Below are 121,896 nucleotides of genomic sequence, written 5' to 3'. Positions count from 1 at the left end.
AGTTTCAATTCTAGTTTGCATTAAGCTCCTCAATGGAATTCATTCATGCACTTATTAATTCACTCAGAAAATATTTACTTAGTGCCTTTGGGGGTGGGGGCAGGGCAAGGCCCTGTTCTAGGTGCTCTGGACACATGGTAAAGAAAACAGAGACTGTTTTTGTGGAGCTTATGTGAACATGGAAACAAATAAGTGATGTAAGCATGGCAAGCACTAAGAGTAAAAACTGAATGAGAGGAGCAGAGAGTAAGAAGGATCCGAGGTACATTTAAAATATAGGAGGTGACATTTGAGCAGACACCTGAGTGAGGCTGAGGAGTCAGTCATGCAAAGATCTGGGGGAGAGACTTTCAGGTCAAAGGAACACAAATCAAAGGCCCTGTGTAGCACTGAGTTCTGCAGAGTGTACAGGGGAGGTGTGTAGGAGACAAGGTCAGAAGGATGGGCAGGGCCACATCATGTGGAGCCGTGGTAGGGTGTAGGATTGGTACACTGCACATCTGAAACGGTGAATAGTTCATACTTGGGGCAACGCATCAACATTAAGAGTTTGTTCTGTTGATTTTATCTTTTTTGCAACCATTTTCAAAAGTACAATTGGATTTCATGGTGACTAGTCACCTCTCCCACCTCTGCCCCCAGCCCCTTATTTTCCCTCCCTACAATGACCCTTGATATCTCATGTGTCCTTCTTAGAGATATGTTGCGCATCTGCAAGAACATTCCAATATGTGTTTTTAAACCTCCTATGTTACACCAGTGTTAATATACTATGCATATCATGCTTCACCTTATAAGGAATTTTAGGAAAGTTGGCTCAGGATTAGTTGGGAATGAATAAAGGTAGCAGAACAAACACACTTTAGTTTCTCCCACAAATATCAGAAAATATACTAAAGGATTTGGAAATACTATACTACTGACTTTAAGATATGGCCTAGTCAACCACATTCTTAGAGTCAACAAGCAATCTATATGTACAAACCTATCAGTCTGATTTTCAGAGTCAATGACACTCTTGTTGAGGAATGATGGAAAGGGCAGAAAACCCAAGAAACTAGGGCTCAGTTTCTTCTGGCTCCATCGCCAATTTCCAGTATGACCTTGGGTAAGCCACTACAAAGTTGAAAGAAGGAAGGGTGGGAGAGAGAGAGAGAGGAAGGAAAGAAGGAAGGGGTGTTGGTTTGGGCTAAGTCTCTCCCTGAGAATAGAAGTGTGTGTGTGTGTGTGTGTGTGTGTGTGTGTGTCAAGAACAAAAGGGACAAACTCCATGCCCTTGGGGAGTTTATATTCTAACGGATGAAAAAGGAGACAAACAACATAAATAATTGAAATATGTAATATATTAAATAACAGTAAGTGCTAAGGAAGAAAAATAAAGCAGGAAATGGGGCAGGGAAGTAGAGGGGAGTTTAGATAAGAGTGTCCAGTCAATGTCTGGTTGAGAAGGTGATACTGGAATAAGAATCTGAACGGAGTGAAGGAGCCCGCATGGGAGGTTTAGATTAGGAGGCAGACAGGACAGCAAGAGCAAAGGCCACAGACGTGAAAGCTGCGTGGCAAAGACAAGAGGTTGGAAGAGCAGAAACAAAGAAAGTATCCAGGACATTGGTGGTATCATGGAGCTACCTCTAGACATCTCTTTCAGTCACAAAAGAAACCCCTACAGGGACACCTGGGTGGCTCAGTCAGTTAAGCGTCCGACCCTTGATTTCAGCTCAGGTTGTGGTCTCATGGGTTCAAGCCCCACGTCGGGCTCTCTGCTGTCAGCACAGACCCCGCTTTGGATCCTCTGTTCCCTTCTCTCTCTGCCCCTCCCCCACTCTCTCTCTTTCTCTCTCAAAAGTAAACATTAAAAAAAATTAAAAGAAAAGGAAAAAGCAAAATACAATTATATATACACACATACATATATATCTTTCTCTGAAGGAAGTGAATACATACATACATACACATATACATGATAAATACAAATATTTTTAACTATGCTTTGTAAAGCTTATGGAGAAAAAAAACTAAAAGAACAAAAAGCTAATTGTGGCATAACTTTTAGAAGATTATAATTTATATTTGCCTTTCTTTGTTAATGAGTTTAAACTATGGTTATTTGAGGGGCACCTGGGTGGCTCAGTTGGTTGAATGTCTGACTTCAGCTCAGGTCATGATCTCATGGTTCGTGGGTTCGAACACTGAATCGAGATCTGTGCTGACAGCTCAGATCCTGGAGCCTACCTCTGTTTCTGTATCTCCCTCTCTCTGCCCCTCCCTCACTCATGCTCTGTCTCTTTCTCTCTCTCAAAAATAAATAAACATTAAAAAAATTTTTTAACTACGATTATTTGAAATATACCTTATTCAAACAAACAAGTAAAATAGGGAATGGGGTAGCGGGCCTATATGCTTTCACAGAATGTACCCCTGCAGAGAATTCAGAAAGGAAAGTATAGTGTTTAGACAGAGGACTTGGTTCTTTGTCTCAAGTGCACATACTGTATTGATAAAATTTCCATTTGAAAATTCAGATGTTCAAAGCAGCAGGTTAAACACCATTCTGTCCTTCATTCCTTGGCTGGCCCCCTCGGTGACTGAATCCTTTGCTGTTAGAAAGGCCAAGCATGGAATGATGCCTCTCATGTGGCCCTTTGCAAACTCCTCCTTGAGTTCTGGCATCATGGGCACTTGCCTAGCCAGCAGTGGGGACACCTATCCTATAAAAGTTTGGGGAAGGGCCTTCCCTTGTATCCACAGGGGGGAACCTGTTCTCAGAAAGAACCAGTCATCAGCTCGTATTTCTCCCATTCACAGCCAGAGTCTTTCCTTCCCCAGTTTAACTGATGTCTTTCCTTTGACTTCAAGTACCCTCTGTGTTGCCAACTCTTAAATATGTACCTCTGGTTTGGACTTTTCTCCTAAACTCTAAATTCCTATGTCAATTGCTTCCTGCTCTTCTATCCTTAAAATGTCCCAAAGTTACACCTAAGACTGAGCTCACAGACTGCCTCATAAATATTTCTCTTCTACATTCCCTGTCTCTATCAAAGATGACACAAGGGGTGCCTGGGTGGCTCAGTCGGTTGAGTGCCCGACTTGGGCTCACGTCATGTTTTCGTGGTTCATAGTTCGAGCCCCCGCTTCTGGCTCTGTCCAGCTCAGAGCCTGGAGCCTCTTCCGATTCTGTGTCTCCCTCTCTCTGGCCCTCCCCCACTCATGCTCAGTCTTTCTCTCTCTCAAAAATAAATAAGGATTAAAAAAAATTTTTTTTTAAAGATGACAGAAGCCGGAGATCTCAATATCATTCTTACCCCTCCTCTCTCTCTCCACCCACATCAAGTTAGTCACTAAGCTGCATCCATTCTCACTGCTTTACATCTTCTGATTACACTGCCCTTCCCTACTCGTTGCCAGAGTTCAGGTCCTTGTTTGACATGTCATTCATTCATTCAGGATCTAGGATATGTTGGTGAACAAGACAAGGATGACTCCTTCCCTCGTGAAGGATATTTGAGATGGCAAAAGACAATAATTAAAAAACCCAAAGAATCACACATTTATCATATACTAAAGTAAAAGAAGGTGAGATTAAAACTGAGACTTCATGGGCAAGAAGGTAGAGTTATGGGGAGAGCCCAAGGACAAGCACTTTAGGCAAGAGAAACAGGAAATAAATGCAAAGGTCCTGAGGTAGAAAGAGCTTGCCATCTCTGAGAAAGATACTGATAAAAGGCCCTGAAGCTGTACTATTCCTTGAAAAGGAAGTGGTTCAAGATGGCATGGAGAAGTAGACAGGCCCTTCTGGGCACTAAGGAGAAGTCTGGCTTTTATTTTAATCTATTGGAAAATTTTAAGCATGAGAGTGAGATGTCTTCCTGGGTCCACTCCTTACTTCTTCAATATGGCTTCCAAGTTGCTTTTTCTATGACAAAACTCTAATTATGTGTCTCTGTGGTTTTAAATCTTTCAATGGCTTGGGATGCCTGGGTGACTCAGTTAAGCATCAGACTCTTGATTTCGACTCAGGTCATGATCACTCGGTTTGTGAGGTCAAGCCCCAAGTCAGGCTCCGCACTGATAGTGCAGAGCCTGCTTGGGATACTCTCTCTCTCTCTCGCAAAACTAAATAATAAACTTTTAAAAAAGAAAAAGAACTTTAAATCTTTCAAAGGCTTTCGTTTGTCTATAGTTCAAACTCCTGAGCCTGGCCCACAAGCGCCTTCATGATCTTGCCCATGCTTTTCCCATTCTTATTTCTCCCTGTACCTCCTTCTCCCCTTTGCTTTGGCCATGCAGTGTGACTACTGGATCCCCTGATGGCTTCTGCTATTTCACCACCGTGTCTTTACTCATGATTTATCTCTTCTGAGCACAGTGTCCCTTACCCCATCATCTGCTCATCTTTTAAGACAAAGATCAAATGTCACCTTATCTGTGTAATCTCTCCTGATCACTATGTCCAAGCAGAATGTACCATTCCCTCCTTTGGGTCCTCAGTGTGCCCTGGATGAACTTCTAGCAAAAGCCCTTTGTGCTTATGGAACTTCTGAGTTTGCTTACATCTTTCCCTGTTTACACATGAGCCTCTTTTAGTCCTGTTCATTTCCTACCACTTAGCATAGATCTTGGCATACTTTATTGTAGAAAGAAGATGAGTTTCCCTCCGTTGTGCATATTTAGAGTACACATGACAGTTCTTCCAAAGTAGGAAGAGCCCAGAAACATGGGGCTCAGTAAGAATTTTAATGAAAATGTCAGATGAGACTTATAGCAGACCCACCTGTCGTTGAGCTGAGTGTCCCCACCATTAGCTCCATCAGAGCGTTGATTCTCATTGGCAAGGATGGAACTGGGAAGAGGTCTGAGTAGGTAAAAATATCTAGGTTTTGGAACCTATTTCCTTGTTAGGCACCTCTTGGCATATTGCAGTGGCCACGTCATCGGACATGTCTGTAGTGCTCACTCAGTAACAGGTGGCACGAGGGATCCATTAGCTGGTGGGTGTGGGACTGTTGGAGACTAAGCTCATCATTTTATACTTTTCTGCTACGTGGTCAGCACTGTGGAGTGTGAGCTGCAGAGAATAAAGAGGCAAATAACTTGTTCCCTGTGTTTGGGGAAGGGAGAACATGGTTATATCTATAGAAGACATCAATTGATAGTCGTCAATTAATGCGTTAGAGACGTAACCAGAAAATAACCTAGGACTGCACCATCAAGAGCTGGATGAAGTGTTCTAGGCAATAGCCGCCGTGGATTTTTCCAGGGTCTCTTGATTTTGATGTCGAAGGCCAATATGTAGCTTCTTCCAGCTTGTCTACTTCTCATGGACTGGGCTGCAAAGAGAATCAGGAAATGACTCTGCCAAGTGCTCACAGCAGTTTCTCTGCTGTTTATTCAGAGTGCTTGCTGTGTACTGAGAAACACATATGGGACATATGCCTGTCCTGCCTTTGCAGCAGCTGCATCTCAGAAGGTGATTCAAAATTGAGCCGGAGGAATGACGAGGTGGCAAGATTTGCTGAGCCCTGGAAAATATATGGGATGAGTGTGGTCTGCATGTGCTGCTGTCTGGGGTCAAAAGAACTGTTGTCTACTGATTCCTTTTTTTTTATGAGTTCTCACCGAGAAAAGTCATAATTGGACCCCAAAGGCAAATGTGCTCCTTGTGAAGAAGATCGATGGTAGTAAATTCTCTTGCTCCCCAAACAGCGGCAGCTGTAGCAGCTTATCCAGAGGCTTTGCCAAGAAGACATCATTGCCTGAGCCAGGATCACAAGTAGCCATACTTGGGAGAGAGCAGCTGGCTGGAGTGCAGATGAGATGTAATCATTACCAATTTCTGAAGAAATATTTGAAAACTTAAATCGAACTACAAATTATGATGGCTCATCCTTCCATAAATCCTAATTGTGGTGACTTCATTTGGTCTTTTTTTAATGTTTACTATTCATTTTAGAGAGGGACAGAGAGACAGAGAGACAGAGAGGGAGACACAGAATCCAAAGCAGGATCCAGGCTCTGAGCTGTCAGCACAGAGCCCAACTTGGGACTTGAACCCACAAACCGTGAGAACATGACCTGAGCCAAAGTCGGATGCTTAACCGACTGAGCCACCCAAGTAACATGATAGCTTTTTGGTGAAGTGTTAAGTCAGTGCATCTCCTCGCTTAATGGTACAAAATTTCAGTTGACTTAAAAAAAATTTTTTTTTGCTTTCCATACATTTATTTCTTGACTCACCAATCTAATTTGATACATAAGAAGACATGGTGTGTTCAGAGCAGGGGCCCATGCAGTTCATTGCACATAAAAAACATACTGAGTATCTATTGCTTGGCTGACATATTGAGTCTTAGCTTTTTAGATCACTGCAAGACATTTCATATTAGCTAAATATCACCTAACATCAAGTCCATATTCACAAAGCTTCATTGTGTACAAAAGGTCCTTTGCAGCTTATTGTTAGCTAGCTTTTACCCTCTGAACCTCTTAAGACAGGAGGTCTTTGTATTCCCATTTGCTTGATCACAATCTTCTTTATTTTCTGCACAGGTAGAGCCTGCATCCTCAGAGGGGGAATTTAACCCTTTATCTCTCCTCTGCCCAGATGAACAGAAGAACGGGCACAATGTGTCAAACCTATTGTGAACTCCAGGCAACGCCCTGTCTCCAAACAGGCTCCAAGTGAAGTGCGGGAAGGGCAGGCACTGTTCTATATCTTTGCTCTGAATATCAGCTGTAAACAAAAACTCACTCTGGAACTAAGGACCCAAAGCTTGCTTTGAAAAAGGAAAACAAAAATGTGCACTAGCATTTGATGTTGATAAAATGTGTGACCACGTCCCAGTTAGCTAATCTGTCTTTTGATTAGCTGCTTATATTACATCACCCCATGTAACTTGGGTCTTTGCCTTCTATCGTAAGCTTAGCTGTAGTCTGTCCTTAGGGCAGTCACTCAAAAGCTTCACTTGATAGGGACCAAAAGACTCATTACCCGAAGGCAGAATTGGACACACCTGGTGTAAAAGTTACGTATCCCAGTTTCAGCTCTTGTCCGTTAGCATCTCCCCACCCCCATCGTCCATATTTAAAAATGTTGGGTGCGCATGTGCGCCAGATGATTCATCCAAGCTGCTCTGGAAGTTGTCTCTGCTGGTGACAGTAAAGCTGATCCACCCTCTCCCTCCCCTCTATCTGGTGGAAATGCAGGGCGTCAGTCTGTGGCACTGCTACCAGCACATTGTGGCCCTTCTTTATTCAGGTGGGATGCATTTAGGCAACTTGCTTCCACACGGAGCTCTTCGTCTCCCGATCGATCGCAGTTCCCCATGGTTTCCATCTGCCTGCGCCACCCGGAATTGTGTGAGCCCTAAAAGAGGGGAAGGACCCACAGACCCCTCGGGTCCTGGGAACCCTCAGCCTTGCTCCGTGGCTGCATATCCATGGAGACTAGGCACTAACCTATGTCTCAGCTTTATCAGTGTAGGAGTCTTCGTTCTCTCTTCCTGCATCTCAGATTCTCCACTGCAAAGGTGCCAAAAAATGATTTTGAACTTTCAGTAATTTTGAGGCTGATTATATTAATAGAGATTCTGAAACCTGTAGAAGTAGCAGCTCTTGGGGTTTTATTTTTTACAATATTTGGGGGACAGATCTGTGTGCCAAGGTTCAGGCTAAGCATCTAAAACCACGACTACTTTGTGGGAACTGCCCTTTTCCCCTCCCTGCTCTGCTCCCTCTATAGATTCTCACATTCTGGAGGAAAGCCAGGCTTTTTTTAAACTGTAGATTTTCAAGCTAGCCCTAGCAGGTTTCCAGCTCTCTCTCCCTCCTCCCTCTTCTTTCTTTCCCCTCCTGGCCCTTATTCAATGACTAAAGCTCTCCAGGAGTATTTATGGACCAGGGTATCTATTGTGACCTTGTGATTGCACTAATCCTTTGGCTTGAGGCTGCCCTGCTCTGACAGTCACAAGGGTGATTGGGGGTGGGAGTGGGGAGGAGGACAGTGCATCATCCAGGAGTGGTATTTATTTATAGAACAGGCCTTTTCCTTTCCCTCTGAATTGTCTGCAAAGGCAGCAGTTGTCAGAGCCTCTGGGAGATAGGTGATGGAGGCCCGCGCCTAGGTAGAGGCCAGAGTTCTTGGAGTCAGCACCAAAGGGCTCCTTTCCCCTACCTCCATGGGACAAACCCAAGGAGGCCCGAGTTCCTAGGAATGGTTGACCACTGAGCCTTATAACTTTCTCACAGCCCCAGAGGGGCAGCCAGATGCTCCTGGCTGGGCCACCTGACCCAGGGCCTCAGGGAGTGTGAGTCAAAATTCCTGCAAAACTCTGGTCTCATTCTCATGGTATTTGAGGGCTGGTAGGACTGTCGATCCCTTTGGGGTCTTTGAGGAGCAGGCTGGGATGTTGCTGTTATAGTAAGAGAGAAAACAACAGGGGACTGACTTTGTATGTCTGGTGGGATGAAATTGCTCCTATCTGGATTAAGGAAAAAGAGGAAAACCAGGACTCTGGGAAAAGAGTGAGAATGAAGCCCACCTGAATAAACAGGCAAGGCCCACCTAGCCTCTCCCCAACTGAGCGCGTGATTGTATGCTACCGTGGGTGACTGTCATCGCTCCTTGTGTTGGATGTCCAGTTCTGACTCAGCTGGGTAGTAAAGCATCTGAGGGCAGGAACCCTAGGGCACAGAGCTGGGTGCAAAACTAGTGCTCAGTAAGCCTTGTGGGTTCTTATACGTTGATTCTAATGAGTGACTCTTATTAGCATTAAGAAAGTGGTTGTTGTTGTTGTTGTTGTTTTTAGGGAGCCAAATGTGGGACTTGAACTCACAACCCTGAGATCAAGACCTGAGCTGAGATCAAGAGTCACATGCTCAACCGACACGAGCCACCCACGTGCCTCTAAGAAAAGGTTTTTGACAATGAGTAGGATGGCAGAATTCGACTGTGGGCAGGACCTCTGCACCTTTTCTACTTCTCTCTTCCCTCCGCCCAGAGAGTACAATGCACATAGTAGGTTTTCAAAACCATTTGCTAAATTGTTATTAATAAATGATGATTATAATAGTTCTATGTCTGTCACCTAGAAGTTCTAACCTGCTTGGTAATGAGTGAACTAAGCTTAAAGCATTTCTCTCTCTTAAAAAACCAAACAGGGCACCTGGGTGGCTCAGTCAGTTAAGTGTCTGACTCTGGATTTTGGCTGGGGTCATGATCTCACAGTTCATGGGTTCGAGCTCCACATCAAGCTCTACACTGACAGCACAGAGCCTTCTTAGGACTCTCTCTCTCTCTCTCTCCCCCTCTCTCTCTGCCCTTCCCGTGTGTGTGCACATACGTGCTTGTGCTCTCTCTCTCTCTCAAAATAAGTAAATAAGCATTAAAAAACAAACAGAATTTGCTGAGCTGGGTGGTCAGCACTCCCACATAGCCCCTTGAAGGTGATACCATATGGTAGTGGTTGCCCAGTGTTAGCCTTGCCTCAGAGTCACCTGGAGAGCTTATGCTACATGGAAGCTGGGCTCCAGGGTTTCTGATTTGGTGACTGTGGAGTGGGGCTCAAGAATGCACTTTCTGCGGTTCTGATGTACTCGTGCTGTTGGTGTGGGGAGCACACATTGAGAAACACTGCCAGCGGGGTGTGTGAGAAATGTCTCAGGTTCTCTTAGCTGCGACTTGAGGATTTAAGAAAAGTCCTGGGAGTCTGTGGATAGAACTGTGGAGAGGCCCTCTGCAGAATTCTCCGCATCCACCTTCTCTAGAACTTAGAAATTGCCAAAGTGGGGCAAAGGTTGACCAGAAACCATTTGGGGATCCCAATCGAATTGGCCTCCAGGCTCACCTCTTCACCAATCTGCTCTCACTCCAGTCCAGGTGGGTTTTCTAAATCAGAAATCGATCATCTCGGTCTCCTGCTTGAAAAGCGTTTGATGGCTCCCTAATTCCTCTAGCGAAAAGTCCAAACTCAGGGGTGCCTTAGACTGTTTGGCAAACCCTTCATGGTTTGACCCCTGCCTATCTCTTCCCCGACTACCTCTCTCCCCCGCTCCTCTGTACAAGCTTTCCCCTGGGCTTCCCTGGTCTCCTCTCAGCTGCATCCTACTACCCACAGGGCTCACCCCTGCTAGGCCTCCGAGCAAAGCACTCCTCCTTTGTTCTCGCTTCCTGCCTAGGCACCCCTCCTTACAGGGCCCTCAACGGCCAGAGCTGCCGTCATAGTGCTCCGCTCTCTGACTCACCCCACCAGGCTATGGAGGGCCCTAACGTTGAGCACACTGCCCCGGATCGCAGAAGGAGTTTGCAGCGGGTTTGTTGAATGAACAGAAATTGCGGAGGACTCAGCAGCCGACCACACACTGGACCAGTAATTACTTTTACCTTGGACACTTTTGGATACAATGCGGGGTGGGGGATGTTTGCAGGTAAAGGGGAGGGGAGGGAATGGAGAGAGGGGTGGGCGCAATTACCAGCATTCCCTTTAAGTCACCCACAGTAGGGGCCCCTGGGTGGCTCAGTTGGTTAAGCGTCCGACTTCGGCTCAGGTCATGATCTCACAGCTCGTGAGTTTGAGCCCTGTGTTGGGGTCTGTGCTGCCAGCTCAGAGCCTGGAGCCTGCTTCGGATTCTGTGTCTCCCTCTCTCTCTGCCCCAACCCACTCACATTCTGTCTCTGTCTCTCTCAAAAATAAATAAACATTAACAAAAAAAATTTTAAAGGGGCACCTGGGTGGCTCAGTCGGTTGGGCGTCCGACTTCGGCTCAGGTCATGATCTCGCAGTTTGTGAGTTCCAGCTCCGTGTCAGGCTCTGTGCTGACAGCTCAGAGCCTGGAGCCTGTTTTGGATTCTGTGTCTCCCTCTCTCTCTGCTCCTCTCTTTCAAAAATAAATAAATGCTAAAAAAAAAAAAAAAAAAGTCACCCACAGTAAAATGAGCTCCTCCAGCCTTTGTTTTCCTAAAGTACAGTGACAAAGGTGTGTCCAGAAGCAAACAAATGAAGCTTTAGAGGTAGAACTGTAGGCACTGGCCCACACAGGGGGAGGAAGTTGGAGGTTTTGCAGAAAGGGAAGTAGGAGCCTCCTGAAATTACAGTGGCCGGTGAGAGGGCCCTACCCGCCAGGCCCTTACCTCCCTGAGCTCCCCCTTCTCTCAGGCTGGGTGGTAGCATCCTTCTCATCCCTTTTAGTTGGGTGGCCTTAGATGGTGGCAAGTTGCTTTGAGAGGTTCTGTGTGGTGCCTGAGGACATTAGGCTTCTCTTTGTGCACTTAGTGAATCAATCAACTCCATTTCTGAAGCAACTGTTATACTTACAGGGTTGGCTTATATACCATTGGATCATGTCTATAATAAAAGAGGTAGACTGGGAACCAAGAAGCCTGGTTCCTCTTTCTCCTCCAGTGACCAGCTAGCTGCCTGCATTGGGGCAGTTGTATCTGCAAGTTCCTTCACTGCCAGGCGGTGCTCGTTGAGACTGCCCACTCGGGTTTATTTATGACCCTTTAGAGCTGACCACATAGCTGTTTTCCATTCCTAAGATTGCGCCTTAGAAAACTTGGACCCACTTTCTAAGTTCTCCCAGAGATATTAGTCTTTGTGAACTCCGATGGCCAGGGAAGTATGATAAACAAAAGCAACCCCAGAGGGACTTTGTCAAGTTCCAAATGTTTGATCTCAAAATCTGGCGGAATTTATCGGCTGAAACCACCATTGACAGAATATTTCTGGCTGACCTTTCTGCCCTCTGCGCCAGCCACCCCCATTCTGAACACTGAGCTTCTCAGCCCTTCTATTAGCATCTGCACAGATACCTCCCTTGGGATCAGAGCCTATGTTCTTCCTGGAACCGATTTAAACCCAATAGAGACTTTAAAAAATACATTTAATAGTTGGAGAGGCTCCCTTCTCCTTTTAACTTCTGAGCTCATTCCCTCTGGGAACAAAGTGACATTTAGATTCCGGTGTGTAAGTTGTTTTTTCTTTAGATCAGTTATTGTGTAAACATTCCTCTGCAAATTATTTTCACATTTTAAGGCAACTTCTTTCAAGTGTCCAGTCAGACTGATTCCTACTCTGTTCCCTTCGCTACCCTCAACTCGACTTTCTCACTCACCAACTTCCCCATTTCTCAACAACTCAAATTCAGACCAATTCTACCGTTCGTTAAAATACCTCCCCAACTTTCTGGAATTTCCATTTCTCAAGGTTATCTCCCCTGGGCCACACACAGCCAAGGCTAGGCCCACGAAGACAGATGAAGGCAGCGTGGGTCGAGAAGGACGAGCCCTCATTGTTCTGCCCAGGGGCGGTCAGCCGGAGGCCAGAGCTGCCCTGAGAAGGCGACTCGGGACCAACAAGACAGGCTTAGAGTGACGTGGAACACTAGCACCAAGACCAGACAAATGGGGGAGAAGCTGTCTCATTGTGACACTGAAGCCTAGCATTCAGAAACAGAAAAGCAGGCAAACTGCCTCCTCTTCTGTTAAGAACCCAACTGCTCCTTGTAACAGGCCCACAAGAGTATCTTCACCTCATGCCGTTTCTTCTAACGTTGCTCTTGAAAGTTTTGTCTAATGTAGTGTGGTTCTCCTTATACCCACTCTTCATCTCTCAGTTTTATTTTATTTTTTTTTTAAGTTTATTTATTTTTGAGAGAGAGAGACAGAGACAGAGTGGGAGTGGGAGAGGGGCAGAGAGAGAGGGAGACACAGAACCCAAAGCAGCCTCCAGGCCCTGAGCTGTCAGCATAGAGCCTGACACGGGGCTCAAACTCACCGACAGTGAGATCATGACCTGAGCCGATGTCAGATGCTTAACCGACTGAGCCACCCAGGTGCCCCCATCTCTCAGTTTTAAAACATGTCCCCTCATCAGGAGGGACAGCCACATAGGCCAGTCATGACTCCAGGGAACACCCGTCATACAGACTACAATATACTTTTCAAAAGAACAAGCCACTTCTTCTCTTTAAAACTTAGAGACATCTTTTATTTTTCTTCTATACATTAAGAAAGGTGAACTGGCTGTGTGGAAGGAATACCTAAGTAGTTCTACCAGTGCCACAAAGTTACTGTGTGCCACAGTGCCACAAAAGTCACCATGCTATCCACACCTCTCGGCTGTAAAATAAGGGAGGTGGACTGGATCATCTCTAAGGTCTTGCCTGAGGGCAATAATCTTTTCAGATCAGCAGAAAGTGACGTTGTTCTGATCAGTAAGGTACGGGACAGGGAGCTTTGGAATAACCATTTTCTTGTATTGCCACTCTGACATTTCAAGTTGCTCAGCCTGGCTGTGACATTAGCTCTTCCCTTGCAACACCCAGGAGTTTGAAGTCCAATGAATGTGGACTCACTGGGCCAATCCTCTTCCTTGATTTTCTGAGCTTGGATCTTTTCTGCACCATTAAAACTACAGGCACTAATTTGAGGAATTAACTGAGGTGGTCACTTGAGGTCATACAGCAGCTGTGGCCCTTCAGGGTCTCACTTTTGCAAAGAAGTCAAAACAAAAGAGGCAAGAAGGTTGACCAGATAATTTTGGAAGTTTAGGTAACAAAGCATTCCATTCTAAGTTTTCTCGGGGGTCTGAATCACAGCACTTCCTGGGTTTTGTTTCCTATCAAGTCGTAACTTGGCCAACATTTTCTGGCAAAGGTCATAAACCAGTGCTGTGGAGAACAGTGGAGAAACACTTGCTTGACCAATCTCAGAGTAGTTCTGCGACGCAAGTTCCAGAAAGGAGGTTCGGGAGAGAAGGCTGTTTTCAGTTGACTGCATCCAACAAGGCTTTGTCAAGGGCTCTGGTTGTGAGGAGACAAGAGTGGAAACAGTACTCCCGAACCTTGAAATCAATTTGTAATCTAACACTTGTGAAAAATCAGAAAACGAGAGCAGTGCTTCTCAGTCACTCCGTCTATATTGCAAGTAATTCACTATTAATATGTAGCCACTAAAGCTTGAAAGTGATTGTTTTGAAAATATAAATTAGAGTGGATTCGAGGTCATCTTTCAATACTGAACTTCTTTTAAAAAGTCTTCTGCAGGACTGCTAATTCCCTCTGAAAGAGAGAATTATTTTTGTTTAGGAAAATACCTTGTAGGGACATTTAGATTTTAAAAGATGGGATGGGGGCACCTGGGCAGCTCAACCATTTAAGTGTCCAACTTGATTTCGGTTCAGGTCATGGTCTCTTGGTTGGTGAGATTGAGCCCTCCATTGGCTCTGTGCTGACAGTGCAGAGCCTGCTTGGGATTGTCTCTCTCTCTCTCTCTCTCTCTCTCTCTCTGCCCTTCCACTGTGCCCTCTCTCTCTTTTTCTCTCTCTTTCAAAATAAATAAATAAACATTAAAAAAAATAAAAGATGGGACATAGAGCAGAGCCTGAACAGACAGATTCAATGGAGGAATTCGTGAATTGTTCTGCATAATAAAGAGGATGGAATCCATTTCTTTTTTTTCACTTGCTGTTGTTGTTGAAAATAGGTAAACCAGGAGGTGGAATGGTGGTGTGGTCCAGATAATGTGACTGGAAATGGGGACCCCAGAGTTAGACCACTTAGGTTCACATCTATAAAACCCACTATGATGTACCTTGCAACAAAGCAAATTTAGAGAGAAGAGAATTGGTTTCCACCCTCTGCCCATCTCCCATTCTCAGCCAGCGTTGGGTAAGGTTCTTTCTTTTCTTCTTCTTCTTTTTTTTTAATTGTGGTAAAATACACACAACACAGAATTTCTTATTTTAATCACTTTTAAGTGCACAGTTCAGTAGCATTGAGAACATTCACATGGTTGTGGTGGCCTAAGGTTCTTATTTTCTCTGGCGGAGGGGAGGGTGTGAGGGAAGGGTGACCCGACCCCAAAGACAGAAGGAATGTTTGGCATTCCTGGTGTTCTCCCAGCCCATCTCCCTGGCACCATGTAGCCTGGAGATTCCTGAAATTGCCATTCTGGAAGTCCAGTTAACCACAGGACCAGAGATTGACCCTATCAGTATTTAATCCAGAGTGGTCAGTCACCACTAGGTGGTTGGTGCCAGCCTATAGGATGGAGTCCAATAGCACAGCTGGACGTCTAGAATGCCAAGCCAGCAACTAGCACAAACTCACACCAGCCCTATCACTAAACCTCCCAATAAGGCAATCCCGCCTTTTGGGGATTGAAAAATTTGGGCCCTAAATATTTCTTATGGAGGGGTTTACCGTGTATATAAACATATAGGTATATCTAGCACATAATAAGCACTCTAGAAGTCCTAGATATTACTGGACATGTCTAATAACAATGTAAGTTGTGGCATTCCTGTGATGTTAGCTTGCTGTTCTGCAGTGGTTCTACATCTACAAGACTTCTTTATTATTGTTGTTGTTGCTATTACTTTGGTGAAGATTAAAAAAGATGCTAACGGGGGGCGCCTGGGTGGCTCAGTCAGTTAAGTGTCTGACTTCAGCTCAGGTCATGATCTTGCGGTTGGTGGATTCGAGCTCCACATTGTGCTCTCTGCTGTCAGATCAGAACCCGCTTCAGATCCTCTGTCTCCCTATCTCTGCCTCTCCCCCACTTGTGCTCTCTTTTCTCTCTCTCAAAAATATATAAACATTAAAAATAAATAAATAAGATGCTAAGGTACATTTTTGAGCCAATGCAAGCATAAAGATACAGAAATATCCATTAGATTCAGGATGAAGAATAAGAATTCACTGGAAGAAGGAAGCTAGCTCCAAAGTTCAGCATAAGAAGGTAAGCCTCTAGAATTCTCAGTAATTTGGGGGAGAGTATTGGACTTTTCACGTAAGGCAGGGAATGCAGATTCAAGTCAAGCCTACCTATATCACCAAGGAGACCCCTAGGTAATAACTAAGTCACTCATAAAGTCATCCCATTCAATGCCCAATGGGGACTGTGCAGATTCTAGGCGTCCTGACCAAGGGAGTATTTATCACATGCATAGAGCATAGACGTGCTAAGCTGGCCTGGATTTTAACTCTGATTCTGCCACATGCTACCACATGTCATTGGACAAGTTTACTTGCTCTAGATTCCTCATCTACAAAATGGGGATAATAAGATAAGGTGTCCATGAAGTCTGGAAACAGAGGAAATATACATTACATCATGAAGGACATCTTCTAGCTATAAAAAATCTATTTTATGGACACTGTAGTAGTGAATTCTGTTGGGGAAAAAATTGCCACTTTGAAATAGGCAAAGAAACGCTTAGTGATTAGCTCATGCATCTGTGTTACGTCCATCTTTCATCTTTGAGCTTCTTTTCAACTCTATAAATTGTAGGAAGCTGATACCAATGAAAACAATTTTTGTCCATAGAAATGCCAATGAACTGTGTCACATAGAATGCATTATTGCCTTGAAGATAGACCCCTTTTTGTCTCTATACATTTATTTCAGAATTCCCTATTGTCTCTGTAGGCTCTTTGGGTTCCCTTCTGAGCCACTTAAACATTTTATAGGTTCTCTCATTAATACACGAGTTTAATAAAATCTCTGATGTGTGTTCATTTTATATATCCGAACAAAAGTCATGATTATACCCTCTTCTAAAACTTTTTTTAACACTTCCTAGGGTTACTCTGAAGACCAGGTGGGTTAATGCATGTACAATCTTGAGAGTGTGCTTGGCACACAGAAGCACGAAGTGTTCGTGAGGATTGTTCTTATCTATGATACGCACTCAGTTCACTGTGATGTCACTATTAAGGTCTTTTTCCTGTGTTAGACTCCACTTCTCTCTACAGTGTGAGGCCCATTAGGACAGGACCTTTGTAACTCCAGCACAGAGAACAGCAGAACCAAACTCTAAGAAAGAACAGAGTAGGGGCACCTGGGTGGCTCCGTTGGTTAAGCATCCAACTTCAGCTTGGGTCATGATCTCATAGTCTGTGAGTTCGAGCCCCTCATTGGGCTCTGTGCTAATAGCTCAGAGCCTAGAGCCTGCTTGGATTCTGTGTCTCCCCCTCTCTCTGCCCCTCCCTGCCTCATGCTCTCTCTTCCTCTCTCAAAAATAAATGAACATTAAAAAATTTTTTAAAAAGAAAGAAAGGACACAGACAGTCAATAGATTATTTGGATATAACAGGGATTGGCCTTTTGCGGGGGGGGGTGGTGGTGGTAAAGGACTAGATAGTTAATATCGTAGATTCCATAGGTCAAACAAACACTGTCTGTCACACCTACTCAACTCTGCTGTTGTGATATGAAAGCGTCACAGACATTACCTAAAAAAATCAGTGTGACTGTATTACAAAAAAACTTTATCCACAGACACTGAAACTTGAATTTAATATAATTTTCACATGACATGAAGTATGCTTCTGATTTTCTGACCACTTAAAAATGTAAAAAACCATTTTTAGCTTGAGGGCCATAGGAAAGCAGGCAGTGGGCCAGATTTGGCCTCAGGCCATCATTTGCCTGAATTAGATAACAGGTACATGAAGGGCGAGAATTATGCCTATTCACACCACCTTTGATCTGGTCCTTGTCATGTAATAGATGTTCAAAAAATATTGAATTAAGTAGCAAAGGCTTAAAGGCAAAAGGGAGACATTTTAGGAGAGTAACTTGCTAAATCGTTTCAGAAATATTCAATCTGTAGTGATGACAGGCTGATGGCTGGCTTGGCCAAGCCTGTCCTGTGGTGGCAGTGACTAGTCCCAACTGCACCAACCAAGTCCTTTATCATAATCAGTCTTAACTGAAATCTTAAGTGACTCCAAAGGTTTTTACACCCTGCCTGTAAACTGCCTTAAATTCTTCTTTAGAACAAAATAGAAATAAGTCTAAATAATATCTACTGATCAAAAAAATGGGACCAGAATCACATTACAGGATGCCTTCTCCAGAGAAGCTAGAAAAACTGTCAGACTATCTTATATTGGCAGGGGTCAATTTCATAGAGCAGAATTAGGAATTTTCCAGAATTAGGAAAATGGCAGATCAGAGGCCAAAAGCACAGATAGGCCCAGAATTTGATCCACCTACATAATTGAAACAGACCCAGCTGGAATCTACAGATGCTGCCTGCTTTGCCTCTCAGTGCACATGCCTGCCTCCCCCTCACTCTTATCGTCTCCCATATAGAACAAAAGCATTTGCCTCCAGCCAAGTGAACTCTGTCCTCCCTGAAGACCACAAGTCCATGAACACTGAGGTACTAAAGGTATACACACATAGGTACAGCTGTATTTCTGTTTATGATTTGATTTCATTTACGGCTCAGGCAAATGTTAATTTGGATGGTGGACTTTCAAACAAGAATTCCATAAAAAGCATTTTTCAATGTATAACTATGACCAAATGAATTAGGAGAACCACTGTGTCAGGAGAACAGATCTGGAATAGGAAGGAAATCTGAACAGAAATTGGAAAAGAGCTCAAGTTTAAATGACACATTTAAAATATTAGTATACCAAAAAATAAAATAAAATAAAATAAAATAAAATAAAATAAAATAAAATAAAATATTAGTATACCTACACACATATGCAGGGTTAAAAAGAACACGAAGTCACAGAGCGAGTCTGAACTCCCGGTATTTTATAGGTGATGAAAGGGGTCCACGGTATTACGGTGACTGTCCAGAGCCCCACCACAGAGGCCAGGTCTGGCACCCAGCTCTCTTCTCAACCAGACTCGGGTGCTTTGCAAAGAAGATGCAGGGAAGAAAAGGAAAGGGGTCTTTCTTTCATCTATGGCAAATCATCATACATCGATTTGTAGCTTTAAAAAATGTACTAAGGTAATATACCTTATTGGAAAAGAGGTGGCCCACGATACCACCACTCAGCTATAACCACAGTAATGCTTGTTTCTAAGGTGGGGTGAAGAGCTCTTAGTCCTTCCTTGTCCCTTTGTGGAACATACCACAAAAGTACAATAATGCTTGAAAAAAGAAGGGGAAACCCTGGGGAATACAAGGGAGAAAGAAATGGATTAAGCTTCCCCCATCGGCACCTACCCGGGACTTGGCACATAGTGAATGCTCAGTAAACACTCAGACCCTCTTGGAACCCTGTAATGGTAGGATAAGAAATAGGGAAGGGGAGAAGTAGAGAGCTAACGACAAGAGAAGGAAGAAACGTCTAAAGAATCCTTGCAACTTGCCTATAAATCTAAAATTATTCCAAACTGGGTTAAAATGTTTAGAGACGCTGGTGGTTATTTCAATAAATATTCCAATTGACCCATTATTTCACCATTCCTCTGGAATTCTCTGATTTCCACCTGTGTGACATTGTGCTGAAACTTCTTGGTTTTTTCCTTAGGCCTATTTCACTGACTCAGACTCCCGGATTCAACTTCAAATTTTATCACACTTCTAAAAACATCTGGTAACTTCATGACTTAGTCACTTATTCGCTGAACACAAGCATCCTAATTGCTTGTGTTATTCACTTGAAGAATGGCATTCATGGTAACAGAAAATCACCCAAATCTGGTCAAGATTTTGATAATTTACTGCTTATGTACACATTTATAATTTTGAACTAGGGGCGCCTGGGTGGCTTGATCGGTTAAGTGTCCGACTTCAGCTCAGGTCATGATCTCAAAGTTTGTGAGTTCAAGCCCTGCGTCGGGCTCTGTGCTGACAGCTCAGAGCCTGGAGCCTGCTTTGGATTCTGTGTCTCCCTCTCTCTCTGCCCCTCCCCTGCTTGCACTCTGTCTCTCTCTCAAAAATAAATAAACATTAAAAAAATTTAAAAAATATAATTTAGACTTGAACTGTGCAAACGGAGTTTAGGATAAGAACTTGTAATCAGGGAGGTCTTGCTTCTAACAGAGGGGGTTTCACTTTTTTGGACCTGGGTCAGGTTAGCTTGTAGTACTGGTAGCAAAACAGAAATGGGGCTTTGAACCTAAGGAGCCCGCCCTCTGCTGCCACGGAGGAGGGAGCATTCAGGACGGTGGGGACTGTGGAAAGCAGAGAATTTTGCTGTCATTCTTTTTCCAAATAGGTTTTAGTTTTTAGAGCACTTTTGGGCTTGCAGGCTTTTATTCTTTATCCCCCCAACTTCCTCTTTTCTTTCCCTCTCAACCGAGCATTAGGAAGGAATTTTTATTATGTCCTCTTTTCTGAACGCAGCTTCATGTTCCTGTTCTAGTTTTGACTTCTTCAAGTTACTATAAACCGTGGTTGTTGGTTACTGAGTGTTCTAACCCTGTAGCTTACTTTTAAGAGATGGACGTTGCAGTTGTAAGTTCTTTTTTGCTCCCACAAAACACGTGACTGATTCCACACCCCCCCCCCCCATAACCTGCAGTTAGTGGCTTTCAAAATTTCAAGTTGTCTTTGGTTTTGTTTTGTTTTGTTGTTTTAACTTCTCAGACCATCAAACTAAGTCATTTAAAATTGCAAGCCAGTGCACCTATGTGTAGGTGAAATACAAGTTCCACAGCTCGGTGCTTCCCTTCACTGTTCATTCTTCAAACGAGCATTCTTTTCTGGTTTCTATTTCACATGTTCCCAAATGGGTTTTGACTCGCAGTTGGAGTGGAGCCCCCCAGTGACCATTCATACACATTTGCACTGGAAGCTGCTGCAGGAAATAGGCTATTTTAGACCTCTTATTTTTTTGCCGAAAGCTAGTAATGTTACAAAGATCAATTGAAAGGGCAAAGGAAAAAAATGTGTCTGGAAAAACCAGAACTTCATAAATGACAAATTACAGTAAATGCCACCCTTCCGGTGGAATCTCAGGTACGTTCTTCATTGCGCGGCACCTTGAGGTCTGAACTGGTCTGTCTGGACTCTTAAGATTTTTGTAAAATATGGTGACTATGCCTGAATACACCAAATTAGCCAACTGCGCTGTCATTTTTGATGTCTGGAACAAAAAATTCCTACGTTTATAGAATGTCTTACGGTTGAATACTTGTGATTATGAGTTTGCACATCTTGAGAACTCAACACATTTTGGCAGTGGAATTTTTCTCAGAAAGGCAAGATGATACAGGCTGGCTGTCTCCACAGGGTGCACAACCCAACGCCTGAGTCCGTGGGCATGGTGCCCTGAAACTGTTCAGCACAGGTCCGCTTGAGTCATGGGCGTGATGGGGACAGTGGCTGTAATACACTCTTGGGAGATGCTTGGAGGATAAAACCCGACCTCATCCTGCGGACAAAACCGAGGCCTAGATTGGAGCAGTTGGCCTGAGAAAATGAGCACAAACCTGGATGTTGGCTTGGGACTTGGGCCCAGGCCTTTTCCCTTCCTGTGTGATGTGGGCTGGCGCTCACCTCTCTGAACGCTGCGGCCACAGTGGACGCTGAAAACAGCCCCTGGGACCCACCATCTTGTGGCAAGTCCACTATTGTCCGTACATCTGAAGACAGGCCTTTCCAGAACGCTTTTGAAAGGGAAACCGGGAGACCTTTTGCCTTCTAGTCAGCACTTTGGGCAGACCTGTGAAATCGGAAATCAGAGGAAGGGACCTGCTAGCATTCTCAGTCCAAAGGAGGGGGTTGAGGCCTGACTCAATGCAGTTGACAAAAACCGGGACTAGGACCCATGGCTCCGTCTCCCGTGCCAAGCTCTTTCTGCAAAGCCAGGATGCCCGAGAGGTAGAACTGGAGTTCCGTTTTCCCGTTAACAGTGCCTTTCAATACAGTAACCAATTATTCATCTCTGACTAGGTTTCACGTTCTCACACTCTTGAATTGTGGGGACACTATGCAACAGCCTCTCTGACATCCGCTGAAATATTCCCACTTGAGATAAGGAAAGGACGAGAAAATTCATTTGGTGAATAAAAGGTCATCCTCTGCACTCTTGAAGGGTACGTTCCAAAGTGTCCCCCAACATGGAGTTGGCCTTGAGGATGGGATTTGAGATCAGAGACCTGGGTTCCCATGCCAACTCCACCTTCCAGTTAACTCCTTCGTGGCCAGTGTTCTTCAACCTCATTTTCTCCATCGGTTAAAAAAAAAATTCCACCGGCATGGAATTGTTGACGTGACATGTTTGTAAAGGCACCTATCTGGTGCACAGAGGACTCAAATGTCACTTATCTTTTCCTTTAAATTAGCTAAAAAGTGAAATTGTTAACTGAATTCTATCTTTGGTCTGTTCTTGCATAATATATATTCCCACGAAGACCCACATATTCTGCTGAAGGAAAACTAGAGATCAGAGATCTATCATTTCACAGCTGGTACAGGTGTGTGTGTGTGGGGGGGGCATGGGAGGGGGCTTGGAACAGTCTGTGGTACCAACAGCGGCTTCCATTCCCATTTCATTGCTCAATCACCCCAACTCTGGGATGTGATTTTGGCGAATCCTCCACACTTCTACTTCCTATTAACCTCAAATAAAAGAACAAAGGTAACTGAAGTTTCTGAAGCCTTGTTAGAGATGTCTCATAGCAAAATCATTTGGCTCTAAGGGGGGAGTCTCCATTGGAAATGTTCATCGACTCCAAGTGTTAGGTGATAATGATCACTATCCCTTAAGGACCCAAGGGCCAGGCACTATGTGTGCATTCCTACAGAGTCCTCACCTCCTCTTCGGGAGGTGGCAACCCATTATCCCTAGTTAGGAAAACTGAAGCTCAGGCAGGTGACATAAGGGAGAGGTTGGATCTAAAGCCAGTCTGAGCCAAGTGTTGGTCTACATGGCCTGGTGCTCCACACGATTTGTGTGTCCTTCCCGATACATTGTCTCTCCTCCCAGACTCCTTCAGCACTTGGTGCTTGCCACAGCATGTAAGAGTTCCATGCCCTCTTGTCCCGTTTTGGGGGGTTAGATTTATCTGTAAGCACCATTGTGTCCCCATCCTCGGGCACCTTAGATAAGATAACCTACAAGTCACAACCGGGCAAAGAAATGTAGATTAGGAATGGCTTTCTGCTGGGAAAGAAATTTTAATCGGCATATCACTTATATTTCAGTGAACTTTCAGTCAAATGTGAAAACAACTTCTCTTTTGCCAACCAGCCGTGGAAACTTTGCACAGTTCACTTTGAACTCTGCAGAGGCAGGAAGTATTTATTTGGTAAATACTTATTTGGTAAATGCATGCAGAAAAGAGGCCTTTTGTTTGGTCCTCATATACCTATAAACTTAGAAAATACCTACATTATCCAAACATGATAGGTCTTGTATTTAAAGAGCTTGAAAAGGACAAAGTGACAATTTTGTTGCCCATTTTGAGTGCTGCACAATCTTGGCCACATTTCTCCCCAGGCCTGTTTCTATAAATGCAAAAGGACTTAAGTCAGTAGACTGTTTTTTCATACTTTGACCACCAGCCATAGTAAGAAATTAGTTTTTCGTCATGACCTAGTACACACACTTCTGAAACAGATTTCATGAAACACTACTTACCCTGGTGCGATTCCTTACTTCCTGTCGTGGATTCTCTTACGAAAATATGGATTGTCACTCACTAAAATGATCCCATGATCCCCCTATTTGCAAAAGTGTGAAAACAACTTTTGGTCTGATGTTACCTAAGAATAAAATTCTGTAAGAGCAGAAAGGTAATTTTCATCTTATTCTTCCCAAGAATTCTTAGAAAATGAGATTTCTACTGTCACCAGCACTTAGCGAAAGCCAGTGCCGCCTCCTGCCGGTTCAGGAGCACACTAGTGGGAAACCTTCCTTTTAGGAAGGAACTTCATAGGCTGTGATGTGTTACATGCGGCCAACGGTAAGAAAGTGAGTGTTCTGAGCCTTCGCAGTGGTTCCCCACCAGGTTGTGAAGTGCAGCCGTAAGCAGCCTTTTCATTGATCTTCTCCGGCAATCAAACTCATGAAATGTCCTGCCCAGTCCCCCTACCCCTGTAAGCAGAGAGCGGCCTGGCCAGTACTGAAAAAGTTTTTCCTGGTGTTAACCTAGAAGAAACCTAAAACGTCCACTATTTCCTGTGGGCTCTCCTGCAACGTTTGCGCAGTTCTGGCTTTATCCTGTGTCCTCCGAGGAATCAGAGAGCTGAGTTGACTTCGGTACATAGGACTTGAAAAATGCCAGGGCCGGCAGGCAGTCTCTAAGCAAAACCAAGCAGCACTCAATTAAAAACTCTGTTTGCACAGATGCGAAGGCATGGAAATTTATACGGCAAGGTCTGAATTCCAAAGTTTGTTTGTTTTAATTACACACCCCACCAAATGCATAAAATTTCACGAAATGAGTGTAGTGAAAATGTCATCATCTTGTCTATTTTTAGACTGAAATATGGAGCTCTTAAAAAAGCAAGGCTGTCAGAAATGTTCACGCTCGGGGAGAAAATGACTTATAACCAGGGGAAAAACATTCACACACCCAGCTCTAACAGTGGTAAACAGTTTTTATTCAGGCAATGAAACATGGAAAAAATATATTAGTAATCATTATAATCATTTCATTTGTGTGAGTATAACTTTTACAAATATTTACCTGACATATAAAAGGGGAAGTACTGTGCATATAAAATTTATGTAGATGATTATTCCACACGACACAATCCTGACAGCAGTAGTCAGTGCAGCGTTCACGCCTCCCGACGAGAGGTTCCTCACACACTTCCCAGCACCCGAGGGGGCATAGCGGAAGCAGATGGGCAGCTGACATGTACTTGTTGGCACGTGAGTACAAATGGGCATCTACTGGCAAACACACGCTTGCTAATGGCGACACCGACAAGCTTACTGCTACCTGGGAGGTTTATAAAGGAAGGCCTGGATCCTGTCCCCGGGCGTGAGAAGGGGCTGGGAAGAAGCTGCGGGGTGGGTGGGAACGCAGGATGCCCTGTATCTGGACAGGGGGTGGAGTCAGGAGTTCAAATCTTCGTATGTCCACGTGGAAGTTCTTCACAGAGCATCGGTTTAACAATGTGACTGGGGCAGACCTTGTGTATTTCAGATACCACTAAAAGGCAGAGGGGGACAAAGTGACACCTTCACGGCCCTAGAGTGAAGAGTGGATACAGGGAAGGTTCAAGCCACACCTCAGCTGTGCCTGGCCTCCTCCAGATGGGTTAAAGCATTATTCAGACTGCCACAGGCTGGCATCACGTGGGCCATCTCCATATTAGAACTATAACCAGGATCTATATACCTATATATCTATATGTAATAGCTGTAACCATATTATAGTTAATAAAGTCATTCCTTAGGAATCTTGTTTGTCCAAATCTAACTGCATGCTAAGAGGCACAGAAATGGGATCGCATTTGGACGAAGAACTACGGAAAGTGCAATCTTTAGTCTCCAGAATGCTAGCTCTGGGCACAAGGGAGTGGGTCTTCACTGGAAATGCTGCCGTTACAGTACCTTCCAGAGGAGACCCTCAGAGAGAAGTTGTCTAGTGTATCAGTTCTTTTTACCTTTACTGTGTGGGAGACCAAGGTTTCAGTGATACACTGCTCTTCATAAAACCACTGGAATCTGGAGGCCAGTCAAACCTTTTTGGACAGAAGTCTCCTCAAAATACTACGTTATTAAAATCTTTACAGAAGATGACTTCTTAGACCTTTGGCTTGGCATTCTGGGATTCCCAGACTATATTTACTCTTTAATAAGCAAAGAATAATCTGCTATCTTTTAAATTCTTCAGAATATATACATCTTTACTTTAAAATCCTTTGCCTGAAACATTTAATCTTTCAACACCCAGTTTCTCTCTTCCCAACAAGAGGCTAAAGTAAGAACCCCAAGTCCAAGAGCAAGCTCGCACGGTCACAGTAAGACTACAGGGGCAGCAGTCACGTGTAATTCAGGCCATGGCTGCCAGTCGTAGTGAAGAACCAAAGGAAATTAAAGGGAGCGTTAGAGCTTTTACTCCACTAACAAAGGATGTGCTGAATCACCTCCAACCACAGCACACAAGACTTACTGATGCTTGCTCTTCAAAACTCCATTCTGAGCTCGTAGAGCCACCACTGGGCCTCCTGTTACCTTTACTTACAATGAGCGCTTTACTCTGGCTGCTCAATCAGCCCAGGAACATTTGGGGCACTTTATGCTCCCCATTTATAAACAGGGCTAATTCGGGGCTGTCTCATAAATAGCTAAGTATCTGTGTGAGGATCGTACAAAGTGTGGGACAGGTAGAAAGGTAACTGGCTGGAAATCAAATTCAAATTGAGCTAGGCTCCAGGACGAAACACGAATCTCCCCTTGGATTCCATATCATTCTGGAAGGCTGCCAGATCCTCAGAGGTTTTCACTATCATGTGCTTCTGCACTTCCTAATTTGGGCTGGGTCTGAAGAAACTAGAAACCATGTGAGAAAACTGGGCTTCTCAATATTTCCAGAACAAAAGGTTTGGGCAGGTCACTGGCTTCCAGGAGGTTCTCCAAATAAAGTAAATCTCAGGAGGTCTGACTGTAACTGACTAGCCAACCAAGTGACAAACTGGTCTGTCTTACACTAAATCTTCCCGTTAAAATGCTTCTAGATAAAGACTATCTATCCACATTTTGGCAAAGTCAAAAACAAGAAATGGCTCTGGGTCGAGTCTCAACAAGGTTGATCACCTAGTACTCCCAAAGCTATCTGGGACAGCAGCTTCCCTTCACCTCTGCTTCCCACTCTTGTGACAGGATTTACTACCTCCTACCCAACAAGTAATGGCGCCCTCACATGCTTTGAAGCAAAGCTCTAGGCTAAACTCTTACTCTCCAAAATTTTGAAAGGTTTTTTTTTTTTTTTTTTTTTTTTTTGCTTTTGCTTATTTTTAAAGAGAAACAAACATAACTTCTTTCAACCCAGGATATTCTCTTGATTTGCCAGCTCCATTTTTATTCTTGTTGGAGAATATCCATCTATTAAATGAGAAGGAAGAACATTCCCTTGTACTGGCTGTGGCCGAGAGGCCAGTGGCAAAAATTACTTGACCAGGGCCTTTCGTAATCCTTGTGCAGCAACTTCACCCACCGGGGTTTCTTTACGGGGTCTCTTCCACCAGCATGCTAGGGAAGGATTGTCGTCACCTTGGTTTTAACACACAGCTACTTTTTAAATATGCACATGAAGCCTAAATGGAGGACCATGGATTTAGAATGGAGACCACTATAAGCCTTTCGTGCTTAAAACAGATCAATACAAAACAAATAAACATGGCTGTCTCACCAAAACACAGCAGTAAAAAGGTTTAGCAACGTTCCTTTCTGCAAAATGCACAGTTAATTTCCCTAGGAGCAGAGGACTGGCAGCAGAAACCAGTTCCAGCAACTGGAGACACGAGCAGTCCATGGGCACTATGACCGTGTGCAGAGACCACATGGAACTGCTTTCAAAGCCCACGTGATTGTCAAGTCACTTCTCCAACCACAGATCATTTCTGCTGTTCTTGTTTTGTACAAAATATTAAGACAATAGGCTTTAGAATACAGCCTAAGCACCAATTACGATAAATGCATATCAGTAAGACGTGACTTCTAGCTTTAAAGGACACTACTGACCTCCCTGGGGCTGAAGATTGCACCCATGTGAACAGTACACGGCTAAAGAAAAAATGCATGTTCGAAGATCTATAGAGGTTCTCCACGAGGCACAATTTGTTGCAGAAGTTGGATCATGCAAGAGTTTTACAAGAAAGGTACGAAAACTTACTTGTACGGAATACAGTGCGTATCACCGTGAAGAGAGGGTAAGATTAAGACAACAAGAGTGCTTTAAAACACTGCATGGATTTGGTTTTGCCTACCACATGGAGGGGAGTTCACCGGCATCACAGGGAAAATTTCCATCTTGGGTTTAAAGGCCCCCACTCCGTGACCCAAGCGCAGGAAGAGCTTGAGGAGTTTGGTTTTGAGTGCAGCTCTGCTCCCGCACTCCTCTGCTCTGGGACTCAATGCTCTTTGTTCAACAATATCCCCAACGTGATTTTTGGAGTGGTTCACATGATTTTTATAGCCTGTTTTGTTAAAAATTCTACCATCTAAGTTTGAAAGGATTTTTTTGCCTTAAAATTTTTTTTGAAGAACAACACAACACACTTGTGAAAAACTGCTTCTTCACCTTCTAACTGCTACCGCGGCTACAGTTACCTTTTCACTAAAGAAGATCACCTAAGCCTTTTTTTTTTTTTTTTACAAGTAGATTTTCTTTGTATATTTCAAATAGCAAGATGATAAATAAAGAGTAAATGTTGATTTTGAAGCAACAAACAGAAGCAGAGGAGACTGAACTGCTTTGGGACCAACTCGCCAAACCCCAGCTTTGAGGGATTCCTGCCTGCCAGGGCCACTTGCTGTGTGGTCTGAGGACTGACCCCAAAGGGGCCGCACCTGTCAAGGCCAAGGAGGGTCCCAACACCAGGACAATGAAACACTGGCAAAAAGTCTCCCCCAGATGTAAAACCTGAGTCTGGGGTCTTTATACCTACCATTCCCTAAATTCTGAGGTTGGCACTCTAGGCCACAATTCTATTTCAAGATAGGGTTATACATTTATGGAAATACGGTCTTCTGTGGAGAAGCTCTTATTTGACTATGCTTCAGAGAAAAAAGAGCAGCATATGTAAACGTGTGTGTGCGTGTGCATGTATAAACGGGTACTCAGAGTCCCTTCTTGCTTATAAACCAGAAATAACAATAGGCCAAATTATTTCCCCAAATAAAACCACTAATGTTGAACATTAAATTTCAAAGATGAAATAAATAGGTCACCAAAAAACTTAGACAGGTGGTGGACAGAGATGAGCCCAAGTAGTAGGCACAAAATCCCAAATTTAACGAGCTTGGAAAAGAAAAGAAGACTTTTAAATGGACTAAAGATGATCGAGAAATCATGACCCTAAACTTAGCAGCCCGTCTGACTGAACCTGTCAGCGGACCGTGGTCAGACGCCCCTCCTTCCGGGCCTGTGCGATACTCCAGGGATCCTTCCAGGGCTGTTGTGTCGGCAGCAAAGCGGGACAGGCAGCAGTAGGCATGTGCTTTTTTTTAAAGTTTTTTTTTTTTTTTCTCTGCAAAGGGGCAATTTTTCCTGGATAAGGCAAGATAACTGTGGTTAAGAGAGAAGCAGCCAAATGCAGACCTGCTGAGCTAACGAGGGGGAGACTCAGTCAGTCTTTCCCAACTTCGCAATCAGCTCATCGCAGATTTTCGTTAGTTCTTCTATTTCTTGGTTCTGAAAGACAAATGACATGGTGATGTAGGCCACTTTGCATCCTGAGATCAAGGCAATTACACCCAAATAGTCCCAAGACTGGCCACACTTTGCCTAGACATCCTGACTCAGTGGTTGGTAACTTTCCTATGTCAGAGACCCTTTAAAGAAAGGGAACCTTGTCCCCTGAAAAATGTTCGTGTCGTGTTCATAAAGTCATGCTTCAGTTGAGTAGGGATGAGGGTGACCACCGGCCCTCTGCAGCTTGCCCATAATCGTCTCAGTTCCCCAATTCTCTTGTTATCATGGGAATTACCTGTGATACTTGGTAAAAACACAAGTATTCTGGAGTCTGAGTAATCCCAGGGAACACTGTCTAGGGGTTAGCAGACCTCAAGATCGAAACCCTCGCCCTAGCTGAAGGGATGCCATACACGTGAGCACATAACTGGAGACACAGGAAGAAAAACACTAGAGGCACACACAAAAAAAATGAAGTCTAAGAATCACAGAGTAGTGAGAAATAGGGACCTGATTTTTATTTACCTACAGCAGAATTTCTCAACTGCGGCACCACCGGCATTTGGGGCCGGGTCAGTCTTTGTTGTAGGGACTGTCCTGTGCACTGTTAGATGTTTAGTAGCACTTCTGGCCTCTACCCATGAGACGCCAGTAGCATCTCCCAGTCGTGACAACTAAATCCACCTCCAGATGTTGCCAATGTCCCCAGGAGGATAAAGCTGCAATCAAGGGGGAAGATGGCTTCATATATTACATAAAAAACAAAAAGAAAAAAGGTAACCTCGGAACCTAAGAAGTGTCTTGTCCCCTTTAGTTAATGCAACTTCCTCTCTGCATCCTGCCTGGGGATGGCTCCTACTCAGAGGCTTGGGAGTTCATGGTCTGCCTTGTTCGTGTCCACCTGAATCAGTTCCCAGAGCAGCTGGATCAAAGTTTGACTCTGGGCAAAAACACGAGGCTTCTGTTTCATCCAAATCCACCACAAGCCAGCCACGGCCACAGAGGAAAACCACGTGTCTCACAGGTCGTCACCCCACACCCCTCTGTGTACCTTCTGCTGAAGGGCTCTTTCCAGGGACTCCACCTTCATCTGCTCCTTCCGGAGTCCAGCATGGAGAGCCGCGCTCTCGGCCTTCGCTTTTGTTCGAACCTGAGCAATCTCCTCATTGGCTCTGTTTGTGGTGTTTTGTTTGTGGAGTAAAGGGACAAAAAGCTCATGGTTAGTTACAGGTCACAGCTAAGGAGTCAAGATTGCTGACATCTGTGAGACACAGAGTAACAGGGCTGCATGATAAGAGAAAAACTGGTGACCCAAATCATTCCATTTAAATTTATAAAACTTCAGTGGATACACAACTGCTAAGGAAATTTCCAAGGTGCAAACCAGTGGTAGAATTAATCTCATAGGCCACAGTGACTTCAAAATTCACATGTCACTAGAAAATGGAATCATGTGACACTTTGTACAGCAATCTTAGATTTGTTTTTTAACCCAATAGCAGGCAGGGTCATCTGTGGGATTATCACAGCCAAAGAGTCAGGATGCTAACCACTGACATCTAGGACACTAGAACTAACAGTGACTTTATTAATGAGATACAAAAGAAAATTCTAAAACTACAAATGTCAATTGATAAATGGCCAATTAATTGATGAAAGGATGCTAAAAACTCATTAGTAGAGGCATGCAAATTTAAATGATAAACTTTAAAAATTTATCAGATTGGCAAATATTAACTAGGATGATCTTATCCCATTATGGTCGAGATGCAAGAAACAGACTCACAAACTGACGGGGGAAGTGAAAACTGGCACCGTCTTCGCCGAGAGTGAGATGGCTGTAACTATTAGGATTTAAAATGCATACACCTGGGGTGCCTGGGTGGCTCAGTCAGTTGAGCATCCAACTCCTAATTTTGGCTCAAGTCATGATCCCACAGTTTGTGAGTTTGAGATCCCACAATGGGGTCTGCACTGATAGTGTAGAGCCTGTTTGCAATTCTCTCTCCCTCTCTCTCAAAATGAATAAACATTTTAAAAATAAATAAATAAAATAAAATGCATACACCTTCTGACCCAGCAACTCCCTTACGTTACGTATCCACAGCAATACTTAAGTATCCACAGCAATACTTCCATGTTGCACAATGATTGTGGATAAGGATGTTCACTGCAGCAGTGTTTACGACTGAAAAACTGTGCAACTATCTAAATGCCCATCAGTAAGGAATGGAATAGTCCTACAACCTAACACAAATAATTAGACTGAGCTAGATGTTCTGACATGGAGAAGGGCCATATATACTATTAAGTGAAAAAGGAAATTTGTATCCTATGACTCCGATGTTATTTTTAAAAAAGTCCAAAGCCATGTTGGGTAGTATTTATAAAGGTGTCAAGAAAAAACTGGAAGGATACACAATAAAGCTTTTTCTTTTTTTTTGAGAGAGCATCCCCACATGCACCAGCCGGGGAGGGGGACAGAAGGAGAGAGAATCTTTTTTTAATTTATTTGAGAGAGACAGAAACAGCCAACAGGGAAAGGGGCAGAGAAAGGGAGACAGGGAATCCTAAGCAGGCTCAATGCTGCCAGCGCAGAGCCTGTCATGGGGCTTGAACCCAAGAACCGTGAGATAATGACCTGAGCCACAAACCGAGTCAGACACCTAACCACTGAGTCACCTAACGCCCCGAGGGAGTGAGAATCTTAAGCAGGCTCCACGCTTAGCATGGAGCCTGATGCGGGGCTCAATTCCACGACTGTGAGATCATGACCCAAGCCAAAATCAAGAGTCAGATGCTCAACCAACTGAGCCATCCAGGTGCTTCTGTTAATAAACCTTTAATAGTAGTATCTCTGGGGGTGGGAATGAGAGAGGGGAACTTAAAACGTTTTACAAATATGAAGACAGACAGCAAAATGTACAAGTATTACTTTTTAGTTAAAAAATAAAGTTGGATGCATTCTTCAGACTGTTCCCCAGGATAAATTCCAAACGTGTTGGATTTAAGGATTAAAAAAATCAAGCCATAAAAGTACTAGAATGAAAACATGGGAGAATATTTTATATTCAGAGCAGAGATCTTTGTTACCATGACAGAAAATCCTGAAGCCATAAAAGGACTGATAAATTTCACTACATAAAAACAAACAGATTTCTGCATATCAAAAAACACCAGAAGCCAAAAGACAAACTAGAAAAAATATTCAAGACTCATATCACAAAAGGCCGGCATCCCTATTTACAGATGAGTAATATATAAACTGACAATAGAAAACCAGGCAAAGAATAGTCATTCACGGTACAGAAAGCATGCGTACAGATAGCTGCTCAAATAGGTTCAATTCCATGAGGTAAACAACAATCAAAACTACATTGAATAAATGCTCCATTTGCTTGTCAAAAAAAGAAATCCCCAACTAAACTGAAATACTATCTTGTATCTACTGGGTTTACAGAAAACCAAAAATTTGATCTGTGGGCAAAGCCATAAGGACAAGAGATGCTCGCACACCTAGCCTAGGGATAAATGGATGAAAATCAGGTGAGGGCAATTTGACACTTTTTATCATAATGATAAGCCTGTATGTTCTTTGGCCCAGCAATCCTTTTTCTAGCATATAGATAACTCACATGCACGCCAAATGAGAACCATACCAGGTCACCTACTGCAGCACTGTTCACAGTGGATGGCAAGTACCCTGAGTGTCCAGAAGGAGGGGGCTGGTTAAATAAATGACACATTGCAACACTGGAACACCATATGGAGGCTAAGAAAAATACAGAAGCTCTTCATGGATTGACATGGAAAGGTTTCCAAAATATAGCACTAAATGAACAATGCAAAGTATGCTGTTATCTGTATAAAAAAGGAGATTCTCATCACATAAAAAAAAAAAGTGATCATGTGGTGTGATGGAGCTGTTAGCTAGGACAGGGGAGAAGAAGGGAAAAAGTTTATCTGAGGGGATGGAAGGAACCAAAAACTGATCACCTGGGTGAGGAAAGCGGGGGAGCCAGGGACAAGGGAAAGGGTGGGAGAGAGATCCTATAGATCTCTATTCTATTCTTTTTAATGTTTAATGTGAAGATACTATTCAAAAAATTAAATAATAAAACATACACACACACACCAATGCAACCTAGGGTTGCAAAACAACATTGGGTGGTTTTTTTTTTGGCCTTTCTCAATCTCCCCACAACATCACAAAACATGAAACAGATCTCATTGCGAGCTCTCACTTGTCTAGTTTTTCCTCCGCGTGGATTTTCAGGGCCTGATACCGCTGTTCCTCTTGTTTAACTCTGGCTAAATAATCCTGAGCACACTTTTTCAAGGCTTCTTCATTCTGTTCCAAAGTGACAATTTAAAATAAAAAAAACTGGTCATTTCATCTTTCTTCAACTAGTGACATCCCATGTATCAGAGTTTTCATTTTTGTTTTTAAAATGAGAAAACCTCATTACTTCAAATGCCTTTAAATTCTACTCTGATAATTCAAAACAGGCACATGTAATTCTTACTGAAGAAATTCTGGATACTTTCTTTGCGTATACATTTTGAAAACACAGTAAGGTTCAGTGACACCGATAAACCTAGTTTAGGGAGGCATTCTGAGTCTCATTGTAGGGAAACTAGGCAGTCTCATTTTTATTTTCCTACGGAAACAATAAAGAATGTTCACTGCTATAAATGTATCTTATTGATGATATGCAACTAAGTTGAATATGCCCACTTACAAGCTAAATCTGAAACATTATACTTATTTTCTTCTAGAATATGTAGCCTGAATTTTTCAGGGCTAAATTTTCCTTCTACTAATATTAAATTGGGGAATTATCAAAAACAATTTCCGGAAGTCTCCTAAGGTCTGAAGGTTCCACACTTCTTCTACTCCATGCCACACTCTGGCTGTGGCCTGACCCAGGAGAGGAAATGACCAAAACATGCCAGCCGGTGGGCCAGATGCCTGAACCACCACAGAAAGAAAAAAGGGAAAAGAAAATCTCCAGCTTCACTGGAACAGAAGGTACAAGACCAATGATACATGGGCCCCGAACCCCCGTTTAGAAGGCTACCCACACCTCTGGCATACATGTTTAAAGATCCATTACCAAGGAAATACACTACTACAGAGACAAAAGGAAAAGGACATGCTACCTTCTTGAACCCTTCCAGAACGCCTTTCAGGTTCTCGTATCTCCTGAAGAGATCAGAAAGGGACCTTTCCACAGAATTAAGGTCAGCCAGGGCCTGCTCCTTCTCCATGGTCAGTTGCTGGAAGCTCTTCTGAGAGGTCATATTTGTCCTCTGTTCATCTTCTGTGAACCACAATCAAAAGTAAAGGCATATTCATTCAACAGATTGTTAGCGGCTGCCCTCTGTCAGCTAAGCAGTATTTTTGGTGGGGGGCCCCGGCAGCAGACATAGCGAAGTTCCTCTCAAGGACTTAGGTTAGTGGGGGAGACAGCTGCTGACAAGTGAGGGGGGAAAAACAAAGCAGAACAAGAAGGGTGGGGGTTCCGTTTTCATATAGAGTGACCTCTCTCAGAAGAAAGATTTGACAGGGACCCAAAATTGCTGAGGGAGGGCAGGAGCTGTGCAGCTACCCAGGAGAATATTCCAGCAGAGGAACAACAATGGCAAAGGTCCCATGCTGGGAAGGTATGAGGTGATATGGACTGTAAAAAGTATGATTTTAGTGCTTAAGAAGTGCTTTAAGTAGAGAAAGACTTAGGCAGTCAGTCCTGCTGATATTGGCTACTGAGTTATTCCAAATTGAGAACCAACCACTGTTGTTTTGTAAAAGGTACCAGTGGGTCTAAATGAGGGAAATATGATTTGTGGCAGAGTTAAGGACACTGAGCCAAAACGAAGACCCCACTGGGGCGGGGGGGGGGGGGCGGCGCACTAATGATGTGGCTAGGCCATCAACACTCTAGGGGCCAGGTGGAGGGCTTTTCACACAATTCAAGCATTTGCTGGCCTCTGAAATGAACGTAACTACAGCTTATCTTCATTATTTGTGGACTGTGTATTTGTGAATTCATCCACTTGCTAAAATTTATTTGTAAACCCAAAATCAATACTTGTGGTGCATTCCCGGTCATGCGCAGAGTGGCAAAACATTTAAGTCACTTGACAGGCACATTCCAAGCCAAGGCTGATCAGGGTGACACTGCCTTCTTGTTTCCTACTGTAAACAAGTGTCCTTTTCAGTCTACTTAGTACACCATGATATTTTCTGCATTTCTGTGCTTTCTGTTGGTGATTTTTGCTGTTTAAAATGGCCCCCAAGTGGAGGGCCAAAGTGCTGTTTAGTGCTCCTAAGGTTGTAATGTGCCTTATGGAGAAAACACCTTCATCCGATAATCTTCATTCAGGCATGAATGATAGCACTGTGGGCCAGGAGTTCAATGGTAACGAGTCAACATTAAATGAGATGTCTTTAAACAAATATACATAAGACAAGGTTATGTACTGACAAAAATGTTGTGACCAGAGGCCTGCAGCAACCTCACCCTGTACTTTCCCTAAAGCGATGGTTCAGTATTCAGCATTCGCTGTGTTTGTGGCAACTCTGTAGAACACAACCACTGCGAACAGTGAGAATCAACCGGATCTAGGTGATGTTCGAGCTTGTGTTCTGATTTGAAAACCATCCACGGAACCTATGGCTCACACCACACACACACACACACACACAAAGTCCTTACCAATCATTTGAGCAATGGTCTTTTCATATTCAGCCACAATTTTCCTTAAAAAAAAAAAAAAATTATCAGAAGAGATTGTTCAATAGACGTTCCTGAAATGCTGCCCCAAACAATTAAACACATTAACAAATGAACATTTCAACAAATAAGTACTTGAACGATGTTCAAATGAACAAATCTACCCTTTTGGGCAGCCTGCCCCATCTAATTCAGTCACAAGTTTTATTTTACGGTCTTAGTTCCAAAAGCATTTCAGTTATTCAAAGACTTTAAAGATCACCCTGTCGTGTTAACCTTTCTTTTCAGTGAAGTGCCATAAAGTTTCCCTGACCCTGCCGACCCTGTCCAGGGACTGGCGCTCTTCCCTGTGTGCCTCCCTACTGTCACTGGTGGTGCCCATCACTGTGACCCTGCATCCAAGTCCTTTATGATGGCTACCGTAAGCTAAGGGCAGGGGGCTGTCCCTTCCTCTCCGCCACACCTGGCATGGGACCTCACACCCAGGAAATGCTCAAAACACAAGTAATACAAGAGCTACAAGTTAGAGCAGGCATATTTAAAATATGTCTTAATCATTCAAATGCTGACTACACAAATGTAGAAATTATGCTTTTTTCTTCTTTGATCCTATCTTCAGTTATTTCACAGCCTCTAACTCTCCATTCTAGGGAATGAGCAGCAAAAATAAAAAAGATTTCAATTTAAGGTCAATCAATTTTGTTTCTGGTTAACATGCTTTTTATAATCTATTTGATGGTGATGAAAGTTGAAGCCATCATGCATAATTAATTTGAGAAAAGTATTATAGATTATAATGCCTCCAGAATCAAGTATGTCAATAAATCTTATTCTTCAGTTCAAATGGGTATCTTTGCACAAATTGATGTCTTTTCAAAAGACAAGAATCATGTGGGTTCTGCTTACATGTAGTGTTCTCAACATCCCACAAGAAGCTACCGTATGTGAATAATTGGTCAGCAATCCTCATAAAAAGATGCTGTCACAGTCACAAATTAAAGTGCAAATATCAATGCCCTCAAGTTCTCAACACCAGGTTCTGTGGAAAGCAAATGCTTTCATCACTTCATTTATATGAAATCTAATAATGCATAAAGGTATCCAATCCCTCCCCCAAACCTCCAGTCTAACCTCATCTCCAATACTTCTTGTCGGGTTTCTTCGTATTTTTTCTTCCATTCATTTGCTTCGATTTCCTTAGTGATTATCTAAATTATAATAGAGATAGAGCTTGGTTTTACTGTATCTATTACAGTTTGAATTTAAGATTGGAAACTGAAAACGACACGCAACCAGGTGCATCCCAAGACATTTGAGCTCCATGAGGAATATAAAGCCTCAACGTCTGTGTATAATGCTCACAAGCATCTGGAAAAATGTTCTCTCTGCCACACAGGATGGCAGAAATGTAGCCACCAAGGTAGGGGTGAACAGAACATCCCCCAAGGAAGATTCCAAGTGATAATCACAGTCTCTGTGAATTCTGCCAGGGTCCAGGGTCTGCTCTCAGCTCTGCAGGCCCAGAACCGTGACTGGGACAGGACACCAAAAGAAGAGCTATCTGCCTGGCAGAGATGCGCCTTAACCAAAATACTGATTTTACTTAGGATAAGAAAAATCAGAGCATTAGCATGACCAGCACATTCTCTTCCTATAGAGATCTCTGCTTGATAAGAATGAGTCACAACTAGGGGCTCAGAAGTTCAAATCCTTTAGCCAGATGCACCCATCTCACCATAGGCAGGATCTTGCTTGTCAGACCAGAACCCATATTCCTATTTGGGGTGCCCCTGCTAACTGGGAAGAAATACTCTAAACTCATTACCTCAAACTCTGTGTGCCTAGGCACAGCTTAGAAGGGCATCACTGCCCTCCTTTTATTCTACGTCTCTATGCTTCTCTCTTTCTATTTGGTACATTCTTTATTTTGTGCCTTTAGTCAGGGTCTCAAGAAGCTAGCAGCCAGCCCATCTGCCTGAGGTGACGAGGCACATGCCTGTTCTGCTCCATTAGGGCATCACCTCACAGTTTCGCTCTCAGGAGGAAGATAGGGTCATTTTTCTCATTGACAAGATTTTGGTAGGCCTCCTCACCACTGCTCCCGAGTTCTGACAACAGGGCCAGCTGACATCCCTCATTATCAACTTAATGCTATTTTTTGAAGCTTTAAAAGGCCTTGATATCAGAGGCTCTTAACTATTCCTATTATATTACAAAAATAAAATTGCTACAGCAAGGGAATTCCCTTCTTTAAAAAAAAACAAAAGGTGGAATCAACAAGAGATGCACAAACCAAACATACAAAATACAGCCTAGAAATATAATGGGAGAGAGTGGTAACTGGGCAACAGCGTCTTTCATATTTTTTCAGATCACCCAGGAAAGACCTAGCAGTAATCTATTTTCAACACAGAACTGAAGTTGTTTAGCTAAAGAATTGAACTGTTTAAAGAATGGATGAAAGTAAGAGACATCTTATATTATTGCAAATTTAAGAAATTTTTAAGCATGAACATATCATATCTGTCAAAGGAAGGCACTGATTTAGTTATATATGTGGGTAGAGTCGGCAGAATTTGATATTTAAAAAACTTCAAGGCTGAAAGATAAAGAAGTGTTGTCGGCTTCGTCCCCAGGACACCAGAATGTCGGGACTCTAGCACCAATGCAGAGTTTACAGGGAGCCCTTTATATGAGCTCAACAAGCTGCAGGAAATAGGAACTTCCAGGAGGGGATAACTCAAGCCGAACAGAGATGGAATCTACCTGCTGGCACATGGGCTTGACAAAGACATGGGAGTGATAAGTGGACAGAACATGAGGGCCTTTACCTCTTCTCTTATGAGGGTGAGGACAGCTGTCTTATCGGATTCGCTGAGGCAGATGCCATCCAAGGGGCTCTCCCCTCCACAGGCCACAGACACGGGGGCCTTCTCCACAGATGACTCCAACAGTCCCTGAGGGGGGGAAGAAGTTACATTTAATATGTTCGGGCTTCAGCTTCTTAACCCCAAATAGCGTCCTTCAATAGCGTCCTCATTACTACATTGATTACAATCTTTAAAAACACGTTTGAAGAAAAAAAAAAAAACACAGCAGGGAAACTTAAAAAAAAAAATCAAATCTAGTTAAAGTAGTTATTATTTTTTTTTTATTTAAAAAAATTTTTGTTTATTTATTTTTGGGACAGAGAGAGACAGAGCATGAACGGGGGAGGGGCAGAGAGAGAGGGAGACACAGAATCGGAAACAGGCTCCAGGCTCTGAGCCATCAGCCCAGAGCCTGACGCGGGGCTCGAACTCACGGACCGCGAGATCGTGACCTGGCTGAAGCCAGATGCTTAACCGACTGCGCCACCCAGGTGCCCCTAAAGTAGTTATTTAAAGGAAAAACTGGGGCGTTTGGGTGGCTCAGTTGGTTAAGTGTGCGACTTCAGCTCAGGTCATGATCTCACAGTTCATGGGTTCAAGCCCCACGTCAGGCTCTGTGCTGACAGCTCAGAGCCAGGAGCCTGCTTTGGATTCTGTGTTTCTCTCTCTCTCTCAAAAATAAATAAATGTTTTAAAAAATAAAAAAACAGGGGCGCCTGGGTGGCGCAGTCGGTTAAGCGTCCGACTTCAGCCAGGTCACGATCTCGCGGTCCGTGGGTTCGAGCCCCGCGTCGGGCTCTGGGCTGATGGCTTGGAGCCTGGAGCCTGTTTCCGATTCTGTGTCTCCCTCTCTCTCTGCCCCTCCCCCGTTCATGCTCTGTCTCTCTCTGTCCCAAAAATAAATAAACGTTGAAAAAAAAAATAAAAATAAAAAAATAAAAAAACAGAAAAAACTGAATATGGGGTGGGGAGGTTGGCTTCCATTTAACAGAGAGCCTAGTGAAGTTTTCTTCTTATCCAAAAAGGATAAATCTGATTATCACAGTGACCAGTCACCAAAGATCACATGCACCAAAGAGAAACCTGTCTATATAAAGTGGAAAATGTCTCTTTTTCAGGGGGTTTCTGGTTTCCAGGGAAAATGTGTTCCATGTAACTTTTCCCAAAAAAGGTGTCAACTTTTTAACACAGTGATACTTTGTGTACAACTTTAGCCACTTTGGGTGGAAATGTTTCCAAAATGGACTACTAACTTTCAAGCTTAAGGAAGCAGAAATGGCAAACACATGGCTGACTCCTCTCCCTCCCCCCCCTCCCCCCCCCCCCCCCCCCCCCGCCGCCCCAGAATGAGTCAGGGTCATCAGGAACTTCAGCTGCTCTGTTGTGGCATGTCCCTGCCCTGGCAGTGTGTCAGGTTACAGCACTAATGGGCCCTCCCTCTACAAAGTGGCCACGTGTAAAGTCAAGGTCTGTGCCTGTACTCTCATTTTTTTGCTTCCTTGTTGCTGCTAAGTTTTCAGTTCCCTTCTGATGTGACAGAACTTAAGCTTTTATCATAAACTCAGGTTCCAGAAAGCCATGGTGGTTAGTATTTTTTCACAAGAACATGGACTTCATCCTACTCTCCTTCCTAAAAGGCATTTTGGGGGCTATTTCCTCCCACGGTATGTAAGTAAACTTTTTTACGTAAATAGGGAAAAAGTCAGTCTAATAACATCCAAAATGCCAGCCCAAGTGATCTGGCAATAATCTTAACAATCTTAAGTATCTGTATAACCAATCCATCAGTTAGTGATCATAATCAATCAGTTCTCTGGTATCTTGTTTGAACCAAGACTGAACAGAAAAGTCCCAAGTCAGAGATCAGTGGTTTTTAAACTTTTCATGGTCATTACAACTCGCTCTTTCCCTAAAAAATGCCCCCCCGTCCCCCCCCCCCCACAATTTTTGCATTTAGCTTCACATAGAAGGGCCCTGATACAGAAAGCCCTGGTTTAGGCCACAGAAAAGGGAAATGCAAAAGCCACAAGCTGGCAGTGCCCATTTCAAGCAGCATTTGGGGGAAGGTACCCACCATGCTGACAGGAGTCTGAGGTCCCCCCAGAAACACTATCTTGGGGTAGATCTATCACTAGAGCCAGAAGCCACTTGTGGTGAGCAGTCTCAAACATGGCCTGCAATGACCCCCACCCTGCTGGTACTAATCCTCTCGTGTAATCTCCTCCCCTCGGGAGCAGGCTGGTCCTGGTGACTTACTTCTAAAGAGACTATGGTAAAAGTCATGGGATGTCACTTTTGATATTAGTTTCCAAAAAGACTGGCTTCTGCATTGTGAGAAACTCTCTATGGAGAGGCCCATGTGGCAAGGAATCAACGTCTCTGCCAACAGCTAGTAAGGACCTGAGACGTGCCAACAGCCACGTGAATGAGCTTGGAAATGCATCTACCCCTGATTGAGCCTAGAGGTGACCACAGCTCTGGTTAATACCTTGATCGCAGCCTGTGAGAGGTCAGAGGCACCCAGCAAAGCCGCCCCATGATTCCAGAGCCAGAAATGATAAGTGCTTCTTGTGGATAATGAATAAACCTCTGGACATCTGAGTCATCACATTGACTTCCTATGCCATACTTCTCAAGAAACTTTCTCATAATCTTGCTTCCCATGTAACTTGCCTACAGGGAGATAACACCCTAGGGTCAAGTTGACACATTTAGTTCACTTTGTTGTTAGATTTCTGATTCTAAATTAATGCACTTTAAAATCAGTCTTTTGTGTTTTTATTATTTGAAGCCAGAATCCCCAAGCTAATTCTAAAAAACAGCTCCCCTGTGCTTCCAATGACCCTCAAGTTAGCAAGAATTTGGGAAATAAGCCAAAAGAATTTTCCTAGTAAGGAAAATATCAATGTCTATTCTCGAGTTCAGCATCTCAATCATTTGTGAGGGGATGAATGAGTTGTCTGCCTACTTGCTCAACAACTTAATGTGTCTGGAAGAGGCAGCACTCTGTTGGAGGCGGGAGACAGAACTCAGATGGTGGCAGAAATATCCAGGTGACTGGGCTCTGCAGCCTGCAGCCCTGCCTCCCCTGGCCACTCCCCTCCGCCAGGCCACATGCCTCTCGCCTCACAGCTCAAACTGCAACAGCTCTTAGGAATTTATGGCCATGGCCTATTTTAGCCGCCTTTTCAAGAACCCTAGGATTCAGTTTTTCACACTGTTCAGTCCTTTATATTGCTTATCAAACAGCACAGAAAGCCTACAGAATCTACCATCTCAAAAAACTGCGCCGGATCTCTTCCTAGCCTGGGCAATCTAACACGTTTAACAAAGATGCCAACCCAATTGATCAATCGTGGCCTTCGAAAAGGGTCCTTTTTCATGTCCCCTAATCCTCTTCCCTGTCCCCAAAAAACATTTACAGTTGAGGGCCAAAAAACGCTTGTCTGTAGACAGTGGAGCCCAACACAGTCCTGGTTGCAGGATTTCCAGTGAGCAGGATGCCACAATGGAAACCTCTTTGCCCAGCTCCTTGCAGTGGGAGAATTAGCATCATTAATCTCTCACAGCATGCTGAGTTCATCCCATCTTTTGCCCTTGAACTCACTGGACTAGTACCATCCCAGGTACTTCGCTCTAACAGAGACATGCCTGAAAAACCAAATGAACTTAACTTTTAAGAAGTTTAAGATGTCCTAAAAAATAAAAATAAAAAAATCAATAAAACAAATTGACTCCTACTTGAAAAATGCTGCAGACCAATAGCTGATAAACAAGATGAGACTGGCTACCCATCACTGACTGTCCTCTGGCCTTAGGTATTTTACCCTGGCCGCCACCAACCACTGGCAGTGAGACTGCAAAGGAATTCACTTCCAAGCAGCCCAGAGAGGTGTAAAACAGTGAATGCTAGGCTAACCAGACTCTTTCACTGAGCGTCCTGAATACGGTAATTGCTTCATGCAATACCTATCCCACATTCTAGGAAGTAGAAATTCACCAATTTCAGGGAGTTCAACTGGGGTTACTTTTTAAAAGATGGCAACATAGGATATGTTCAGCAGCTGGCTCCAAAGGCAAGCAGTCCCCATTTTTCTTTCTCGCTCACCTTCCCACCCTTTTCCTATCAGCACTGCCCCATCTCATAGAGGTCTAGCTCTTTGCAGCTTCCATCTTTTACGCTACCAATTCCCTCATCCTCTCAACTACTCAGACCAGTCAGACAGGTGCTCTTGTTCTATGGATGAAGAAGTTGGGAATCCGGAAGTGGAACCAGTCTGTAGTTGAACCAGTCTGTTTCAAAAACCGGGTAAGCCACAGAGATCTGCAGCTGTGCAGAGCAATGCTTGGTCCCCTTGACACAACCTTCTTCAATCATCTCCTTGTTATTATCACACTGAAAGTACAAGGAAGCGCTCCCGCAGTACTTGGAAAACTTCAAAAGGAACTGGCTTCCCCAAGTGCACTCGCAGGCTGCTCTGCTGGAGCGTGTAGTTTCGCCCTCTTGTGGGTGGGGACGGCAGGCACCCCTCCCTCTCAGAGATGAGGAAAGACAGGCCGAAGCCCAAGAGTGGCTGTGCTGCAATCAGGTGGCCCGGCTCCCAAAACAGTGATTTTACCCAGAAACATATGTCACTAATGCGTGAAGCCCTTGTGAGAGGACAACGCTCCTGAGACCCTATGTGCACATCCTCCTTCTGCTCACGCTTCCACAGGCTCCTCCTCCACCCATGTCCCTTCACGTCTACTGCTCACTGTGTCCTGTTGGGAACACCGTGGGTCATGGCCTAATAGTGAGTCCTGAAAACAATTTACTGGGACACACAGTCTGCATTAAAAAATGAAATAGAATATCAGAGTAAATCACACAAAGAAAGGTAGATACTGGTTTGTCTGTTTGTTTTAATTTGAGAGAGAGCACGTGCAAGCAGGGGAGAGGGGAAGAGGGAGACAGAATCCCAAGCAGGCTCCACGCTCAGCACGGAGCCCAATACCAGGGCTTGAGCCCACGACCCTGGGATCATGACCTGAGCTAAAATCAAGAGTCAGATGTGAACCAACTGAGCCACCCAGGTGCCCCTGACAGATACAATTTTGTGCAACTTTTTTTTCTAAATTTCCTTTTTTATTTTTTTTTAAGGTTTACTTATTTTTGAGAGAGAGAGAGAGAGAGAGAGCGAGCACGTGAACACGAGCTGGAGAGGGACAGAAGTGGGGGTGGGGCGGGGAGGCAGAGGATCCAAAGCAGGCTCTGTGCTGACAGCAGACAGCCCGATGTGGGGCTCAAACTCACAAACCGTGAGATCAAGATCTGAGCCCAAGTCCGATGCTTAACCAACTGAGCCATCCAGGTGCCTTTTGTACAATTTTTTTTTATAAATATACAAATGCATATGTTGTGATGTGTTATCTCTATATATATATGTTAGTCAAGATGCAAAAAAAATTTTTTTTTCAATTATCCTGTGTCCCAAAGGCCTTCAAATCTATTAAATCCAACCCAGGCTTTTCTTGAACTCATGCTATGTACTTATTAGAACTGTCTCCTGGAAATAATGGACTTAGAAACTGGTCCCACAGATGTCTCAGAGCCACAGATCTAAAAATTAATTCCTACAATTCTGCTTTTCTTTCTGTATTCTTTTTTTTTTTAAAGACTTATTTTTTAAGTAATCTCTACACCCAACGTGGGACTTAAACTTACAACCCCAAGAACACAAGTCACGTGCTCCACCAACTGAGCCAGGCAGATGCCAACTGTATTCTTAATTTACTGCTTCCTGTGTTCACAGTATTTATTGTGGTAGGTGCTAATGTAGCAGCAAACAGTCATCTACCTGCACCAAGCTTAAAGTGTTAGAAGGAAAGAAGGGAAATCAAGAAGTGACTCCAAGGAGTAGCTTCACAGAACTAAAAGAAATTCCATAAATTAAGGCAAGAGTCAGATGTGCGAGGGAGAGAGGAGACAGCAGATGCTGGAGACAAAGGCAGAGTCCCACTGCAGAAAGCCACACTGGCCATAGGAAGCGTCTGAACTTACTCTAAAGACAGGGGAAGCCAACCAGGAGGTTTAAGCAGAAAGTAACAAGATCAGTTTTGTGTTTAAAACATCACCTTGGCTTACGTAAAAGGATAAGAGAATAAGCCTGGGAACAGGGGGATTAGTTAGGAAACTACTCCTTCCTTCCTTCCCTCCCTCCCTTCATTTATATTTCATTATTTTTTTTTAACTTTTATTTTAGACAAAGAGAGCACGTGAGCAGGGGAGAGAGAGAATCTTAAGCAGGCTCTATGTTCAGTATGTAACCCAACATGGTGCTCGATCTCGCAACCATGGGATCATGACCTGAGCCAAAAACAAGAGTCAGACACTCAATTGACTGAACCACCCAGGTGCCCCTTACCACCATATTTAAAAAGACTGGTGGTGGCCATGGGCTGAAGAAAAGTAGATGAATTTGCAATATATGGTTTCTGGACATAGAAACCACAGATCTTGCTTGTGGAAATAAGAGGGAAGGAGGAGTCCAAGGTTATCTCAGGTTTGTGGGGTGGGTTATCAGTAACACTGACCACTAGGATGTTAAAGGAAGAAACCCTGGGTGGCTTTTGCCAACCTTCCCTTGCCACCACCTCCACCCCAGCTGCAATGCACATCTCCCAAGTTGTCTCACCAAGCAGTCATGGTTCTACCTGATAAATCTCTCAGCCTCCAGCCCATCCTTTGAACTATTACTGATTATGATACTCCTTACTTAAAACCCCACAATAGTCCCCAACTGCTTCTACCATGAATTCTAAGACTCCTGGCACCATGTCTATGGCCCCTGATGATCTGGCCCTCACCTACCTATGTAGAGTACCCTGTGATCACGTGAGATTACTAACAGTTCCACTTGCTTATAAAGGCCATGCTTCTCACTTCCTGCCTTTGTGCAGGGCAACTCTGCTGCCCAGAAAGCCCTTCACTACCTTATCAGTCTTGCAAACCCTATTCTTTCTTTACAACTAAGTTTTCAAATGGAGGAACCTCAGACACCACCACCTTAACCATGTGATCAAAGTTAATTCCACCAATAATGGGACACACTGAGATCCACAACGTCACTTCTGATGAATTCATACCCAAAATGCATAAACTGCATTTAATCACAAAGAAACACTGGACAAACCCAAATTGAAAGATATCCTACAAAACTGACCTGTATTCTTCAAAAGTGTCAAGGTCAGGAAAGATAGAGAGACTAAAGAACTATCACAGATTTTACAAATGAAACAATGAAGGAGGGTTCAATGAGGAGGTGGGGGAAAACTGAGTTAATACCAATAAAAATGAAAAGTTATTAAAAAAAAAAAAACTATCACAGATGATAGGAGACTAAGAACCTGAGAACTAAATGCAACATGCAATCCTGAGTTGGACTCTGCACCAGAAAGAGGACATTACTGAGACAAATGACAAAATTTGAATATGGTTTATAGGTTAGAAAATAATACTGTACCAGTGTTAATTGATTTTGTTAACTGTACTGTGATTATACAAAATGTTAACATTCAGGGGCATCTGGGTGGCTCAGTTGGTTAATCTGACTCTTGATTTTGGCTTAGGTCATGCTGAGCCCCATGTATGCTTACAGTGCGGAGCCTGCTTGGGATATTCTCTCTCTCTCTCTGCTCTCAAAATATTTTTTTTTAAATAAAATTTTAAAATTCAAAGAGTATGAGTGAAAGAAAGATTTACAGGAATTCTCTGTACTGTTTTTGTAAGTCTATAAAGTTTTAAATAATTTTCTTTTAATGAGCTCAAATTCAGCCCCCCAGATACCTGCTACACAGGCAGTCAGCTCTGGCTCCCACAGGCCCTGGAACACATTCTATTACAACATTCATATAGCATTAGTTTCCATTTTGTATCTACTACCAGTACTGTTTAAAAAAAAAACAAAACACAATGCAAGGCATACATAATTTAAAAATTTTCACTAGCCATTTAAAAAGTAAAAAGATATAAGTGAAATTAATTTTAATAATATAGTTAACTATATTTAGATATATATCTAACAATACATCTATATCTAATACATATTGAGATGATCATATCTTAGATATATGATATATATCTAACTATAGATATATATCTAACTGTATATCTATATCTATCTCTATATATAGTTAGATATCTAACTATATCTATAGATACAGATATAGTTATCTATCTATAGATATATAGATATCCATATATCTATATATATAGATATCTAACTATAGTTAGATATATATCATATATCTAAGATATGATCATCTCAATATGTAATCAATATAAAAGTTTGAAACATTTTTTTTTCTTTTCTTTTTTTTTGTACTAAGTCTTCAAAGACTAGTTGTATTTTATACTTAACAAGACATCTCAATTCAGACTGGCTACAGGTCAGGCGCTCAGTGGCCACTGGATAGGAGATCTCAGGATAGGCTATGAGCTCAAGTGAAGAAACTTGTATTTACATTTCATCCCCAGCACCAAACAATGACTATGGTTTATTTAATGAATTAACGCGGGCTTTAAAATAAATACTAAGGCATGCCTGGGTAGCTCAGTTTAGCGTCTGACTTCAGTTCAGGTCATGATCTCACAGCTCATGAGTCTGAGCCTCTTGTCAGGCTCTGTGCTGACAGTTCAGAGCCTGGAGCCTGCTTCAGATTCTGTGTTTGCCTCCCTTTCTGCCCCTCCTCCCACTTGTGCTCTCAATAAATAAATAAATAAATAAATAAATAAATAAATGAAAAATACTGAAGGAAAAAAAAAAAAAGATTAGCTGCACCTCCTCTACACCCCCTACCCCCCACAAATGTAGGAACTTACAGTCATGGTAGATCCATCTTTCTCCATCTTCTGGCACGTCTCTTTCTCTATGCCTAAAACACAGAGAGTCATTTTTATAGTTATCCCAAGAAGTCCGTTCCTTTCTTTCCTAGTGAAAGACTCTGAAAACCTCAGTGCAGGCCCAGACTGACGTCTATGAACACATGAACAGCATTTCAAGATTTTCAAGGGAGCACTGGCATTTGGTTGACGGCTGTGTTGTCTGTGTTAAATGTCTAAAATATTCAGAAGGGAAGTGTGGGGTTAGCCAGCCATACACAGGATCGCCATCTTCAGGTGGAAAGAATAGCAAGGCTGCCACCTTGTGTCCATGAAAAGTTCTGTAAGTTGTACCAACCAAGGGACTATTTCAGAAAGAGGAAGTGACAAGAATGCTATTTTCTTACCAAGTCTGAGTCAATTTAAATTCCAGCCCAGGAGGGTATCCTCAGACTAATTAATGTAGCAGACAAAACAATAAACTCTAAATTTCAATGCCTGAAAATATAAATTCATTCTCCTCCCCACACCCTTCAAACTTGTCTCCAGTCTACCTTCCACTCTACCACCACCAAAGGCAACATTAAAATAAAAAATACTATGCCTTTTCTAATGAAAGGAATGTGTACTCATTGAAGAAAAAATGTTAAATATGAAAGGGCACACAATTTTCAAGCTACCATCTTCCATGTAGCCACAACAAATTACTATCTAAGTGTACTGTCTATTAATAGTGGATTGTTGAACACACAAATGTGACCATCACTATTCTGCTTACAAACCTTCAATGGCTCCCCTATACCTGTAGGATCAGGTCCAGATTCCCCAGTACAACCTCGTTTTCCCACTTGTCCTAGAGTCACAGAGAACTACTGGGCACTCAACAACATGACAGGTTCCTTCTAATCCCTGGGAGAGATTCTTGTTCCCTGGCGCACATCTGTGTATGTCTCTATCAAGACCTAGCGCAAAGGTGACTCTCCCCAGGAAACAGACTCTGCCTGAGTCACCTGACAGCCCGTATTCCTTTCCCACCTCCACGTATCTACCACCCCCCTGCATGACCACAGTCTCTGCCTGCTCCCGGGACATGGCTGATCAGTCACATACACGGTAGCACGAGCTATTCACTATCTCTGAGGATAGCACTATAGTTAACAGAACCCCTGCTCTAGAAATTTCTGTTGGAAGGAATTTCCTTCTAGTGAGGAAGAATATAATTCAAATATCTACATGCTCCTCTACTGAAGGAAGTTCAAAGAGGAATCACTCATAGTCCTTAACCTCAGCAAGTTCATCAAAGACAACTTTTATAATAAATATATGGGGAATAGAAACGGTAAGAAGAAATGTGGTGGGAACGTAAAGCATGGTGGAAGCCAAGAAACAGTTTGGAGAGAAACCAGAAAGAATGGGCAGAATGTTTATAGGAGATGGCAAAGAAAGGTATTTCAAATGTAAGAAATAAACATAGGTACAAGAGTACTCAAGGTTATCCTGCATAACTGGGGTAGAGGGGTGCAGATGGGAAAGCGGCCTGGGAAGAAAGCTGGAACAGTGCCTGGCATGTATACTTTACAGATGGGAAGCTGCGACCTGGGCAGCAGGGAGAGGCCGAGGGAGTAACTCTCCCAAAGTCATCTACTTCCCTGGTTTGACTGTGATTTTTAAAGTTCTAAGTATAAAAGTCCCCACATCAAATTACATTGCTGAAAATCTGAGATGTTAATAATAATGTTTAAGGTAGTCAGGGACATGGCTCTTAACATTTCACAAGTCAGGTTGAAGGCCACAGATGTAACTTGGGGCCTGGAAAGGGACCTCAGCTCTAGAATGTTCTAATGAGTTCAACAGTAAGAAGCTTCAGCATAGGTTAGTCTAGTTAGTTCTTATCAGAACATTAAAGATTTTTTAGGATATTGGTCAATTTCAATCTACCACATCCCTGAACAGGAAAATGTGTAATATTCTAGTAATGAAAGCAATCTCTTCCCACATCAGCACTGTGGCCAAAAGACCATGAAACCAGATGGCCGAGGTTCGAATCCTACTTCTCGTAACGAACTATAGAAATGATCCCTGAAAGTATAGTCTTCGAATCCTACTTCTCTACCACTTGCTACTCAAGTGACCTTGGCTGACCTACTTAACTTCTATGTCTCACCTCCCTTCTCTGAAAAATGGGGTAAAAAAATAACACCTACCAAGGACTAATCAGCTAATACATGTAAAGCATGTAGAACTATTCCTGCACATGGTAAGCCATTATACGTGTTAAATATTATTATTTCTGTAAGTTGAACAATCACAACATGGCTACAGGCCACTGTATTTTGAGATGTGACCACATTAAAAGAAATTATTACAAAATTCAAGTCGTCTCATATGTCGGTGTTTCCTGTGCCTTGTGCCACACTTATCCCTATGTCTCTGGTTCTTTGATAAGACTCCCTTCTGTGCCCCTCATCCAGGTAAAGAAGCAAAGCATAGACCAGCATCCTACATCTATCCTCCAAGTGACCCAATTCTCTAATCTCTTTAAAGCGCCTCCTGCATTGGCTTTCAGGCATTTCTAGGCTTAAGTACGTTATAAAGATGAACATATGCTTCCATACCTGCTTCTGAGGATGAAAACGCATGATTTATGGCAGACACGGGAACATTGGAACATTCAAAGTACTCCAGGTCTTCCTCTGGCTCACCTTTCACCTCGGCCCCAGCTGATTTCTGACCAGATGAAGTGGACGCCAGTTTCTCCTCGTCAGTAGCATGGCCATCCCTATTAGAAATGTCTGAAATCTGGGAGATCACTGCTCCTTCATCCTGGGAAATGCAACACACCAGATGCTACCGTTTAGGAAGACCAACAGTGGGGATGGCGATGTCTCAGGAATAGGGCAGGACAGCCACCATTCCACATGGATGTCTGACAAGACTCAACCACAGATTTGGTACCAATCAAAGAGGAAGCTGGGGTCTCTCAATCATGGAATGCTATGTTTCCTAGAAGCTACCTTCACATCTGAGGTTTGAAAAATTAAACTTTAGCCCACCCAGACTTACAAGCAAGAAGCTGAAGTGGTCCAAGGCAATGGTTTTCAAATATTTTACTCATATATACCTTGAATTGTTTTGGAAAACCTAGGTACCCCACTGTATTTTCAGATGACATCCAAAAACATCTCAGCATAAATATAAAAAACTGCAAAGGATACAATTATCTGGTACAATTTAAACACTGGCCTTGCCTAATTCAATCTAGTTACCAGAGTGATTTGATGATACTCTATCGTCTATTTAAAATCAAGCACGAACACGCTCCTCAATAGCTTTAATAGTCAGAATTTGCATCATACCCTTTCCCCTCTGAATTTGTACTTCCACTCTACTCCCTCCAAGAAATCATCCTTTAAAAAAGCATTTATATGCTTGAAAGTCTTTTAAAGTTCTCCCTACCATCTTTCTCAGTTAAAAAAGATAAAAATTAAAAAAAAAATTCTATGACTATAAGTCTTTAAGTATTAACATTTTTGCTTCTGAAGAGCTAATCATTATAATTAACTAATGCACAATTTATCCTAAAAATATCACAACTTTTGATAAGTACTATCAAATACAAAAGTTTCTACTTTTGTACGATTACATTTTGTTGAATCAATTATTTAAAACTTTTGCAGTGTGATACGTGCAATTTTTCTGAATCAAATCAAAGGTAAATTTCTCACGGTTCTTGTTGCCACTTTAGCAGCATTTGAAAGTGGATAATTACACACTTGTAATAGATGAAAAAATAAATCAGAGGACAAATCATTTTTTGTTTTTAATCTTAAGCCATGTACCCAAGTTTTTGGTCCAAACTGTGTAAAGTAAGTTAAACTTAAAATGCATTCTGTTAACCAGTGAATGCATTTCTGTAATCACGGTTATGCTAAAATAGTTTAAAAAGGATCTTATCCCAATCAGATGGGTCTGCGTGCTTGATTTTCTGTGTTTCTCAATTCATATGGTCATGGACAAATATTTATTGCTAGAAGGAAATAAGGGTCTGCATGAATTTTATTCCTGTTTTTCATTTTTTAAATTATGAATCAGTAAAGAGTCTTATATATTTAAGCCTATTTATATAAATAAGTGAAACAGAAAAAAGTTTTGTAATAGAAATGTCTTTCAATTCTTTGAAACTCTTTCCAAGTTACATACCCAAACAAATCTATAATCAAAAATTATTTTTTAAATTGAGATATAAGTGACATATAACATTGTGTCAAAGGTAATTTTCAATAATCAGGTGACATCTCAGGTTCTCCTACCTCATTGGAAGCAATGAATTAGAAAACCATTTGACTTTTAAAAGAAGTTATTAAAGTCCTTCACTTTCTTAAAATATACACCAATATTTCAAATCTGCCCTTTGTTTGATGTCCCAGACATCAAATGCACCTTAGTAAGATTTAGAATGAAAGAAAACTTTACTCAAAAGAAGTGGGAAAAGGATAGTATGAAGGGTTCCTATGTTCTCAGGAGCCTTCTCAGGTCACTGTGGGAAGTTAAGGATCTGGAAATTGGTTTCCTCAAAACTAGATACTCAGACACCCACCGCAAACTCTTCATTAATCTACCCCTCGCTCCCCCAGGAGGATACAAACACCACTTTGGGGCCACTGATCTAAGAGCCATCCTGACGATAGGCATGGACTCACCTGAGAACACCCGTCCAAAGCAAGAGACTGTGTTTCATATTTCTTCACCTTGCAGCCACTCCTGGAAAGGAAAAACAAAAACAAAAAACAAAAACAGGCCATTTTGGAATCACATTGGCAATTTCCAAGCTATGAGATGGCGCAGAGACAGCAATGTGTGCAGAGAGAAGCGAAAGCATACAGCACCACACAAGTTCTACATCTACACATTTGAGAGGGGGACACCTTTTATGTCTCTGAATCTTCTCCCAAGAGACAAGGCAAGCAATGAAGTATAGCTCAGCTCACTCTCTGAAAAGACCTCCTCATATGCTTCTGTGGGATGTTACACACCAGTACTCTGACCCCTACGGGTTCTGATTACATGCCACCAAGCCTTTCAGAGGTAGCCTTAGCACCTAGAGACATTCAGTTCATCTGATCCCAACTCACTTGGCTTTGACATTCATTAGAAAAATTACCACGCTGGACCAGATTCTTTAAAAAAGTTCTTTATTGCACTAGAAGCCACATAAGTCTGATAGGACAGTTCCAGACCTGTGTGCTGACAGAGAAGAACTGTGGTCAACAGAAAGTACAAAAATAAAACTATTTGCGTAAATTGTTACCATTCCTATGAAGCAGTAATATGGAAAGCAAATGTCAAGTATTTGTGCCAAGACTGGAACTGGGGAAAACTCAAACCACCTGTTATTTTTTAACTAGCACATAATTTATGATCCGAGGATTGGTTCAGATGCTGTTCTGTTTTAATGCACTTAAAATTTCCAGTAAAAACGCCACTCTGACAAAATAAATACATTTACAACTTTTTCTTCTTCTGCAGGGGGGATGGGGCTGGGTGTGGGGGGCAAGACGAGCATATAAAGTTCCCAGAATGTGCACAACTACTGTCTAGTTTCTGGTTTTCTTTCCTAATACTCTTACTAAACGCCACCCCCTGCCACCAAACCACCAAATTTGAGTTGCTTCTGAAATGTATCCCCTGCTCCAAGCCAGCAACCTTATCCTATCAAAGAAGTCCGTTATTTCCAACAACCGCAGAGCAGTCAGTCCCTCCAATCACTGTCGGGATGATGTGGGGGCCAAGCCAGCACGCATTATCAAAGCGCCACGTGAGGCGTGCCGAGCTGGGGAGCGCAAGCTCTCGCACCTAAGGTGGAAGGTTGGTCTCCACTCCGTTAGGTACAGACGATTGCAAGGCTAAGCTGACTCATGAACTGGCAGATGAAATGCAAAAAAAAAAAAAAAAAAAAAAAAAAAAAAAAATCATCAGAAGGTCAAACTCAGATACAGAAGCCAACATGCTATGGAGAGATGGTCTGGGGAGAGGACGTGCCAAAGGTCCCAGGGACGAACAGAAACGGCCGGGGTACTTACAACAGAAAACAGAGAAATTTCACTTGTTCAGTAGTCCTGATGCACCAACAAAATTAGAGACAGGAAAGAGACAGACAGATGGAGAAAAAAATCATGTAAAGCCTGGAATATTTATCTGTAGTCTGGTAGATGTAAAGGCTGCAAAATTCTTTCTATGAGGTGAGACACAAATAAAGATGTCGTATTCATGAATGTTACCATTGGTGAGCGAATGATTATCAGGAACCTCTCTCTAATGCAGTAAGAGTGGTAGAAACACTCAGAAATGCCTCATATCCAAATTTATAGAGGAAGAGTAAACTTCCAAATATTTGTGAATATAAAAAACCAACATTATTTCACTACTGAGAACATTTAAATGTCTCGTCACCCAGATTAAAGGCAATGCATGAATACAACAATAGTGGACAACATATCTGCTCATAACTACTATAAGTGTGTATCACCAAGAAGCTTAAAATGGTTTTACATTATCTTATTTGATCCACAAAATACCAATCATGGAGAGTATGACGTCTCTACTTCACAGGCGGAGAATCTGAGATGCCAATTACATGCATCTTTTAAAAAGTCATACAAGTGACCTGTTAACAGAACCTCTAACTCCCCACTCACTTCTACTTCCACATGCATACTTCCAGTCTTTCTTACCAACGAAGGGATTTTCTAAACAAAGCCCAAGTTACATAAGAGGTCACACACCGTCTCTTATAGAAGGAACACGGAGATAAGAGGTTTGATTATATAACACATACAAAAAAAATCTACAAGGTACATTAAACCAAGAAGTTCACTCACCAAGAACAGAACAGGAGGAAAATGCTACCGGGTGAGGGTGGAAGGACTGAGAGGGTACTTCCTGCTACTGAAAATTTGGTGTACAATAAACTTCCCTCCCTCTGGTCCAGATTTAGTCTCATCTAACATGAATGTACTGGCTATACAGCTTCAACATGCAACTGAAAGGGAGGCTCCCAAGGACTCCTTACTAATTTTGCTAGCCAGAAGCACCGCACAGGAAGCACCAAGGCAATGATGTGGCCAACACATACCCCAAGCACTGTCTAGACAGGTAACTAACCTCAGCCACAGAAGGGCACCTGGCGGACCCCAGATCAATAATATTTTTCAGCAACCATTTAACTGCTCATATATGACCAAAGAACAAATCAAGAGCTACTAATGACATTTCAATCACCTTAGGCATTCTGGGGTTGCTAAAGAAAGGATTTCTCATGGTTCAAGCTTCTTGGTCCTGATGCTTTCTGCTCTTTAACTTTTCTCTCTAGTATACTTCATCACACCACACTAGCATACTCCTTTAGGTCACAATAATGCTGAACATTATTTCCCTGACTCATCTACAGTGACAGCTGGAAATAACAGTACTTTTTCTCATTCTCCCTTTTTACTTTTCATCCTCTGTGTCATTGGTCTGACTTTATTTTTAGTAAAATGTCACAGGGTCACAAAAGGATATATGGTCATCAACTCAAGTTCTGTGAAAAGGTAACCCTGTAACAAATTTAAATTGAAACTTTACGTGGAATAAATATGCCTTGATCACTCTGGGAACTTCAAGGACCCTGCAAAAGTGGTTATGGCGTTCCCAGAAAAGAGGGGAGGGGGAGGGAGACAACACACAACAAAAGACTAATTTAGTCAGATTTACAAGAATGTTTAAAATATTCTTGCTTCTTACTGCAAATTGACCTCCGTACTGATGGAGCCATAAGCTAAACATGGAGACATAAGAATTCTTAGCAACTTTTCGTGGTAGATTTGTTTGTAACAAAAGTCACAGCTTTCTGTTTTAAGTGAAAGACTTCTATAAGACCTTTTGGGACCATTTTGCACGTTACTGATATTAGACCGGTAATCAATCCGGAGAGATGGAATTTTCCTTTTATCCAGAGAATCTGAAGATGGTGGCCAGCACTGACACTTGAATTCTGTATATAAAGCAATTCCTGACAGCCTGGATAGGATTTCTGAAAACCATCAAATCTATGCCTGCTGTACACTCCTCTTTTTTTTTTTAATAGGAAAAATGTACCCAAGGTGTGGAGGTGGGAGAGGTCAGCCGAATAAGCTGAGGATTCAGAAACAAAGCAGACACCCACCAAGGACAACTCTGGCACTTCTAACTGTACCCCAGAGTTAAGCAAAACAGTGAGGGCTATAGCATAAAGCTCTAAGCTGCATGTCTGCCCCGATGCACCTCAAAGATCACTTCGGTTCACCGAAACCAAAAGCAGCTGGCTGCCAAACTCAAGAAAGTACACAGAACACAACACCCACACCCGTCGCCACTCACGTTATTAAACGCGACTTTGCCTTCTTGGGTGATTCTAAGATTTCATTAATATGATTACCGGCGGGAGAACAAAAGTCACTGCTTGCTAAAGTTGTAGTTGGTTTAAAGGGATCCATGGATTCGTCAAGGTGGTAGGAGCCCTTAGAGGAGAGAGGGGGGGTGTTCTGCAGAGCGGAGAGGCCCCCAAAGGGACTGAAGTTGGGGTTATCCCACTGGCTGGGAGCCAGCTTAGCAGATGCCTGGGAGGGAGGAGCGCTGTCTGCAGCTGGGTCTGCAGGCTGGTCCCCACCTTTGGCGCCTACTGGCTTACTGATGCTATCTTTCTGTACCTTGGGAGGCAGTTTGCTACCCAGTTTCCTGCCAAGTTTCTTCGGAAGGCCTTTCCTGGACTCTACATTTTCTACATCTTCTGTGAAATCAAACTCGAGTTTCAGAGGTGAGTTCCTGGACTCCTCCAGCAGCTCAACTCCAGAGTCGTTGGTGTCACTGCCAGGGGCGCTCGAGGTCTCCTTAGTGCCAGGAGGAGGTTTCTGGATCCTGGCGCCGCCTAGCAAAGGATTTGCTTTCCCATCCATCTCATCAGCACAGAACTGATAGGATGCCTGGGGGAGAGGTGAGCCCTCTAGGGCAACATCAGCCTCTAAAAATTCACCAATCGTCTTCTTCCTCAGAGAGACGGGTTTGGGCTTTCTTAGCTTGCTTCTGCTGGGAACAGGCTCTGGACAGGAGCTGGCAGCCTTCAGGTCAGCTTCTGGGGAGGCCTCCAGCGTCACCCCCATGGTGCCTTCTGTCATTGCCTTGTCGGGGATGGCTTCTGGTGTGCTGGAGGGCAAAGCCTCACCTGAGACCACAGTTAGACAGCCATAAGCTGCCTTTGTTCCTAGAGCTGCCGGGGCGTCCGTGGAATTCTTGGTTTCTATCGAAAATGGCCTCACGACTGAAATTTTGCTACTATCATGTTCAGGTTCTTCTTTGAAATCCTTGACTGGGTAAGAAGCAATAGCCTGCTGTGACACCTCATTTTCTGAGGGTCTAGAACAAGTCTCAGATGAGCATTTTTCAACCACTTCTGCTACCAGCTGTTCATCAACTTCTTGTGATTCTAAAAACAAAACACAAAAGCCATCTATTAAAGACTTATCTTTTTGGCGTTGGTAAATACTCTCTACTAGCTGAATCCACCCAGACAAGCAGCAAATTCCTCCCTCTTTAAGAGCTTCTATTAAGCATCTCTAAGGTTCAGCAAGGTTGGCAGAGCAGCCTGGAAAGGAACAGTTGGTATTACACTCTAAAGTCAATCTTCCTATCCAAAATGTATACATGTTTTATCCAAGCTATACACGTAATAATTAGATCAAATAGAGCCCCTGAGGAAAAGACGAAATAGATTGTGAGACTATTGCAAGGCATATTAATATGATGTTATCACTCCACAGGTTAAAGTAACCAGTCTGGAAAAAGCTTGAGACACTGCCAGCTCAGATAGAGGGTTCAGATCTGGAACCAACACAGTTCCCAGGGCCTGCCTGACAGCTTCAGGGTCCAAATGCTACACGGTACACAGATTTTAATCTCTGGATTTTAAAAACAAGTATTCTCTCTTCCCTAGACTATAGTTTAAATAATCGAACTGTTTCAAAATTAAATGAAAAACCCACCATGGCCTGCTCAAAATAACTTCTCTATAGACTTAAAAAACTGAAAGAAACGAAATAAAAAACCTAATTTGAAAAAGCAGATACAGGGGCACCTGGGTGGCTCAGTTGGTTAAGTGTCTGACTTCAGCTCAGGTCATGATCTCTCGGTTTGTGCTGACATTGGGCTCTGTGCTGACAGCTCAGAACCTGCTTCTGATCCTCTGTCTCCCTCTCTCTGTACCTCCCAGCTCATGCTCTCAATCTCTCTCTCAAAAAACAAAACCAAAAACATTAGAAAGAAAGAAAGAAGAAAGCAGATATGGAAATGGCTTTAAAACAAACAGCCTTGGGGTGATGGCTGGTTCAACTGGTAGGGCATGCGACTCCTGATCTCAGGTCATCTCGGGTCATGAGTTCAAGCCCTACGTTGGGCATAGAGCTTACTTAAGAAAGAAAAATTGACTGGATTTAATAAAACTTAAAAAGAGAATCAATGTTACTTAAAAGCAACCACCACCACCACTACCAATAGTTCTTATTTTACTAAGACATAAATCATACAATAATAAAGTTTTTTTTTTTAGAAGTTCTGTCTCAAACTGGGCCAGGTATTCTCTCAAAACACTTGTGAAAAATAAGGATCCTTTGTAATCTGGGTCTTATTAGAAGGAATGCTGCAATTAGGAAGATGAAAGTGAGGGTATTTCCTTAAAGCACAAACTAAGATAGTACTTTCCTGACTAGTTACCTGAAATAACGATCGAATAGCAGCAACAAAAACCGAATAAATTGGTATTATCATGGTATCTTGTGATTTTAAAGGAAACTCAGAGGGGCACCTGGGTGGCTCAGCTGGTTAAGCTAGGCTCAGTTCATGATCTCATGGGTTCATGAGTTCAAGCCCCACAGCGGGCTCCCTGTTGACAGTGTGGAACTTGCTTGGGATTCTCTCTCTCCCTCTCTCTCTGACCCTTCCCTGCTTGAGCCCTCTCTTCTCTCTCTCAAAACAAACAAACAAACAAACAAACAAACAAACAAACAATTAAAGAAACTCAGAGATGACCCTCTAATCCTACTTTCTAGCCCTACTTCTAATCCAGGAACAAAAAAGTGAGAACCACAGGAAGAGTTTTTTAAACCACCCACACATATTTTCACAAAACTCCTTTAGGACTACAATTAGGTAGGCAGTGGCTTACAAACTGTATTCTGCACAGATGCTTCAGGTATTCTATCAATGTCCAATGTAAGTTTTGTTTTCAAATACACATTTAACTATTATTAATACTGTAATCTTAAGAAAGCTCTCAACACATGGTATCTGGGATTTGCTTTAACATACATCAAAAGAATTTCTTTCTAAAAATAGTAAATGTGGCAAAATCTTGATAACTGTTGAATCTGGGGATGGGTATACAGGAGTTTTCACTGTGCTACCTTCTCTGTTGCACAACTGCGAAAAGTTTCAAAATTATAAAAATATTTTCAACTCAACTGCATTACACACAAAATTTTAACAAGAATGTTTTAAAGTGTACCAAAAATTTAACATGTCTGTGGATATATACATAGGAAAATCTGCACACACACACATCTGAACTGTTATGAATTCTGTGCTGATGGGGAAGGGTAGACAAGCGACAATGAAAACACATCACCAGAAACCCAGCGCTGCAAAGATTTACATGTATCCAGATGCTGTAGGCTCAGGGAGAAGCCAGGCCAGGTCTAAGCACCCCTGCTCATAACCTAGCATCCAGTCAGTTACAGAAAATGGAATCTCAATTATATCGAAATATAGACAGTTATCACTTACTTTACGTTTTGGTGCTTACCATGAGCTTTTTATATTCAACATGTATGGTACAATAAAAATATACATTTGTTCTTTGTCCTGGGTTCCCAACACAGGTCTAAAACTCTTGGGACTCTCAGGAGTGATAAGTGTCTTTTGTATGCTCCTGAGGTGACTGGTGGCCCCTCTAGCTTCAGGATGGGGGCTGGTCACCAGAAACGTCAAGCAGTAGACAAGGTTGGAACTTTCAGCTCCACCCCCCCCCCTCACCTTAGGGGAGGAGGGAAGCAGGAAGTGAAGTCTAATCACCAATAGCCAGTGATGTAATCAACGATGCCAAAGTATGGGTAAAAACCCCTAAACTATGGGGTTTGGGGACCTTACAGGTTGATGACCTTCTCAAAGTGCTGGAAATATGTATACCCATAATAACAACAACAAAATCTTGAAACTATGTGTGGTGACAGATATTAATTAACTGGATTTACTGTGGTGATCATTTTGCAAAATATACAAATACTGACTCTTTACAGTATACACCTGAAGCTAATGTATCAGTTATACCTCAATTAAAAGAAATTTGAATTTTAACCAACTTTGTAAATGAGATATTATTAATAATTACATCATAGTTATGTGTCCAAATATTTTAGGGATGCATATTGACACAGATGACCCGATACCTGGAATTTGCTTTATTTAACAAAAGGAAAAGGAAGAAAAAGGGAATGTTGGAAGCAAGTCTTGAGAAAATCTTGATAATTATTTAATCTCAGCAGTGGGAATATGGAGGTTCTACTTTCCTGTATAATGTTGGGAGCTGATCACAATAAAAATTTGTTATGTAATTTCTCCAATGTCTTCTCCTTGCCACTGACTTACTAACATTCACCGTCAGTCTCCCTCGTGGGATCCCTGAGCCCCACACCCCACTCCTCTGTCCTTTCCTACAAACCTGAGAGAATGTGAGGGGAGGGCGAGGCTACAGACAGGAGAGTACAGTGTGACTCCCACCCACCCACTTCTTGGAACCTCTTCTCACTATTTCGCAGACGCCTTCACCATCAACCTGACGCCTTCCAAAGGCCAAGGGGAGACCTTTCACTGACCTCTCTCCTAGCTTTTGGTTTCTGCCCTAATCTTCTCTGTTAAAAAAGGGCAGAAACTCCTTTTAGGTCCTTCCTTCTTGTCCCCATCTCCATCAACTGCTTTTCCCAAGCTAAGAACTGGAGAGAGGGAGAGCACCTCACAGCGTGAGGGACAGGGCAGGCAGCCTGAAACCGGACCAAGAGGAACAAAGGAGCAGGATCTCAGCATTCACACAGAAGTTCTAACGCTGCCCAGCCCAGCCCCATAGCTCTAAGGATTAAGGAGTTTTATCGGCTGCATTCTGAAGTGAGACACCCACCGGTGGAATGGGGAAGGAAAACCATCGCCCCTCACTGACTTCAGCCTGAGCAGACAGCTGAAGGAGCCCCGCCTGGAAGACACCACCCCAGTGCAGGCAAATTAACATGCCCAGTCTGCACCTAGTGTCTGAGGACCCCACCTTGGTCCAGTATCTTCAGTCACCACTAGAAAGTACTGCGGGGTGGGACAGAGTGGGTGGGAGAGGACTGCTCACCAGTTTTGGGAGTTGTGAGAATGTAAAACAAGAAAACAAACCAGGAAACTCAAAAAGGTAGGTTTGGGTAAGATCTGATTTACATTTGCACTCTGAATCAGCCAAGTCTCCCAGGGCCCGCTGAGCCTGCATACCCAGTGCTGCCCTAAAAGAGAATGTACACCTCAGCTACCACAGAGCAAAAAGTTCGCCACCCTTCCCGGCAGGCTCCGCTTCTCAATCTTCTCCCAGTTAAGGGTTCTAGCCACAGCAGTCAGGGCTGGCTTTTCATCTGCAAACACTGTTATGTAACTGCCCTACCTCTATTCATCCTTCTATTTTTACAAAATTCCTGTATTCCTTAAAAATCTTCCTCCAGGGTGTGCTGAGATGCTCTCTTCCTGAAAGGAGTTTGATGAGTTTGGATGATTCTGACAAGCACTGCACAGCCTGGCAGCTTCGTGAACACAGACACTGAAGAGATTAGATCAGTAGATGAGTTCAAAGCAAACACAGAGGAAATCCAAAAATAGAGCGACATTTCCACTTCTGCCACATTTGTTGCTGTTAACAAAACTCTTCCTTTCAATTATCAGCCTCTCTTAAATCTAGACAGAAGGTTGTGTGAATCGCCCAGGGGTGCTTTAAAACATAGATGCTTTTTATGCTTACTCAGGACATACGCTATTCTCATGTAAAAAGGTTTTCCCCCCATTTTATCCTATTTTCAAAAGAAAAGGCACAGAATATCAACATTCTGAAGACTGGGGTAGCAGCCTAACATTGTGTATGTGTAATATACCTTCAACATACTGGAGTTGAACATAACTGGAGTATGTTGAAGGTATATTAAGTTGGAAGACAGGCTTACAAAACAGTTTAAAAGCCTCAGACGGTGACATGCTATTAACAACAGTATTTTTGAGGATGAGAAACATACTCCGCTAACATACACGGAGAACCTGCTGGCTAGCTGCTTTCGTATGTACAATCTCATTTAAGAGAAGACAAGACAGAACCACTTGGAAAACAACATGTATTAACACTTCAGATTTGGCATTACTCTCAAACATGCTTGTCTGTTCCCCCTCAGATTCTAATTTTTTGGTAGAACACTGTCTAGAAGCTCCTTTTAGATCTGTCCATCGGCCCCTGTCCTTTAGCTACAGAAGGTCCCTTTTATGAATTCCTGAATACCTGACATATAAAGTGAGAAAGCTGCCAAAATTTGAACAGGCCTCCTGTATCATACAGACATACACCTGGCCTCTTCCTAACCTCAAATCCAGTCTTTCGCATCCAAGTTGAAGACACAGGTCTGACTCTAAGGCCTTAAAACAGAATCTGAGAACCAATACATGAAAATGAGTGACTTTTATAGTAAGTAATTTAAGAAGCGTTCACAGATAAATTTTGAGAGGGTCCACAAAGCCCCCGAAACTCAAAGAAAATGTTTCCCCAACAGAGAAAATCCAACAGCCTTCTTTATTGGCTGGCATTTAGGAATCACTGTTCTTGAAGACTGTATTTCTGGACCACTTTTTAGGGTCCTCAAAAGGGCTCCTCTCACTACTTTATAGTTATAACCTCAATCCCCCTTTGATCACTACACTCACTGAAGTTTAAAAACTCTTCAGCTACGGCAGAAAAAAATCTTAACATCTAAGAATAAAGCTTGTCACCTTTGAGAATGCTCAAAAAAAATGTGTTGCAAGTGCAGTTTTAAGCACTTTTTGAAGTGTGGACTAAAGCTCTGAGAGGGAGCATTCATTAAAACATAAATTTAAGCAGGTTTCATTCAAACACAGTTCAGCCCCCTTACGTCATTCCTGTTGACATCAAGACTGGACTGAAGGGACGCTAAACACCCAGTGGGAGTGGGTGGGGGAACCGATCTCGCCAGCACCCGGGTGTGGCAGGACGGGACTAGGCAGACCACCCTGGGGAGAGAATCAAACCCCAGGAACAAACTGGAGTAAATATTTTCCTTCTCTGGACAGTGGTTCAGATTTTGTCGTGCAGAGCGCAGCAGAAGGTCAAGGGACAACCAAACTTTGGCCTAAGTCTGCAGATCTTTCTTCACAGGCTCCTTACATGGAGCTTTTCTCTAATAACTGCTGGATATTTAAAGAACATTGATTTGAAGGGGGATGCAAACTGCTGGCCTGAGTGGTGACCTTGGCCTTAGGCTGGCCCCATTCGGGGCCAGACAAGCAGCCACCCACAAGGCCTGGGGTAAAGTCAGAGAACAATGAGAGGGAAGAAAAGGGAGGAAGTAGCACTGACTACAGTGTCAGGCACGGTGACTGAGCATTTTACAAACAAAAACTCATACAATCAAAAGGAGGATTAAAGAGAACACACAGAAACTCCATTTTAAGGAACCTATGAATTGGAGGCAGCAAGCAATTTTAGTGAGCAATCAAATGGTAAGTCCTCCTCCCCACCTCCCATTAAAAAAAAAAAAAAAAAAAAAACACAACAAAACATCCCTGGTGCTTTCCACCGAACAAATGAAATAAAGAATAAATTCTGTATGATAAACGGTACAAACAAACAAGAATTTTGTTGTTTTTTTTTTAATGGCCAGGGCTGCCTGGGTGGCTCAGTCAATTAAGCATCAACTCTTGATTGTGTCTCAGGTCATGATCTCACCCTTTGTGGGTTCAAGCCTGGTTGGGAGTCTCTCTCCCTCTCTCTCTCTGCCCCTCCCTCATTCACACGTGTATGCACTCACTCTCTCTCAAAATAAATAAACTTAAAAAAAAAAAAAAGAATAGATTCTTTCACTCATCAATGCCACTGCTAGGAATTTATTTTAATTATGCTCACAAAGAGGACCATACACATATGTACGAGAATGAGGATGTTCACTGAAGTGCTGGTTCCTACACACTGATCTGTGGCAATTATAAAGTATCACAGGGCACTGAAAGATCACTGCATGCGCAACATCACAATGGAATACTATAGGGAGGTTAAACCATAACGTAGATCTGTATGTGCTAACAGGGTAGGATCTCCTAAGACATGTTACATGGAAAAAGCAAAGTTGTTCAATTGAAACATATAAAGACATAAAACATATTCTGAGGTCCAGAATCCTTCTTATTAAGTACAAAAATCTCTTCTTACCTAAACTTACTTTCCTTTTACCGATTTCTCTTTTTCTCCATTTCACCGCAAGATTCCTATTTCCATCCCCAACCCAGCTCGCCCTCTCCTCCTCCCAAGACAGAGGGGTGGGATTCATTGTCAAAGGTGATTTTTTAAGTGTCTCCTGAAAATTTTTTCCTCATTATAATATTATTGTTAAGTGCTTGACACTCTAGATACTTATTCAGTCCTCACAACAACCCTGTGAGGTATTTTTTAACTCCATCTCACAGATGAAGAAACCATGGCTCAGAATGGTTAACACACACACACACACACACACACACACACACACACACACACAAGGGGAAGAGGAGGGGGAGAGAGAGGAAGACAGTTGGGAGTCTACGTTGGGGCACAGGCAGGCCATGGCTCAACCATGCTAGACCGTCCCCCAATTAACTCCAGAGTTATCTTCATTCATCTAATTTCTCTTCATTCATGGGAAAGTCCAAGTGTGAACACAAGCCAAGGAAGAAGGGGTCTGGAGTACGGGTTCAATGCTATGGTATGACACAAATATACTGATCTATGCTGTCATATCCACTGAGGGGGGTGGGGGGGGGGAGCATCTGAAAGACAGGAAGCAGAGGGACAGTCTCTAGGAACAAAGCTCCAGTGCCATACTTCTGAATGCTCAGAAGTAAGATGATGAACCCATGTGACCATGCTGGGCTACATATCTCAAACAGATGGAGTTATTCCTATCTACTTTATTCTATCCTCACTGGGAGAGATAATCCTACAGTTGTACAATCCTCATATTGTAATATATCTCATAATCAGGCAACTTCAATCTATGCAACTATAGAATAGGACCCCTAGTTACCAAGACACTGGCCTGCACCTCTGAACTCAAGCCCAAAATGTGGGTCTTTGTTATTCAGGGCCACATAAAAGATATGCAGACACAATAACACAAACTTGGAAGGCCCAGCAACCACAGTGAAGTTTTATTTAATTTTAATTTTATTTTATTTTCGAGAGAGAGAGAGCATGCACGTGCAAGGGGAGGAGAGGGGGAGAGAGAGAGAGAGATAGAGAAAGAGAGAGATCTCAAGCATGGAGCCCGACATGAGGCTCAATTCTATGATCTTGGGATCATGACCAGAGCTGAAATCCAGTTGGAAGCTCAACCGAGTCACCCAGGTGCCCTGACAGTGAAGTTTTATAAATGTATAACAGCAACTGACTACAAACCACAGTACTAAGATATTCTACATAAGGATCCAAATCAGATGTTCAATAGTCAACACTTCCTAATTAATTTAACCATCAGCTTCATCAGGACTTGAAATCCTAAAATCAAATCACAAAATAATTTCTAAAATAATCATCTAACCAACCAGGCACAGGCTCTTATAACCTGCAGCATATACTGTACTAGGCATGAAGAGACCACAAAATAAGTGCATGGGGCTTATAATGCAGTCAAGGAAACAAGAGCCACACTCAAAATCCCTTCAGAGAACAACCAAATACAACAGTGAGGGGGAAAAAACTACCACCTTCTTATATGAGTGCCACCTCACATGTCTTTATAGAAACATGTTTACAGAAAACACCAGCACTTGCTGGACTTCTGATCTTAAGGAGTCAGTTTTTATGTCACCAACTTCTCTTCCCTTTCTAAAGGAGAGATTCCTTCTTTGAATTTGCCTTCATATTCAGCAAATGAAGAGAACTTTCTAGAGCATTATATGAAATAATTCTTTTTTTAATGTTTATTTATTTTGAGAGAAAGAGAGCACAAGCTAGGGAGGAGCAGAGACAGAGAAGGGGTGAGAGAATGCCAAGCAAGCTGAATTGTCAGCACAGAGCCCAACATGAGGCCCGATCTCATGAGCCATGAGTTCATGACCTGAGCTGAAATCAAGAGTTGGGCACTTAACTAACTGAGCCACCCAGGTGCGCCAGCTAAGCTGTATTTTAAGAGAACCTTTATTACTGACTTTGACGCAAGCTGGGCAGAAGTGGGATGAATGAATATAGTGCATCTAAGGTATGGATTACAGGAAAGCTTATGGAATCAGTGACTGGATAAGCTCGGCATTTGTTCAGAGAGGAAAGGCAACAGGTTTTCTCAGTGCTAGCTGAGAGCAGAATGAATCAGAGCCCACAACTGATTTCCTTAATGGGGCACTGATGTCCTCTGACCCTGACATAGGATCCCCAGCATAGGATCTAGAAGTTCTGCTACTCTTCAGGAAATAGGCAGAAATAGGCCCCCAAATGACTTTAATTCCCCTTTGAACCCAATCTTAGTTCATATTCTTTTGGGAACAAGAGCAAAAACCTCTCCCCTGAAATGTAATTAACAAAGGAGGAACACAGTAGAAATGGTAAACTGCATAAATTGCAGACAGTGGTAAAATATGGTTATGTTTTCCTACAACTAAGAATTCAGAACAAGTAAAACATTTCACTTATTTGATCCTCAAAGCATTACCTAACTTGATCCTCAAATCAACCCTGTGAAAAAGGCAGAGCAGGGCTTATTAATTCCATTTAAAAATGAGATATTGCATGTTAAGAAATTAGATAACTTAGATAAAGTAGAAAAATTCCTAGAAAGACACAAACTACTTAATCTGACTCAAGAGGAAATAGAAAATCTGAATAGATCTAAAACAAGGAGAGAAACTGAATTGGTAAATTAAAAACTCCTCCCGCCCCCCAAAAACATGGACCAGCCTGGTGAATTCTGCCAAATATTTAAAGAACTAATATCAATTGTTGACAAACTCTTACAAAAAATATAAGAGGAAAATAGTTCCCAACTCATTCTATCAGGCCAATGTTACTCTGATAACAAATCCAAAGTTATCACAAGAAAGAAAAAAACTACAGACCAATATCTCCTATTGAAAATAGAAGCAGAGGCCCCTGGGTGGTTCAGTCAGTTGAACGTTCAACTTCAGCTCAGGTCATGATCTCACAGCTCATGGGTTCAAGCCCCACGTCGGGCTCTATGCTGATAGCTTGGAGCCTGGAGCCTGCTTCAGATTCTGTGTCTCCCTCTCTCTCTGCCCCTAACCCACTTGCATTCTGTCTCTGTCTCTTTCAAAAATAAATAAACATTAAAAAAAAATTAAAAAAAGAAAACAGAAGTAAAAATCCTCAACCAAATACTATCAAACCGAATCCACCAACACATAAAAAGCCAATTTATGCATCATGAACAGTGGGATTTATGCGAGGAATGCAAGGTTGGTTTAACACCTGAAAATCAATTAGTGTATGTCAACAGAATGGAATACAAAACCCACATAATTATCACAGTATATGCAGAAAAAGAATTTGACAAAATCCAACATCCTTTCACGACAAAAAACATCTAACAAACTAGGCACAGAAGGGAACCTCAACTTGATGAAGGACAGCTATGAAAACCTTAATGCTAATGTCATACTTAATGCTAAAAGATTGATGCTTTTACCCTAAAATCAAGAACAACAATATCAGCTTTTGCTACATCTATTCAGAATTGTACTAGAAGTCCTAGCCAGGTCAATTAGGCTAGGAAAAATAAAATAAAAGATACCTAAATTGGAAAGGAAAAAGTAAAAACTATCTCTATTTACAGATGAAACGATCCTGTATATAGAAAGTCCTAGAATATAAAATCAATGTGCAAAAAATTAATTGTATTTCTATACACATGCAATGAAAAATCCAAAAAAGAAATTAAAAAAAATAATTTCATTTACCATTATATCAAAAAGAGTAAGATACTTGAAAATAAACTTCACAAAAGAAAGGCAAGATACTCTAAAACTGTTTAAAAAATTAAAAATCTAAATAAATGGAAAGACATCCTATATTCATGGATTGGAAGATTTAATATTGTTAACATGACCACACTCCCCAATTTATCTACAGATTGAACACAACATGTATCAAAATCCCAGCAGGCTTCTTTGCAAAAACTAATAAGCTGATCCTAAAATTCATAAGGACATGCAAAGAACCCAGAATAGCTAAACCAATCAAAAGAACAAAGTTGGAGGACTCCTATGTCCTGATTTCAAAACTCACTACAAAGTTACCATAATCAAGGCAGTGTAGGACCAACATAAGGAAAGGCATATGTATCAATAAAACAAAATTAAAAGTTTAGGGACACCTGGGTGGCTCAGTCGGCTAAATGTCCAGCTTCGGCTCAGGTCATGATCTCATGGTTTGTGAGTTCAACCCCTCATCAGGCTCTGTGCTGACAGTGTGGATGGAGCCTGCTTGGGATTCTCGCTCCCTCTGTGCCTCCCCACTCACGCTTTCTGTCTCTCTCAAAATAAATAAACTTAAAAAAAAAAAATTAAAAGTTCAGAAATGAACCCTTACATCTATGATTAATTGATTTTGACAAGGGTACAAAATTAATTCAATAGAGAAAAGGGCAATCTTTCAACAAATGGTGCTGAGACAACTGCACAGCTACATGCAAAAGACAGAAGTTGCACCACTTCCTCACAAACTATACAAAAATTAACTCGAAATGAATCACAGACCTAAATGTAAGAGCTCAAACTATAAAACTCTTAGAAGAAAACCTAGGAGTAAATCTTTGGAACTGTGGGTTGGGCAAAGCCTTCTTAGATACGACATAAGGGACAAAAGAAAAAGTAGAAAACTGAAGTTCATCAAAATTAAAAACTTTTACACATCAAATGATACCATCAAAAAAGTAAAAAGATAACTGCCAGAATGGGAAGAACTATTTACAATCACATCTATAGTAAGGGACTCGTATGTAGAATACATACTCTTATAACTCAATATGAAAAGATAAATAACCCAGTTAAAAAGTAGACAAAGAATCTGAATAAACATTTTGCTAACGAAGATATACCAACGGCCAACAAGTACATGAAAAGATGCTCGATATCATTAGATATAAGGGAAACGCAAATCAGAACCAGGAGATGCCACTTCACACCTACTAAGATGGCTACAAAGAGATGGATAGCAAGTGCTGGCAAGGAGGTGGAGAAACTGAAACCCTCACATGCTTGGTAAGAATGTAAAATGGTGTAGCCTCTTCGGAAAACACTTTGACAGTTCCTCAAAATGTCAGAAATAGAGTTACCTCATGACCCGGCAATTCTACTACTAGGCATCTACATAAAAACCTATGCACAGGAAGTGTTCATAGCAGCATTAACCATAATAACCCCAAAGTGGAAATAACCCATACGTCTATCAACTGAACAAAATACAGCATATCCATGTAGTGTAGTGCTAATCAACAATAAAACAGGACTGAAGTACGGATACATGCTACAACATGGATGTAAACAGAGGTAATCACAAAAGACTATAGACTGTATAGCTCCATTTATATAAAATGTTTACAATAAGCAAATCTACTGAGACACAATTTAGATTCTCAGTTGCCCAGGGGTGGAATGGGAAAGGAATAGGAGGTGACTCCTAATGGGTACGGATTCTTTTGGGGGTGATAAAATGTTCTAAAAATTGGATACAGGCAATAGTTGCACAACTCTGTTAATATACTAAAAATCACTGCATCGCAGGCCCTTAAAATAGGTGAACTGTATGGCATGTGAATTATATCTAATAAAACTTTTTAAAAATATTTTTAAATGTTTATTTATTTTCGGGGGGGGGGGCAGCAGAGAAAGAGGGAGAGAGAGAATTCCAAGCAGGCTCCCTGCTGTCAGCGCAGAGCCTGATGTGGGGTTTGAACTCACAAACTGCGAGACCATGACCTGAGCAGAAAGCAAAGCACTTAACCGACCGAGCTACTGAGGTGCCCCTCAATAAAACTGTTAACAAAGAAAAAAAGGACACAGCTTAAAGGCTGAGCAGGAGGAGTTTCCTGCAATTCTTAATAAAATGTTCTAGTACACCACAGACTTACATTTCAGAAAATGCTGTAAATAGCTCTTATGTGTATCACCTGTAGGGACACTGCAGCGAGGTGGTAGGTCTCACTAGCACATCAATTTGGGATTTTAAATTTCTCTTGAGGAAGCCTACAGTGTGCTAGATAAATTCTATTTACAGAAAAAGGTGAAAAGATGACATCACTCCTCTCTCCTACAGCAGATATAGCCAAGCATAGGAACCATCCTAGAGACAGAACAATTGTTAAGTTCAAAATGCTTTTCGCTTTTTTTTTGGGGGGGGGGGGGGGCGGGGAGGAAGGAGCTGTTTCTTTTCAATTCTGATTTTTAACATTTGACTTCTCCCAAGACCTCCCTCATACATTCCCTTGTAAGAACACTGGTAATAGAAGCCGGCAGGCTTCCTCCAGACTGAGTTCTGTGGGGGCCTTACACCTGGTCCCTTTTGTATCACCAAAACTGGAGCGAGCACCCAAACCAGAGGTGATCCTCAACCAGTGCCCACTGCTGGGCGAACGTCTGACACATAAAGGACTTCTTTTTCAAGAGATTATCATTTATAGACAGAAAAAGTACACTAAAGTAGTGGGGAAGCTGTTCAGCTCTACACCAACAGCTGTAAAGGATTAACATTTGTTCTTCATTCGACCCGTTCCCTTTGAAGAGCTGTCCTCTCTTAAATGTATGGCTTGGTCTTGTCTCCCACCCCCTGCTCTACTGTGCTGGAACCAAGGGCTTCAGGAGGGAAGTGTGATTCCGGCACTTGTGCCACCCCTTCCTGCTAAAGTGGTCTGACCCGAGGAGACTGTTAATAAGGTACAGATTAGCATTTAGGCAAGTGTCCAAAAATCGAGGGTTTTGTTTTGTTTTTTTCAGTTTCATGTCTCTGAATTCCCAGTCCCTCTGATTACCCCAAAGTTGAAATATACTTTATATATGTACATTCTAGGCCATTTAGTCAAGGATACAGGCCTTAAAATGCAGTAGAAGTGGACACGATGTGGTACCCAGGGGCAGGATAACAGCACACACAGGTCTCTTCCAGGAATGCTGGGTAGAACCTCAGGGTATAGGCTGCAGAGCTCACGTTCCCTCACGACCAGTGGGGCCCCAAGGTCATCCAGAGCATGAGAGTAAGGAGAGGATTCCAAGTGGGTGAGTCAAGGCAGGAAAATGCAGAACATCCTCTTAGGTAGCCAGAATTTTAAGATATCACTACTTAAAGCAGAAAAACATCAACATCCAACACCACCCCTCACGTACCCACCCCTGACCAAACCTAGACAACAACAAACAAACTGGCCAGACCTCCGCCTCCGGGCCCTACACAAGAAAAACAAAACAAAACAAAACAAAAACAAAAACAAAAAAACACCAAATAAAACACTATTCAGGAGCTGGTAGGGGCGGGGGCAAGTTTAATTGCTTTTTGTAAGAGACAGGACGCCAGATGCCGTGTTCTCCAGAGATAAGCTTCTAACTCCTGACAGAGGCTCATCCTAAAATATAAGACTCCACAGGTAAAGAGTAATCTGGAAAGCCACTGGACAGGCTTTAAAAGCTTGAACTAAGGGTGAAGAAAATATTTCAAATCTCCAAACCAGCATGTTATGCTATTTTATTTAAAAAGGAGACCCAAACCCTATCCTCTGAAGGCCAACATCACAATACAGTTAGATGGAGGGGCCCACTAATCAAGACTGTCTGCCCACCAGGCAGCCAAACCTTGTCCACAGAAACCCATCCAACAACAAGTCTTCTCACTGATGAGATGTCCTGGAGTTTCGGAACCATCTGGATTTGTTTGAGGATACATTTCAAATACATTAGAAATCCTCCACCATAGACAGAAACTGTAGAAGGCTCTCCCTGTAGGACTTTTCCTCCATCCCCAACAACTGCAGCAGGAGGAGCAGAGAGAAAGGGCACGTGCTAACAGATGGGACTCCTCTGCAGAGATGTGAAATTGTGTAACTTCACTCCGTTGCTGCCAAACAACCATAATGTGCATCTCTTCAGAAATAATTACTGGAGAATTCGAAATACCAACTGCCTCTCTCACAAAGTAGCAACCGCCCACACAGGAGCTGGGGGCTGATGCAGGATAAAGGAAAAGACAGAGGAGCCTCCAGCCAAAGCAACAGCAACCGATTCACCAGGCACATGAGACACTTCCACAATAGGAGAGGGACCCTGGTTGAAGACCTTATTTCTCCTGTCGCTTCTGCTCCTGTACTCTAAGAAAAGGAGCCAAAGGAAGGGGTGGATAAAGCAGTGAAGAGGCCCCAGAGGAAGAAAGTAATAAAAAAAGGCTGAAGTCTTTGAAATTATACCCTTTGGTATAAGTTTTTTTTAAAAAGTAGAAAATGGTCTTGTGCTAGTCAGCCTCCAAGATGGCACCCAATAAGGGAGCCATTTATCAGGTGAGATGAATCCCACCTCCCAGCATTCATGTCCCTGGACTGACCCGTTTAACCGAAAAGATATTATGGAAATAACAACGTGACTTCTGAAGCTAAGTCACAAAACACATTACAATTCCCATCTTGTTCTTGGATCACTCACTCTGGTCACTCAGCTGCCATGCTGGAAGAACACTCAAGCCACCCAATAGAGAGAGAGGTCCATCCACATAGTAAAGAACTGAGGCCTCCCACAAACAGCCAGCACTTGCCAGGCAGTAGTGAATTACTTGAGGAGAAGGTCCTCCAGCCCCAGTCAAGCTTTCAGGTGACTACAGTCCCAACCAACACTGTGACTGCATTCTCACAAGTAACCCTAAGCCAGATCACCCCGCTAAAATGCTTCCAAATTCTAGGCCTATGAAAGCTATGTGAAATAATGTTTATTGTTCTAAGCTGCTAATAACTTTTGGAGAAATTTGTTACGCAGCAATAGATAACTAATACAGGCCTCTTAGAAACTCTTCTTTCTAACCCAAAATAGGTACAGAGTCCCAGGAGGCTGCATACATCTCCAGGTACCTACCTCTCCTCCCCCGCACGACTCACATGTGGAGAGAGAAAGCAAAAGTTACTACTCAATATGTCCCTTCCCTCTTTATTTCTCACTGATAAGCTGAAGCTAAGCATTAAGGAAGCAAAATGTTTTCAATAAAGTGGAATACCCAGTAATGCTTTTTTTCTTTCCTGCTTCTGGCTCTATATCTAAATTGTGCTGCAAACTTCTAATATTCAAAATTCCTGAACTACACTTTATACTTCATATATGTGCAAAGTTAATAAATATGGAATATATATCCCCTACTGAACTTTTTCTTAAAATCACTGTCACTTAACAGGATACCTTAAAGGATGCTTTCCCCCATCACACACTCTGTCCTGGAAACATTTTAAGAACCTTCAGTTCCTCTGAAAAGTTTTCAATCAGTGAAGAGAATCACAGAAAATCACAGATTCCCTGGGGGAGAGAAGCTGTATAATATGTTCCAAGAAGCTCTGGATGTGCAATCTTAAAAGCTAAATTTAAGACCCCACTCTACCACTAGCAGTAAAGACTCTGGCCCCAATCTGTGGAATGGAGATTATATGTGTCCCATCTCACAGCATCACTGTTCTAAAATCAAGTAAGATGCTGAAAAGAAGGGGGGAAAAAAAGCCTACTTGCTCCCATCAAATTCAATAAACTCAGCTGAGGGGCACCAGAGTGGTTCAGTCGGGTAAGTGTCTGAATCTTGGTTTCAGATCAGGTCACGATTTCACGGTTCATGGGTTCGAGTTCCACGTTGGGCTCTGTGCTGGCAAAGCATAGCCTGCTTGGGATTCTCCCTCTCTCTGCCCCTCCCCCACTCTCACTCACTGTCTCTAATAAATAAATAAAATAAATAAATAAACAAACAAACAGACAAACTCAGCTGAAACAGAAAGACAATGGTCTGCTAGGTGGCAGTCTTCTAGTGGGAAAGCTGGAGATGAGTAATTTGTTGTTATATTTCCAGCAAGGACATGGGAAAGAGGGCACCTGGACTGGCTAGGAATATATCTGTACCTGTCAAACAGAACTGTCAAATTACACTTTTTCATTTGTGAAATAATGAAATATCCATTCAGCCATTATCAATCTAACTCCTGGAGATACAATCATGTTTGTGGAGACTCATGAAATCAGGTTCATGTACAAGCAAAGGAGAGAGTGAGATCTTGAACTTAGAAACAGCAATCCCTTTCTAGGCCCAATGCTAACAGTTTTCAGGCAATTCAGCAACCCTCATTTATCACAGCCCCACCAAGCTGTTTTGTTTTGGATAGATAAACAAGCAGCTTTTACATCACTAACCTGAGTTAGGAGATAGTGACAAAATGGCTTATGCTGCCAGGACTTCCTATGAACATTGCTACTGCTCACTTGAAAAAGACACTATGAGTACTCTTTAACCTAAATGTTTAAACGGCTTTAGACCACATACATTTTTTTAAGTGGAGCATTAAATGGCAGCAACATAATTTTTGAAGGGTTGCCCCTCCCACACACACATGCACCACCAGAAACTATCACAGTAAGCTATATCACTTGATTTGCTGCTCAGGTAAGCCCCAAACTGGCAAGTACGAGTCTAAAGTGAGTTTAACCATTATAACATTTATTGCTTTACAGTTATTAAAATGTTTACTTCCTTTTTTTAATGTTTATTTATTTTGAGAGAGAGAGAAAGAATGAGCAGGGGAGGGGCAGACAGAGAGAGAGGGAGAGACAGAATCCCAATCAGGCTTTGTACCATCAGCGCAGAGCCCAATGTGGAGCTCGAACTCATCAACTGCGAGATCATGACTTGAGCCAAAATCAAGAGTCGGATGTTTAACCGACTGAGCCACCCAGATGCCCCTAAAATGTTTACTTTCAGCAGGGAGGCTTTACCCCTGCTCCTAAGTTTTTTATTCAAATATTGTGGTTCTGCACTTCCTGAGAAGTCTGCTGGAAAAACTATACTTTTTCCCCGAGAAGACTTTCTTTTTTGGGTGGAACACCACATAGAAGCTCTCTGTGTGGCTCATTTACACTGCTATAAATTAACCAACAAAGAAACATGGCTCTGATCCCATTTACTAACTAGTAGGAATCTCCCAAGTTGAGAGCTAAAAATGTTATCTGGGGAAAAAAAAAAAAAAACAACACAGAATTGTATCATGCTGCTGAGGTTTCCAAGCCTTAAAGATCTTATAATAATAGAATATACAAATTTAAACTATGAAAGAACTAATTACATCAAAAATTAAAAAATAAAAGTAAAAGTACTGGTTTGGGATATTGTCAAAGGAGCCACATGGGTTAAGCTTTTGGGCTAGGTAACATTAAGGGTCCTTATTAGTCCCATCATTTCTAGGAAATTCTAATAAAGCAATCCTTGTGGTAGGGGCAGGGAGAGGATGTTAAACTAAATCCTTAGGAGAACCATACTCATGAATTTTACTGGAACACTTCAATAAATACCTAATGAAAAATGTCTGTATAGTATTTTTTTTTAATTTATTTATTTTGAGAGACAGTGTGCACACATGAGCAGAGGAAGGGCAGAGCGAGAATCCCAAGCAGGCTCTGCACAGCTAACACACAGCACAATATGGGGCTCAAACTCACGAACTGTTGAGATCATGACCTGAGCCCAAGTCAAGAGCTAGACACTTAACCCACTGAGCCACCCAGGTGCCCCTGCATACTTTCTTGTACATGTAACCCAAAGCCTTAGAATTGAAAACCTAAGTCTTACATTTTAACAAGATCTGCATTCTAGGTCTTATATATGCACAGTCTAAAACAATCCAATAAATATACCATTTCAACCATATAGCATATACCAACAATATACCATATCAACTGTCAAATAAATTCTAAAACACCCAATTAAAACTATTAAATTAAATTAAAACTATTAAAAAACACTTAATAGGCAAAAGTCAAAAGTTATATATTTGTATTTATATTATTAAATGATTCCCAAGTTCTCTTCATTCTTCTCTAATTTCCATTTTTCATAACTCCTTGGATCTCACAGTCAATTAAAAAGAAAGTACACTGACAGACTAATGACATTTGAGTTTTGTAAGGGAGACAAACAGTCAGCCCAAACCAGCCTTTCCCTAGAGTCTTACCTAAGCATACAGGCCTGCACTAATGGCACCAGGTGCCACAGTTCATGTTAATTAATCATGTATATAGCCTTGCTGCTTTCTTGAAAGTTAGCCCAAATTACTTAAGCTTCATATTTTTATCAAAATTGTCCTAGGTGTGGATCTAGGTCAGCAAACTTTTCTGTAAAGAGCCAAACAGTAAACATTTTAGGCTTTTGCCAGCTACACAGTCTCTGTTCCAAGTAATCAACCTTGTTGTTTTAGTGTGAAAGCAGCCACAGACAGCACCTAAACGAACAAGTGTGGCTGCATTCCCACAAAACTTTACTTACGGGCCCTAAAATTTGAATTTCATATAATTTTTACACGTCACAATTTTTTTCAAGCACTTAAGAATGTGAAAACAATTCTTAGCTCCCAGACAAAACAATAATCGGTCAGAGCAAGAGACAGGGCCACATTTGGTCTGTGAGCCACAGTCTGCTGATTCCTGATCGAGACTACCAAAACTGTGTCAATAAACAACTCTGCATTCCCCACCAGGCCTCCAGCAGTAAACATCTGTGGACTGATCCTGTTTATCTCTCTCCTTCTATTCTGGAGGACTACAGTGAGTCTTTGAAAAGGCACCTAATTAACATATCAAACAGGGTAGATTTAACTAGCTGTTCCAAGGGCACACACAAGAGCTTCAGCATGAATTAAGATTTTCTTTCTCAAAGAAAGGTATATACATATATACATATATGTATATATATATACATATAAAGGTATACGTGTGGCAGGGAGACTTCTAGTAGCTTCTAGTAGCACAGGACATCCACTCACTGCAGCTTTTATAGTCTAAGACAATGGACAAAACCATAGTCCATAAGCACACACACACAAAAAAGTGGGGAGGGGATGAACTTGAGATTGTACCTCTTTCAGAAGTCCTCTGTACGTGCCATCTCCTCACTGATACATCCCCCAGCAAAAAGAAAGAACAGTTAACAGCAGCAGCTTAAACACTCTTTGTTGGGGGAGGCAGACAGATAGCAAACACAGAACTACCAGCCCCAGTATTACAGCCACCACTCTGGTATTTTCAAGGAACCCCTTTGGCTAAACTTTTATTTTACCAGTTAGTCCGAAGCCAGCTTCTGTCTGTGGCTTAAAAAAATCCCCACAACCTCATCCATTGTTTCATTCCTAGAATGGCATACAATTCTGTCTTAAGGAGTGTTAAGACAGAGTTCAGATACTGTAAGTCCCCAAAAACTTCCAATAAAAAGAAAATTAACTTCAAATAGGTGTAGATGTTTCCCTGCGTTCAAAGAATCATATGGAAGTTGGGGTGGGATACAGCCCATACATTGGGGGACCATAATATACCAGGAAGCCAGTATCTTTTTTTTTTTTTTTTAATTTTTTTTCAACTTTTTTTTATTTATTTTTGGGACAGAGAGAGACAGAGCATGAACGGGGAAGGGGCAGAAAGAGAGGGAGACACAGAATTGGAAACAGGCTCCAGGCTCCGAGCCATCAGCCCAGAGCCCGACGCGGGGCTCGAACTCACAGACCGCGAGATCGTGACCTGGCTGAAGTCGGACGCTTAACCGACTGCGCCACCCAGGCGCCCCATCCAGTATCTTTTATGTATGTTAACTCTAACCCCTGACTAACTCATAAATAATCCCCCAAAATGATACAGTCTTATATAATTTCTACCTGCTATCCCACTATGTCTTGGAACCAAAGATATATGAAAGACTAACTTTATCAGGAGCCAAATAATCAACAATTTGGGAGAAAGAGGACCATCCAAGCTCAGAAGTTAAGACTTCAACGAGAAATGTGTCTCCAGGAATTTTGGTCCACTGATATCTTCCCTGGTCAGACCTGTGTTTGGTTGTATTTTGATATTTACTCTGTATGTGTAACAAGGCCATCAACAAGACTCTGGGCTAACTCTACACGTTGGGCAGAAGGAGCTCTCAAAGGCAGAATACTACCAGGCTGATATACAATCATCCTATTATTTAAAGGCTCTAGGGGCACCTGGGTGGTTCAGTCAGTTAGGCATCCAACTTTGGCTTGGGTCATGATCTTACATTTTGTGTGTTCAAGCCCCACATCAGGTTCTCTGCTGTCAGCATGGAGTCTGCTTTAGATCTTCTGTCCCCCTCTCTCTCTGCCCCTCCCCCATTTGCCCTTTCTCTTTCTCTCTCTCTAAAATAAACATTAAAAATAAAACAAAACCCCAAATGGAAAGATTTTTTTTTAACGTTTTATTTATTTTTTTTTTTTTGAGACAGAGACAGAGCATGAACGGGGGAGGGGTCAGAGAGAGAGGGAGACACAGAATCGGAAGAAGGCTCCAGGCTCCGAGCCATCAGGCCAGAGCCCGACGCGGGGCTCGAACTCACGGACCGTGAGATCGTGACCTGGGCTGAAGTCGGACACTTAACCGACTGAGCCACCCAGGCGCCCCCCAAATTGAAAGATTTCTTAATATGTGGTGGTAGTCTCCTAGATTGTACACCCTACCCCATTACCCCATCAAATACATGGTCTCCAATCATGACCTACTCCACACAGCTTTCCTGGTCCATGACTCTCTAAAAAGAAATCTTTCAAAAGAAGAGAGAAAAAGAGTGTGAGCTAGAAGTTACCAAAACATGTAAAAAAAGAGTCAGTGGCACAGGAAGGACCAAACAATAGGTTCTCTATGGCTCTGGGGGGTCTGAGCCATAGGAGCCTCTATGCAATTAGCAAAGAATATGTCAAGATGAATCAGACTAGGAGCTGACAGAATGGTGAGGAAGGGAGCTGCCCAAGCTGAGGGACATTCAAAGAGACTTTCAAATCGCTACTTATGGGTCTCGTGAGTGTTACTTAAATTTGATGGGAAAACTTCAAAATAGTTCTTTCCAGCTTTCAAATCTCTCTTCTGATCTGCCAATCTTGACAGAAGAAAAAGGAAGCTTTGAAGAACAAGTGCATCTTCCGTGTGCAAAGCTAAGCGCCACATGTGAGCTCTCCAATGTATAAACCTGCCTGTTCCCATGCGGTCTCTGCCTAAAACAATGGTGAAAAGCAACCCAGGGTGGAAAAAAAAGCAGGGAGGGAGGCTACCCAGGGTGTGTTGAGAGTATGGCTGAATTCTCAGCAGGGGAAACGCATTAGACAACTCCCAAGTCAAAGCAAAATCAAACCACAAAAGTAATAATAATTATTATTATCAGTGAACCAATAATTCCAGCTCCATCATGAAGTCTTTCACAGAGAACCTGACTTCCCAAGCAACCCGTAAGGAAGTTATGAAGCAATAAAATACAGTAACCGTTAGGAGAAAAAAGTCATAATCAAGTCAAAAACTAGTTAACAGGATAACCTGGCTCTACTGAAGGATGACACTGGCAGACACTGGAAAAGAGAAAACATGGAAGAACAACATCCATGCTAGAGTCCCTTCTCCAGACAACAGTTAAGTAGCCTTTTTTTTTTTTTTAATGTTTATTTGTTTATTTTGAGATAGAGAGCACAAGTGGGGGGAGGGCAGACAGACCGAGAGCATCCAAACCAGGCTCCCAGTTCCAAACTTTCAGTGCAGAAGCCATCACGGGCTTCAATCTCACAAACTGTGAGATCATGACCTGAGCTGAAATCAACAGTCGGATGATTAACCAACTGAGCCACCTAGGCGCCTCATGTCTTTTTAAAAGGATGTCAAAACATGATCTCTCTGCTCAAAGCACTCTGTTATGGGTTAAATTGCATCCCTCAAAAAGATATGTTGAAGCCCTAACTCTCCATACCTGTGAATGTGACCTTATTTGGAAATAGTACCTTTGCAGATGTAATCAAGTTAAGATGTGGTCATACTGGATTAGGAGGGTCCCTATATCTAATCACCGGTGTCCTTAAAGGAATGTCATGTGAAGGCACAGAGATACACAGGAAGAAGATGGCCTTGTAATGAAGGAGACAGAGACTGGAGTTATCCTGCCACAAGCCAAGGAACACCGTGAAGTATCAGCCACCACCAGAAGCTAGAGGAGACAAGAAAGGATTTTTCCCTAGAACCTTAGGAAGGAACATGGCTCTGTGGCTCTGCTGATACCTCGATTTCGGACGTCTAGCCTCCAAATCTGTGAGAGAATATATTTCTGTTGTTTTAACCCACCCAGTTTGTGGGTTTCTACTTTGTCAAGGCAGCCCTGGGGAGATAACACACCCTCCAATGGCTTCCTATCTTACTCAGAAAGAAAATCCAAGCTTCATTACAAAGTGTTCCAGACTTTCCTTTATCTAACTTTAGCTCCTACTGTTCCCTTCCTAGTCACCACTCCATCCACACTGGCTTCTTCATTGGTCCTCAAAACCCTCCCACCATGGGGCCTCACCCCATCTCAGGCTGGTCCTGTTTCAGGCCTTTGCAGATGCCATTCCCTTTGCTGGAAAGGTTCTCTCCCCAAGAATCTGCAAGGCTGTTCCCTCAATCTTCTTTCAGGGCTCTGCTCAAGTTCCCTTATTGGCAAGCCTCAGCCTAATTACCCTTTGGCATCTCTTATTCCTACCCCATGCACCCTATACCTCCTTCCCCTGCTTTATTTTTTTCCATAATACTTAAGACAAGCTGACATGTGTATCTTGCTTAACCTTTAAAAGATCCATTTCCCTCCATAACGTTAGCTCAGTGAGAGCAAGACTTTTTCACTGCTGAATCACAGCGCACTCTATTGAACAGATAAACAGATTCTATCAGGACAGGTGAAATTTTACTCAAAACTGGCTGTGTGACAAAAAAGGTTTCTACTAATTAAATGGATCAGAAGCTTTTGTAGTTGAAGGGCAGGCTCAAGGTTGAGCTCTGAGGGCTGGCTAGGAGACCATCTCTGTGCCAGGTTTCCTTAGGTAGACTGAGAGGCTCACCATTCCTATATAGATGAAGGAGAAGTGAACAATTTTGAAACAGCTTAAGATTCCTTCTTATCTAGAAAGGTCCACTCTTAGATATAATTTTTGTCTCCAGCCACACACACCCCTGAAGAAAGTGACTTAGCCTGAGAAATATCTGAAGCCAAATCTAAACATACCTTCACCTCTGCATTACTACACACATTTTTGGTTTTTAGGGGCTTAGGGGGAAGGGCCCAGCAGGAATGTTTGATAATGATAATCTCAAACTGCAAATGTACAAACCACTTGGGAAGAAAACCATATTCCTAAAACAAACAAAAATATTTCAAATAAGCCAGGAGCCTTAAAACAGCTCTTTCTTAGTAAGTACTCGATCAAAAGCTTTTTAAATGGTCCTAAGTTAACACTCTTCCTTCCCTCATTTACATTCTCAAAACTTTAAAACAAAAGAGGCAGAAAATGAAAATTTTCCTTTACCTTGGGTTTTGGCCCCCGGTGCTGCCAATCCTAATGATGAATCACAGGATTCCTTGAGAGGTGATCTGATTGGTGTTTCAGCTTCAGGGGTCTCAAAATTACCTTCTGAATCCGAGCTGCCAAGGGGGAAAAATGAGGAATTACCACTTTCAACGGTATTTCCGACACCCTTTACAACCTACATATCCGAAAAGGCTAAAGTCCAGCATTTTTGCCTAACTTTACAACCCACTAGTCCTCAGCAAGGACTGGCCTGTGGGAGCTGCTGCGGGTTTTCTCGCAGGGCCCTCCTCTGCCTTCTGTCTGGCATCCTGTCTCCCTGAATATCTCCTCCATCCTCCGGAGCTTTTCTCATCACCATTTATTTCTGAGGTCATCCTTTCTTCTGACATCCCCCCAAAAACGCTTTCCAACAGACTCCTTTTCTAACAAGAATCCTTTCTCATAGGTTTAAAAATTAAGACTGCCCTCTCCCCCTAAAATTAAGCCAGCTCTCGCCATGATGCCTTTTCCTTTGGCAGGCCTCTACCTGTTTGGAACTCACTCGGCCTGAGGCTGAGAATGCTGTCACCTGCCTTCCTCAATCACTCGGTGGCAGCTCAGCAAAGACCACCATTTCTCACCAGCTGCCAGGGGCCTGTCATCACGCGACCTTCTTTACCAAGGCTGCATTTTCGGGCCACAAGGGGACACCAGGAGGGCCTGGGAGCGACTTCTTCTCCACAGGGAGGGCCCCAAGTTCTACCGGTGTGATCAATGACACTCTTGTGTGTAGGGGCGGGGGCTGGGGGATCGAAGCTTAGAGAAAGTGACTGAAGCAGACCGGGATGCGGGAAGACTGCAGATTCCGGGTTAGGTTCTGAAAGCTCATAAGGAAACGGAGGAAAGGTAATACCGGACAAAACATCCTGAACTTTCGAATGCACAGCGGGGACCCGGTTACGGGCAGGGACGCAGCATTGCCATGATAATGGTTACGCGGGTGAGCGACCACACACAACGCACACAGAATGAGCCGCAGATGGATGGATGGCAGCACGTCTGCATCTCGGCAGGGATGCGTGTACTTGCCTGAAACTCAAGGATTTGGTCTCGGCTTGCGAGTCCTCCTCCTCGGGATCGCCCTCGGGCCCTCCGGCCTCGTCCTCTCCGGCGCCCCCGCCGCGCACCGCGGACCAGGTCCATTTCGCCCACTGCACTGGGGACAGGATCTGCCAAGGGCTGAACGCCATGAGCGCGGCTCCTCCGGCTCCAGCTCCTACGAGTAGGGGAAGGGGGAGAGCCTTTTTTCCCTTTCAAAATGGAGGGAACGGGTGACAGGCGCCTGTAAGCGTTTCCAGCAGAGGCACGGATGTGGTTAAACGAGCGCCGTCGGGGGCCCGGGTGGAGCGCTTCCTCTCGGCCGGCAGTCAGCGCCGCTTCCTCCTCGTCCTCCTTCCCCAACGGTGCGGTCGCGGCCACCCCCGCGCCGGGCGACTCCCGCCGGGAAGATGCCTCTCCTGGGGCCTCCTCAGGGCCCCGGCCCGCGGCGCCGGGTGGCTCGGGTCTTGGGGTCTCGGGCTCCCGCCTCCCGGCCGGCGGGGCGCGCATCAGCTGCCGCGGGAGCCGCGCCCCAGGAGCCGCCCCCTTGGACCGTACTATTCGCGCGCGCGGGCGGGGGCGAAGGCGGCGCCGGGGCTTTGAAGTCCGCGGCGCTCCCGCCCGATCCCCCCGCCGCGGCGCCGTGCTGGTAGCGCCCGGACTGCGGGCAGGGGGCTGCCCCGCTGCGACTCGGGCGGGCAGGACACCCAGGCGCCCCCAACAGCTCAGCGAGCGGCGGGAGCTGGGAAGATCCATTTCCTGGGTCCGTGCATGCTGGGCTTTTCCTCTTTCCCTTATTTTTTCATCTTGCTACTGTGACTTAATGGCGTTGTGACATTAGATCGCATAGAAGTGAAGCCCCTTATTAAAAAAAAAACAAAACTTTGAGGCCGCAGTTGCCTGTTCTTTTTACCCCTCCCTGACATTGACAGCGTGGAAGATTTCGGCCTATTCACCTCCGACTCTACCACTCCCAGGATTTGGAAATTCCTCAGCAATGCTACAAGAGGAGCCAAGGACTGGAATTGTGGATGCTTTGTCCCTCCCCAAACCGCACTCCTGGACGCTCTGGGGCCAGGTCTTTGGTAAAGGGTGCTAAATTACCCCTGTGAAATTACAGCCTGATCGGCTTCCCATTCTCCTTTTTGAGGCTTTCTCTTCATAACTTCGTCTAAATCTTTGATTTCTGACTTCGTTTACTGCTTCAGAAGTATGCCAACAGGCCTGGTGAAGGCAGCCTTCAAAATAAAAACCCTCTTTATGTTTGAAAGCAGAAGGAAATAGAAGAGCTCTCCTCGGATTTTCTTCATTTTCCGTTTAGGGATTGCTCGCCTCAGAATCTCCAATGCACCAAGGAAGCTGGCAGACGCAAACCACAAACACCAGGTTTCATGATCTCCTTGCCTGGATAAGGCATTTCTTGTACTATTGTAATTTCCCAGAGTCGCCGTGAATCTGTGAGGTGGTTGCAGGTTCTCACAGAGAGAGCAGCTTCAGAATTTAGGAACAAAGTCATGCTGAAACTGCAAGAGACAGTCTCCCCTAAAAGGGGAGTCATGCTGAGGAGTCATGACTGTCTTACACATTTGATAACAAAAACAAAAGCAAATATACTGTAAGATAAGGCAGGGTAGTTATCTTACCATAAGATAACTTAGTCTTACCATAACAGAAAGGCAGAGGTTTGCCTGAAGTCTAGATAAAAGGATTAGGGTGTCAGGATGCTTTAGAATTCATCCAGCTCCTTTCCAGAGAGAAACACAACTGTCAGGATTGTTCTGGAGACTACAAGGATGGGGAGTAAGCAGGAGTCTTTTTTTTTTTTTTTTTTAAGTCATGAAATATACCCCAACATTATCCAGTTCTTTGTATTTTTAGGTTTATGGCTCATCATATAAACCTTCAGGTTATAAAGTCCCCCAGGTTCCTGGATTTGACCCGTGTTTTGTTGCCTGGAAATAATATTACCAACCCCCCCCCCCCCCACCCCATGTAAATTAGTAACTGGCACCTATGTCTTCTTATGTCCTGTTCATTCTTTTTCCTGGGTAGTTCTCAAATCTTCATTCCTCTGCATCCCCACTGTCACTGACATACTTCCCAAACTGTCCGTTTCTTACAGCTCCACTGCAAATGTCTTCCAACTAGTTCTACCTCAGGGTTTTCCCACCTGAGGGCATCCCACCTGGTTGATAGGTGACTTGTGCTATAATCTTGCTGTTCCTGTTCCTCATTACTCCCAGCCCTTTGTATTCCTAAGCCATAATCAGTAGAGAATTGGTTCTGAACTTTCACTATGTCCCAGAATCATCTGGGGTGCTTCTTTAAAAATACTAACTCAAATCACCACCAGGGCCTGGAAATCTGAATTTTTACCAAGTATCTTGCAGAATTTTTTTTCACAGGATAAATTTGGGAAACAATGATGAGCTTGGACTAATTGCTGCTGCTGGAACTATTTCTCTTTTTCCTGTAGAGTTCTGCACATTCCCACCCCCTTACCCCCACCTCGAGCTCCCAGACCTTGACTTCCCAAACTTCCTTCAATACCCAACTCAAGTGTTTAGTCTGAGAAAGCAGGCTGATTTCTCCTGTTTCTACCATCTCTATACCCCAACCTCTCAAAGAAACTTTTACTGTGGCCCTTAGATGGTTTCGAAAGGGGACACTATTAATAGTTACACCAGGGGCGCCTGGGTGGCGCAGTCGGTTAAGCGTCCGACATCAGCCAGGTCACGATCTCGCGGTCCGTGAGTTCGAGCCCCGCGTCGGGCTCTGGGCTGATGGCTCGGAGCCTGGAGCCTGTTTCCGATTCTGTGTCTCCCTCTCTCTCTGCCTCTCCCCCGTTCATGCTCTGTCTCTCTCTGTCCCCAAAATAAATAAAAAACGTTGAAAAAAAAAATTAAAAAAAAAAAAAAATAGTTACACCAGACAGCAAGCACAAACCAGGATGTCCCCAGGATGTAAGGTCACCCTACACTTAGCATATGATATAATGTATTTGTTTACCTATCTGTCCCATTTCTAGACCATAAGCTTCTAAATGGCAGGGACCACATCATATTTGTGATTTATTTTTGTTTCTCCAGAGATTAGGACAGGGCCATACACTCAATAGGTGTTCAGTAAATAAACAGAAAAGGGATATTGTAGTTTATAGATAGATCTTATGAGTTTGAGTAGGATGACATAAATTCCAAAAGCCTGACTCCTCCTGGGGAAATCAAGTTTTGGAACCAGCACAGAATGGAACTTGGAGCAAGTAATGACCCCAGTAAGATAAAGCCCAACCTATACAGCCATTTCTTGAAATTGGAGAAGCAAATGCTTAGTTTTCTGAACATCACTCTACTGCAAGCTCCTAGACTTGATGTGAACAGCGATAAAGGAAGTAATTACTCAATAACTTGAACTTATTTTATTGTCTAGAAGTTCAAGTAATGAGGCTAACTGACATATCAATTTTCCTGTAATTCTGGGAAAGAATGGGCAATGTTTGAAAACAGATATCCCAACCAAGGTAAGCCACTTTGCTGCTATCCTCAGCTTCAGAGAGCAGAATGTCTGCAAATACACGACCAAGTAACCTAATGCAACGGATTTGTCTTGGAAACAACCGAAACCACAGAAAGAAACCCATCTGTTCCTTCCTCTCTTCTTGCCCTTCACTGAAGCTTTAGATCAATAGGCCATGAAAATCTAAAATGTAACTTCCTTGAAACACTCCACAATTGTGGTGTGGCCAAGCCAGGCACATCCCTTGCCTGTAATGGATGCTCCAGAGGGATCTGCAGGATGGGTCTCTTCGTTTAAAAAAATAATAAAATGTACGGGTGAGCAAACTCAAACAGGCAAACAACTAATCATTTCATAGCATTTCACAGCAGAGCTATTCTGGGAAAGCCTGGCATGGGGCAGGAGGTGGGGGGCAGATGTAGTTGAGGCCTAAAGGAATTGGTATGGATCCTGTATACCTCATAAAGAGTTGATCTCAACTCAAGTACTCAAGTTGAACTTGATCCTGTAGCGGGCGACGGGGTGGGGAGGTGTCAAACACCAGAACCTCCCTAGGTAACATAAGGGAGTGACAAGGCCAGAGTGGCAGCTGTGTCATCTGGAGAACACTGCTGTGGCTAAGGGGCAGCGCTACCAAGTTCCTGGTGCCCAGCATTGCCATCTACCAGTCTTTCGAGAAAAACCCAAACCATGGGTTTTATAACCCATCTTCCTATCTTTAATGTTCTTACTAATTTAAATCATTTTGAACCTTGTGAAGGCCAACATGGTGCTGGACAAAAACAAAGCCATCTGTGTGTCCGGGTAGCCCCCGAGCCTGGATGGGCAGAGGGGAGTCATCAGGCTTTGAGCAAGTAAATAACATTTCCATTTAGATCATTTAGATCATTCTGGTAACAACCTGGGGGATGGAAGGGAAGTAGTGAAGACTGGGACCCAATTTCCCTGCCCCAAACTACCTAGAGAAAGTGGACAGCCTCTCCCCTAGAGGGTAAAGAAGCAGAACTGAAATTCACGTCCTTAGCTGTCACTGCACTTGTTCAGGAAGCATCAGAGTTGTAAGCAGCTCAAGCATGATGTGAACACTTTGACAGTGGAAGGACCAGAAAACCACTGCTAAGGAAACCGAGTTTGTGCCAGCCAGTGAAATGAAAAAGCATCGGTTATGAAATGATGTGGAGGGAGTGGAGGAGGCAAGGCAGGAGGACCAGGATGGCACAAGGGAATTAGGGATGAAGTAGGCAGAGAGAAAACCAAAAGGTCAGGCAGGCAGACAAACCCGTCAACATATCTGTATTTTCTCACAATTTAGGAATCTGGTGAGCGAGAGACACATCCCATGCAACTAAGATTAGATGCCAGATTGATGATGTAACCAAAATGGCTGGGCAGCTCTGAAGCACTTAGAAAAAGCACCGGCCTGGGTGAAACTGAAATGGCAAATAGCAGCTAGGCTGACATGCCTCAGTGGAACCTCCATAGACTGTCTCCCACTCCCCAGCCCTGCTTTTTGAGAGCTGTTTGCTGGATGAGGTTCCAAGACGTGGCAGGGAATTCCCCTGCACGTGGTTGCCCCACCAACCTGATCACTGAATGTTCTCACCTCACTCACCAAGGTAAACATCCTCAGGAGGTCTCTAAGATGTAATGGTTTAACAGTACCCTAGATCAATCTGATCCCTGTAATCCTTCTCTCCAGTAGCGGGGCAGGTTTTCTTATTCTCAGTTTGCAGATGACGTAACTGAAGCAGAAAAGGCAACCACCTGCCTGAAGTCATACAGCTAATTGGTGCCAGAAGTGAATCTAGAACACCAGTCTCCTGTCAGTACTCTTGGCGCTGTATCAGACTGGAAGAAAGCAGAATGTCTTCGCAGCCACGAGGTAGCTTGCCATTCCGTAATCTAGACACTCCTCTCAATATACTGCGGCTGCAGTCCCTGCTTCCTGCTTACCCGGCATGAAAGCCACAACTAAGAATACCTCACTCTGCCACAGAGAAGTGCCACTGCCAGCAGGAGGCCTGCTTTCCTGACCCACCTCGGTCTAACCAGGCAACAACATGCTGATGTCTGCACGAGGCAACATCACATGAAGCGGATAAGGGCATCTGACGTATTCAAATACGTTAATGTTACAGTCTCAACACTGCAAGATGAGATGTTCTTACCTAGAGGCTATAATCACCTGTAGAATTACAATCTTCACTCCACTACCCAAATACTCCCAAATCAGAATTCATACTACATATTTACACTGCACATTATATCATAAAGACATCCTCCTTTCTTTTTTTTTTTTTAATGCTTATTTAATTTTTTTTGAGAGAGAGAGAGAGAGACATAGCACCAGTGGGGCGGGGGCAGAGAGAGGGGGAGACACAGAATCTAAAGCAGGCTCCAGGCTCTGAGCCATCAGCACAGAGCCCAATGTGGGGCTTGAACTCACAAACCGTGAGATCATGACCTGAGCTGAAGTCAGATGCTTAACCGACTGAGCCACCCAGGTGCCCTAAGAGAACCTCCTAATTTTTTTTTTTTAAAGAAAAGCCAGATTTATGTCTGGCTACTCTTAGTTAATACTCTTTCAGAGTTCTACAAAGATTAAAAGGGATCTAAACTGTATCCATTAAATACTTGGCCAAGCTCCCCACCTAGGGCCTGCTCAGAGACCCTTGTCCAGGCTTTCTGCTGGTGAACAACTCTTGTCAGGTCCACCATATCACAAAAGTAAAGTCTGACTTTCCCAGAAAGTATGCTTTTCAACCTGGGTCAGGATCAGACCGACGGCAGAATTGCCACATGGCAGTTAAATAGCCTTCAGTGGGAGGTGGGGGGAAAAAAACAAATATATTTTATGGTGTTTACACTGAACTAGTATCATTTAAGAGCCAGTTCTATGAAGTTCTCTCTCATCCCTATCGGACAGCATGAATGTATGTTTATTGACTTTATGAGAAAGTTCACTTTAGCTCCGCCCTGGGATGTAAGAGGGTTAGAGAAACAGTTGTTGAGTATGAAAGACAGAAGCAGAATTAGGTCTGTTCATTCCAAGTGAGGAAAATAACCCCAATATTATCCCTAATTCTTCCCACCAACTACCACAAACCCAAAGTTGAAAAGAAGCCAAAAATGAACACAAAAGATCCAATTAAAGCAGTGAACTCTCTTTAAATTTAGAAATACCTTCCATTCTAGGAGATAAAAGTGGTTTTTCCTGCTAAACAGCATTATTGCAATTACAGAGTCGGTTAAACAGGTAGGCAATCTTGTAAAATTACTGTTATTGATTTAGCACTTTTAGTTTTCTTCTGTTGAATTTGTATTCCTTTCCGGCAGATTAGGCATGAAGAAAAGTGGACCCTCTGAGTCAGGCAGTGCTACATGTTAAGCCTCAGACAAGAAAACCATCTGAAACCCTTTCTAAGTTGTTTATGAATTTAAGTTTCTAATAATGAACATTACCCCAAATTTGAGAGATCTACTTTACTTCATTTACCTAGGTTAGGCAGAGGGTGGAATCTAAGGCTTGAGTTAAAGAGACTGAAGGAATTTAGGAAGTCGAAAGAGAATAATATTCCTACTCCTGCAGCCATTTTATTCCCTCCCCTCTCCTCTACCCAACCTCTAAAATAAATCTCCCAGATAATACACCTGGAACACTAGAAGAACACTGACCACATGACCCGGCTTTTCTGAGATCATCCTGATATCAAATATTCTACCTGCTCTCCTTGTAAATACATGTCCCCATTTTCAATTTATGAAACATTGTCACTAAGAAGTTGAAAGGTAATAGAGAGGGAGGACAACTGGAAAGGACAGCAGAGATTCATGGGGGTGGGGGTCAAGAAGGGAATACCCAAAATAACTGGGGTACCCACTCCATGTAAATCCTCACTCTGGGATGTGGGGTGGGGGGTGGGGATTTCATGACAGTAACTCTTTGTGACTGATAATCTTCCTGTGTTTCTAAGGAAAGGAAGAAGCAAACTCCTTGACATGATATACCACCAACCTTCATCTTTTTTTTTTTTTTTAGTTTATTTATTTATTTTGAGAGAGAGAGAAAGAGAGAGAGAGAGAGAGAGTGAGTGAGTGAGTGTGGAGGGGCAGAGAGAGAGGGAGACAGAGAATCCCAAGCAGGATCCATGCTGTCAGCACAGAGCCCGACGCAGAGCTCAAACCCATGAACCGAGAGATCATGACCTGAGCCGAAACCAAGAGTCAGATGCTTAACCAACTGAGCCACCCAGGTGTCCCTGACCTTTACCTTTTTAAAGCAAAAATGTAACTGCCATATTTGGGTTCTGAAACTGTATGTGTGTGAAAACTGAAGGAAAATATGTTCTTTTATATGTCCTGTTATACCACAAAGTGGGGAGAAGGGAAACCTGTCCTTTTTGTGTATGTTAAAATTTTTTAAAACTCCAAATGTTAACACATCACTCATTTTCTTCACTAATAAACAAAAGCTAACCAAGTAGCTGAATAAATGGAAAGATGTTACAAAGTCTCAAGTTGGTTAAATTAAATATTTAAAGATGGCAACATTACCCAATTAATGCATAGGTCTAATGCAATTGCAATAAAAATTCTTAGGGTTTTTTTTTTCCCTTGGGATTTGTCAATGTTTTCCAAAAATTTACTTAGAAACAAGTGAGCATATTTTAGATTCTTAAAAAACAAAATAAACAAACAAACAAAAAAAACAGACTCAAACAGGGGATTGGGTCTACAAGGTATTAGGATACATTTATGCCAAAATAGGCATATCCTTGTTCTGTGAAACAGAATGGAAAGCCCAGAAAAAGAGACTACCAAATATGGGGATGTATTATGTGATAAAGAAGATATTATAATACAGTGGGGAAGGAAAGGATATTTAATTAGTGGTTGCAGAGTAAGTGGTTGGCAATGGGGAAAAAGATCAAGTGAAAACCTTACCCCAGAACATATACCAAGACGAATTCCAGATGGATTAGATGTCTAAATAATAAAAATCAAACCATGGGGAGAAAAAAAACCCAGAAGCAACAGAATCTGTCAAAGCTCTGTCGAAAGGATGACTGTCTAATCTTCCAAGTAATTAATGAAATCACACACAAAATAAAGATTGCAGATTTGGCCACATAAGAGTAAAGCTTCTAAATGTTTGCCTTCAAATTAAAAAGCAAATGACAGGCTGGGGAAAATAATAGCAACCCAAAGCTAGTATTGTTATTACCTAAGGCTCTCATGAAAATCATTAAGATCATCCAAACCTCAACAGAGAAACGAGCAATTATAACTGCTTGCTATGTGTCAGACACTATGCTAAGCACTCTTTACGTGAATTATCTCCTCTAATCCCTGCCCTCTGGCCCCATAGTATTGGAGGATATTATTATGAGGAAGGTATTAGTATGGCTTTTTTTAAAAACCAGGTCAAGTTGAATACATTTTCAACTTCTAGAGTAGGGACTCTGTATCTGAGCTTAGCAAGAAGGGTTTCAGAAGACTGTGATCTCCTTGAAATTACATGCAAAATTGTGTGTGCGTGTGTGTGTTTGTATTTACACCCATCTCCCCCTGCCTCGTCCCCGTATCCAGTCAAGCTCCACTCCAGGAACAATGCTTTAGGCTGATTAAAGATTAATTTCTGAATCTGAAAGTAGAACCAAAAATTTTTCTTCCTCCAAAAGGTACAGGGAAGTTCTAAACCAAAAGGGCCCTTACACAGAGAACCCAGACCTGCCAGGGATTAACACAAGAGGCAAGCTTGGGTGACACGCAGAAGGGTAGAGCCACGGGTACCAGTGGGCAGCCTGTGGGTCTAATCTAAGGGACACCCTCATTCCTGGGGAGCCAAGGCGCCACCAAAAAGGAGATTTTCCCAGGGACTTCCTACTGATACATATGAGTGTCCTCAAGGACACAAAAAATTGGGTCAGATATCAAAGGTGCACTTTATGTGGGAGATGCAAAAGAATCAGTTTTAACATCCCTGTCTTTGGGGTGCTCTCCTTTTAGGATACTTCCTTTGGAGTGGCATCTTCTGAGAAACCATGTTGCTGGGGTACACTGGACTCTGGGAGTCCCCCCTTATCTGCCATGTGTCTTTTTGTAATTTCAGTTACCCGCGATCAACCATAGCCTGGAAGGGGATGAGTCTCCTTCTTACACATGGTCAGAAGATCAATAGCAGCCTAATGCTAGCTCTCAATGCCTACATCATTCACCTCACTCTATCTCATCACATAGGCATTTTATCATCTCACATCGAAAAGAATGGTGACAGATGAACACAAGGGAAGGGAAGCAAAAATAATATAAAAACAGGGAGGGGGACAAAACATAAGAAACTCTTAAATATGGAGAACAGAGGGTTACTGGAGGGGTTGTAGGAGGGGGGATGGGCTAAATGTGTAAGGGGCATTAAGGAATCTACTCCTGAAATCATTGTTGCACTATATGCTAACTGGATGTAAATTTTAAAAAAGACAGTAAAAAAAGAAAAGAACGGTGAGTGTAGTACAATGAGATATTTGAGAGAAAGACCACATTCACTTAACTTTATTACAGTATGATGTTATAATAGTTCTATTTTATGGTTATTGTTGTTAATCTCTTACTGTACCTAACTGATAAAACAAATCATAGGTATGTAGAGGAAAAAACATAGTGTATACACGGTTTGGTACCATCTGTAGTTTAGGTACCCAATGTATCCCCCGTGAGTAAAACGGGCCTACTGTACTAGGTAGCAGACTCTTCCCATCTAGGAAAAATTCGGAACTGTGGCAGGGCTCAGTGGGGTATGGAGGCATGGGGCAGAATTCCAAGGCCCAGTTACGTGGAACAGTACGTAACAGTACATAAGCTTCCCAGTTACGTGGAAGCTTAAGAATATGGGGAGCTCTGAACACAATGATAGGGCCCCTCTGGAGACCTTGGAGGGGGCCTACCCAAGTGGGGGGTCCTGAAGTTTAAGCTTCATTAGCTTCGTGGTAAATTCAACCCCACCCAGAGGGCAAAAGTGATCCTTGTGGCTCTGGAGTATCCAGCAAAACTTCAACCTGGTAAGTGAAAACATTGATAGACTGAGGGAAGGGGTCTCACTGACCTCCTCTGTCTTCTGAAAGGCAATGAAAAATTTTAACTGTTGGAAGCCTGATAAAACCGTTAAAAGTTCTCTCCTATACGAAGTGTGATACATATACCTCATGGTTCTATTGCTTCTGTACAAATACACACACACCACACATATATAACTTTAATTAAGATGAAAAAGCAGGGGCGCCTGGGTGGCTCAGTCAGTTAAGCGTCCAACTGCAGCTCAGCTCATGATCTCACAGCTTGTGGGTTCGAGCCCCACGCCAGGCTCTATGCTGACAGCTCAGAGCCTAAAGAGCCTTTGGATTCTGTGTCTCCCTCTCTCTCTCTGCCCCTAACCTGCTGATGCTCTCTCTCTCTCAAAAATGAATAAACATTAAAAAAAATTAAGATAAAAAAGAAAACATGTAATCCTTCTTCAGCACTGTGTGCGTTATGCACTCTTACCCTTTGAACTTCCACAACCACTGTAGCAGAGTCTAACTTCCCCCCACAGCCATTATTTCCTTGTTTCTTCTGGTAAAAGAATCCCCTGAGTTTCCATGGGCCACATAGCCACCCAGTAGAGGCCACATTTCCCTGCCTTTTCTGTAGCCAGGCGTGGTCTTGTGACTTCGTTCTGGCCTGTGGGATGTGAACTAGGTGGCAGATACAACTTTGGGGCGATGTCTTTAAAAAGAAAAGTGCTTGCCCTTGCCCAATGTTGTGGTCTGGTGCTGAGCCAGCTTCTACTGTGTGGACCAGGACCACACTCGGGAGATGGTGGAACAAGACGGACAGAGCCACGCCAGGCTGACCTCTGGAGCACGGCGGCCTGCTGCCCTAGACTAACACACCTGAGGACTGTTACATAAGAGAGAAACAAAAGTCCATCTTTGTGCTACTGGACGGTTGAGTCTCTTGGTGCTATAGCAGCCTCTCCTCCCCCTTCACAATACAACCTCTTTTGGGGCATCTTAGCATCTCAAACTCCCTCAGCTGGCTATATGGAAGAACCTGCCTTAAATTTCATTCCAGATCATTGTGAGAAGGACTACATTTTGCTTCTTTCAAAAATTCATCTTGGGGCGTCTGGGTGGCTCAGTTGGTTAAGTGACCAACTTGGGCTCAGGTCATGATCTCACAGTTCATGGTTTGAGCCCCGCATCAGCTTCTGTGCTGACGGCTCAGAGCTTGGAGCCCGCTTCGGATTCTGTGTCTCCTTCTCTCTCTGCCCCTCCCCACTTGTGCTCTGTGTCTCACTCTGTCTCTTAAAAATAAATGTAAAAAATAAAATAAAAATAAAAATAAAAATAAATTCATCTTATATCACAGTTGTATCTCTCTCTTTTCTTTTTTTTCACAGAGCCCAACACAGGGTTTGAATCCACAACCCTGATTCGAGACCTGAGCTGACATCAAGAGTCAGATGCTTAACCAACAGAGCCACCAAGTGCCCCTTCAGTGGTGTCTTTTTCTTACGGCCAGAAAATTCCCCAACTGTGAGACTCAAGCCTGCCATGTAGATGAGGTGGTCTAACTACTCTGAAAACAGGACTGAGCCCACCTTTCTCCTTACTGTAATGACTTGAGTTGTAATACTTCCTTTCTGGAAAATTAGGCAGCAGTTTATTTTTTTTTAACGTTTATTCATTTTTTTGAGAGACAGAGAGCGAGTGAGCGGGGGGGGGGGAGTGGATAGAGAGAGGGGGAGAGAGAGAGAGACACACACACACACAGAATCCGAAGCGGGCTCCAGGCTCTGAGTGTCAGCACAGAGCCCGATGTGGGCCTCAAATTAGGAACCATGAGATCATGACCCAAGCAGAAGTTGAACATTTAACCAACTGAGCCACCCAGGCACCCCTGGCAGCAGTATCTTTAAAGATGACAGGTGTAGACGAAAAAGCTGAAGGGACGACAAAGTCAATGCTTAGTTTCCTGCAAAGGCCAGATCTTCCAGGCAGAATGGATTTGGATATTGTACAAAGGATATAATCTTCTTTGAGGAGGTTTTCTTGAAGATAGTATGATTTTACAAATCCAGAAATACTATATAATAACTGAGTATTTTGCCAATTCAAAGGCTAAAATCATAATTGACCCAGGACCTGGTTGAGTGTAAAGCGTCCAAGTCTTGATTTCGGCTCAGGTCATGATCTCGAAGTTCATGAGATCGAACCCCACATCAGGCTCTGTGCTGGCATTGTGGCTCCTGCTTGGGATTCTCTCTCTCCTCTCTCAGCCCCTTCCCTGCTTGCTCTCTCACTGTCTCTCAAATAAACACTTAAAAATTTTTTACAAAAATAATTGACCCACATTCTATAAATAATCATTGTTGTTCTTTGGCTTTAATACCAACTGGTGTTAATAATAATTGCTGGTACTCACCCATAAAATATTTTTTTAGAAACTATTTTCTTATGGACTCAGTTATCTTTCAGAACTACCATAAGCAAAGTTATCCTTAACTGCTCTTAGTACCTCATCATGTAAGATACAGTAATACTGAATGGATTTTCTATTTCCTTTCACCAAGGCATAGATAACCACTAAGTAAAATGTATTTGCTTTAAATTGTTTTCTGAACAAATGATAAGTCAGTGACTCCAAACCTAAGCATCCACCCTAGATCTCACAGAACCACAGGAATTTTTAGATGGAAAGGATCTTTCTTTGAGAAAGATCACTGAGCTGAATATCCTTGTTTTCAGATGATCAGATGAGTCCCTGAGACATTAAGGATTGCCCAAGGTGCAGTCAGGCACCAAAGTTTGTATGACGAGGACTCATAACCTTTTGGGTGAGAAGTATGAATTCTAGGCTTTTTCCTCAATCCTAAAGCATATGCACACTTCATATGTATAACAGAGATACAACTCCCTGCCCCCCAACATTCATCTTATTTTAAAAGGCAGCTTGAACTATTTTATAAAGCATTTTAAATACCTTTATTAAGGGGAGTAATCCATACGTTCATTCTTTCATTCAATGATTCCACAGATTTCACACATGACAAAACAGATCTAGTTCCTGTCCACACGGAGCTTGCACATTAGTGAGTTTAGGAAGCAAAAAAATAAATATGTAACTTACAAACGGTTGTGCATGCTGTATCAGAAAAGTGCAGGGACTATGACAAAGGCCAGGGGCGGTGGGGGGATTAGTGGTGATAAATCAGGGAGGTGACATCCTGAGGCCTGAGGGATGAATGTGGTTAAGTGTGGGGGTAACAGCATCCTGGCAGAGGGCAGAGGAGCCTCTGCTTTGGAGCAAGTATGGCTAAAGCTAGGCCAGCCAGGGGCGGAATTGTCCAGGTTAGATGGGTGGAGTAAGAAGGGCATAGGTTGTCCAGGGGGCCCGCCAGATCATGGTGCTTGAAAAGGTGCATTTTTGATGACACAAAAAAAGAACAAAGAAGGAAGGAAAACTCACCTACAGTTGTGCTTTTGATAAACAGCCACTGTTAAAATGCTGGTGAGCAATATACCATTTTTATCTTTTTCAAAGCACTTTTTACATCTGCAATGAAACTATTTCTATTTTTCTACTTATTATCTGTCTTTCCCAACTAGACATGGCTGCATGAACACGAAGCACCTTGTCTGTCTTGTTCTGTCTGATATTTGATGACCAAATGAACAGACGAAAACTTCCAAATACTCCTGGTGAATATAAACAAGCATGTACTTAGGAGAATGGATAGGTAGGTAGGTAGACAGACAGACACTTGTTACACAAATGGGATTTAAATACCATGCTGTCCTCTGCTAGAGGTGAGGACTTCATCCCTGCTTCTCCTGTTTCATCAGGATCTCTGCTCCCTGGGGGAGGGTGGGTGGGGGGTGGGAACCAGGATGTGCAACCAATGCCCTTCCTGACCCTGCAGAACCCAAGTGTTCTGCTCTCTCTTTGCTGCAGTGATAAGCTTCTCTGTGTCTACGACATTTATCTTGTTTCCCATGGAGGGATATTTAGGGGTTCATTGTCCCTTATTATAAACGAAACTGTGATGAATAACCCTATGCACGCATCTTTTCACACACATACAATGACTTCTTAGAGTTAAAACTCTAGAAATGGGATTGTAGTATCACAACACATTTTAATATCTTGATGCACATAGCAAAATTTGTTGTACCAATTTACCTTTTTAAAAAAAAATTTTAATGTTTATTATTTTTGAGAGAGAGAAACACAGAGCATGGGGCGGGGGGGGGGGGGGGTTGGGCAGTGAGGTGGGGAGAGAGAGAGAATCCAGAGCAGGCTCCAGACTCTGAGCTGTCAGCACAGAGCCTGACCTGGGGCTAGAACTTGTGAACCTCAAGATCATGATCTGAGCCGAAGTCAGACACTTACCTGACTGAGCCACCCAGGCACCCCTAATCTACCTTTTTAAATGACAGTGTATGAGACAGCCTTTTCTCTAAATCTTAATCAACACTGAGTTCAGTTAATCTACACTACAGCAAATAGGTGGAAATGACATGCCACTGTTGGTTTTATTTGAACACATTTGATTGCTAAATGAAGTCTGAATGTATTTACTTATTTGAATGTATTTATTGAACCACTTGCCGACTTCCTTTCTTCCCACCCTCCCTTCCTTTCCTTCTTTCTCTGGTAAACAGAGTGCTTAAGTCCTCTGCTTTAAACCAGTAGTTCTGGGGCACCTGGGTGGCTCAGTCTGTTGAGCGTCCAGCTTCGGCTCAGGTCATGGTCTCACAGCTCATGAGCTCAAGCCCTACGTCAGGCTCTATGCTGACAGCTCAGAGCCTGGAGGCTGCTTCGGATTTCTGTGTCTCCCTCTCTCTCTCTCTCTGCCCTCCCCTACTTGCACTCTGCCTCCGTCTCTCAAAAATGAATAAATGTTAAAAAATTAAAAATTAAAAATTAAATAAATAAACCAGTAGGCTGGTCTCTGCATCACCTCAGAATAAGAAATGAAATTCTCAAGCCCCACCCTGAACTTACAGAATTAGAAACTCTGGGGGTGGGTCCAGCATCTGTGTGCCCTCCAGTGAGAAGCAGCCACACAGGAGACCCTCCTTCTCTACACAGGAAATGTGTCTCTAACCTCCGAACTAGAGACAAAAAGCTTTTTTTTTTTTTAAATATTTTTTAATGTTTATTTATTTTTGAAAGAGAGTAAGAGCAAGCAGAGGAGGGGTGGGTGGGGGGGCAGAGGATCCGAAGCAGGCTGATGTGGGGCTCAAACTCACCAACCATGAGATTATGACATGAGCCGAATCAGATGCTTAACTGGCTGAGCCATCCAGGCATCCCGAGACATAAAGCTTTTTGATCAAAAACAAGTTCAATATTTCCTCCTCAAAATGGCATTTGTGGACTGAATTTCATTTACTATTTTCTCATATTCAAAATATTCTTTTTTTTTTTTTAATTTTTTTTTTCAACGTTTATTTATTTTTGGGACAGAGAGAGACAGAGCATGAACGGGCGAGGGGCAGAGAGAGAGGGAGACACAGAATCAGAAACAGGCTCCAGGCTCTGAGCCATCAGCCCAGAGCCTGACGCGGGGCTCGAACTCACGGACCGCGAGATCGTGACCTGGCCGAAGTCGGACGCTTAACCGACTGCGCCACCCAGGCGCCCCCAAAATATTCTTAATTACCTCAACAAGACTCATGAGTCCATTGTATCACCAGCACCTAACTCACAATGGCCCAAGACAGCTGTAAGAAGTTATTTCCTATTCTTGTCTGCCTGGCATCACTACCCCTTCTCTGAGCAAAACTCCACATTTTCTTTGAGAAGCCATCCCCTCCCACCCTCAGGGCCTGTGGTTTGGGTATCTGGCTCCAGATGTAGGAGTGGGAGAGTGAGTCAGGCCTGACTAAATACCACATTCCACAACCAGCCCCCCACACCACCACCCCCACACCTGGTTCTGCAAAGGGCACATGACCCAAGCACAACCACCTTATGTCTCCTGACAACCTCTCCAAACCCTGTCACCATTACCTCTCCTATTTCCTGTATCAAACCTGTGCCCTCTGATAGGATTCCAAAGAAAATCCAGCATCCTAATGGAGGGAGACATGCTAAAAGCTGCCCACAGGAGCCACCTGTGGGAGAAATAGCCTCTACCATGGTAACTACAGTGTGTTCAGCAGGCATCCCAGGGCACAGGCTGGTATCAGCAGACAGTATATGCACAAATGTGACTCCACACCGGGATTAGCCAACATGATGGGCATTTTCATTAGTCACTGGCCTCTTGGTTCAATAATCCCTTTATTTAAGAAGCTCTGTAAGCCTCAAGTAATGACAGCTGGTAGACACATTTCCCAGGCTGGTGGGTGCCAGGAATGGATCTGTGGAGTTTGTGTGGTAACATTCTTCAGTCTCATTCCAGGGCTCCTGATACATCTGTTTGGTAAAAAGGGGCCTCAGATGTTCCCAGAATTCACTCTCCCTCGCCAACACCACCAACGGCCAAATTTAAAGAAATTCCCTAATTCTTAGATACTTATTGAAGTGTCCTTGTGCTAGAGTCTTTCTTTTCTCCCTTTGGTTTTTTATTTTCTCCCCCTCAAATAAGATATGCAGAATTGTTTTATTTCCAGCACCTACACTTCAATTAAATTCACTCATTCAAAAACTTCTATTGAGTGGCTCTCAGTACCCGCAAGACAGGCCAAGGGAACTTGGCCTCTCTGAAATCGACACACAAAACAGGCACATTACAGACAGCATAATGCAAGGAACTGATTTGTTTCACACATCCCCAGCCTCTGCCTGATGAAAGTGGAGGAAAGCTCAAGTATGACCAAAAAAGGAAACAAAATGATTCAGCTTCCATAGAGGGTTTTCAAATGCGTGAAGGGAAAAAGTATGGGGGAGAGGAAGAAAAGAGGGAGGGAGGGAGGGAAACCCAAGAGCGGTGACGTTATCGACTGCAAAAGAGAAAAGTGAGCATGCTCCTCTCAAGATTATTCTCCTCCTGGAGAGCTATTTTCATGCTGATAAATAATGTAGCATCAAAAAAAATCTCTCTGCTTTGTAAAGAACATGGGAAATCTAGGATTTGATACTGTCAGCTAGAGTATTCATACTCTATTCAAGACAGACAGCTCTGAATACAGCTCTTCAGCTCAGCAGGGGAAACCACAGTCATCTGACATCTCTATGTATGCAACTGTCACAGCTCTGTGAGAAAGGATGTGTGGGAAAATCAGGGCTGGCAACACAGTGCATGTTCATACACGTACACACCCCCCCATACACACAGCTCACACACAGGCGTGCACAGCACACACAGTCACAGAGACCCACATACACCCCCCCATACCTCTACACAGTCACATGCACACCATACACACATATACAACAGAATCACACACACCTCACACACATGCGTGCACTACATGAGTCACACACATACACATAGCCCTACACACACACACACACACACACACAGACACACACACACACAGTCATACACACCCCTCAAACACTTCAGTCCCAACACAAGCCCCAGCCCCACTGACCGTTCGTACAGCAGTATGGAATCGATCAAACAAGACAGACAATTATCAGGGGTATAAAAACAACTTCTACTTAAAAGAAAAAGACCATAAAACTGGGAAAGTTCTGCCAAATGAGAAACACAAGGAGAAATTAAAACGGGTAAGCCTAGGGAAACAAAGACTGAGAAAAAGAAACGTTGGAAGAACCAGTCAAGTTAGAGTTTTGGTCTCTGAAGAACATTCCTCAAAAACTGGGCTAACCCACTCTCATTAAGGAAGAACTGGCATCCTGTTGGGTTGGGGAAACACTGGTGTCCCCCTTTCTCTGTGTGAATAAAACCTACTGTGGGGCACCTGGGTGGCTCAGTCGGTTAAGCGTCCGACTTCGGCTCAGGTCATGATCTCGCAGTTCGTGAGTTCAAGCCCCGCGTCAGGCTCTGTGCTAATGGCTCAGAGCCTGGAGCCTGTTTCAGATTCTGTGTCTCCCTGTCTCTCTGACCCTCCCCCGTTCATGCTGTGTCTCTCTCTGTCTCAAAAATAAATAAACGTTAAAAAAAAATTTTTTAAACCTACTGTACAGATTTGCCAGCCATGTGCTACAGCAGCCACCAGAGGGCACCAGAAAGTTCTGTCACACATTCAATCAACAAATATTTTTTAAAGAGAATTTCTTCAAGATTCGTGTTTCTATAAATACAAAAAGTTACCACGAGCCCCTTCTGCATCCAACACAGGTGTTTATTCTGGAACTCAACCTTTGCACACCAATAAACAACACACGAAGGAGGGAGAAGTCTTCCAACTTCTCAGAAGCCACAAAAAGTATGCTCTGAATCATGTGATTTGAAGTGAAGAGAAACAACACACCCATGAAAAGCTCCTTCCTAGCCAGCGGGAGACAGAAATATCCAAAAATTCAATTTCATTCCCCGTTGTTCCCTATTTTCATTTTTCCTACATGTACTGAATATCTGATGACTCTCTCTTTTATCCCACCCAACAAAGGAGTCCACAGAAGACACTGTCTCATCTCAGACCAACCTTGGTCAAGAACTAAGGAGATGGTGGCTGGCGCCCCCTGGTGGGAGGACGGGAGAACAGCGCCTCCTACCTGGCAAGAAGCAAGTAAAAGAGGCCCCACTCCACACCATCCTACCGCTATCTCTTTCCTCCCCACTATTGTCAGCTACTTTTGAAATTTGGGTACATCTCTTAGTTCTAATCTTATCCTCAAGGGAACCTTCCAACAAGCACTTCATGTATCAACTGTGAAGGTGGCCCATATTCTTCAGAATTTGACTTGTGTTCCCAAATGTCATTACTAGGACTCATACTAGGAACCATGGCTTCACACATGGGGACCCAGTGGAGGCACAGGTTCGCCAAGGCAAAGGAGGCAATGGGGGACGGGACTGTTCTCAAAGAAATGCTTAAAAGGTGATGTCTGGCAGGTAAAATGTCATTCATCTTCCCACCATTATTTCATGCCCAAGCCTTCCTAGTTTTGTTTTCTCAAACCCCTATTTAAGAACAATTTGGATGTAGCCATAGAAACATAACATTTTGCAGTTGTTAGGAAAGCAAGACTCACAGACAAAAATAATTCAGCAAAGAAACCCAGGAGAGGCATTCTATCTGCTCTGTGTAAATGTAATACAGTATATGGGTATTTATCTACAGAATGGGCTGGACAATGTTTCTCAAACATTTACTTTCCTGAAACCATGTTATCACTAGGGAAAAAGCCATAAAACTTATTTTCTAGCAGATAACAGAAGCCGCTGCTAGTTAATGAGTTGCCTACATGGCAGACCCACTCTGGAAATGACTGGTAATTTTGTTTCTTCTGCTTCAGCCAGGTTCATTAGGCTTGAATCCCAGTGCTACCATTTACTACTAGCTCTGTGGCCTTAGTTTCTTAACTTTTCCCAGGCCTCAGTTTATTTATCTGTACAATTCAGATAATAATATACCTCATGGGGTTTAGGAAAGGATTAAATGAGATAATTTTCAGTGGCTTCAGGATCTCTGATCCTTCTAACTTTAATGTATTGTATATATGTGTATTTTCATTTGGAAAAAGCCTACAAACATTTGATCATATAATCAAGGGATCTGTGATCCAAAGGAGTTTTAAGAGCTGCTGTTCTCAAGCAGAGCATCTTTATAAGATTCCTGGGGCTCCTGTCCTTATCAGTGACATATCATGCTGTCAGGCTTCTGTGGGGGCATGCAGTATGAGACAAGTGTATGGGTTATATTAGAAACAGAACTGGCCTGCTTTCAGAAAATAGCTAGGACTCTAAAGTTTCTATGTAATACTCCTAAATTTAAACAAGCCAAATATAATTTCTTTTGCCTACAACCGTTATTAATAGCATTTGTAGCAGACATACCATAAGATTGGTCAAGCCAAAACTGTACTATGTACAGGCAAAAAAAAAATTTATATCCACAGTATCCTTAACAGTGATAATATGAAAATGAAGAAGTGTCGACGTGAGGAATTCTCTTACTTTCCAAAGTTACCAAGTCTCTACAGGTAGAAGAGCAGGTGGATAAAGGACAAGTAGAGAATAGTGGTTAATCATTTGCAATTCCTTATAGAAATCTACAAGGGCTTTATATCATATCACCATGAAATGGAAAGTCTAGATGGTCCACAGAAAGTGTATGTGTTACAAAACATGCAGATGACCTGAGAGTATTTGAAGGCACCACTGTTTCCATACAGGAAGCTAAACTGTTTAAAATGAAACCTTCAAGTGGACCCTAGATTGACCTATGTCAGTGTAAAATCTGTGAGAAAAGCTCTAGTATGGATGTTCTTTTTCACATTTATTTATTTTTGAGACAGAGAGAGACAGAGCATGAACAGGAGAGGGTCAGAGAGACAGGGAGACACAGAATCTGAAACAGGCTCCAGGCTCTGAGCTGTCAGCGCAGAGCCCGACGCGGGGCTCGAACTCACGGACCGCGAGATCATGACCTGAGCTGAAGTCGGACGCCCAACCGACTGAACCACCCAGGCGCCCCTGGATGTTCTTTTTTTCCCCAAGCTCCACACATTCCCCTCCATTCCCGAAATCATCTCCACCTGTTTGATTCTTCAGCAAATGTCCTGCCCTCGAATACTCAGATTTTAAACATTTAAAATAAGAATGGAAAGACCTTTTCACCATCTTTCCTTCTTCCCAGCTGCTGCAGCCATGAACATCAAGCTGTGGGGTTTCAGTGGGAGCAAGATGTACCCCAGACACGGGAGGCACCACAGCAAGACTGAGGGGAAGGTTTTCCAATTTGTTCATGCAAAATGTGAGTCGGCACTCATTTCCACAGCAGATAAACTGGACTCTCCTCTACAAGCACAAAAAGGGACACCTGGGAGACACTCAAAAGAAAAGAACTCACAGCTCAGTCAAATTTCAGAAGGCCATCACTGGTGCATCTCTTGCTGATATAATGGCCAGGAGGATCAGAAACCTGAAATTAGGAAGGCTCAATGAGAACAAACCATAGGGGCTGCCAAGGAAGCAAAAAAGGCTAATCAAGCACATAAAAAGGCAGCAATGGCTGCTGCTAAGCCTCCCACGAAGGCAGCACCTCAGTAAAAGACTGTGAAACCCATGAAGCTTTCTGCACCTTTAGTTGGTGGAAAATGCAAAGTTGGCAGATCAGATTTTTAAATAAACATCTATTAAAAAAATGAAAAGAGAAAAAGCATCAAGTGTTAAATAGAAGGAAAGAGAGATTATACTCTAATACTCAATATTTTATTTATTTATTTGGCTAGTGTGGAGCCCAATGCGGGGCTTGAACTCACAACCCTGAGATCAACACATGAGCTGAAGTCAAGAGTCAGACACCTAACTGCCTCAGCCACCCAGACACCCCTAATACTCAATTTTTAAAATGCTATTACAATCTGCAAGAAAAGAAAGGATTAATGCAGGTCTTCCTCAATTTACAATGCAGTTATATCTTGATAAAGCCATTATAAATTGAAAATATCATAAGTTGAATATGCATTTAGGGGCACCTGGGTGGCTCAGTTGGTTAAGTATCTGACTCCTGATTTCAGCTTAAGTCATGGTCTCACAGTTCGTAGGATCAAGCCCAAGTCAAGCGCAGAGCCTGCTTGGGATTCTCTCTATCCCTCTATCTCTGCCCCTCCTGCTCTCTCTCTCTCTCTCAAAATAAACATTAAAAAAATGAAGAAAATTCATTTTATATGTCTAACATACCAAACACCATAGCTTAACCTAGTCCACCTCAAACGTGCAAAGAACACTTACACTAGCCTACAGTTGGGCAAAATCCTCTAACACAAAGCCCATTTTATAATAAAGCATTGAATGTCTCAAATGGCTCAGCTGGTTAAGTGTCCAACTCTTGATCTCAGCTCAGGTCTTGATCTCAGGGTCATGAGTTCAAGCCCCACACTGGGCTCTGCACTATGGAGCTACTTAAAGAAGGAAGGAAGGAAGGAAGGAAGGAAGGAAGGAAGGAAGGAAGGAAAGAAGAAAGATTACTAAATGTAATGTGGTATTCTGGATGGAATTCTGTAACAGAAAAAGGATAGCAGATAAAAGCTAAGGAAATCTGAATAAAGTATGGACTTTAGTTAATATATCAGCAACAGTTTCATTAACTATAACAAATGTACCATACAAATACGAGATGGTGATAGAGGAGATTGTGTGTGGCATCTACAGGAATTCTCAGCAAGTCAGCTGAATTTTTCTGTAAGCCTAAAACTGTTCTAAAATAAAAAGTTAATTTAAAAAATACCTCTCCGACAAAACAAAACAAAAATGGTGGAAAAGGGTTGCTAGATTTGTGTGACACAATTTTGTCACTCATTAGCTATGAGACCTTGGGCATGTTGTTTAATCTCTCTGTACCCTTTTCCTCTGTATAAAATAGGAATTGAAAATTATACCTGCCTAATAGGGTTATTTTGAGAATCATTTAAATAAACGCATGTAAGACATTAACATTTTCCTAGCACATAGCAAGCACTCAATAGATGTTAGATGGCTTCATCATATAAAGAATCCTCACAAATAAATATGAAAATTAATATCTCATTACAAAATTGACAAATAGAAAGAAATTAAAAAAATTACTGGTTAGTAACATATAAGGGAAAAGTTCACTCTCATTGATAAGGACAAAAGAAATAAATAAATCAAAATTATATATTTTTTCTTACCAAACTGGCAAAGATTCAAACTGACAGTGCCCAGAACTGGAAAGGATGCTATAAGCATCTAGAAAGGACACTATACTGCTGGGGGGGAGTGCAGTCAGTACTAGTTTTTTGTTTGTTTGTTTGTTTGTTTATTTCTTTATTTTTGAGGGAGGAGGGCATGAACAGGGGAGGGATGGAGAGAGACAGACAGACAGAATCCCAAGCAGGCTCTGTGCTGTCAGCACAGAACCTGGCACAAGGCTTGATCCCACAAACTGTGAAATCATGACTTGAGCTGAAATCAATAGTCTGACGCTTAACCAACTGAGCCACCCAGGCGCCCCTAATTGGTACTACTTTTGGGGGAATAATTTGACAATATGTGGTAATATATAACAAAACATTTAGAATGTTCACATTCTTTGATCCTGTGATTAAACTTCTAGGAATGTTTCCTAAGTTATTAACCAGAGATGTACAAAGAATTATATGGATATTTATTAACTGTGTTATTTACATGAGCAAGAACAGTTACCAACCTAAATGTTAACCATTTAGGAAAGAATTGAATAAACTATAATACATGTAGATACTATACCATGTCAGTATAATGACAGAGAAATGTTAATAACATTAAGTCAAAAAAATCAGAATGTAAAACACAGTATAACCCCACTTTTGAAAAATATATTTACTGGAGAAAAAGAGACAGTAATAAAATATACCAAGATATTAACAGTCATCTCTGGGTAATGAGATTATGAGTGATTTATTTTCTTTACAGTTTTCTGTGTTTTCTAAATTTTCAGATTTTTAAAAATATACTTTATGATTATAAAAGAATATATGCTTCTAATAGAAAATCAGGAAAAAGGAAACATTTATATATGCTACTGAATAGCTAATAAACAAAAATGAAGACAGGGTAAGGGGTTGAAAAAGGAAACTCTAGTCCCCTGGATGTGCTGATGGGGTGGGCGGTGAGGTGCTGGGGAGAATCATAGGAAGTTGTGGTTTCCTGGAACCCCCCACCATTTGGTTGAGCCCCTCTGCAAGAATCCTTCTCCCCAGTCTCATCCAGGGCTGCCATGGTGGTTTGGCCAACCCCTCAGCTGAAAACTTCCATCTATGGCTCCTGAAATTAAGTCCAAACTCCCACATAAGCCACAAAGACCCCACACCCAGACTTTATCCACTTCTCCAGATTCACCATTTCCCGATGCCACCAGCCCATTCCACATACACCTTACCTCCAAATCCTCACCACTCCCCAGACACGGCAGGCTCCCCACACCACCAGGCCATGCTGCACACAGGCTTTCCTTGCACCTGGACTGCCCTTCCCTGACCCCCTCACCTAGCAACTCATTCATCCTTCAAGACTCCTTCCAGGGTCAGTTTCTTCTCTGCAAACAGGTGGGTTCCCTGATGCTCATCTCTCAGGACGTCTGACCCTCACAGTGATTCCACTTTCCTGCCTGTCTCTCAGGGGCTCCTGTCCACATCTAGGTCCTCTTTGGCTACACGGTGCCTGAGTGTCTGGCTTGGAGCAGGTTCTCAGCAGACATCATGGGGTGAAAAGTCTGGCTGGAGATGGGGAAGGCAGGGAAGGAGAATTTCTGGGACAGCATACTGCCACTGGAAGGCAGTCTAGCATTCTCTCAGGCAAGGCTGGCTGCCACAAGCCAAGAAGAAAAAGCCACAGAGAAAGAGAGAGATATTAAAACATACACACACACATACACACATACATGTACACACACGCACACTACCTCAAGAAACCCCAAGCAGCTAAGACAATCTTGAAAAGGAAAAAAAGTTGAAGGACCATACTTCCTGTTTCAAACTTACTACAAAGTTACAATCATCTAAACGGTGTGTCACCAGAGTAAGAATAGCCATATGAAAGCCCAGAAATAAAACCTCACATACATGGTCAACTGATTTTCAACAAGGGTACCAAAACCATTCAACCAGGAAAGGATACTCTTTTCAACAAATGGTGCCAGAAAAACTGGACCCACATTCACTCAAAAGAAGGAAGGAGTCCTTACCTTACACTAGATGTAAAACTTACTCTCAAAATGGATACAAGACCTGAACTTAAGAGCTAAACTATAAAACTCTTAGAATAAGACATAGAACAAAATCCTCATGATGCTGGATTTGGTAATGATTTCTCGGATGCAACACCAAAAGCACATGCAATACAAGAAAGAGTAGTTAAGTTGGACTTCATTAAAATTAAGAACTTTTGTGCATCAAAGGATACTATCAACACAGTAAAAAGGCAACCCACATAATAGGAGAAAATGTTTGAAATGACATATATCCAAAGAACGCCTGTAACTCAAGAACAAGAAAACAAACAACTGGGGCGCTTGGGTGGCTCAGTCAGTTAAGCGTCTGACTTTGGCTCAGGTCATGATCTCACAGTTCACGAGTTCGAGCCCCACATCTGGCTCTGTGCTGATAGCTCAGAGCTTGGACCCTGCTTCAGATTCTGTGTCTCACTCTTTCTCTGGCCCTCCCTGGCTCATGCTCTGTTTCTCTGTCTCTCTCTCTCTCTCAAAAATAAAAATAAAACATTAAAAAAAAAAAAGGGAAAACAAACCTAATCCAAAACTGGACAAAGGACTTGAATAGACATTTCTCCAAAGAAGAGATAAAAGTGGTCCATAAGCACATGAAAAGATGATCAATATCACTAATCACTAGGGAAATGCACAGCAAAACAAAATGAGATGCCACTTTACACTCATTAGGCTAGATATGAATTAAAAAAAAAAAAAGAAGCGGGGCGCCTGAGTGGCTCGGTCGGTTAAGCATCCGACTTTGGCTCAGGTCATGATCTCATGGACCGTGAGTTCGAGCCCCACATCGGGCTCTGTGCTGACCGCTCAGAGCCTGGAGCCTGTTTCAGATTCTGTGTCTCCCTCTCTCTCTGCCCCTCCCCTGTTCATGCTCTGTCTCTCTCTGTCTCAAAAATAAATAAACGTTAAAAAAAATTAAAAAAAAAAAAAAGAAGCAAAAAGAAAGTGTTGGGAGGATATGGAGAAACTGGAACCCTCATGCATTGCTGGTGGGAATGTAAATGGTGACATACTGGGGAAAACCATTTGATGGTTCCTCAAAAAGTTAAACATAGAGGGGCGCCTGGGTGGCGCAGTCGGTTAAGCATCCGACTTCAGCCAGGTCACGATCTTGCAGTCCGTGAGTTCGAGCCCCGCGTCGGGCTCTGGGCTGATGGCTCGGAGCCTGGAGCCTGTTTCCGATTCTGTGTCTCCCTCTCTCTCTGCCCCTCCCCCGTTCATGCTCTGTCTCTCTCTGTCCCAAAAATAAATAAACGTTGAAAAAAAAAATTAAAAAAAAAAAGTTAAACATAGAGGTACCATGGGGCTGATCAATTCTGTTCCTGGCATATACCCAAGAGAAATGAAAGGAGAGACTCAAACAGGTACCTGCACACTAACCTGCAGAGCAGAATTATTCACAACAGTCAAAAGGTGGAAGTGACCCAAGTGCCCATCAACAGACAAGTGCATAAATAGTATGTGGAGTATACATATCATGGAATATTATTCAGCCATAAAAAGGAATGAAATTCTGCCCCACGATACAACAGGGATGAACCTTGAGGGCATTATGCTAAGTTAAGTAAGCCAGACACCAAAGGACAAAGGAGAAATATTGTACGTTGCCAGTTACAGAAGGGACCTAGACTAGGCAGACAGAGACAGAACGCAGAATAAAGGTTACCAGGGGCAGGGGAGGGGAGGTTGAGGAGTTACTGCTTAATGGGTGCAGAGTTTCTGTCTGGGATGATGAAAAAGTCCTGGAAGTGGATAGTTGTGGTGGTTATACAACATTGGGAAAGTACTTAATGCCACTGAGTTGTATGCTTATAAATGACTCAAATGGTGAATTTTATGTTATGTGTATTTTACCACAATTTAAAAAATGCAAACAAAACAACAACAAACCACCAAAAAACAAAACACACAGCCCACAATAGCCAGAGTGAGCTTTCTCAGAAGATGGGTCTCCATGTTCCATGGCCATTTGGGATGCAAGCAGTTCATTTCCTTGACCTTGGGTTAACAAATTCATGCACCCTGTGGCCCACTCTGCCTAGGAGCCAACTCAGACCTTAGAAAATCTGTTGCAAGCTCAGGACACCAGCAACTGAGCCTTCCCTGTTTTCCTTTTCTCTTCTTGATTTTTAATTTTTTTAATTTATTTTTTATTATTTTTTATTTTTTTAGAGAGCAAGAGAGAGCATGCACCAAGCAGGGGAGAGGGAGAGAGAGAATCCCAAGCAGGCTCCATGTTCAGTGTGAGCCCAACGCAGTGCTCAATCTTATGACAGTGAGATCAAGACCTGAGCTGAAATCAAGTCAGCTGCTCAGCTGACTGAGCCACCCAGGTGCCCCTCGTCTTGATTTTTAACACTGAAACATGTACTAGCTTGGAGAAGCCACACTGAATGCAAAAGAGGGAAGAAACTGCGGAACAAAACTACACCTGAACCCCCTCGGAGTTTCAGTCCTTAACAGACCAACTATCTCACCTTTTAATGACTTTCAGAGAGAGATTTTTCTTCCCTTATTAACTGTTTACTATTTGAACTGCCCCCATGGTCTAGAAGTTGTGATAGCTAAGCTCAACATACACATACAAATAATCCCCTTGTCATGCAATTCAAACCATTTCCTTTTGTGCTGGCTGCACTGGAGATGGAGCCATTCAAACATGGGCATTTAAAAATTTTTCTCTAGCAATCGGGAACCTAAGTGTTTTTAAGGACAATATAAATTGCACCGGGTTTCAGAAACATAATTCTCAAAGTTCACTTATTTTGAGTTATATTTTCCTGTGTCTAAAACTTCAAAGCCAGTGCTTCCCTTTTCATGTCAGGGGCATCTGTCCCAAAGTGACTTGCCCGTCAAGGGGCACTTCAGTTTAATTGTTGCTGATTTCGCAGGTCACCAGAACCTTGTAGAAACCGCATCTGATTCACATGATCAGAAAGGTGCATGGGAAAAACACTCAAAACCTCAAACTCGTCCTGACTTTGCCAATGTCCTATTCCATTACGATATATTCCAAATGCAAACAAAGACTGGTCTAGAAATTTAATAAAAATGGACAGCAGGTTCATATCTTGCATTCCAGGCAGACAAGCTCAACGAGCAGTGAATGAATTAGTTACACACCATATTCCCTAATGAATAAGAGGCTTTATTTATGTCATTGTTCAAATCTCTCCACAAATTACTTGTTCTTAGAAAACCCACCCTAGCCACATTTCAAAAAAAAATCACCTAAGGAATCACTGATTTCAAATACTTCTCCAAAGTACCATATTCCCAAACACACGTCCATCCTCTTGATAGTGCATCTTTCTGGAAAATGGAAATTAACTGAGGAAAAAATTAACTTGAAAAAGTTATTGCCTTGTTGAATTAGGACACAAGTCAATCTTCCCTTCAGAAAAGATGCTGCTTTTTTCAAAAATATACATCCCAAAGAAAATAGCATAGCATCTGGTTTATAGCTATATGTAAATGTACTCATAATAACTTAGGTATCGAGTCCTCAGTAAGTACCAGGCCCTGCACTAATAACAGACACCACTTCAAAAAGTAGTCATGAGGGGCGCCTCGGTGGCTCCATCAGTTAAGCGTCCGACTCTTGATTTCAGGTCAGGTCATGATCTCAACGTTGTAAGACGAAGCCTGGCACTGGGTTCCACACTGGGTGTCCAGCCTTCTTGATATTCTCTTTACCTCTCTCTCTCTCTGCCCCTCCCCCGTGCTCGCTCTCTCTCAAAAAAAAGGTAGTTATGATTACTGCCATTTTAAAGATGTAAAAATTTTACTCAGCTGAAGAAATTAACTGTTTTCCAAAGCTTCCTGAACTAAGTAAGCGATCTAGCTGGAATTCTAACCTGAGTCTGCCTCAGTCCACAGCTTCTGTTCCTAATCACCATAATGTGCAGCCTCCCTGAATAAATGAAGTGACATTTCCCCTACCATTTACCAAAGCAGCAGTTTTCTTTCTCTGGGTCTGGGGAAGGGAAACAGCTACAATTTTCAATAATAATCAGTATTGGGGAGGCTAGGTAGCTCAGCCAGTTTAGCGTCTGACTCTTGGTTTCCACTTAGGTCATGATCTCTTGGCTTCGTGGGTTGAGGCTTGAGATTCTCTCTCTCCCCCAGTCTGCTTCTCCCCCACTCACACTGTCTCTTTCAAAATAAATAAGCTTTAAACAAAATGTTCTTTAATGTTTTATTTATTTTTGAGAGAGTGCAAGCAGGGGAGGGGCAGAGAGAGAAAGAGAGAGACAGAGGATCTGAAGCAGGCTCTGTGCTGATAGCAGCAAGCCTGATGTGGAGCTTGAACTCCCGAACCAGGAGATCATGACCCGAGCCAAAGTCAGACACTCAACTGACTGAGCCACCCAAGTGCCCCCCCCCCAATGTTCTTAATCATTAAAAATAATGAGTATTATCTTGGGGCTCCTGCATGGCTCAGTCAGTTAAGCGTCCGATTCTTAATTTCAGCTCAGATCATGATTTCACAGTTGTGGGATCAAGCCCTGAGTGGGGCTGCACACTGAGGACTGAGCCTGGTTGGGATTCTCTCTCTCCCTCTCTCTCTCTGCTCCTCCCCCACTCACACACTCTCTCAAAATAAATAAACATTAAAAATAATGACTATTATCTTAAAATCACACATTTCTTTTCATGGACATCCATACTTCCTTATATTTCACAATACAGCTGTCACGAAAGATTTATCTGGCTAATTTTAGCACTAGGTTAAATTATTCCAAAATATAAATTGTGAACATCCTGAAACATAATTTCTTCCTCAAAAGGCAGATGCCAGCAGTAACGCTTTCCTTGTGAGCTTTTCAAGTATTTATTTACTTATTTAAAAAAGGAACAATAGATTTTGAAAATGCAACTGAAAAGGCTTGAGTAGGAGAACTTCCTTGAGGTCAGTGTTATCCACGACAGCCATATGTCCGGCAGGAAATCTGCAGCCGAGTGACATTAACAGTGAATCCCCCATTTTCTCAGACCCTGGAGACACTGGTGGCTTGTACATCTAAATAAGGCAGGGCTTGGACAAAGCATACTTTTAGCTTTTCATATTACAGGCATGGAATCTCGTATTTCTAATCTTTGACCTGGTGCATGCCAAGTCGTTTGTAGGCTGACTTCTTAAACAGAATCTGCACACTCTGATGAGACCAAATAATCCTATCACCAGCTACATGAGTTTCTGTGCTTCTTTTTTTTTAATTTTTAAAAAGTTTTTATTTATTTTTGAGAGAGAGAGAGAGAGAGAGACAGACTGACAGACCATGAGCAGGAAAGGGGCAGAGAGAGAGGGAGACACAGAATCCTAAGCAGGCTCTAGGCTCCAAGCTGTCAGCACAGAGCCCAACACAGGGCTCCAAACCATGAACCAAGAGATCATGACCTGAGCCAAAGTCAGACGCTTAACTGACTGAGCCACCCAGGTCCCTGTGTGCTTCTTGATGTATTAAATTGGGCTATATTCCCAGGTGAAGATCAAAGATGGGCTTCTATGTTGATTATATTTAGGCAAGCTTTGCTAAATATCTAAGGTACACGTAAGAACTTCATTGAAGAGAAAGATCCTCTATCTATCGCCAAGCCACTGGATAATCTAACAACTGAGAATCAAATTCCTCACCCTAACAACTGAACCTTACACAGAAAGTACTGAGTTCGGCATGCTACCAGTGAATGATCCCAATATTTACTTTCAAATTACACAGTAAACCCTGCCACATGTTCACAAAGATTAGTCAATTTTTATCCTTAGGTAAAACAATATATTGTTCAGAGATAAAACTATAACTTGTTTTTTGTACATACATGATTTTATAGCACCTTCAGAACAGCCTATCAAGTGGACATGGTTTTCATTCCCATTTTACAAATAAGGAAACAAACACAGAGAGGTTAAGGAACAGATAAAAGATCTCCAGCTGTTAACGAGCAGAGCCTAGAATTAAACCCAGGATTATGTGCTTCCAAAACTCTTAACTTCATCTCAATGTTACACTGCGTCTCATGTTTGTTTTTGAAAAAGGTTAAATCAACTTTGGCAATTTCCTTTTAGTAGGTACTAAGCATTGCTAATTCAGATTTCTGCCTTATGCAGGAAGAATTAAAGGAAAAAAAAGTGGGATGCAGTCTGCCAGCTGAGACAAAAGTTTGCTTCCTAAGACAGCCCTAACTCTCCTGTGGGAGGCAGCTGCAGCAAGAGCTCTGGAGTCAGACAATGGGAGTCCACCACTTTCTAGCTGTGTGACCTTGAACAAGTCACTTAATCTCTCCGTCCTTCAGTTTTCTCATCAGTAAAACAAGGGCAGTAACAGAAACGAACTCAATGTTCTTGGGGGTCAAATAACTTAAAAGAATGTTTTTGCGCATTGTACATGCTTGTATTTAGAGGGTTTTTGCACATTTTACACGCTGGATAATTCTCAGCTCCTCATACGATTAATAAACTGCCTGAACTAAGTTTAGTGTTCATAAACATCAGGAGGCACAACTAACATGCCTATTATTTAGATATTCAGAAAGCTACTTTGCCTTGAAAAGATGATCAAGGGGCGCCCGGGTGGCTCAGTGGGTTAAGCCTGACTTTGCTCGGGTCATGATCTCACTGCTTGTGGGCTCGAGCCTGGCTTCAGACTCGGTGCTGACAGCACCGAGCCTGGAGCCTACTTGGATTCTGTCTCCCTCTCTCTGCCCCTCCCCTGCTCGCACTCTCTCTCTCAAAAATAAACAAACATTAAAAAGAAAGGAAAAAAAAAGATGATCAAAAGCCCTCCCATGGCACAGACTGTTGTATGTCAAGGCCCAGGGTATCCTTCTCAAACGAAATAGCTTTGTCACTGGCTGACTGAAAATACAGTATGAGTTCCTCTACATTACCTCACCTCCAAGTTACACACACGCTCCAAAATTAATTTTAAATGAAAAGGTTAACTATTGTTTGGGTTCTCAAGTAGTTAGCAACGCATCCTCTCTGGCGAGAAGCATGGCCACCTTGCAAACCGTGCAACTAATTTGCTCTAAATCACGTTCTCTAAAAGTGTTCCTTCGCAGCTTGCATTTCAGTTACTTGGTGTCCCCAATTGTTGTTGTCCCAGAACAAAAGCCTAATTGCTGCTGCTACAATACAGCCCTTTTTCTGAGATCATCATGAAGCCCTCGGAGCAAACAAGAGAGGGAGTTCTCATGAGCAGCAAGCACTGCATCCAAATTCCTGCACTCCAAAGGCCAACACGAGCCAAATTATCGGAGACTCGAGCCCCTTTCTAATATCTACACTTCCCTGCAAATAGCTGTCTCGCGAATACTTCAGAGCCCTTTAGGACACATGTGTTTTCCTGCCCGGACGAGTTCGGAAAAACTCGGGGCCCCTTTCTCCCACCCGCGCAGCGTGAACAAGCGCCGGGCAGCAGCCCCGCCTGGGCGCGATTTTGTCGCGGTGGGGTCGTGGCCGGGCGCCCCCGGGCCCCGCAGGGCGAGGCTCGGGACGGAACGTCCCACCAGGCCCAACCCGGAGCCCCCGGGCGCGGGCGGGAGCGCCACCTTCCCGGCCCCTGAGGGACCCGCGCCGTGCGCTCGCATCCCGGGCTGGCACGCAAACCCCCGAACGGCCGCCCCGCGGAGGGCTCAGGGACTCACGCGCTCTCTCGGGCTGTCGGGGGCCTCTCCCCGGCCGGCTCCCGGCCCCGCGGGCTCTGAGAGTGCGAGGCTCCCATGGCTCGGAGCTCTGCGCCCCGGCTGCGCCGGCCCGAGCTCCGCGGCGCGCCGGCTCGACCCGGACCCTGGGCGGGGAGGAGGCGGCGGGGCGGGGGAGGAAGGGTGGGGCGGAGGGGCGGGCGGGTGGTGTGGAGCCCTGCCTCAGGGTCCCGGCCGCCGGGAAAGCCGGCTAAAGGGCGTTGCTCGAGACGCCGCCAACTTCGCCGCCAATTGCAGGGCTCGGCCTGCGCCGCGGCTCGGGACGCACGCCCCGCGACGCCGCGGGGAGATGCTGAGCTGCCGGAGGGGCTCGGGTCGCGGGTTCCGCACTCCCAGCCAGGGAGCCGCTCGGCGGCAGAGGAAAACAGGTGGGGTGGGTGGGGGCCTGGGCGCGCCCCCGGGTCCCCACGGATGGGGAGACGTCGCTGTTTCTGCCTGCCCGGCCCGGGGCGCTCGGCGGCGCCTGGCTAGCCCCTGCTCGAGGCTAACAGGGAAGAGGCTCTGCGGGGAAGCACCGATAGGGGGCGGTGTGTGTCGGGATCCCGAGACCGAGGCTGCCTTTCCGCACGGCACCGCTCCCCCGCAGCAACTTCTTCGGAGACTGAGGCGGGGGCTGAGCTGTGCAGAAAAACGGGTTCATCCTGGTTGTGCCTCCGTCTAGCTGGGACACATAACTGCACCCTATGCGAGTCATCTGTAAAATGAGGTTGTATGTTCACTTTTACCTCTAATGTCCCTTCTGGTTCTGACATTCAGTTTAGAATGAATTCTCTTCCTAATGCTGTCTTAAGGAAAAATGCACCCTATCCCTCCCACTGCGCCTGTGACCCACCTAATGACACACCTAGTAACTCCCTTTGCATAATATTTCATGCCCTTTCTCATCCATTCCCACCTCCTACATCCCTCCTCTCCAGCCATCTCTCCTCCATCCCAGAGTTTTGTTTTGTTTTAAAACAAAGATTGGAATGCCCTTTTGTTTTTTTTTTTAAAGAATTTATTTTTATTTTTTTTTGAATTTTTTTTAACGTTTATTTATTTTTGAGACAGAGAGAGACAGAGCATGAATGGGGGAGGGGCAGAGAGAGAGGGAGACACAGAATCGGAAGCAGGCTCCAGGCACTGAGCCATCAGCCCAGAGCCCGATGCGGGGCTCAAACTCACGGACCGCGAGATTGTGACCTGAGCTGAAGTCGGACACTTAACTGACTGAGACACCCAGGCGCCCCAAGGAATGCCCTTTTGTGCTAACACCTATTTATCCTGCCAGACCAACTCATACCTTCCTTCTATAACTCTATCCTGCATCCCGATAGTACATCTTTTTTCGTTGTTTTGTTTTTTGGTTTTTGTTATTGCCGGTCTCTTTCACTAGAATGTAAACTCTGCGAAGACAGAGAATTTGTTTTTTCACTGTTGCCCCAGCACCGCCTGGTGCATAGTAGACATTAATAATTGTCGATAAATGCATTCATCCTATACTCATTTGATCGTTTTCCTCCCCAGTGTTCCTACACCATGTGTTAATTCCTCTAACATACCACTTACCAATCTTATTTTATAATTATTTGTCTTTCCACTAGAATATGAGTTCTGTAATGACAAGAACCCTTTCTTATCTCTGTATGCAAGCTTAGTGCCTGGCACAGTGCCTCTATCCTGGCATATATACGATAAGTATTTGCTGAATGAATGAATGAATGAATGAGTGAGTGAGCGAGCCAGTGGCAACGCACACAGAATGGTGTTCAATATCAACTTAATTCTTGACTCGAAGCTTTAGGCGATGAAGATGTATGTGCCTACATTTTAATGTTTCTAGAAAGGGTTAGAAAACTCATACTAGAGAATATTTACAATAGATCTCTCTCTCTTTTTTATGTCTAATTTTTATTTCCTGTTTATACATTATCTACACTCTACTATAGCCAGAGAGTTCCTAGAGTTCAGGATGCTGCCACACTGTAGGCATATACAAACAGAGTCTTTGGTGGTGGGAAAATAAACATTAATTAGTAAAAGTGTAGTGAGACTAGGAATTGAGACGGGGAGGGGAGGAGGATTTCAAATAGCTGTAGAAAAGTTGACTTTTGGCAGATGATTAAAAAAAAAAGCTCACATTCTTCACACATCCTGTCTGTAATACCTTGGCACTGAGATTGAAGTGCCACTGATAACACAAACATAACCCTGTCAGAGCTGTGGTCCCTTTCAGAGGAACACTCAGCCTCTCCTGGTAAGAAAGGTCTTTATTCCCAGTGGGTCATTCTAAGGGAAAAATGGGAGGGGGGCGGGGGGGAAGCAACAGGCGGGGCAGGGAAGGAGGGGAAAGCTTTCTTTCTACTGGGTAGACAAGATGGGCTGTTGGGAAAAGTTTTATTATCAGTGGAGAAAGGCACAGGGTAGCATCACTAAAATGGTTTAAAAGAAAAGGAAATATGTGACATCCACACCCTATTGTGATGCAGAGAAACCGAGACAATGAGGAGAAACAGTGTCTGCAAAATAATGTGAAAGTTTGTGTCTACTGGCGGGGCCCAGAGACATGGCCAATACAGAGACATGGGCAGCTGGGGCTCTAGACCCAGGGGAGTGAAGACAGTGAAGGCGAAGTCTTATCTTTGGAAAATAAACTTATGAAGGCTTTTCAGGGGAAATGCCCAGGATAGGCCTGAGAGATCCAAACATTCCTCTTCCCTGCAACATTTAATGATTGGCTCTTCTCACAGAAGCAAAGCCAAGGTCTATTTCCTCATCTCAGAGACTGGCTGCAGATCTCCAACAAAGGAATAGGCTATAGGATATGTAAAGATCCTCTGCTTCACGTCTCTTTGTTTAAAATCCTTCTTGCTTTTTATCTTTCAATTAGAACACAAAATTTAAAAGCTCAGCATCCCTGAGCGCCTGGGTGGCTCAGTCAGTTAAGCGTCTGACTTCTGCTCAGGTCACAATCTCACAGTCCGTGGGTTCCAGCCCCGCGTGGGGCTCTGTGCTGACAGCTCAGAGCCTGGAGGGTGCTTCAGATTCTGTGTCTTCCTCTCTCTCTCAAATATAAATAAACATCAAAAGCTCAGCATCCCTAATGAAGACATAGAATTGTTACCATGCAATCAAGAGTTCTTCTCCGAGGAAAATTAGTAAAGAAGTGCAACCACCTCCTCTCCCTCAGTGTGGTTCTGAAGTTGTGAGCTCAAAAGCCACTCATAAGTGGTGGACAACCTTGCTGTCATCTGACCTATTGACTGAGCAAGTAATGCCAGTTCTGGGGCTCCCAACTATTCATACAGCTGAGGAGTTGTTCTTCAAGAGGAGGGCAGGAAGATAACAGCTGGACACCACTTGCTGTTGCATTTGATAGGGAATAAAGGAAGAATAGAACCTTCTGACTGTTTTATGGTGTCTGTAGTTTCTGCCTAAAGTGACCAAAGAAGAAGAAAGGGATGAGGAGAGGAGGGAGGCAGCCTGCATTTTGTAGTCCCTGGGTCAGCAGACTGCTGAACATGATGGCCAGCTGGGATCAAAGGAGATATGCAGCCTGTGATAGAGTCTTGGAGGGGTAATATTTGATATCCAGTGTTATAGTTTCCATTTTGCATTATAATTCTGTCAGTAGGCATTTTTTAAACATTGGAAAACAAGTAAAGAAAGAAAATTTAAGAAACTGAGATTTATGATTGCCACCTAGATTGCAAAATACACTCTTCAGTGTCAAACCCTACCGCCAGAATGCTGCTTATGCTCAGAAGGATGCAAGCTAACATTTATTGGATACCTGGGACGTTGCTTGGTGGTTGATGAAAGTAAGCACATTCAGTCCTCGTAACACAGAGAAATGGTAACAATAGTAGGTAATAGTTTTTTAAGTACTTTTTATGTACTAGACTGTTCTAAGTGCTTTAGGTTTACTAATTCATTTAATGTTCATTACATTACAACGTTTATAGGCACTTTTAGTATCCTCAATTTACAAATGAGTAAAGTGATGCATGGACACTTTAACTTGCAACACAGCTACAAAATGGCAGAGCTAGGAATAGAACCCAGGTAGGTTAACTCCAGAGTTATAACATAGAGCTTAGCCTCTATGCTGTATTTCCTTAATTTTTATGCTGTGCACCCCATTTTATTTTATTTTATTTTATTTTATTTTATTTTATTTTATTTTATTTTATTTTATTTTTTAAAGTTTATTTATTTATTTTGAGAGAGAGAAACAGAGCATGAGAGCAGCGGAGGGGGAGAGGGAGAGAGAAAGAATCCCAAGCAGGCTCCATCCACACTGTCAGCACAGAGCCTGATCCGGGTCTTGATCTGAACAGTGAGTTCATGACCTGAGCCAAAATCAAGAGTCAGACACTCAATGGACTGAGCTACCCAGGTGCCCCTGTGTACCTCATTTTAAGATGAAGAAACTGAGGCTTTGAGAAGTAAGTACCATAACCAGTATTTAAACCCAGTTCTGTCTTGATCACAAAGCTTATGTTCAACATGGATTTGTCTCCCCAGCAATCATGCCAAATGAGCATTACCCTTCACAGTAGCCCTCTTCGGAAGTTACATGCTTATCTCAGAGCTGCCCTACCTTTCCATTTTTGGAAGTTATTGAAATGTTAATTTATAAGCCAAAGGATAAAGTTAGGTTTACTACATATTGTTTGTTAGTAAGAGCCACATATTGTTCTTGAAATCAGGTAATGTAAGTGCTCCATCACTGTTCTCCTTTATCAAATTTAGCTATTCTAAGTTCTTTGTTTTCCATATAAAAATTTTTTTCTTTTTCTTTTTCTTTTTCTTTTCTTCTTCTTTTTTTTTTATTTGAGGGGGTGGGGCTGAGAAAGAGATGGAGAGAGAGACAATCCCAATCAGACTCCATACTCAGCATGGATCGTACTGATCCTGGGATCATGACCTGAGCCATAATCAAGAATCAGACTCTCAACTAACTGAGCCACCCAGGCTCCCCTTCCCATATAAAATTTAAAATAAACTTGTAAACTTTTTAAACAACCTTGTCTGGCTTTCCACAAGGATTACACTGAATCTATTGACTAATTTAAGGAAGATCGGTAGTTTAACAACATTGAGACTTCTAATCTATGAACATGGTGTAGCTCTATTTATGTAGCCCTTCTTGAATTTCCCAGAATGTTTTGTAGTTTTCAGTCTATAGGTCCTGCACATCTTTTGCTAAATTTATTCTGAAATGTTTTATGCTATTTTAGATGGAGAAATAAAACTGATTATTGTATATTGTATGCTGCTATCTAGCTAAATTCATTATTACTACTTTTTTAAGATTAAAAAAAATTTTTTTTAATGTTTATTTATTTTTGAGAGAGAGAGAGAGACAGAAACAGAGACAGAGCATGAGTGGGGAAGGGGAAGAGAGAGAGGGAGATACAGAATCTGAAGCAGGCTCCAGGCTCTAAGCTGTCAGCACAGAGCCTGATGTGGGGATTGAACTCATGAACCACGAAATCATGACCTGAGCTGAAGTTGGACACTTAACCGACTGAGCCATGCAGGTGCCCCTCTTCTTTAAATGTTTGATAGAATTCACCAGTGGGGAGACATCTGAGGCAGAAGGTTTGTCAGAATGTTTTTAAATTCCAAATTTCCTTTCTTTAATTGTCATAGGGCTCTTCAAATATTCTGTTTCTTCTTGGCTCAGCTTTGTAATTTATGTCTTTCCCAGAATGTGTCCATCTCACCTAAATGGTCACATTTAATGGCATAAAGATACTCATACTAATAATAATGGAGTGTTCTTCTTTTAATGTCTGAAGGATCTGTAATGGAGTCCTCTCTTTCATTACTGATAAGGCAATTTCTTTTTTTTTTTCTTGGTCAGTCAGGATTGAGATTTATCAATTTTATCAATTTTTCCAGTGACTAGCTTTTGGTTTTATTAATTTTCCCTTTTTTTCCTGTTCTCCATTTATTTTTGTTTTATCTTTATTATTTCCTTCCTTCTGATTGCTTTAGGTTTAATTTGCTTCTTTTTCTAGTATTTTTAATTAAAAAAATTTTTTTAATGTTTCTTTATTTAGAGGGAGAGAGAGAGACAGAGTGTGAGAGGGGGAGAGGCAGAGAGAGGGAGACACAGAATCTGAAGCAGGCTCCAGGCTCTGAGCTGTCAGCACAGAGCCCAATGCAAGGCTCCAACTCATGAACTGCAATATCATGTCCTGAGCCAAAGTCAGATGCTTAACTGACTGAGCCACCCAGGCACCCCTTCTTTTTCTAGTTGGAAAAAGGTGGAAACATAGACGGAAAGGTGG

General features: G+C 42.9%; 1 protein-coding gene and 1 pseudogene across 10 annotated transcripts; one reads left to right on the top strand and one right to left on the bottom strand.

Annotated features, from left to right (window-relative positions):
* Positions 1-24,284: 24,284 nt before the first annotated feature.
* TACC1 (transforming acidic coiled-coil containing protein 1) lies at positions 24,285-115,699 on the bottom strand. Of its 10 annotated transcripts, none has more exons than XM_047092063.1 (14): positions 115,559-115,699; positions 82,533-82,719; positions 81,462-81,577; positions 55,936-57,037; positions 52,239-52,299; positions 50,154-50,361; positions 47,539-47,591; positions 38,640-38,765; positions 36,940-37,016; positions 35,791-35,834; positions 34,235-34,395; positions 33,316-33,422; positions 30,123-30,243; positions 24,285-29,071 (listed from the first exon to the last, which is right to left on the bottom strand). In XM_047092063.1, the coding sequence occupies exons 2-14, from the start codon at positions 82,691-82,693 to the stop codon at positions 29,003-29,005; spliced, it is 2,406 nt and encodes an 801-aa protein (XP_046948019.1). In that variant the 5' UTR covers positions 82,694-82,719; positions 115,559-115,699; the 3' UTR covers positions 24,285-29,002. The 10 variants fall into 10 exon arrangements, 9 of the variants coding, with proteins under 9 accessions (XP_046948019.1, XP_046948020.1, XP_046948015.1 ...); XM_047092064.1 differs by having other exon boundaries at positions 50,241-50,361; XM_047092059.1 differs by lacking the exon at positions 115,559-115,699 and having other exon boundaries at positions 24,285-24,901; positions 28,979-29,071; positions 82,533-82,693.
* On the top strand, positions 103,831-104,307 carry LOC124520409 (60S ribosomal protein L24-like; annotated as a pseudogene).
* Positions 115,700-121,896: the final 6,197 nt, after the last annotated feature.

The sequence above is a fragment of the Lynx rufus genome, unplaced genomic scaffold (genome assembly GCF_022079265.1).
Source record: "Lynx rufus isolate CCGP_SWC_20201006 ecotype Redwood Valley unplaced genomic scaffold, mLynRuf1.p SCAF_3, whole genome shotgun sequence".
NCBI classification, from domain to species: domain Eukaryota; kingdom Metazoa; phylum Chordata; class Mammalia; order Carnivora; family Felidae; genus Lynx; species Lynx rufus.
The sequence above is the reverse complement of the archived record's forward strand: the minus strand, read 5'-3'. Positions and strand labels throughout refer to the sequence as shown.

Bases quoted from the DNA above. Each gene is read 5' to 3' on its own strand.
- TACC1 (XM_047092063.1), bottom strand. From the start codon at position 82,693: ATGGCGTTCAGCCCTTGGCAGATCCTGTCCCCAGTGCAGTGGGCGAAA. The intron at 81,578-82,532 runs GCAAGTACACGC...CCCCCTTGGCAG, and splicing joins ACCAAATCCTTGAGTTTCAG to CTCGGATTCAGAAGGTAATT. The intron at 38,766-47,538 runs GTAAGTTCCTAC...TCCCCCCCTCAG, and splicing joins AAGATGGATCTACCATGACT to GGACTGTTGGAGTCATCTGT.